Consider the following 144,179-nt stretch of genomic DNA (forward strand, 5'->3'; position numbering starts at 1 on the left):
CAGTGCCAGAGGGCAGGGCTGGGTGGGACCTTGGCAATGAGGAATTCTTCCCTGGCAGGGTGGGCAGGGCTGGCATGGAATTCCACCCCTGGATCCCTGGCAGTGCCCAAGGCCAGGTTGGACACTGGGGCTGGAGCAGCCTGGGACAGTGGGAGGTGTCCCTGCCATGACAGGGGGTTGGAACAAGATGAACTTTAGGGTCCCTTCCAACCCAAACCATTCCATGGTTCTATTCTGAGTAAAGCCCACCAGACATTTTTGAGAAATAGGTGACTGAGTGACAAATCAAACGCCTCAGCTTTTGTCCAAAGTAGAGAAATAGAAACCCAGCAGTGACTGGGAGCACCAGCTCAAGAGCTGTTCCAGTAGTGACACTGGAACATCAAAAATATTAGCAGTGACTAAAAATAAAAATAAAGCAGTGACTGGTTTCCCACCTCAAAGCCTGATGTGCTAAAACCTTCCTCTGTGATCTGCACTGAGTAGGAGAAGGAGAGAATATAGGATTTGGCACAGAGCAGGAGACACACACACAGAGTATGAATGAAACTTTCCTTTTTTTTTTTTTCTTGGTGTACAATTAAAGTAACAAGCGTGAACAAAGCCGTTTTCAGAGTGCTAAGCCAGCACTTTGTACAGTTCATGACAAAACAAGAGAGATGTATGGCCTGATGCTTTTATACAGTCTGCAGTGACTGATTATATACTCCCCATTTAGCATTGCAATACATTTAATTGTTGAGGTGAGTGGTTAAAGAAATGAAAAATGAATAAAGAAATGCCAGTTAGCTCATTTTGCACAGCTCTCGTCAGCGACTGGAGCTGGATATTACATTCCCAGTGCAAATCACCAGCATTGGCAGGGCTATTTTACAGCTGTTCCCTCTGCAGCCTGCATTGTAATGAAGTTGTGACATGAAATGTTTGTGGAAATTGTAATGAAATGTTAGCTGAAAATATATTAAAGTGGTGAGTGTAGAAAGAGAAATGAAGTACAACATTTACCCACTCCAACATCTCCTCTCTGGGCTGCTGCTTCAGCCCAGATGTGCTGACCTGCCTCCTCCTACCCAACTGCACACCACAGCTGCTCTGCAGCCCATCCTTTGAGCTAAACCTGACCTTATTTTATTTTTAAGCTTCCTTTTTCTTCCCCTGTGTCTCAGTTTGGAAAGCCAGGTGTCTGCTAAGGAAGGCAGGAGCCTCCCATGAAATGGAGAATGTAAACTCTCTTCACCCCTAAGAATTGCTATAAATTTTAAATTAAGGGGCTCTCAGGCAAAAAATATGGGAGCAGGAAATAACAGTTCTTTAATAGGGAAGAAAATAAAAAGATAAAATAAACAATGCAGTAAACTAAAACAACAATGCCACTGCATGGCTGATAAGAACTACAGCATCCCATTGGAATTGTGGCTGCAGCCCTCCTGCAGTGTCAGGGGTGGCTCTGCTGGAGCAGGGATCCTGGAGAAAGGTGCAGTCTCTTCCTCTGGAGATCCAGTGGGAGAAGAGGCAGCTGCTGTTCCTCTGGGAATGCAGTGCAGAAGCTGTGCTGGTGTTCCAGAATCTCCAGATTATATCCAGGCAGGAATGCTTGGCTTCTCCCTCTGGGCTCACATCTCCCAATGGGATGCTGCAGTTCTTATCAGCCGTGCAGGGACATTCCATGGCTGTTATCAGCAGGTGTCCCCTCCCGAGGGAGGAGTGATTGTGAGCACTCAGAGAGAGATAAGGCAAACTGCCCACTTGACAAAAGACAGCTGCCATGCAGATGGCAATAGAATCCATCTTGCCTTGCAGTCTGGAACACCCTGAACCTCTCAGCTCCCTCGGGCTCACAGTCATTGTTCCTTCCACTTTCATCTCTCTTTCTGCAAACTTCTCGACATCCAGTTGCTGTTTCCTTCCCCACATCCCTCAGATCCATCTCACTGTCCATGGTTAGACAGGAAAACGAGCTGTTTGGGTTTGCCTTGCCATTGGAGCCTCCCTGGCATCCCCTGTCCTGTGGAATTCCCCTTTTTCCATGGGTGAGGGAATTTGAGCTAAGCCAACCCCTTTGGTTGCTGCCCTCATGTTGTCAGCCCATGTTTTGATGCTCTGGTGTCACTGTCATATTTTCTGGAAAAATCCCTTTGCCAGGATTTCTCTCCTGGGAAGCTGAGAAGCCTCAGAGAAAAAGGAAAGCAATAATTATCTGATTTGCTTCTCCTGTGTTTTGCTGCTTTGGAATGTGGTTGGACATTGTTTATCCAAGAGATGATTGTTTCATTGGTTCCATGTGAATTGTTTTTACTCATTGGCCAATTATGGCCCAGCTGTGCCGAGGCTCTGGAGAGAGTCACGAGTTTTTCATTATTATCTTTTTAGCCTTCTGTCTGTATCCTTTCTCTATTCTTTAGTATAGCTTAGTATAGTATTCTTTAATATACTATAGATAATAAAATAATAAATTAGCCTTCTGAGAACATGGAGTCAGATTCATCATTTTCCTCCCTTCGTCGGCAGTTCCTGAAAATACCACACTCTGGTTATTTCCCTGCTTGCTGACAGCTCTGAGCTGACCTCATCTCACCACCATCAAATCGGGTCCAACAGCACCAAGTAACCCCTGCAAGGATGTCTTAAACTCCACTTCCATCCCCTTCCATAAATTGTTAATAAGGGTGTCAGTATCACAGCATTTTGCTGCTCCTCTGACAGCACTTTAGAACTCTTTTTCTTCTTCTTTACATCTCCATTTTTGCCTCTTTCTCCTATTTTTCCTTCCTCTTCCCATGCCCTGCTGATAAAAACTCTTTTAATTTCTCTGCATCCTTGGCTGCGTGTCCCCTCCCCTGTCACCTCCTGGAACAGCCAAGGTAATTTGCACACCTGTTTTGAGACCCAAAATCCCCTCCAAAGGCTGTGTGCCACTTGCTGTAGTCCTAATTTTCTGTCTTTTCCTAGGAAATCTGTGGTGGGAGGTTTACAGCTTGCTTGCAGCCATGCAAAGGAACCTGGGATTTTTCCATATTTGTAACCAGCAGCCATTCAGACACTCCAGCCCCTTGGGGAGCCAGGCTATGAGCTGTGCCTCTGTGCCAGGATATGAGCCCATCACAATGTCCAAAGACCTTGCACATATTTCCTGGATTTATCCTCAGCGTATGCTGGAAGAAATAAAAAAAAAAGAAAATTCCATCCCTCCCCCAAACTCTTTGAAGAAAGAGTGGAAAATGTTCAGCCTAGTCTTGGTAGAAAATACAGAATTTTCCAGCATTTATTAGCCTTGTGTATTTAAAGATAGGAGCACTTCAAAGCAACATCTGTTAGTCATGATCTGTATTTACCCTCTCCAGCACAATGGGATCCGACTCATGGCTGGGTCATCATTCCCATCCCAGAAAACTGAAATGTGGGGATGTACCAGACAAGTTTCTGGGAACTAGACAGCATGAGGACATTTTTCAACCATAAAACAATGGATATTTTGATTTTCTCCATTTTTATACCTTGTATTTTGAGTACACTAATGCACACATGCTCCTCCCCAACCGACAGGGGAAAAGGGACATTATTTCTAAAATTGACCATTTCAGTGTCAGTGTGGTTGCAGAAATACTGGAGAACTTCACAAGGCCTCCAGCTCTTCTCCATGGAGGTGAAGAAAAAATGGTTTTTGAAATCCTCTCTCATCCCTGGCAGTCCTGGGCTCGTGTGTCAGGTGGCCAAGGGATCTACAAGGCTGTTTTGTGACACAAACTGGAAATTTTGCAAAAATATATTTATGAATTGAGTAAAAGGTATGCCTAAAACTTAAAACCTGCCTTTCACATCCTCTAAGAACTCCTTGCAAGCCTACAAGTGTCATGGGAAGTATTTAATCCAAGTTCTTGTGCCTGTTTTAGAAGCCTGTATCCAATTTAGTATCTGGATATGGAATTTTGGGACATGGTTTTGGGGTGATGGTTTCTCCAACCTTGATGAATCTGCAATCCTGTGATTCTCTGCAGAGCAGATTTTAAGGTTTCTGTGGAGAAAAATGACAGCTTCAGCAGGAAGAAAACTGGAAATGAAGAGGCACTTTTTTGGGGCAGGATGAGCTGGTGGAACCAGTGCAGCAATTTCACTCCCAGAGTTTGGAAAAAGCTTCCCAGTGGTCTGCTGGTGGAGACACCTGAGGAAAGGAGGTTTTTCATCTCATGAGAAGGGAACTCCAAAGAAAGAACATGGAATTCCATCTTTCAGCTGCTCACCTTTCATCCAGGTGGGACTAAAGGTGCATCAGCTACTTTATGGGAAGAACAGACCCCAGTGGGATGGAGGTGCAGTGAAAAAACTCCCAGATGGGAATGGTTTAGACAGGAGGAGACATCAGGCCTGGAAATAGGAAGGCAAGACAGGGGGAAAAAAAGACAAAAAACCAAAAAAAAAAAAAAAAAAAAAGAAAAAGAAAAAGAAAAAGGGCACATTAAGAATTGTCAGAGAAGAAGAGGGATAGGTTTGTGAAGTGGAATATGTCAAAGCTTGGCAAACACCCAGTCAAAGGGAGCGTGATAACAAACCACAAATATTTGGAAAGCTGTAAACACTGAGGCAGGCAAAGAACTCTGGAGGGTGAGGAATTGCAAAATACAGAAATGGCAGGAAAAAAAAAAACCCACAAAACTACCCACCTCCTTTTGACAATGAGATGTGTTGGGCTCTGTGTAACGGGAATGAGTAGAAATACCCTGGAATTGAGACCATTTCAAAGGAGAAGGTTAAGGAAGCATCAGTAAATGTACAGTAGAAAATAGTTTTGTTATATTGAGTTTTGTTATAATAATATCATAATAATAGTTTTCTTATAATAGTTTTGTTATAATGTTGTAATGGATGGATTTGGTTTCTCAAGCAGAATTCCTCACTGCTTCTAGGACTGGGCACAGAAAATTATTCTGCCCCTTAGGTTTTTATAAAATATATATGGACCAATATTCTGGCATGCAAAGCCAACATTTTCTGAGCCTGGTTTTGAGAAGTCCTCAATCCAGTGATTTAAAAGGACATCTCATCAATTCCTGGCCCAAGAACTCTGGGTGTTTTGTTAGTTTTCTTGAAAATATGTGCCCTTTTAAAAAGATGCTGGGGAGGGAGCTGACAAGAAAGATGGAGAGGGACTTTTTACAAGAGCCTGGAGTGCCAGGACAAGAAGAATGGCTTCAAACTGACAGAAAGGAGGATTAAATGGGATATTAGGAAGAAATTCTTCCCTGTGAGGGTGGGGAGGCCCTGGCATAAGGTGCCCCTGGATCCCTGGAAGTGTCCAAGTCCAGGTTGGACACTGGGGCTTGGAACAACCTGGGATAGTTGAAGGTGTCCCTGTTGGAACCTTTATCTCCCTTCCAACCCAAACCACTCTGTGATACCATAAAATTAAATTTTGAAATAATTTTCTGCATTCCAGTTGGCCCAGATATCCTCATAAACCATCTCAAAATATTCTCATTAACCTTTCCTCAGGCAGGGCTCATGCAGGGTCATGCTTTGATGTCCTTGCAGCTGCCAGGGCCTCCAAGGAGAGATCACAGCACCCAGGGGACAGCAGCAGAGCCAGGCAGGATCTGCTGTGAAGATATCCAAGTGTTCCCACCACTGCCCACAGAGGGAATGAAGGATTTGTGTTGCATCAGGAGGTAAAATTCAGGAATTAACCAGACCTTTGGGATGGATGAGGTGCCCTTCTGACTGACCAGCAATTTAGATCATCAGAGACTATTTTCCTAATGTGACCAGAACTTGAGAAGAAGGTACAGAAAAAGATACTGAGATGACTAATCATATGACGTGGTTTCTTCTACCTTTCATGCACATGCAATGAAAAATTTATTTGAAAATTATATTTTAGCTGGGGCAAGAAATAGTCTGAAGCAGAAAATTTTGCAGAAGGAAAGTCTGAATCCCTGATGATCCGTGGGCAGTTCAAAAGGCTTGTGGAATTTGGGGTACCAAGTGCAGACTCTGGAATCTGGGTAAACTTTGCAGCTTGGCTGACAACTGACTTTGAAAGACACTTAATAGTTATTACTAAGTTATTAATATCAGTTTCTGCAAATCAGGGCTGTGCTGTCCAGGTGCTAAATGGCAAAGAGAAGGTCCAGCCAAGGTTTTGGGGTCTGTCTGAGCCTCACTCAACATCTCTCATGGTGTGTACATGGTGGACACTCATCCCTTGCCATGGCCACAGGGAGAGCCTGCAAATAACCCCAAGGCAGCAGTAGCAGGGTCTCTCCATCCTTCACTCCCCTCTTGCCAAATCTGTGTTTTCCAAGGCTCCTGGAAGGCAGGGAGCAGGTCCTGAAGGAAGGTGTAGCTCTGCAATGGGTCACCAGTGACCTTCCCACGATGGCCAGCTCGAGGATTTTGCTCTTGACATGAGGAGGCTCCATCTGCTCTGGCTCCATCCCTGTCCCAGGATCTGGATCCCTATGCCAGGATGCTGTTCCCATTGCACAGGACAGCAGCCAGGCACCACAATCTGGAAATCCTGCAGGCAGCCCCGGGAGCACTGGGGATGCTTTGGAGGCCTCCAGGCATGTCCATCTAAACAAAGAGCTTCTTTAAATCTGGATTTTTAGTGTTTAATTAAAAGCTGGTTCAAAAACACACTTACCATTTTGGGTTGGAAGTACACATGAAGCAGAAAGTGAGGATCTGTGGATTTATTTCCATTGAAAGGCAAATTATTACCTTTATAGTCACACGTAGGTGTGCCTGCCATAACTCCACAACTTTCTAAAATAACAACTGACCTTTTCCAACAGTTAATATTTTTCTTTTTTTTTTTTTTTTTAGAAATAGACACTTAGAGGAGTGCTTATTCTTATTTCCCTGCTCAGGTCTCACACATTGGTAACACAATCCTGTGCTTATAAACTGCCACCAAGACACTCCTAACAAAAAGCCCGGTGAGTTGGCTCCCATTGCTCCCCAAAAAATGGATATGCAGAACATCTATAAAACCTGAAACCACACCCATTTTGTCTGGGAAAAAGGACACAAAAGAACAGCAAAAAGGAGGGATACAGGGGGCTGAGCTGTCTGGGATTCCTGCAGCAAACACTGTGGAGAGACACTCATAAATGTCAGGGATGATTTTCCAGACCAGTTCCTCAGATGGTGTTGGGAAAGAATGGATTTATGCCAGTAGGCACCAGCTGCAGTTTTGGGGCCCAGGGTACAGAGTGGGAAGCCTCTAAAGCTAGAAGAGAAAAATTAAAAACCCTGCCCTTTGTAAACAGCCAGGATGGGCTGCAGTGACAAATGAACAAGGCTGCCGTACACTCCATTCTAAAGTGGGGAATAATGGAAATTACTCATTATTCACTTTATTTACTAATAATGATACAGAATGTATTAAGGGCAAGGGGGCAAAGCAATTCAACACACGATTCAGGAGGAAGATACATCTCAGCTGAGATTTTGCAGCATAACTTCATGACAACAAAAGATAATTTCTGAGCATAAATACTCTTCCTTAGAGGCCTCCCTTAGGCTTCATTTCCAGCCTTGGGCGTGGAGCTGTTGGTGAATTAATTGGGAATGGTTGCAATCTCTGGGCCAGGGAAGCTCAGCACAGGGATGGCAAGGTACTGTTGAAGAAGGGCTGGAAGTGTTTCAGCAGATCTGTCTGGAAAAGAAGATGCACAGCACCTGTGCACTTTAAACTCAGGCTGTTTGCTCCTACATTTTCACAGCCCAAAAATCCTGGCCTATTTTAACCTGGTGAGTAGCAGATCTGGCATGGGTGTCACACACAAAAAATGCAAACACAAATGCAAACCACAGTGTCAATCTGAAATTGCCATGCTAGGCCAAGCTTATTTTATTACATACATTCTGCAATCTAAGGACTAATATGTTCATAATGTAAACATTAAGCATACAGAGTTAAAGTTCAAGGCCACAATAGTTTGGTTTTTTTTTGGATTGTCCCTTTTTTTTGTTTGTTTGTTTGTTTTTTGTGTGTGTGTGTCTTTGGTTGGCCGAGATCAACTCGTAGTGTATAAATGCATAAGTTATATAATAATTATATAAAAAGGAAAAAAAAAAATAACATTGAACTTGTATACTTCATTCTGACAAACGCACAGCGTTCGCGACTCGGTAAGAAAAACTGGCGCCCGCCTAACAAAAATACTCAGGTGATTTCTGATTCTGGCAGTCAGGGGTTGTCTCTTGCTCTAACCAATAGAAAACAAACTCCCTTAGTAATGATGAGGTTCCAACTGGTAACTTTTAAATATCAGACACAATTCCAGTTTTGCTTTTGGTTTTTTTTTTCCCTAAAAAAAAAAAAAAAAAAAAAAAAAAAAAAGAGATGCATATTCTGATTTCTCACTCCTCCTTCTGCTTTTTCCCTTTTCCCACTTTTTATTACTACTGAATCAAGTCTGTTCCTCCTGAAATACTGGGAATGGTATAATACTGAGCAATATGTTTCACAAGTCCAAACAAGTGTTTCTTCATAGTCCCAACACTACAAAGTTTTCAGTCTTTTCAGTCTCTACTGGTCAAGAAGTTTCTTTCCTCCCCTTCTCAACACCTTCATCCTCCTCCTTCTCCTTCCTGCTTCCTCTGCCAGGTGCAGGCCTCTGATCTACAATCATACACTTGCCCTCCAGCACATTCTCATTTCCCACGTTTGGCTCAGGGTTCCTGTAAAACTGTCAAGGAATCTGAAAGTTTGGGTTTTCTTCACAGTTTGAGTAGCTGATTCACTCTGATGAATGGATCTCCTTTGACTTTAACCACAACACTGCTGCTCTATTCCAAATCAGCTTCCACACTAACCAGTCTCTTCTGCTGATATGTTTCTATTTTTTAAATACAGATAGGCTTTTTTTTTCCTTTTTTTTTTTCCCTTTTCCCTCTCTTTTGTAATGATCCATATACTGTATGTTAGGTCACTATAGACTTATCCTTATATTGCTGTAGTATAGTCCCAGTTTTGCACTAGCATGATATCAAACTTTACACACAAGCTTATCAACTTTTTAAGACCACCAGCTTCCGTAGGTTTTCCTTATCATTCCATGCTTCTACCTACAATAGTCTTTTGTTGTTTGGTCCACAGAGTCGATGCCCATATACATTACATTTTAGTATCTTAATACTTCTTGGATATTTCCTTTAAATCCCTACTACAAAAAAGTCTTTTTGACATCTATTTTTAACGTGGTTTTGGGCTTGCTTTTTTTTTTTCCCAGCCAAACCTTCACTTGTCTCTTTAGGCACTTTTAATTCGAGTACTCCAACAGAGTTCATTGCGACTCCTCAGGGACCGAACCCCAGTGAGAAGCTCCTTTGCTTTGCCTGGTGTTTATCTCCCCCTCTACCCCACTTTAGTAGTAGGTGCCAAGATGAGAAGGCATATGAGCAGCTGGCAGCCTGGTGTTGGGGTAGATCCCTCCAGTCGGCGAATTCCAGTAGGGATTGGGGGCAGCAAAAAAGCTGGAGGACGTCACGGGCAAGGCGGGGGGGTGGGGAGCCACAAAGTTCATCTTCTGCGGGTGCGCGTGGTACGAGCTCATGTAGGGCAGCTCCGAGGGGTACTTGTACATGGACGACTCCGGCGGGTGAGGCTGCAGGGCCTGGGCGATGCCGTGGAAGTCGAATTTGTAGGCGTAGCGCTTGCCGTGCACCTTGGTCATGATGTTCTTGTCGTAGTAGTAGCGCAGGGCGCGGCTGAGCTTGTCGTAGTTCATGTTGGGCTTGCTCTTGCGCTCGCCCCAGCGCCGCGCCACCTCGTCGGGGTCCGTCATCTTGAACTCGCCGTTGGTGCCCTCCCAGGTGATGCAGTTGGAGTTGGAGCTGTCCGACAGCAGCTCCAGCAGGAACTGCCACAGCTGGATCTGCCCGCTGCCTGCGGGGAGGAACAGAGCGGGAACGTCAGTAACGTCAAGGGATCGCTTGCGCGGACTTGCCCCGACTTGTGGAAACAAACACAACTTTGCAGCTTTTGTGAAAGTTGTAAAGCTGGTATGTTTATTGCAGTGCTGGACACGTGTAGGAATTGTTCTTCTGTGTACCTCTGGGAACTCTAGATCTCTTTTTATCTTTTTCATAAATATATATGCATGCAATTTCACAATAGGTGCATACACCTTTCATTCCACTGATTTTGCATGACACTTGTTACTAATTCTTTTTTATCAGAAAGGACTCTTGGGTCAGGTTTCTACTTTGCTTCATCCCCAAGGACCCCATTAGGAAATGTTGGGATGTTGGCTCCTAATTCTTTCTATTAGCCGGTCCCCACATAGGAATGTGACAGAACTACGGACAAAACCCTCCTTTGTCCCCTCAAAAAAGAAAGAAGCCCAGAAGTTTCTTTCCTTGATTAGGTGAAAAGACACCTCGTAGGCCTGGGAGACTTCACCTCAAACTTAAGGATAGCCAATTGGACAGGAGCCAAAAAGTCCTGAGCAATTTACTAGAAAAAGAAGAGAACAAAGAAACTAATCGCTTTTCTGAGGTGTTTTACCAGGAGCAAAAACCTCTTGCACCTGGCTTGGTTTTTCTCTGTTTGTTATTTTGCCTTTTATTAAACCTTTTTGTTTCCAACTCTGCAACAGAAGCCATCCTGCTGATTTTATGTCTCCAAAGGTAGCTGAGCTATCTTGGGTGAGTAATAGACCTCCAAGAGCTTATGAGACCTGGCTCAAGAAGGCAGCTATTGCTGTCCCCCTTCTCCCAGGACTGCCTCACAAAACCCTAAAGAGCAGGGATAATTGTAATGTGTCGTGTTTTCCCTCATGTGAGTGGCAGAATGCCATTCTATGGAGGTTTAATTGTTACCTAATGTCATTCAGCGCAGGCAATTGATGGGGAAATAATACAGGGCTCATTTAGGAAACTAATCTCCAAAGTTCAGCACAAACAGCTTTCACTTGCGTAACACTCGGCTTGTTCTCACAGCATTATGTTGCAACTAAATGTTCCCTGCTATGGAATGAGCCCACACAAAATGGAGAAGTTTAGAGCAAGCTGGGCCCGTGCCAAACCATATCATCCCTTTGCAGCATTTGGGGAAATGCACAACGGAAACTTATTAGCTTGCTGTTACACTGCATACAAGCAGAGGGCAAAACAACTGCAAGAACAGTGAAAAGGTCCATAAAATACATCCTTGTCATCATTCTGCTTCAAATGAGTTAAAATGATTATTTTACGCTAAGACATAAAATGTTGCTGTCGTATTTTTCTCACTCTCTGCCAATTCCACCGCAAAAAGAAAACAGTCTGCTGTGAACTTTGCAAAAGTGAGGTAGGGCAACAAAATTTGTCCATTTTAGACAAGTGAAAGTACATTTCAAAGGGCCTTGCCACTGACAGTCGTGTTAGAAGCTTAGCATTTCTTAACAAAGCAACACTGAAATGATGCAAAATGCAGCTGAAGCAGCTTGCGATGCAATCTGTTTCACAAGCACGGTGTCAGCAGAATTTGCCAACCAGCCTGGATGTGCTAACTCTGAACTATGTCTCTGACCAGGAATAGGTTGGGTTTCTCTCTTTTTTCCTTATCCAAACCAGCTATGTGGGTATAATAAACAAGGTTTTCTTTAGAAAGCTTATAGTAGCAATTACAATATTGAGCTAGAGCAGCATCTGAAACCCATTAGCAGTTTATACTTCAGTGCAACTGAAACCCATATTCATTTAAATTGTATTTATCCAAACTGGCCTTAATGAATTTCTTCTGTTCCATTAACATGCATTAAATAAACAAACAAACAAAAGAATCCATGGTATGAGCAAGGCATGCAAGTTTTAATACACAGAACATAACAAGAGGATTAGGCTTTGAAAATCAATAAACAGTTCAGCACTGGACAAAACACAAATTTTTGAATAAGCAATCCAACATATGTTCTAACATAAACACTTGCCTTCCAAATGTAATGTATAGTCCTATGAAAATAAATGGTTGCTGTCAATTTCCTTTTAATGAGAGAGTAATTCCACCAATTTATAAACACACAAAACATGTTAAAGCACAGGAATGATGGCGTGGAGGAATTCCATACCCAAATGTTAAAAAAGCATCCCAATCCAGATCGTGTTAATGTCATTCACAGTAATGAAATCAACCAAATGGACACTTGATAAAATTTGGCAAGCCATGATTTATGACCAAATTAAAGGGATGTAGGCCCCCACTTCCAGTCAAGACCAGTGTTGCCTGGAAACCTCCACCACCTCAGGCCATTTGGAAAATCCTACTCTTAACACTTATTTAATTACTTTCCTCTGCCACACAAAACTGTTTAGAGAGTCAGCTAATCTCGAACTGCGCTCCATGTCACTTGGGAGAAAGCGAAAGGAAACTGATCAGCATTTTGGCAATTTCAGGCCTTGAAAAGCCATGAGACTGTTGTAAAAAGAGCCACTGTCACTGGAAGCTGAGGAGATCTGTGTGGAACGAGGAACGTTGTGCCCTGGGAGTGTCCAGGCAAGGGACAGAAGTGGAACACACAGTGCCAGTGCATTGTGGTGGGCTGTGCTGTTGATCATGGTGCTGTACAGCCACAGCGTGTCCTGCAGACTTGGAGCAGTGAAATCTGCACAATTCCTGAGCAGAGCTACTAAATCACCCAGAGGATCCCTTGTCTTTAGCAAAAACATGATAATCCAAGGTTGCACTCAATGATCCTTGAAGTGTTTTCCAACCTGAGTGATTCTGTGAGTCTGTGGTTGTGTTCTAAGCTACACATCCCTATCCACAATGCACCCCGTTGCCTTCTAGAGGTGGGAGAACATTTTTGAAGTGTTTAACCCAGTTATTACCTGCAAATGGATTATACTTTTCTTTTTCCTATATATTTCAACCCAAAATTTTTGTATTCATCAAGGCCAGTATGATATTGTGTTGTGGATTAACAGAATCTGGGACACAGCTGATGAAGAGTGGTTAAGAGATTTGTACCCTTCTGGAGGGGTAACTGGAGACCAGATGGGGTCTCTTACACCCCTTAACCAAATCCTGATGTTCAGGAAACTGAAGTGAACTCCAGCTTCAAAGGTTGGACTCTTTGGAGGTCCTTTCCAACCTTATTGATTCTAAATTCCTCAGTCCCACCCTTGTGTAATTCAGAAATTCTGCAACACACTGGGGTATCATCAGCTCCCCCTGAAGAGTGGGAAAATCAGGGACATCCCCTTCCAGGTCTGGTCTTACAGCTGAAGTGAAAGAGAGGAAAGCCTCCTAAATCAGCAAAATCCCTTCTCACCTGGATTTGCAAGTCGGCTGCTGGTCGGTCCAAGAATCTGATATGGATCTACAAAATTGTGAAAGAAAGATTTAAAATCATGCAACAGCATTGTCAAATATTTCAGGTACCATTTGTGAACCTTGTAAGGGGCGGTGTGCACTGCCTGGTGGGACAGCAGGTCCAACACCTGAGCAATTTTCTCCCTCTGCATGGCAATATTTGCATGTTTTCCTTTCAAACTCGGTGTGCAAGGACAGACATTTGCTTTTTGCACTGTAATAATGTGCAGATGCATATATTCAGAATGTAAGCTCTGCTATGAAGCATTCTGGTGGTGGAATCCCCATCTCTGGAGGTGTCCAAGGAAGGCCTGGATATGGCACTCAGTGCTCTGGGCTGGGAACAAGGTGGGAATGGGGCACAGCTTGCACTCAATGACCTTGGAGGTCTTTTCCAACCTCAGTGATTCCGTGATTCTCTTTTATCACTGGATTCCAGTGAAGGATACCATGGACTAACCCTGCAACTGGTGTTTTCAGAAGAGCCTCTGTCAGCCTTACAATGCCTGTAGCATCTCAGTATTTCCCTCTAGGAATTCCCTCTGGAAATGAAAACTTATTTTGGCCTGAAGTCCAACAGGGAAAAAAAGGAGGGATGTGACAGCAGGACCAAAGCCAAAGTGAGGGGCTGCAAGCACTGAGTGACCCTGTGGCTTTTACAGCCAAGAAGACAATCAGCTTACATTCCTTACACACTTAAATAATCTGTGCAGCTCACACACAGCTATTAAAAGGTCCTCAGGACTTACATAAATCATTGGTATATTTCTAGGAAGATTCTCATGGTTGGAAGGCCAGATTAGATAAAACACTGTTTGGGCAAAATTCAGTGTAATGCTTCCCAGGCAGTCTGTGCATGAGTTAATGAGACCTAGTCATGCACAGTCTTGTTTAGCTCTAACAAAAACCAGAATAATGATTTAAAATCCATGTGATAAAACCTGGCTCAGAGTCTTCTGAGCTAAGAATATCCTCTAAATCTCTTTTATTTCCTCCTTCTAACCTTTTGCTGTTAACAAAAGCCATGACTGACTCAGGACCTTTGGAGTGCTCTCCAGATACCTGTCCAAAATACAGCTGAATTTGCAATAAGGGATTAGGTCCCACCCCATGGATTTGCTGCTCTGAAAACACAAAAGGCACCCATTTTGCTAAACCACTACTCCACAAACCCATAAGCTTCTGCTTTCTCCTCAGTTTTCCAGCCAGACTGAGAATCCCTCTAATATTCCTGTTGTGTTTCAGGAGCCAAAATTCAGATGGGTTTCTGTAGGCTGTAATCCACTCCCCCTTTTTTTTTTTTTTTGGCTCATGCACATTTTCCAGCTGCTGGCATCTCAACCACTGGGGTCTTTTGACATCTCCACCTTCCACCCTTGTACCCAAACTGTAGATGGATTTTTTTTAAGAGCATTTTTATTCTGGAAGGTTGTCACTCTCTTTAAACATTACACTCATCCCAAATCCAGCTGCAGAGCAAACCCCATTCACATCTGGGGTTTTGGTGGTCTCCAGCTGGAGTGGTCTGAACCAGATTGTGCAGTTTGGGCGCCCTTCTCATCACATTCCACAAACCCAGCCAGAATTTCAAACCAAGTGACACCCACCTAACTGAGGACGCTGGTCTTCTGTTTTGGGAACTGTTGAGGAGGATGGCTGAGTAGCTGAAAATGGAAAAAAAAAATCCCATATAGTTATTTTTCCAGTTAGGCAGTTGCTCACCAAACCTTTGAGAGGTCCCCAGGCCTGGAGCTCCTGCTGCCCTCTGTTCCAGGATGGACACAACAGGACTGAAAGCTCAGAAAAAGCTTTTTGAGGCTCTGTGGTGATGGACTTGATGAAGTTTGAGTTTAAGGAAGGATGTGGCTGCCCAGTGATACCTCCCAGCATTGCCTATACAATTGGCTTTCCAAAAAAGCACAGATAAAACCCCTCCAGAGCTCCAGTAATTCCCTTTGGAGTCTAATCCATGTTTCCCCAGCTGTGCAGATGCTTTTACCTTTTGACTGGGGGCTGGGGTGGCTGTGACTCGTCCATGCTGATCTCCTGGCTTGCTCATAAGGCAAATCTGTGAAAGAAAAAGACATTTATTCATGCAGATATGGCCTAAAGTGCTTATGTCCAAAAAGGGCACATTTGAGGGGAGTCAGGATTTGGAAAATTACTGTAACAGGCAAGGAATTCTTTGTGAAAACCTTTATAATCTTCATTGTCTCTAAAAACAACAATAAAAACAACAGTTGTGCTCTGCAGAGGTGCCTGTTGTTGTCAGAAGTCTGAGCTGCACTGAAACAGGTGCTGCAAGGAATCTTTACAGACCATTCAGAGTTCATCACTTCCAAAGGTTCAGGGTACTCCCTTTAGTCCCCTTTCTCAGCCCAGCACACCAAGGAATGTGTGTCACACTGACATCTTGAATAATCTGTGCTAGAATCTTGCAGGAAAAGTCCCCCAAGAGCTCATTTTATGCATAAACCCTCCCAAATTCAGCATTTAACAGTGTTTCCTTTCAAAAAGACAGGCTTTAGTTAATTTATTCCTCTCTGCTTCTTGGGACAAGCTCCTTAAATTTACACATCTAAATTTTCATTTCCCTTTTTCTTTCATTTGCTCCTTACTTCTATTTTATTTCAGTGCTTTAGCATATTAAAAAAAAAAAAGAAAAAACGAAACCATAAAAGCTTTCTTCATAAAGCAAATGTAGTAAATTCAAATGTTTGGTTTACCCTTAGAAATCTTTGGCAGTTTCCTGTGCTTTTCCACAGCTGACTTTAACACATTAGCTAAAATTACTGCCAAAATCAGAGACTTCTGTAACTTCCAGGGCCTCGGGAAGGTAGCAGTGCCCACCTGGTGGAACTAAGTTGGTGCAGATGTCTTGACTCTCAACACTACTTGTGCTTTATTTCAGAATTCATGTTTGGAAATGAAACCAGAAAGCAAAGAAACAGCCCCAGCCTGGCCCTGTGCAAGGCAGATGTATCTGCCCACTTCCAAGCATTGCATGGAAATTAAGTGTAATGTAAAATGCACAACCAAATTGCCTTTAATTTATTTAGTCTGACTAAGAATCCTACACTTCAAAATCTTTACTTTTGCTGAGATTTGCAACTGATTTTTGTACTGCATTTTCATAACGAATAACCTCGTATCCCTGATTTCTTGAGGACTATTCCACAGCTTCAGAGAAAATAATGTGAAGATGAATCAGTGTGACCTGCAGATGTCTTACCCAGGCTGAGACCAACACTGCTGTTTATTAGAGACTTTACCATCTAGCAAAAAAATATCCAGAATTGCTCTGGTTGTAATTCCAGTGGGTTCTGGGCTCTGTCTGTACAGAGGGGGCTCAGCTCTGGGGGTTTGCAGGTACCCTGTGCCTGGCCTGGGCCAGTTCCCTGCTCCATGGCAGCTTCTCTACCTCCTCTCTAGATTCCCTTGCCAGATTCTGGTGACATAAGGAACCTATTTTCTCCCACCAGTTTTTCCATTCCCTGCCCAGAAGACATTGCAAATTCTACCCTTTCTCTCTCTTTCTTTCTTTTCTTTCTTTCTTTCTTTCTTTCTTTCTTTCTTTCTTTCTTTCTTTCTTTCTTTCTTTCTTTCTTTCTTTCTTCTCTTTCTCTCTTTCTCTTTATCTCTTTCTATCGCTCTTTCTTTCTTTTTCTTTCTTTCTCTCTCTCTTTCTTTCTCCCTTTTTCTTTTCTTTCTTTTTCTTTCTTTCTTTTTCTTTCTTTCTTTCTTTCTTTCTTTCTTTCTTTCTTTTCTTTCTTTCTCTCTTTCTTTCTCTTTATCTCTTTCTATCGCTCTTTCTTTCTTTTTCTTTCTTTCTCTCTTTTTCTTTTCTTTCTTTCTTTCTTTCTTTCTTTCTTGCTTTCTTTCTTTCTTTCTTTCTTTCTTTCTCTTTCTCTTTTTCTCTTTCTATCACTCTTTCTTTTTCTTTCTCTCTCTCTTTCTTTCTATCGCTCTTTCTGTCTCTTTTTTCTGCTTTGTCTTTCTTTCTTTCTCTCTCTCGCTCTTTCTCTTGCTCTTTCTTTCTATCGCTCTCTTTTCTTTCTTTCTTTCTTTCTTTCTTTCTTTCTTTCTTTCTTTCTTTCTTTCTTTCTTTCTTTCTTTCTTTCTTTCTTTCTTTTTCCTTCCTTCCTTCCTTCCTTCCTTCCTTCCTTCCTTCCTTCCTTCCTTCCTTCCTTCCTTCCTTCCTTCCTTCCTTCCTTCCTTCCTTCCTTCCTTCCTTCCTTCCTTCCTTCCTTCCTTCCTTCTTTCTTCCTTTCTCCTCTCCTCTCCTCTCCTCTCCTCTCCTCTCCTCTCCTCTCCTCTCCTCTCCTCTCCTCTCCTCTCCTCTCCTCTCCTCTCCTCTCCTCTCCTCTCCTCTCCTCTCCCCTCCTCTCCTCTCTCCTATTTTTGGATCTCCAATCCATCAGACACCTGTGCCCTGAGAGCCCTGGCAGATGCTGTGTGTGTTTGTACTTGGTGGCACTTGAACCACACTTGGTACAAATTCAGCACTGTGAGAAAACTGTCTTGCCTTTGAACTCCTCACATCACAAGATCATCTTTGACTACGCCCTCTCCATGAAAAGAAAAATCACATTATCAGCTTTTCTTGAAATAGAGCAAAGCTCCAGCTTCATGCTTGGTTCAGCCTCGATAAACACGTTGTTATTGCAGATAAGCAGATCTGTTCTTGTCCATGAGACATCAGCACAACATGTCCTTATCTGGGACAGATCCCTGATGGGAATGCTCCTGTTTGGTGAGACAAACCCCAGCCAGGTGTCCCTGAGAGCCTCATTGTCACTGAAACCTCATGTTCTGTTGTAAAGGTGACTGCAGAAATCCTCCCTTGCACTGAAGCCCTGCTCATTTCCCATTTTCTATTGTAGTGCCTTAACAATGGCAGTGCTTAATTAATCTCTCCAGAATTGCACCCCAGGATTTGGCTGATTCCCACTGAACTTTATTTATTCCCCCTGCTCCTCATTTTTGACCTTTTTCATGTCATCAAGTGGCTGTCCCCAGGGTCTGCTTTTGCTCTCACATGAACAGTGCTTTGTTATGGGAAAGCTTCTTTGCAGTCTGGTTGAAATGTGACATTTAACTCAAAGGAAAACCACAGAATAAGCCAACAAAACAGTTTCCTGAAAGAAAACTGAATTTCTGAAAAAAAACCCCTTTTTCTCTGAATAAAAATTCTGACTTTGAAGATGTCCATCAGCTTTCAATTGTAAAAGATAAATTAAAACAGTATTTCCAAAATCAAAACAGTTCTTTGGAGAAAATGTTTAGTTCTGCACAGAACCCTAAAACTAAACTGCAATTCCACAAGTAATTGTGTGAATACAGAAAGATTCTGACAAAACATTTTGTTAAGTGTCATTTTAAATGTTAGATTAAAATGCTGAAATGAAGGAGCTCACCATGTCTCATAGGTGGTTTAGAACCTTTTCCTCTAGAGAAAATTAACATTTGTTTTTCTATCACATGTAGGATGAAACAAATATGGAAATCATAGACCTTGCCAGGAAACAAAAAATTTCCCAATTTTTATTCAAGTCCAGTGGAAAACAGACTCATTCCAGCCTTTGCCTGAAATCCTCTCCATTGGAACAGCTTTTCCTGCAGGACAGCAGGTCCCTCTGGTCTTATGTTACATTTTCATTTCTGCTGGGAAATACTGAGAGTTTGGGGCCTTTGGATTTATGTTTGGTGATTGTTTCCGTAATTCTGCTTTGTTTTCTCATCCCTATTTGTGCTGACATTTCCCAGTGTCCCTGAGAGCTCCTGGGTACCCTAATCTGCTTTAATGCTTCATGAAAATGTTTAATTTATTTAGAATATCACTTCTTCTTATACTGACACTAAGCAGGTGCTCTGTCACTCTCTTTATTTTGATAATTACATCAAGTTTCCTCAACCTCAGACTGTGATTTGAACAATTTCAAACCTCTGTATCTCTCAACATGCTCCAAAGATTTTTTTTTCCATACTCCCATGGCTTTCCCAGGCGTTTCTAAGCACCTCCAAACTCTGCAAAAAACCTTTTTGATAAGGGATGATTGACACAGCTTTCCATGCAAGGCCACACTGCTGGGGTCTTTAATGGCACAGCCACATTTCCCATGGGATTTTCCACTGTGGTTCCTCATTTGTTCACCACTTTCACTTTGGCTGCCACTGTGCCATAAATAAAGATGACTCTGTTAAGTTGCTCCTTCATGAGTGAAGGGGGCTAATTTGGAATCACTAAGATATGCAAATAAATTGTGCCTTGGGCTGCTTTATCAGCTTGTGTTTTCAGTTGTTAATTGATTGCCAAGTTGTTTCTCCCTAATGAACTTCCTGGGTACCTGGACAGGAATCCTGGATAGGAATCTCTGGGTTTAAGTAACAACAAAATCAAAGAATCATGGAATGGGTTGGGTTGGAAGGGACATTAAAGATCATTTTGTTCCATCTCCTGCCATGGCAGGGACACCTCCCACTGTCCCAGGCTGCTCCAGCCCCAGTGTCCAACCTGGCCTTGGGCACTGCCAGGGATCCAGGGGCAGCCCCAGCTGCTCTGGGAATTCCATCCCAGCCAGGGAACAATTCCTAATTCCCAATATCCCATCTAATCCTACTTTCTGTCAGTTTGAAGCCATTCCTGGGTCCTGTCCCTGCATCCCTTGGAAATTCTCTTTCTCCACGTTTCCCGGGGGTCCTTCAGGCCACAATTCCATCACCCCAAAGCTTCTCTTTCCCAGGCTGAACAATCCCAAAATAACTTAAGATGTCCATTACTGATGACAGGATAATTAGCCAGTTCTTAATTTGTTTCTTATGATACACTGATTTAATTTCTATTGTAAATAGTTGTGGGGTGCTTTGGTGAATGCCTTATGAAAGCCAAATGTATGCACTGATCAGCAGTTCCCTTTTTAGCCATTAATACAAACAAACAAATCTAGCAGAGTTTGATTTCCAAGGATCCAAACAAGTTGAATTTGTTGATGTAATGGACTGGTAGTTGTTTCTTTTTCTCTCTTTTCAAATTATCAATTACCAAATCTACAGACATGCATATATACATGTATACAAGGCTATATTAAATAATATCTGTATCTACCCTCCTGCACTCTACCCTAGAGCACAAATAAAATAATTCCTGCTCAAACTCCCTTTTTTAATGTGCCAATATCTCTTTTCACCAGAGCTCAGCCAATTCCAGTGCATGCCCCTTCTGAGCACTCGGATTTTTGCCTCTGGCTCAGTAATGGGTTTCCTTTAAATTCAGTATTTGCTGCAACTCTTCTTCATGTCCCTTAGTACTCTGCACTCATTCTTGGAAAAGCAAATGCCCAGTTTAGGCATTTTTCCAGCATTTTTTGTGGTGAAGGGTGATAAAAAGAAAATCTTAGCCTTCATAGCCATGTCCTCACATTCTTTGATTATTACCATCAGCCTTTCACAAATCAGCACATCCACAAAACTTTCACAGGTTTCAAAATTTTGAGTTTTAAGAACTTCCTTATGTTTTGATTTTACTGAACACTCTTTAAACTCACAATCCGATTGTTGTGGGTTCTGCTTGCCTCAAATATAAATAAAATGTGGACAGTAGGAGAAGCATACATTCTGCATTTTCAGGGTGTTTTTCCACAACAGACTTCAAATAAAAGGGAATTTTTTTCCTCATTTTGCAAACAGAGAGCTGAAGGGGATTGACAGGTGACTGTGCTGGGACAGTGCAACAGAACCAGAGAACAGAGCTCAGGTTTCTGATTCCCTGGTGCTTTAAGAAGTTGATACCATTGCTTCAAAGACAGAGTTTTGTGAAAGAAATGGACTTATTAAACTCTACTTAATTATTTCACTCTAATTATTTCACTCTACTCAATTACATAGACACATATATATGTGATATAAGTACATAATGTGTGTGTTCAAAATAGAGTCTCATATTTATGAAAAGCAAAAAGAATGAGATATTTCAAGAGATGAAATTAGTAAGATCACAGCACACAAGAAGTGGTCATTGTTCATACCTGGCCTGGTTGCAATTCTTTGTGTTGCTTCTGGATAAACTGATGTGTTTGGGAAAATAAAAGTGGCACCTCCTGAAGAGAAAGAAGAGGACATAACACCTAAAGATTCATTTCCACAGTCCCTAAATCCACCAATATTTTCCCCTCCTGTAGAGTGAATGAGTGAGGAATCTGAATAACTAATTTCTGCCTTTGGACTGTTAGATACAAAAGTTCATTCCAATAATCTTTCACATCTGTGTAAATCCATTCAAAGTACTGGATAAAAGTCTGTGCAAAATCTGTTTTAAGAAGGAGACAGTCAAGCTCAGGAAATCCCTTGTACCACAACCACCTCCACCTGGGAAGGTGGCTTTGTACCCCCTGAAATAAAACCTCTTTGCCTTCATTAGTGCATTCCCAGAAAAGTCCGTATTTTCAACGGAGACTTTTGGGTCAGACCCTCAGATAGCTCATTAATCTTCCCCAGATTGAAAAAAAAATGAGAAATGTTGAGCCTGATGTAGGAAATGGACTCTCCCTTTTCTCAGGCATTGAAATTGCTCTGACTACACCAATGGACTTCTCATGACCCTCTCCAGGAAGATAAAAAAGTCAATTACTGCTTGATTTCAAGAACTTTTTTTCTAACTCTTCTGTGGCCCACTGAAAATTGAACAACTGATTTCCCATATGCACACCATTATTCACACTCCCCAATGACAGATAATCTCGTTTTGGTGAAATGAATTTCAGAAAATCATTGTCAGTGCACACATAGAGAAAAAGATAACACACAGAACTGCTGAACAACACTTGGATATCCACAAGTGGAAGCTGCTTGGCAAATGAGAATCTCTAAAGCCAGAGATGGAAAAGACCATTAAGTCCATCTATTTTTAAAAAGGACTTCAATCTTATCCAAACCACATCAAAGTAAATGGAAAATTTTTGTTGTTGCCTTTGGTGGGGTTTGCAGTAGGCCTAGAGCCCACAGCAGGACTTTGTTTGCCACTGTGACCAGTGGCAAACCTCTCATGGGAGGGAAAGATCTAATCCAGTGAATTTTGCTATGAAACTCACTCAGAGTGAAAAAGGAAATAAAATATGAAAGAAACATTGCTATCCAAGTTTTGTTTTCTTTTTCTTTTGCATTATCCTTTGTATTATCTTTTTCCTTTCTCATAGAGAATTGTTCTTTCTGGTCACTGTAGGTAACTAACACCCTCAGGCATGATCATGCAATATTCCAAACATCTTTTGTAGGGATATAAACCACATTATTATTTGTACCATTCCATGCCATCCTCTGCTGCACAACTGTTACAGCAAGTCAAAATAGATTCTGAATTATTTTCATAAATACTTTAATTTGCATCCTGAAAGACAGATGAGGCATGTGTCATTCTCCTCCTGCCTACACTCAACACTTTTCTGGGCCAAATTAACAGAAGGGTGAGTATCAACAAAAATAATTTTAAATTCAGATCAGACTTAGTGGAATTCCCAGCTCAAGTCCCACAGCAGCTAGAAAATGAGATGAGATGAGATAACTGCCTAAAGAGCAATTTTATTGATTTATTCCCACAACATTTAGGTCATGGGAGGGGAGACATCCCCATTCCCCAGAGCCCAAAGCACTTCTGAGCTCCAAGAAGCTTCTAGGGATCCATGGAGTAGATCTTACAGTAGAATGGACAGAAGGACCATAAAAATCCTCAGATGAAAGGCCCCAAACCTGCAGTTTTATGCTGTGTCAGGGACCCCATCCTCTTGCAGGACACCAGAAATTTCTGCACCATTTTTGCGCCACCTGGCCCTGCGTGATCTCACCTTTTCTCAGTGTGTCTGTGCAGAAAACACACAGACAGCAGGGAGGGGACTCTCTTGCCTCCCTCCTGATTTACCACTTCCATTTTTTTAGCAAGCAGCCCATGGAAAGGAATCCTGTGCTTTTAGAAGATGATGACCTACAGCAGTGGGAGCAGTGCCAGCATTACCTGTGTTTCTAGCATGCATTAACCGTGGAGAGTTTTGTAAGGCCTTATCAACATCATCTGAAGTCAAATGTGGAAGAGGAGCTACAAAACAAAACAAAAAGCAACACCAAAATGTAAAAAAAATCGTGAATTATCTTTTTAAACCATATTTTCCCCTGACAGGATTGCCTGAATGTGAATCTATCAACAGCCCGCAGTTTGGAGGGAGGTGTGTGTGGGCTACAGGGTAAATTAGGGCATTCATTTGTCCAATATCATAATTTATTGCTATGAATGCACAAAATTTCTGGCTGGTTATTGACAGTGTGCGTGTGGAGGAGACTGCACCGCACTGGTGTTGCAATGCCTGGTGTTTTTTTTCTCTAAAAACCATGTTCATTTTAACTTCTTTAAACTGAGGCAAATTTTCCTCAAGCTTAGGTGAAAGCCCTCAATCCAGGTAATCCCTTTTTTCCCATTGAAATTCTAGCCATGCACTACAATCAATTTGCATTTGGACTTCAGGGACTGTTCCTTTTTTTCCATGAATTTACAGAATTTTTTTTTATTCAATACAGTTGAATCTTCCCAATCCTACCCAGAGTACAGCAAACTCCTGCCATTCCTTAGAATCATGCCTGGAATTCACTTTATGAATCAATGTTTGCACTCTTGTTTAATTAAAATGGAAAGAAATGAGTATGTGACCAGAAAAAACATCAGCACTGAACCCCATGTGATTTTTTCGTCCCGCTCAATATGCTTCAACTCAATTTTTTTTCTTCCTGCTCAGTATGCTTCAACTCAATTTTTCTCTGAGATGGATACCTAGAAAGAGTCCCTAATTCTTCTCTTTGATAAACATGAGTGAAATTAATGGGAATCTTTGGGCTGGCCTCCCTGTCATGCTCTTAAGAACAGCAACATTTGCAACAGACACTTGGAAAACCCAATTATCCAGAGCGATCAATCTGGGACCGACTGCAGGCACGACGCAGGGCTGGCTTACTCTCTCTGAGGTAGTGTAGGTGTGACAGGAGGATGTCTGCATTGTAGCTGGGGGTGAGCCTCTGGAAGTCATCCTTGGTCATTTTGCAGAGCTCCTTGCCGTCGATGTTCTGGAAGAGCAGGATGTCCACGTCCGGCAGCCCGTACTCCTTCACCGCCCACTCCAGCCACTGGCGCACGTGGTCAGTGCTCCACAGCGTGGGGTCTGCAGGGCCACACAGCAAAAAATCAGGCAGGGAAGGGCAATTCTGAGGCACTGGATCCATGCAAAATAATCCCCCCTTCACTGACTGCTGGAGGAGTTAATTTGGTGTGCTGGGTGCAAGGGAGAGCAACTGTGGAGGGCTGAGAGCTCTGAGTGCTACACAACAAAGCCTGCCAAGGGAACAAATCTGTGTCAAGGGAGATATAGGCTGGATATCAGGAAAAAGTTTTTTTACAGAAAGGGTGAGAAAGTTCTGGAATGGCTGCCCAGGGAGGTGGTGGAGTCCCCATGCCTGGGTGTGTTTAACAAAGCCTGGATGTGGCACTGGGTGCCAGGGTTTAGTTGGGGCTGGGCTGGTCTCAATGGTCTTGAAGGTCTCTTCCAACCCAGGGATTCTGGGAATTCTGGGAATTCTGGGAATTGCTCTGCACAACTCCCTGACAGGAGGGGCACTCAGGGGAGATTGGGCTTTGCTGCCATGTCCCAAGGGAAAGGAGGAGAGCAAATGGCCTCAAATTTAGGAAGGACCTTGAGAAACTCGAGCGCATCCAGAGGGGCCAAGGAGGCTGGAGAGGGGCTGGGAACACAAACCCTGTGAGGAAGCCCTGAGGGAGCTGGGGGTGCTCAGCCTGGAGCAAAGGAGACTCAGGGCTGCCCTCCTCACTCTGCACAGCTCCTGAAAGGGGCCTGTGCTCAGCTGGCCCTGGGCTCTTTCTCCAGCAGCACTGACACAATCAGAGCACACAGCCTCGAGCTGCACCAAGGGAAATCCAGGCTGGAGAGCAGGGAAAAGGTTTTTCCAGCAAGGGTGAGAAAGTTCTGGAATGGCTGCCCGGGGAGGTGGTGGAGTCCCCATGCCTGGGTGTGTTTAACAAAGCCTGGATGTGGCACTGGGTGCCAGGGTTCAGTTGAGGGGTTGGGGCTGGGTTGGACTCGGTGGTCTTGAAGGTCTCTTCCAACCCAGGGATTCTGGGAATTCTGTGAGTGAGTTCCTTCTCCCACTCAGCTCTTCTGCCTCATTGTTTTTAGGCCCTTTTAGCCATTGTTTTTAGCTATTTTTAACAGAGCTTCTGGCCCACTGACAGCACTGCAAGCTGGAGCTGAACAAGTTTCAAAACTCTCTGTTCAATCCTTATCTTTATTCAAGTGAAATTTCCACTCATGTCTGAAAGAATCTTTCTTGGGTACAGGATAAATAACCACTCACAGATTCAGGCAGTTATTTCACAAACTAGAGTGGCTCTCTAGTTAATAATATTAGAATATTAAAATATTCTGCATTTTTTTCCCCAGGCTGCTGTGTTATACATTGCTACACCTGCGTGGTTTTGCACTCAATACCTGAAGTATTGGAAAACCATCTGGGGAAAAGAACCCCAAACAGCTGAGATTTCTAGCAAAATGTTTTTAAATTAATCCTTGATTTTAATTTAAGGTTTTTTTAATTTTTCCCTCTAAACACCTCATTCTCTATTTCTCTCCCATTCTATCTTTCCTTGTTCTTGAGTGAGGAACCAACACAATGGTCCCTCAGCTCATACCACAAAGAATTTATACTTTTTGCAGGGAAAAGATTAAAGCCAAGGGGAAAGAATTCTTCAAGACTTTATTCCTTATCATCTTAATGACTCTGTGTTTTTGTGATATCTTCAAGGCTGAGAATGGAGCATGTGGAGGTCAACTGGGTCCCAAGGTTCATCCCATGAAAATCTGGGACATGAATGGCATAAATAGCTTTTCTATGGCTTAACTTCAGGGCCAATCCCTCTATTTTCACTGCTGTTCAGGCTGGTCTGAAAGAGGTGGAGACCTCCTGAATTCCACCAAAAACACTTAAAATAATGCCTCCATCTGGTATGAAATAAGCAAGAATCTAGAGGGATGCAAGTCTGGTGGCAAATCTTGGGTCTGAATGAGATTGCCCACACCTACAGCAAAGAACTCTGAGAACTTCACTTTGCTCTGAGGTAAACAACCAAACACCAGGAAATTTACCAAAATATTTTCATTATGTCTGTAATTTTTAAACAACCCTTAATGATGATAAATAGAAAGTTACAACAGCTGGAAATGTGAATTTTACTTCTAACTTCACCACATGACCTGCACACTGCCTATGCAATAATCAAAACCAACTGATTTTTGCCCATGAATTTCTTCAAGTGACTTCAAAATGGCAAGACTATGACTGTGACCAGCTTGCTCCTTGATAGTCATTCAAACCCACCTCAAACACACCTCCAGGAATACACCAAATAAAAAAAAAAATCCCTTGCTGAGCTAACCATGCTAAGAATTACTAAAGGTCTTTTTTTAAAAAGTGCCAAACATTAGGGAGAGAAATGTTTTGGAACATTCAAAAGCTCTGCATTTCAGTGTTGGCAGGACATTTATTATTCAGAGCATCACTCTCCTGTCTCCAGAACAGAATTGACAACACCATTGCAGAGGAGGACACTGCAACAGCTTTGTCCACACCTTTCTTGACAAATAACTGAAATAATCACAGCTTGCAAAATTGGCCACAGTCAGTACTCTTGCATGTCTAAGCAACTGAAAACTGTAATAATATTAAGCAACATGGCAGAGGCAGAAATATTTCACACAAGCACCTCTCTGCTGGAGAGGAACCAGCAGCAAAACATTCCCTCCTGGCTGCAGGTGTTGAGTTTACCCTGTGCCCGTCCTGTGGTTTAGGAACACCCACAGATGCCAGGATGCTGTGACTTGGAAACAGGCACGCTAATTATTCTGCAGAATATTCCAGGTTTGTTTGGAAAACAAGGCAGCCAGAAGTGACAAGAAGGCAGCAGCCTCCTTGTCCCATCAACTGTTGAATCCCACAGCCAAGCCTGCCAAGGCTGACCAAGAATTTCTCAATTGTGCTCTTACATTGCACTGGAGTTGTCAGTTTGCTTATTAAATATTTTATGCTGCCCAGACTCAGAGAATAACCCACATAAAGGCTCTTCATGCCCTGCTTGATCCCACAGAAGCTACTTTTTGGTATTTTCAAAGATAACCTGTGCTACAGGGATCCTTTCTCTCTCTATCCCACGCAAGAGCTTGTCCAAGGGATAAGAAATGGAGGTGCTTCTTCCTTTTGCTCACTTTAGGGTGAAATCCTCCAAGAAGGAGCTACAGGAGTCAGATAAGATCTGGAGTGCCTCTTATCAGCCCATTCTGCTGCTGAAAAGGGAAGAACAGATTGAGGAGGTGTCCTCACTGATCCTCCTCAGCTCATTCTCTCAATAACCCCTACAAACTACTGCTCTTTTCCTCCTCATCACTACTTCTCTCCAAACCCTCTCAAATAATCTTAGTGGGCTTGAGGGAAATGCAGTTTTTTTTAGCTTGCAGTTTTGATGCAGAGGGTCTGACCTGCCGGCACAATGACTCTTCGCTCGTTGGTCGTCATGTTTGGGGGTGGAACGTGCTTCTCCTCCATGTAGCTTCCATAGTTCATCCCAACACTGTCCGAGCTGCTGACCATCTTCCCTCCTTTTGCCACGCTGCAGTCATCTGGAGAATTCCTAGGCAGACAGGAAAGGTGTGCTTCCATTATTATTCCAGTCCTTATTAATATCATCAGAAGAAAATCACCTGGAATGAAATGGAAAACTGGAAAGCCCAGTACCTCCCACCCGGTGACTCTGCAGATTCCTTCAGTTGTCTAAAAACACCAACCAGGTTCAATGGACCATAGATTTATTTCTATTGCCAAAAGATCAGGCTCTCATATCTCTCCAGAAATTATAAATACTGATAATTTAATTCCAGACATGGAATGGAGGCTTGGTCATGACCTTGTTCAGCCTGGTGGCTGCAAGGAGCTGCATTTCCCTCTCCAAACATCTCACAGACAACTGAGAAACACAGAAATGCACTTATTGCATATTTTTTTGGGGGAAAACTATTCTTAGTTGCCATTGTCCAAGCAGTCCAAGGCTTGGAGAGCTGCCCACCTCCACTGCCACCGTTGTTCCACACTCAGTTGCACTTCATGTCATGCAATGTATTCACATTTCTACGTAAGGCTCACAAAAAAAAGGGAACATTTGCCAAAGCCATGATTTAAAATACCACACGCATGACTGGAAAAACCTTTCAGCTCCTGACTAGCTCAGTCTCCATGGTACTGTAGTCAAGACAGGGAAATCTGCAGAGGATCTGCAACCAGACACCTCTTTAATTTTGGCTTTGCTTTCTGAATGGAGTCTTTAGGTTTAACATCCCACAGGGGCTTCCCTAATGGCATTTTAATTGCATCACAGTTTTCTTTCTGGCAGACACAGACATATTTGTCCCTTAATTTAATGTCTACAACGTGTTTCATCAGAGGGAGAAAAATTGTTACAAAAATCAAAATAAAGAACTCGGCCACGGGGAATACCTTTAAATGTAAAGAGTTTGTTTGGCAAGGGAAGAAGGGTGTTAGCTGGGGATTGGTTTCTTCAGCAATACCTCATTACTAACAAGCTTTCCTTTAGTCCTGCCATTTAACTCCTGAAATTGTGCTGTGGTCTCACTAAACAAGAGGCAAGTCATAGATTCATGGAATCATGGAACTACAGAACGGGTTGAGTGGGAAGGGAATTTAAAAATCACTCAGCTCCACCTCTGCCATGGCAGGGACACCTCCCACTGTCCCAGGCTGCTCCAGCCTGGCCTTGGGCACTGCCAGGGATCCAGGGGCAGCCCCAGCTGCTCTGGGAATCCCATCCCAGCCCCTTCCCACCCTCTCAGGGAACAATTCCTCATTCCCAATATCCACCTAACTCTTTCCTCCTTCAGTTTAAGGCCTTTCCCCCCTGTACAGTGACTCCAGGCCCTTTCCAAAGTCCCTCTCCAGCTCTCTTGGAGCCCTTCAAAGCCCTATGACTCAGTTGTGTTGACTGCTCAGCACTATCATGCTTCAGGAACTAATCCAGGTATAATTCTCACATGAGTGTTTTAAAAAAAGAACCAACACTTGGAAAGCTGAAAAATTAGTGTACATCTTAAATACTAAAAGAAAATATTAAGCATAGCATTATTTTTTCTATGCAGTGTTTCTACTAATTTTACCCTTCTGTGTTAAGGAAAAAAATCTGCTGCTGCTGACTTTCAGTTAAAAAATAAAATATTTTTTATTTTTGAGATCATTCAATGGTTGGCAATATTTTTTTTTTTTGAGATCATTCAATGGTTGGCAACATCATCTTTAGGAGAAGGATGAGGGCCTCCAATGTTGCCTGGAAAATGTTGGCTTCACACACTTTTTCCAGGATGCCTCTAAAGACATCCCATATGAAATCTGCCCTGTGTAAAAGCCCTGCAACTGCTCTGTCAGCCCCAGGACTGAAAAACAACCACGAGGGAAAACACAGTCAGCACCTGCCACTGCATGGTGGTGAATTCAGCCCTTCCTCTCACAACCAGAGCACTTGGGCAATATTTTCTCAGGTTTAGTTTTGCTCTCCTACCACACACCACTAAATATAACCCTGGGATGCAGCCCATTTCTGTCCAAACAGAGCAAAACAAAGCTGCTTTTTGTTTCAGACATAAAATCTGAAGGAGAGCTTTTGTGATGATTCCTTGTGAGTGAAATGTTGCCCTTTTCTGCTTCCCTTCCACAAATACAAATGGCATAAAGGCATGAGTGAACCTGCACTTTAAATCATGGACATTTGGAAACATCCTCCACCACCTGCCCTTATACCTGTGCAGATGTGGACCCCAACTCCCAAAAGCAATTCTGTTACAAAGACTATTTGGCTTATTCATTGAATTTTTAGGAAACAGAAAGCTAGCAACATTCTTTAGTTTAACTGGCACAGTTATTTAATTTTGGGTTTCTTTGGTTTTTTTTCTGGGGGAAGAAACTTGGGCTAAAGGGACTCCAAAGTGAAATATCCCATCAGTAGCAGCCCACAGCACTCCTAGAAGCAATGGTGCATTAAAAACACTCTTGTAAACACTGAGCAGTAAATGATGTGGAAGATCCAGTAGCACAGAGCTTTTGGCAATCTGACAGGGCTTCTGAGATGGTTTTCTTGATCTGAATATAAACACACAGGGGTGGGGAAGAAGATCATAAATAAGTCATAATTTTTCATTAAAATCCAGAAGCAGATGGTCAAGAGTTTTGTCCCTTTAGCTCACTGGGTGGACAAGCAAATCCCCCATCCATCAAATCTCCTAAGGCCACGCTTAATTTCAGGCATGGAATCAACTCCATGGGATTTAACAGGACTACTCTGGTACTTCAAATTGAGAGAGTGCCCTAAACCACTGAGCCAGGGCTTAACTCAGCTGCCTGGAACAAACTTCTACAGCACAGAAAGCAAAACTGAAAATGCAAGCAGACGCTAGAAAATGGTGTTTCTAGTGCCCAGAACAACAAGAGAGTGACTGTCCACAAAGGGGTTTTTTAGGACTTTCTGTGAGTCTGCTTTATTTCTGTACCACCAGCGCAGCAGGGTGGAAAAGCAGCTTTTGGAAAGTGTACCCAGAATGAAGGGTGCAGCTCTGCAGTGATTCATCCCCAGCTCCAGGTCTGAAATGAAACCAGAGATGTTTTTCTTCACGGCTGCCTGTTATTTTTGCCCTTTGTAAATATACTGTGTTACACCTGGAATTTACAAAAAAGGAAAAAAATTAAAAATTAAAAAGAGGTGAGACTACACACAGTCATGGTACCCAAGAACACTTTGTCCAGTCTTGAGATGATAAATGTCTGCTGAGAAAGTATTTTCTCCTTAGACCTGAAAGCCTCGCCTTAAAGCAGGGTTTACTTTTTTTTACTTAAAATCAAGTTGATTTGATAGTTAAATTTATCACCCATTCCTATCAAAGCTGACTGGAGTTTTGCCAGTCATTGACTCTGATGAAAGCAGATGTAAATTCATAAATAGTGTATGAAGCACATTTTTTCCTTTTCACTATGCTACTATTTTCCCCCACATAAAACACCTGTGTTGTGCTTGCTGAAATGCAAGGTGTCAGAGAAATTCAGATTAGGAATCAGCAAAACCCTACATGTGTAGGGTGTATCATTCCTGTAATATAAACTCCTCTGTTTGACATATCTGAGTTTCAGAGTGAAATAAATGAGGAAAAATGTATTCTCCAAATATCTACATGTCTTCACAAGTTTAATAAGCACAGCCTGGATTACAGAGGCTGCTACAAGGTCAGCTCATAGTGAGGGCAGTGCAAAGCTTGCTCAGCCTCATCTTCATTCACTGCAGCCACTCAGGTTGTGGTGAATTTGGTCAGCGTTCCTCCCCAAGGAATTTGTCACTGAAAAAGTGGCCTATGAAGAAAAAAAACCCTGAAACTTCCCCAAAATTTATTACTTTGAAGCACAGTGGGGACAGCCAGATGGTGCCAGGTGAGAAGGAGCCTGTGCTGAGACTCTGAAAAGCATTTCCAGGGTGGTCTTGGAGGCCTCATCACTCAGTCAGAGAATCACAGAATCCCAGGATGGTTTGGGTTGGAAGGGAACTTGAAGATCATCCAGTGCCACCCCTGCTATGGCAGGGACACCTTCCACTGTCCCAGGCTGCTCCAGCCCCAGTGTCCAACCTGGCCTTGGGCACTGCCAGGGATCCAGGGGCAGCCCCAGCTGCTCTGGGAATTCCATCCCAGCCCCTGCCCACCCTGCCAGGGAACAATTCCTCATTGCCAAGATCCCATCTACTCCTACTCTCTGTTAGTTTGAAGCCATTCTCCCTTGTCCTGTCCCTCCAGGCCCTTGTGAATATTCTCTTTCCATCTTTCTTGTCAGCTCCTTCAGGCCCTGCAAGGCCACCCTGAGCTCAGCCCAAAGCTTCTCCTGTGCAGGTGAACAATCCCAGCTGTGCCAGCCTTTCCTCCCAGCAGAGCTGCTCCATCCCTCTGCTCATCCTGGAGCCTCCTCTGGATTCCCTTCCAAGACTTCTTGTGAGAGCAGAATTTCCCACAGAGAACTCCAGCACAACAGAGCCATGAAAATGCCAGAAAACTCACACTGGTCAAAATATCTGCTCCCACACAGTGACCTTGGGCTGGAGAGCTGTACACAAAAAAGTAAAAAAGTGGGTGAGTAAGTAACTGGAAAAGGGATGGCCAGGGTGGGAACAAGCTGCCAGGTCTGTGGAAGGCAGGGAAGTCCCTCAGAAACACACCACTGGCTAAAGCTGCCTAGACTGGTGCTGAAACCATGTTGAGAGGCTGCTAATCTTTGCTATAAGGTGTCAAAAGCAGTCCCAAGATGACAAAAAAAAAAGAAGGGAAGTGCAGTCCCCCCATGGCCACTCAGTCACGGCACTGCCCTGCTCCATGTTGGGCTTTGCATGGTGCAGCAGCCCCAGCAGGCCATGGCCATGGGATGGGGCATCCCCCTCAAACAGAGCACCCACACCTGGGGAAAACCCCCCTATTTGGGGTGCCCTGGGCTCAGTGGGTGCTTAGGGTTACGTGGGGCTGGCCCAGGGTCACTCAGAGATGTCACCTGGAGCCACTTCTGGCTCCTTTCTCCTGTGACAGAGCTGCTGGCTTCCTGTAAACACAACACAAGGTGCTTTTCACTGAGCTGTACACACAGCAACCACTCATCTCCAATCAAACAGTAACTTTGGCCAATCCAATCTTTTCATTTTCTTTTTTGTTTTCTTCCCCTTAGCTTTCCCCAGCCATCCTGCAACCCACAGCTGCTTCCAGCCTCAAGGCCATGGTGGCAAATTGCAGGCAGTCAGAGTCTGGCTCACTAGAGGCCAGTCAAGCTATAAATATTCCCAGCTTTGCTCTTTGTGCTCCCAGTGTGGGGAAACAGCTGGTTTAAGTTTGACTGCACGTTGTCATTTCTCCATTAGTGCAAACACTTCAATATTTCTTACGTGTCAGGTTGGAGTGAAGAAAGGGAAAGCAGGGAAGGGGGTCACGAAAAGCCAAAGCTAAGAAATGATGTTCTGTATATACATAATTTACAATTAGATTGCTGCCTGGGACAAGGCTGAGGTTTGACATGGTGATAGCTAGGCCAAAGCCACAACGACTTCCCAGTTGGCCTATAACTTTCAGGACCTATTTTCTCTTGTTTTTCTTTTATTATTTTTATAGAAATTCTATTATGATGGTAATGGATTACATTTCTCAAATTGTATTTCATTTCAAGAGCTTTTAAGGCTGTTGTATTTGTGGTTTTGTGAAATATGAAATACCAGGAGATGGGGCCCTTCCCAAACCACATGTGCCTTCTTTTGTGGGCAGGGATCATATAGAAAGTTAGGAAAATAGAGCATGCCAGGCACAAACAGAAGTGACATCTTGTATGGAAACCATAATCCCCCATGTCTGTGGAATGTCTGCTGATTTTCATGATTAGCACTAAGGGGCTGTAAGGGTGCCAAATTTTTTTTTAAGGACTTTTCCTTACCTTCTGTTTCTGTTAAAAGGCTATTCCTAAACTTTAAATACAGAACAACCCCACTGATGCTGCCCTGATCAAAATAAAACACCCACTAATGATAGGGCAGAGGAGAAAACTCACCATCAGCTGTAAGTGCTCTGGACCCAGTAAACAGGAAATAAAAAAGCAAGGATGGCAATAGTTTTAAATAATGACAGTGATCACAACTCTTGTGGGGTCCTATGTCATTATTTGAAGATTATTTTTGTATTTCACTGCCCATCTGAAAGCCTTTGGTTGCTGGGAATTCAGTGGTCAATCCCAAACGTAGCAGTGATAATTATGAATGAGCCCATTATCCTGGACTGGAAAGCTTCTTATTTAGCACCTGCCAACCCAAAAAGCTTCCAAAAAACCAAAATAGTTGTAGTATTAGTGAGCCGAGTTTGTTTTTCCCCTTGGCAAGATGTTTGCCTCAAGAACAGAGCCAAACCATGCCCACACACACACGCAAGTGCTCGTGTTAAGCTGGTGGATTTTCAGAGCAAAGAGGAGCTTCTTGAAGCAGTCACACATCCTGACTTTGCCATTTTTCCATCTTTGTAGGCAGCCAACCCCACCAACCACCCAGTCAGTGGGAAAAAGGATTATCAGTCTGAGATAATCAGTGTAATATTACCCAAAATTAATAATACTTTACACAGGCAGCTCCAATAAGGAGAATCATCCTCTCAGGACACATCTCCCAGCTCTGCCCTGGGCTGCAGTAGGGGCTGACTCTGCTGGTGATGCCTTTTCTTTGGTTTTAGTATTAAGAGTTAGATATGGTTAAAGGATAAAGGGTTTTTATTTTGGGATTTAACAAGGATTTTTATGGTATAATAATTTGTTAAGGTGGAATATGCTGAAATGTATATATATCATAGATTGTATATACAATTTTACAGATTTTTTAAATTAGCATATTTAACAAAGATGTTTTAATGAGAAGCTTAAATGAATAGCAGTGAATGACATTTTTCTATTTTAATTTTTTTTATATAGGCTAAATTTTACTTTACATGATATGTTTTAGAGGAGGCTTTGGTTTTTTAAGACATAGGTTTTTTAAGCATAAGGTTTTTTGGTTTTTAATTGTGAGGTTATTAGGATGCTTGTTTTTTTTGGCTTAGTAGAATATTAGGATTATGTTAAGATATTAGCTTTAAAGAATTGCAAGTATGCATGTTAAGGGTATCGAGAATATATAAGAAGTAGATAAAAAGGTAACAAAAATCATGATGGCATCACTGGAGACACAACCCCATGGCCTGTTGGGGGCTTTGGGCCAGGCTTATTGTTTAGTCTGAGCTGAGGTTCCCCAGGAATGCCAAGGTAAAGAATTTCTTTACCTTGTGGGTGGCAGAGCTCTGGAAGTGCTGCTCAGGGAGAACAAGGAGTCTCCCTCTCTGGGGACATTCCAAACCCACCTGGATGAGTTCCTGTGTCTCCTGCTCAAGGTGACCCTGCCTTGGCAACAAGAATGATCTCCAGAGGTGCCTTCCAAACCCCACAATTCAGTGATTCTGTGGAGCTGCTTAAATGCTCCAATTAAATCCACCAGTATCAGACCATCATGCAGAGATGCTTCCTACAGCTTAAAGCCTGCCAGCCTGGATCCTGGGAGCAGGCTGATCTGTTGGAATACAGAGCTCCACATGGATGGATGAATTCTCCCTGCCCATGCCTGGGCACAGCAGCTGTGACACATCCTGATGGTACAAGGCACCTCAAGGGCTCCCCATTCCAATTTGCTGGCTTGTATAGCACAAAGAATCTACTCCTTCGGAGACTTTACATCAAGAGAAAAAGAAAAAAAACACCAGCAAAGAAACTCAAGTTCACCCTGGACTCTGAAAAGTCCTCCAGTGTGTCAGACATTCTGAACCTGGAGAGTACAGAGGCTCTTTGATGAAAATTCAGGCAGTTACACGCAAAGAAAAATGGTACTTCCCAAAAGAGCCAGCACAAAAGATGTATTAAGTGATAATTTCATTCTCAAATGGTTTTCAAGCAACAACTGGTAGCACTTAAATCAACATTTTGCACATGATTAAATCCTAAGGACAACTAATTATTTCTGGCATTTCTTTAAAACTTCTCTATCAGCCAAGCTGATGTTGGAAAGCTTCTGCTGTGCTTTCACTGCAGTTAACTTTCAAAATACTTCTTCAATGAAATCATCACGCTGCTCATGGCAAGAGAAATTTATCTGTGGCCTGAATAAGACTCTGTGTTCCACTTCAGCCTGCCTGAAAAAGATGGATTACCTACAGTAAATGTCATTATTCCGAGCTACCTTTGTGTAGTGCCACCCATGGGCACGGCAAAGCCCCGTGAGTGAGTGTAGTCCAAGACCACTGGGAAATCCATGGATTTATAAATGTTGTTTAAGCAGTACCCAGAGCCTCATGAGAGCATTTCCACAGAGTGAATTTCTCCCTGAATGCACGACATGAATTGCACTCATTGTGGTAGAATTGCTCATGCCTAATTTGATGGAATACATAAAGAACAATAAACAGCAAAGCACCAGTGTGGCATATGCAACCTCCAGATTTATACTACAGGGTGAATCTTTTTGGCCTGACCCAGGAGCAATAAATAGCAGGAAACAGGAATGTTACATTCAGGTGAAAGATTGACTGTAGTGTAGCACGAAAGGTCTCATTAGATTTATGTACCTGGAAGGAACAGAATTAATGTACTTAGAGAAACTCAATTTGGTACCACCTGTATTATACATGCAACAACAGCCAGGTAAATGATAGCTTTAATTTAAACTTTTCTTGCTTTATTTAATTTAAGGTAAGCCCCCAAACTGTATTTTGTGGTGCTGGGCTGCAGGTTTTATCTTGAAAAATACTGTTATTGTTAAAGAAAAGTGTGTAGCTAATCCCTGTGCAGCACACTGAAAATAACCCTTTAATTTCATTCTAATGGCATTTCTCTGGTATTCACAGGAATGCCAGCTCTGAGACTGTTAACTTTTGGAATTTAATGTAGGGCAATTACAGCCAAAGTATGTCTGGGGAAAGTCCTGGCAGAGGGGGCACACTCCTTCTCTGTGTGGGTGCTTAACTGGGGATGTCTGAGGGGTTCAATATGCTCCCAAAATGTTATACCCCCCTCCAAAGCACAGAATATATGGCCAGGAAGCTCTGACACAGGGAGAGCTGGACAGCAAAAAATTGCAGTGTTAACTTCTCCCTGTCCACCACTTTGTGGGATCTCATTCCCTGCTTTGCATCCTGAATTATTCAGATCCAGGTGCCCACGTGAGAGGGCAGAGGATGCCCTGGAGATCCTCAGGGCAGCACTTGCACAGCTCTGAGATGTGGGGTTGTATTCTAGACTCCTCTGGGACAACTCAGATTTTAGAATGGGTCTAAACAGAACAGGTACAGTTTTAATAAAAAATGAAATGCAGCTCCAAGCACTCCAGGAACTGCTTGTGGTAATATTGAACATACAAAGCATTTTAAGAAGTGAGGAAATATTATAATTTATTATTATCATTTAAGGAAACAATTTTATGGGTTGCAAAAGAAGAGACTAGGGAAGGCTTCTGCAGAAAAGGAAATGCAAAGTAACTCACAGAAAGGCAAGGTAGCACAATCTGATTCACATTCTGTTTTCCCTAAAACTGGCAGGAAAACCACATTTCCATTCCCAGAGTGTAATAACACGACATATTACACTCATGTATGTGAGATGTAGAAATGCCACAACATATATTTATTTTTGTTGATTGGCAGTGTTAGTTCTCCATTAAAAGTGTAGTATTAAGATCTATTTTTTCAGGCCTGAGTTAGGGCCTATAAAATAAAACATCTCTAATGAAATAAACAGTGGTTTTTAATGACTATAATTTAAAAATATTATTTTTGTGTATAGTATGAGCATGCAATTTTTTTTTTTTTTTTGTTTTTCTGCTAATCTTTTTTTTTTGGTAGCTTTTAAGTGATTTTTTTTTTCTTTTTTTTCTTTTTTTCTTTTTTTCTCCTTTGGTAGCTTTTAAGAGATTTTTTCCTTTTTTTCCTTTTTTTTTTCCTTTTTTTTTTCCTTTTTTTTTCTTTTTCAGCAAATCATGCTTTAGGAAATGTATTGAAGTATGAATTTTCCTTGCTGTCTCCATTTAGGAACTCTGCACTTATGTAAAAAACCTCAAGATTAACAAACAAACACCTTCCACTGTCCCAGGCTGCTCAAGCCCCAGTGTCCAACCTGGCCTTGGGCACTGCCAGGGATCCAGGGGCAGCCCCAGCTGCTCTGGGAATTCCATCCCAGCCCCTGCCCACCCTGCCAGGGAACAATTCCTCATTGCCAAGATCCCATCCAGTTTGGATGCCATTCCCTGTGTCCTGTCCCTCCAGTTCCTGGTGAAGGGTCCCTCCCCACAAGCACAAGCATTTAATGAGGATAGCACAGACAGCTCTGAAGGAAATGCAGGCATCTCTATCCACAAAGGGGAATTTTGGAAGCTGAAATCTCAGCCGCCTCCTGTGCAGGGAGCCACAGCATCACCCTGAGTGCTTCAGTGCGTGCACATGCTAATAGAAAATAGCAAAAAGAAGGAGAAAATTTAGAATCATGGAATATCCTGAGTTGGAAGGGATCATCCAGTGCCACCCCTGGCCCTGCCCAGACCCCCCAGAATCCCACCCTGGGCATCCCTGGCAATGCTGTCCAAAGGAGCTGTGGCAGCCTCAGGGCAATGCCCATTCCCTGGGCAGCCTGGGCAGTGCCAGCACCCTCTGGGGGAAGAACCTTGCCCTAAAATCCAGCCTAAACCTCTCAGCAACAATTAACTCTGATTATCTACTCTAGTGCACTTCATGGAATTTACACTGAAGGAAACTGTGATCAGTTCTCTAACAGAAATGCCAGCACAAATACTTCAGAGGCAATTTCAGGAAGCAGGTAAAACTGATTTTGAATCAAACACCATTTGTGATTATACCTGTGCATTTGCTTAGCACAAAAAAAAAATTTAAAAAGACACTGGAATAGATTAAAGACACCAGAACTTCTGAATAAGCAGCCTTACAAGAAAACTTCCTCTAATTCTTGGTAACTTCAGCTCACCATTTATTTCTATGTATCTCAAATCTTCGACTGCTCACTGGAAATCCTGATTTGACTTCAGCACAATTCCCAGCCTCACCACAGAACAGGGGAGGTGTGATAAGCTGGCAGACCACTTTGCCCTGCTTGTGGTGCTCATCACATCAGCACAGCAAGTGTGAACAGCAACCACAGAGCCCAGGGCTGAGGTTTTCCTGAACAACTGACCCTGGGAGATGAGATTAAAACACAACACAGGTGTTTGGGACAGGGAGATGTGAAGCACAGGCTCCACTGGTACATCACCAACAATTGTCAGCAACTGACTCTTCTGGACCTTTGCCCTTCAGCAACACCAAAGGAAAACTGTTTTGACAGTCAGGCATCTTAAACAGGAAAGCACTTGTTTGGATAGCTTCCTTAAAAAAAAATAAAAATCTTCATTGTGTTTCTTCAGATGTCCCACAGGGTGCCCTAAGCTTGGGAAAGGCACCAGTCAATATCCAAAAATCCACTGTAATACCTTTGCAGACTAATTGACACAAGTCTTCTTTATAGTGACATCCCCCAAAAAATGTCCTGAGACAACAGTCAATACACAGACACTCTGTGGCTACTGCCTGTTGAGTTATTTATTTTTCTGTTCCTTTCTACTCCCCTGCCTGCCTCCATATTTATGTTGTTTTTTCAGCATGAGTTCTTAAATCCAGCTTCACTTTTTGGCATTATGTTTACAGTGACTACAAAAGGAAAGATCAATAGTTCACACCCTCTGCCATTACAAGATTTTAATTCCATTGTTTCCCTGTTTGGTTATCTTTGGAGCAAAAACAACTGCCCAAATTGCTGGATTTAACAACTTCCATGGAGTGTTAGATCACACACACCACACCCTTTGATGGATCAGTGGTGCTGCTCCAGGCTACAGCAAATCCCCATTTTATTAACTTCAATATGTGCTCTTTCACCTGGTGTGCAAAGCAAATTCACATCCAAAATCTATCAGCAGTCAGAGGAAAGGCATTGCACGAGCTCAGGAGAAGTCTGTGCCTGTAGCACCATTTCAGACCCTCTGTAATACCTGAACATGGCTGGCAGGTCAAGGTAGGGCAACCTGGAGCACCCAGGGATGGCAGCAGTGGCCAGGTGGGATAATGAGGCATCTAAAATGCTGCTAAAGATGCAGGTTTAGACAACTGAGCCACACCCAACACAAAAATCCCTGTTCTTGAGCCGCCCCCCGCCTCCTTACCTTGACCCATTAACCTGGTTGGGGTTGCACTCCATCTTGATGGTGACTCTGGCTGGGGGCTGTGACAACCAGTCCTGCTGGGGGACACGTGGGCTCATCTTGGAGGTCTGCCCATATTCACTGGAGGAGGAGGCTGTCATCTCTGTCTTGGTGAGGTGGGGTGATCCGTAGGCACACTCGAACAGGGACTGGTCTTCGCTCACCACCGATAACGCTTCCTGCAAACCAGAGACAGGTCAGGGCAGCCAGCACAGGGCTCCCCAGGGAAAAAAGGGCTTGTCCATCTCACAGGGAGGGGAACAGTTTCATGCATCAAGGAAAAATTAGGTTGGATGTTGGGAATAAGTTTCTTACAGAAAGGGTGAGAAAGTTCTGGAATGGGAGGTGGTGGAGTCCCCATGCCTGGGTGTGTTTAACAAAGCCTGGATGTGGCATTGGGTGCCAGGGTTTAGTTGAGCTGTTAGGACATGGGCTGGACTTGATGATCTTGAAGGTCTCTTCCAACCTAATGGTTCTCTTCTATTAGTTTTTAGGCACAGCACTGTTGTCACTGAAGGTGAGGACCCATGGGGACAGATGTTGTCAGCAAATGACAGGACAGAGGAACCTCTCCATGGGAGACCCTCCCAGTGCAGCTGGGCAGAAGCACAAACACTACCCAGCAGTGGGAACAGTGGCCTCAGGGCAGACAGCACAGGGCTCCCCAGGGAAAAAAGGGCTTGTCCATCTCACAGGGAGGGGAACAGTTTCATGCATCAAGGAAAAATTAGGTTGGATGTTGGGAATAAGTTTCTTACAGAAAGGGTGAGAAAGTTCTGGAATGGGAGGTGGTGGAGTCCCCATGCCTGGGTGTGTTTAACAAAGCCTGGATGTGGCACTGGGTGCCAGGGTTTAGTTGAGCTGTTGGGGCTGGGTTGGACTCAATGATCTTGAAGGTCTCTTCCAACCCAATGATTCTGTTCTATTAGTTTTTAGGCACAGCACTGTTGTCACTGAAGGTGAGGACCCATGGGGACAGATGTTGTCAGCAAATGACAGGACAGAGGAACCTCTCCATGGGAGACCCTCCCAGTGCAGCTGGGCAGAAGCACAAACACTACCCAGCAGTGGGAACAGTGGCCTCAGGGCAGACAGCACAGGGCTCCCCAGGGAAAAAAGGGCTTGTCCATCTCACAGGGAGGGGAACAGTTTCATGCATCAAGGAAAAATTAGGTTGGATGTTGGGAATAAGTTTCTTACAGAAAGGGTGAGAAAGTTCTGGAATGGGAGGTGGTGGAGTCCCCATGCCTGGGTGTGTTTAACAAAGCCTGGATGTGGCACTGGGTGCCAGGGTTTAGTTGAGCTGTTGGGGCTGGGTTGGACTCAATGATCTTGAAGGTCTCTTCCAACCCAATGATTCTGTTCTATTAGTTTTTAGGCACAGCACTGTTGTCACTGAAGGTGAGGACCCATGGGGACAGATGTTGTCAGCAAATGACAGGACAGTTGTAACAGTTGTGCAGCAGAGGATGGCACGGAATGGTACAAATAATAATGTGGTTTATATCCCTACAAAAGATGTTTGGAATATTGCATGATCATGCCTGAGGGTGTTAGTTACCTACAGTGACCAGAAAGAACAATTCTCTATGAGAAAGGAAAAAGATAATACAAAGGATAATGCAAAAGAAAAAGAAAACAAAACTTGGATAGCAATGTTTCTTTCATATTTTATTTCCTTTTTCACTCTGAGTGAGTTTCATAGCAAAATTCACTGGATTAGATCTTTCCCTGCCATGAGAGGTTTGCCACTGGTCATAGTGGCAAACAAAGTCCTGCTGTGGGCTCCAGGCCTGCTTGAAACCCCACTAAAGGCAACAACAAAAAATATTTCCACTTACTTTGATGTGGTTTGGATAAGATTTAAGGTCTTTTTAAAAATAGATGGACTTGATGGGGGAACTCTCCCTGGGGAGACTCTCCCAGTGCAGCTGGGCAGAAGCACAAACACTACCAAACACTGGGAACAGAGGAGAGGGCAGGGTGGGCAGCACAGCACAGGTCTGTGGGGTCTCAGTAGAGGTACAGAGGGTGAGATCTGCTGAATGCAGCAAAAATTGCTGCCCCTGAGAGGAGAAACTGAAAGCCAGGCCCTGCTGACCTGCTGGGATCCTCCTTTCCTTACTCAGGGACCCAGCCAAGTCCCTTCTGGACCAGGAGCCAAGAAATGTGGGCAACAACCTCTAATCCAGGGACACCATGCCCACCAGCCACTTCCCTCCCTCTCATGGCAACTCCTCCTGGTGGAAATCCCACTCTGGAGCTGTGGGAAGTGCTTCCCACCCTCCTCATGGCAGCATGGGGGTTCTTGAGGGCAGCAGGGCCCATCAGGTGCCATCACGTCTGTCTGGAGGCCAGACAGACACCAGAGGGAGGGACAGTGACCCTCTGTTCCCACTGCCAAGCATTCCTGCTGGCACCAATTCCTTCCCTGAGCTATCTGGAGCTGAGTCTTGTGAGTCAGGCAGTGCCTGTGGCTACCCCACATCCATCAGGAAATGTGGGAAGGGCTGAAACTCCTGAAGGGACAAATCCCATGTGAGATGAGGCTCCCCAGGCATGAGAACAGGTCTAGGCTGCCACACTCCTTCTGTCCTCCAGCAGTGCACAGGCTTGGGGGCACCCTCCAAAAGCAGAATTCTGAGGAAATCCACCTTCTCCAGGGGTCACTTTGGGGGGACAAGGTGCATAAGGGTGCAAATTCGAGAAAGGGAAGGGGCTGCCCAGTGAGGTGCTGGAGTCCCCATCCCTGAAGGTGTCCAAGGAGCACCTGGACGTGGCACTCAGTGACAAGGTGGGCACTGGGTACAGCTTGGGCTTGATGGGCTGGGAGGGCTTTTCCAGCCTCAGGGACTCTGTGAAAGGACAGTGGCCCACTGTGCGACTCCATCCTGGCCCTGTGGCATGGAATGGAGCAGGGATGCAGCCCAGCACCACCTTCCTGGATTGTGGGGACAATCCCCACTGTGTGACTCCATCCTGGCCTGGAATGGAGCAGGGGTGCAGCCCAGCACCTCCTCCCTGGATTGTGGGGACAATCCCCACTGTGTGACTCCATCCTGGCCTGGAATGGAGCAGGGGTGCAGCCCAGCATCTCCCTTTTGCCATTTTGGGGACAATCCCCACTGTGTGACTCCATCCTGGCCTGGAGTGGAGCAGGGGTGCAGCCCAGCACCTCCTCCCTGGATTGTGGGGACAATCCCCACTGTGTGACTCCATCCTGGCCCTGTGGCATGGAATGGAGCAGGGGTGCAGCCCAGCATCTCCTCCCTGGATTGTGGGGACAATCCCCACTGTGTGACTCCATCCTGGCCTGGAATGGAGCAGGGGTGCAGCCCAGCACCTCCTCCCTGCCACTGTGGGGACAATCCCCACTGTGTGACTCCATCCTGGCCTGGAATGGAGCAGGGGTGCAGTCCAACCCCTCCTCCCTGGATTTTGGGGACAATCCCCAGCCCTGGGCCAGCGAGGATGCTCTGTGTGAGCCCGGGGGCTGATGGAAGCTGAGGGGGAGGCTGGGCCAGCTGGCCATGGCTGTGAGTTTGGGGGCCAGGGATCAGGGAATGAGGGGAATTCTGAGCCAGACTCGGGGCAGGGAGCTCTGTGAGGCAGTGTGGGTGGGCTGTGCTCCTGCCAGATCTGCTGCTGACGGCCAGAAATGCGTGGTCCTCTCGGCAGAGGAGAAGGGAGAGAGAAAAGGGATGGGAGTTCCCCAGATCTGCGAGGGTGGGTGGCTGCCTGCAGGCTCCCACCCTCCCTGGCTGCTGGAATAGGACTCTGCTGAGCTCCAGCAGCCACATGCTGCCCTAAAAATCAGTGTTTGTTCATCTGAAGACTCATGGTGTGATCCTTGCAGATGTTCTATGCAGGGGGAAGAGTTGGACTTCATCCTTGTGGGTTTCTGTTCTGGGATTCTACATTCCTCCTTTTTATCCACCAGGTTTGTGAGCCCTTGGGGTGCACTCTGCTAATATTCATAGTTTGCTCTGCAGTTGCAAAGGTGAGGACATCACTTCCAGCCTCTTACTGCCTGTGAAAACTGAGATCACCCCTTAATCCCAGGGCTTGGGGAGTGGGATCTCAGGCCCTTCAAGCTCCCTGAGACTCATGATTGAATTAACACTAACACAGAGTTCAGGCAGTGATCTGCACCTTTTTACTGCTGATTTTCAGATGTCACCTGAGTGCAAAGATCAGCACTAGGCTGCCACCAGTGACTTCTCAGTTACCATCCCTCCTCCTTTCCCACCAAAATGCAACCAGCTACCTCTGCCTCTTTGGTTCTGTGAGACAAAAAGGATGCCAGGATACACCTCCCCTTTTTGTCATGCCAGAAATCTTTTCTCTTGGTGGTCTGAAGCTTTCCTGAAGAGCCTTTTCTAAGAAAACCTGCAGACCAATGAGGTGTGGGGGGAGATGGCCACTGGTCCCTTTCTCCCCAAGGATTCTTCCCTGCCTCCACTGAGAAACCTCAGGGAACTTGATGTGCTTGGATAATGAGGTAGCAGGGATGATGTAACAAGAACTAAAGAAAGAAGATGTTACACTGGAAGGAAAATAAAGAGTTCTTTCTCAGCAGCCCATGCGATTTTTTCATGAAATAACTCCCCAAAATTAAATATATATGTGTGCACAAACACAGCTGATCACAGTGCATCTCATGCCTGACACTACTGAATGCACAGTTCCCTCTTTTCTGCCCCAATCCATGAGACTAAGAACACAAAACAAAATGTTAATTTGGAAAGAGTTAGCTCCAGTAAATACACTGAAGTGTGAATTATACAGGAGAAAGCTGATACAAACTGCAAATAAAACATTATTTAACTCTATTTACTATTGTAAATAGTAGAATATTGTATTTACTACTGTAAAGAGTATAAAGAGTATACTACTGTTAGAGTATTGTATTTACTACTATAACTGTTTACTCATGGACCTTTTCAAAACAGGCATCAAGCACTATATAATGGATTTATTTCTCATCCTCCCCCACACAAGTGACACAAAGCAAATTTTTTCTGGTTCCTATTAAAAATTACTCCATAAGTTAATTTATGGATATTTAGGGTAAGTATAAATATAAAGAAAAACAAAAAAATAGTTTTCTATTTATTGGCATTACTAATGACAACAAACACTGCTTGTACTATGGGTGTCCATTATATTGCCTGAAGAGGGAAAATGCAAACATTTAAACTTCCCAATGAGCACAGTAAATAATGGAAATACAAACCAAATTACCTAGGGCTGTGTGAATATCTACAGCTATGGGCACAAAACAAGACAAACACAAACGAACCCAAGAGACAGACTTAAACTTCACATTTGAGAGGAAAATTCCTGGAGAAAGCAAGCTGAGCCTGAGTTTAGCTGTGGTTTAATAGCACTGATCTGTATCCATCCTGCTGGTCATCAGCTGGTGCTCACTGACAGGTCTGGGAAGGCTCTGCAGGAACCACTGAGCTCCTGTCAGCTTTGTGTGCTGTGGCTCAGGCCCTGTGTGGAGGCTCCTTAATGTGCACCCCACAACATCCTCTGCCATTCACCCTCCCTGGTTTTGGTGGCCTGTGTAGAAGGACAGCAGGACAGGGATCTCCCCTCCCTGGGTGACAAAAGCTGCCCTGGCCATCAAAGCCTGTGCAAGATGTTGAGGAGTCAGCACAACTAAAGAACGTCGCCCATGCTGGAATCAGCCTCAGGTCTTCTTCAGCCTCTTCTTCCTCTCAGTGACCTTTAATCAGTGAATCAAAGAATGGGTTGGGTAGGAAGGGAACTAAAAGATCACTTCATTCTACCTCCCTGGGACACCTTCCACTGTCCCAGGCTGATCCAAGCCTCAATGTCCAACCTGGCCTTGGACATTTCCAAGGATGGGGAAGCTTCTCTTGGCACCTTTGCCAGCCCTGCCCACCCTGCCAGAGAACAATTCCTCATTGCCAAGATCCCACCCAGCCCTGCCCTCTGGCACTGGGAGCCATTCCCTGGCTCTTGTCCCTCCATCCTTGTCCCCAGTCCCTCTGCAGCTCTCCTGGAGCCCCTTTAGGCCCTGGCAGGGGCTCTGAGCTCTCCCTGGAGCTTCTCCTCTCCAGGTGAGCACGTCCAGATCTTCCAGCCTGGCTGCAGAGGGGTTCCAGCCCTGGGATCAAATTAATCCACTTAAAAGGTGAGGATTTCCGTCCCAGGCTTTTCTGAATCCACTGATCCTGCAAGACCCAGGGATGCTGAACAACCTGAAACCAACTGGGCAGAACCACCCCTGAATCTCATCCTGGGGAAAAGCAGCCAGCAATAGGAAGCATCTCTCAGTTCTACAGGAATTTCTGATAATGGGCATGACTTGGTGTCCCCAAAGTGTGAGCTGTGAAAGGAAGGCTCCAAAAGTAAGCTGCTGTCCTGGAATAGCTGACAGAAAGCAGTGTGGGTTATTTCTTTCCTAAATACAGGGACTTTAAAATCTGCTTTGTGTTATAATTGCAAATGCAAGCTCCTGGACCAAATCTAATACAAAAATTGTCAGAACTCACCATCATGAAAAAAATAGCGGCGTGGTCTGGCCACATAGAAATGTAAACAAAGCTATTAATACTGACAATGTTTGGCAAGGTTTTATTACATATGGATGCCAGTTCTATTCCTAGTAAATGCTTTTCATTACTCATTTACATGTTAATCTCTTTTTCTCTTCCATATTAATGCTGTCTCTGGAGCAGTTTGGCAACATCAAGCCATAAGTGGGATTAAGAAATGTAAACATTAATAATTATTACAAAATAGATGCCTTACAGACTTCTTTCAGTATTGCAAAGGTTTGTACCTTTTTGACAATAATTTTAGCAGTGAATGGGTCATCTTCCTGAATTTCACATGATGCAACATATTCTCGTGATATCTCAGAAATGAAGCCTTTAATTTCCAGTAATTAATGTCTGGAGTAAAGGGATATGAAGAAAAGAACACATGGAGCTTAAAGGAGAAGGTGGGAAGGGTCTTTCACGCAAATCGGTGAAGCAGAGCTGTTGGTATTTGAGGTCAATATTGAAGATTAATATTCTTTATTTCATCTTCCTTTCTCCACATATTTCCTCTCATGACATCACAGGAAAAAAAAAACCAACCACAAAATCTAAACAAACCCATGCTCCTTCGTTACATTCTTTTTATATTTTAATTGCTTGTACTATGCCAAACCTGGCTTCTCCCTTGGACTTTCTGTACTAATGATAAAAGAACAAAATGATTTCTCTATTTGGTTTTGACTTACACTTCACTGATAAGTTTAAAAAAAGAAAAAGAATAACAGACTGACAAATCTGTAGAACAATAGGTACAGCAACGCCTTTAAAGTAGGCATAAAGTCATTAGGACAAAGGTGTTTACTTAATCAAATGCAAGATTACTTGGCCTAGAAACATGAAGTTACAGGAAATGTGATTGAAGTAGTTCCCATCATGAGAAGCACATGCAAGCTGCCCCCTCCTTTAAATGCAATGTCAGGAACTAAGGACAAAGACTTTTTTTTTTTCTCTAAAGTTTGGTCAAACTCAAGAAATGGCTACACAAGACAATAAGGTGTGTGGTTGTGCAGCAGAATTTGCTTGGGATGAGGGATATTGGGGAATAAACAGAGCAGCAGGATTTTAAAGTGCTTTGGAGGCCACTCTAACCCAGGGGTTAGAACAGGTTTTAAACTGTGACCTGTTTGGTTTGTTTGTTTTTTAATTCATGAGCAATGGTTTTAAACTGAAGGAGGGCAGGTGTGTATTATATCTTAAGGAGAAATCCTTGGCTGTGAGGGTGGTGAGGCCCTGGGACAGGCTGCCCAGATAAATTGTGGATTCTCCATCCCTGGAAGTGTCCAAGGTTGGATGGGGAAGGGCAAGAACTGCACCAAAGGAGGACAATGAATGAGGGCACACAAACACAGCAAAACTGCTCATTGTACATTGAGATGCTACAGAAATAAAATGCACTTTTTGCTTCTTCAGACAGCATTCCCAGACTTCTAAAAGGACCTGTTATCCTTGGCTTACAATAACACTGCAATAAAGAACTTTTAATTAACTTTGCCATATGCATTGCATTTATACAATCTATTTTTTGACACCAGTTTTATAGTATTTCTCCTCATCAATGTAAACATATTTTGCTTCTCTAATCTGATTTCATGATAATATATAAGTAATCACAAGCTTTGACCTCCTCACAGCCACAATCCATTCAGACACGGGCTGTTTCTTATCACTTCTCAGATGTCTACAGTTGGGCAGAAAAAACCTCTCTGTTCTAAAAAGAATTCTGACATACTGCAACTTATTTTCATTCTAAATTAGACCAAAAGCTGTTATACAAAAACTTTCACCAAACTGTTTATTATGAGGATTAATTGTAACACACCAGCGTGTGTTTTGCAGATGTTGGAACTTTCTAATAAACAGTCACATTTGGAGAGGACCTGCATTTTCTGAGGGAAGATTGCTCCCATCAAGGCCGTGCAATTAGCTCCTTAAGTGTTTCCATGCTTTGGTGCTCTTGGTATCCCTTGTATACCTAATAACATTGGTTGTTGAAGGTTTGTAAATTTGAATTACAAACTGTAATTTGAATTACAAACTGTTTGTAAATTTTATTACAAACTGTTACTGAAAGAAAGGACAGGTGAGAATGTGGAGGAGAGTACACAGGGCACAAGATTCGAGCAAGTCACTCTTCTTGCTTGCTGCTCTCCTATCCTATCCTCCCTCAGACTGCATCTTCTGATGCTCTAGGAAGCTGCTCATCTGGAGTGAAAACCTAATTTCAAACAGGCCAGGAATGTCATTTCCAGGCTGGAGCAGAGAGCACAGGGAGGCTGGACACCAGAACCTCCCCAAGGAGTGGGAACCCTTCCAGTGTGAGACTCTGCTCACGTCTGCAGCAGGCACCACTGCACAAGGAAACAAGCTGGGGTTGAACTGCTTCAAGAGCCAAAATTTGCAGCCCTGCTCCAAAGCCAAGCCTTTGAGCCTTGGATTCATTGCATCCAGCAGCAATCGGGTGAAACAAAAGGCAAATGATTGATGTTTTAGCCTTGCTGTAGCTTATTAATCATGATGCTTGTACAAGCCTCTCCTGACTGTTTGCAGGAGGAGGATATTCAATATGGTGTGGGGAACATACTGGAAAAGGTTACTGCTTAAAATGCAGTCACCTGAGTCAGGAATTGCAAGGCACATCTGGAATATGTTTTCCTTCTAAATCTCCGAGTCTTGGATTCATTAGATCAGACAAAAAACCCACATATTATATTCATGAGGAGAGTTCAGGAACAACAAAAAGCCTTGGCAAGTACAAGATAGGAAAGACAGATGTTGTCCTCACCTCCACCCATGAGAATCTGATTGCCAGCTCAGCCAACATCCTCCAGCTCCTCTCAGGGAGCACTTGGAGACTCCGTGTTAATCCAAACACAGACCCGGTGCTGCCACTTATCAGCTCTCCTCACCTCTTGCTGAGAAAAATACAAGGATGTTTGGAGGCCCACTTGAAAATAGGAATAATCAAGCATCCATCAAAGTGATGTTATGGAATTGCAGGCTGGATTAATTTCTGGGAAACGGCAGCAGATGTTTGAGGCCTGATCCTGCAGCCCTCTTTGCGTAACTCTGACTTCACCGCGAACGTGGGCAGAGGCCTCGTGGCTAAGCCCAAAGGCTCAATATTTTGTGTCTTAATGAACAAATTCTGAAATAATATAAATTCAAATGCAGGCCCTGGTGCCTTATCACAATTTCTAATAAACTGTCATTCCTGAAATGTCAGCAAACCATAAGGTAATATTTGCAGCATGAGCCATTCAACTCCACGTCTGCAAGGGCTTCAGAAAATAAAAAATTACCATTTTGTTATTGTAGATGGTGAAACTTTGATCAAAAATACTAAAAATCAGTGTTAGAAACATGTCTCCCTCCTGTGTGCTGCATTTCACACATTAAAATTATCAGACTGAGTAGAGCCCTTTCCAGAGCAGGCACGAGCACCTGAATTAAAGAGTTGCCATTTCACAATCAATTATTTCACCTGCAGTTTTTCTCTCTCAGCAAAGTGCAAATAAATAGTTAAACAGCAAGCCAAGATTTAATACATGGAAGTAGGAAACTCTTTTACAGATGCCACAGAGATGAAAACTTCCACCCTGCAACTGAGCAGGCTGCAAGCTGCTTGGAAGCAGCTCTGCCCATTCACAATGACCAGAGAAATGCAGCAGGCTCCTGAGTGAAAGTAGACATCAAAAATCTCCTCCTGCATGAGCAAAGTGCTGGAAAATTATTTAAAACTCTGAGGCAGCACCAGGTTTTATCAGCTGCACCATGAGCTGAACGAAGAGGGTGCAGGGTTGCAGCAGCACAATGATCAGAATAAATGTTTCTGAATGATTATGTCAACCTTAAATCACCAGGGCTGGAAACAATACAAATATATCCTGCAGATTGTATATTGCATACAATATATTGCATTTTGAAAGAAACTGGAGCTTTGTATGCTTATTTTAGCACTTCCATCCATGGAAAGAGCTCGAGCAGTGAAGTTTGAATGACTTTTTTTTCCAGTCAATACAATAGACTTTTCTTCATCTTGAGAGTATTGTCAATTATAAACTTTGAAAGATGAAAGTTTTTTGCTCCTTCATGCTTGGCTGTTAATTTCTAGGCCTGCAAAATGCCTAGAAAACTGGGAAAACTTTGATGTAGAACCCTTTAATTTCTATCTCAGCCCAGGGCTAGCTTGTTGCTGCTACTTTGCTTTTCAGATATCAATCTGAAGGAGCAGCCAATATTCTACTTTGTTAAAAAGTACAAACATCTTGAGTGTTTTTTCAGCAACCTTTCCAGCAAAAATTTGTTTTGCAAAGCTGATTGCAGGTTTGTAAAGTGGCCCAAAGCCCAACAGGAAGGGAACTGAGGCTGCACACACCTGCTAGGAGCTAACAGATCAAAATGACATTGGGAAAGAACCTTGGGAGAGAGTCTTGAGACCAACTAGTGCCCAAAACAAGGCACTGATCCCATTCTACACCATCAATCTTATCCATTTTTTATTCCTCTTAAAATCCTTTGCATCTTGGCCAGCCCCAGCAGTTCAGCTGGGCTTTCTTCAAGAATTACTCTGTGTTAATCAGAGTTATTCTCTGTCTAGAATTAAAAGTTTTTCCTTGTACAAAGTAACTACCCTCAATAAAGTTTGGAAACTTTACTGAGAAAAGTTTTCACATTATTTTTTTAGCCTTACTCAAAAGATCTGCCCAGTGTTATGGTAACATTTGAAACTCTTTTCTCTTCTATCTAAGGAAAACTACAAGGTTATACACTACATTTATAATTTGTTCTGCTACATTTAATATTTGTTCACTTTGGTGGGTCGACCCACCAGAGATATATTTTATATATAATTACACACTCCTATTTTATATATGTAATAAATAAATAAATAAATATATATATATCACACACACATATATGTATGTATATACATATGTAATATATATATGTATATATGTAAGATATATGTTACATATATATGTATATATATGTATATATACATATGTAAGATATATATTACATATGTATACACATATACATATCTGTATATGTTTGTTTATTTATTTATTTATTTATATACACTCTTAAGTATATGTACACATGGACATTTTTAGAGGATCCCACCCTCAATCTCTAAGGAAATTTTAAAGTAAAAATAACTCAGGCATTAAAATACATTTCCTTAAAGCATAGCATGTACCAAGGACAAGCTCATCAGCAAAGTGATTAAAAATGTATGGGAAGGAATGAAGAGATCTTTACAGTCACTGCACTGAGGAAACCAGAAAAAAAAATGCATCTAAACGAGTTTCCTTTCCAGTGAAGCCTCGTTTTTTAGGAATGCCTGAGAGCATGAGGGAAATAACACTTGGATGGAGGCCACGAGCTGAGCTCCTGGTGACCCATCACTTCCCTGCAGGGTCTGTGCGTGGTGTTTGTGCACGTGCACACACCAGGGTGAGCATGGCTGTGTCACCAGGGGGTCACTCATCTTCCTGCTGCAGAACCTGCCCTGACAGGGCAGTCTCAGCTTCAAACATCCCCTACCCCAAGGAAACCACGGGAAAACAAAGGGGTGTCTGCTGGGTGGGTGAGCAAGTCCAGCCAGCTGGTGAATCTCAGAGGGTTCACAGAATTCACAGAATGACTGGGTTGGAAGAGATCTTAAAGATCATCGAGTCCAACCCAGCCCCAACACCTCAACTAAACCCGTGTTTACCTTCAAACGTGTTTAAAACTTTCACTTTGCTATTTAGAGAGCACTGACCACATTCAAATCTTGTGAATCTCCTTGCTTGAAAGCTTCTACAAATGCTTCCCAAGCCATCTTTGTTTGTATGGATGTTTTTATTCACTTCCATGTGTATTTTGTCTTGATGTAATTCTTCCCTGGAAGGGGAAGGGGAGGCCTTGGTACAGGGTGCCCAGAGCAGCTGTGGCTGCCCCTGGATCCCTGGCAGTGCCCAAGGTTGGACACTGGGGCTGGGAGCAGCCTGGGACAGTGGAAGGTGTCCCTGCCATGGCAAAGGGTGGGAAAAAGATGATTTTTAATGTCCCTTCTAACCCAAACCATTCCATGATTCTATAATTCTGTGTATTTTACTGACTTTCTCCACATTAGACAACTGGAATTAAACCAAAATTTACATTACTTTTTAAAATTTTACTCTGTTAAGAGTGCTCTCCATTTTTGCACAGCATTGGAGCAGAAAATCTTTTGTTTATATTTTTCTCCCTTCCTTTCCCTCAGACACCTTTTACTCTGGAGCTCCCATGTATACACTGGATAATTACATATGTAGGATTGCATGCCTCTCATGGTATTCCCCATTTCAGGAGCATATGGAATATTGCTCAGATGGGTAATCCTTCTAAATTCAGAATGAACTTTCCAAATATGCCCACTGTGTATGTAAAATATGACTTCCTGTCACGATAACCTTTGCAGTGTATAGCCCAGCATACCTTCCTATAATTGTTTATAATGAATATCTTGATTCATACTTCTGCACACATTATTTTAGTCATCTGCCACAAAACATGACTAATGAAATTAAGACAGGGTTGAATGTCACAGCATTAAGTCATTTCTCTGGGTGCAAACACAGGAGAGGGTTTAGTGAAACAGCAATAAAGTTAAGTGCCTGCTTTTCTTTGAGGATATTTCATTTACTCTGCTGAACCAGTGTAAAGTAAGGATATTGTTGTTTTAGCTCAAACATTAGCTAAAATAAGTCCAAGAGACTGGTATTTTTTATATATTGCATTTAGAGAAGCAGCCAAACCAATGGATCAGAAGAAAATGTTGCTTCATACCTATGGCAGACAAAGTGAACATTCTTTGTTTGTCCCCAAATAAATCAAAACAGAACCATCCCAAAAATAAGCTCTCTCTCACACACACACAAAACAAATTGCTTTGTGACAGTATAAAAAAATGTAACCCCATTTACACCTGTGCTTTTGCTTTTAAACTAAGTTATTACTTTAAGCAATGCCTTTCTAAATAAAATCTTCAAAATCACAAAATATAAATGATTACTTCGGAAAATTGTCAACTGTTTCATTCTTTTTCCTTTTTTTTGGAGATCTGCCTCACAAATTTAACCTTTAGCTTCCAACTCAAACCATTTTATGATTGTAGGAGCTTGTGGCTCTCTTCTGAATCTCATATTCAGCAGAAACAGGTCGTGCCCCATTTTTAATTTTACACCTGAAGAAGAAAAGGAAAATGCACGTGGGCAATATCTTTGATGTGGTGGCAAGAAAAATCCTGCAGCTTTTCCCCGTGGCAGTATTTCTTCCCAACTAGTGATCACCAAAGTTATCAGTCAAAATCCAGACCCTGCAGCTCTTACACTGACTGGTTTTTGCAACAGCACCAACACAGCTCCAGAAAGACAAAAAAGATCAGCTGCTGCCATTGATGGAGAAGTGAACTGAGAAGGTCAATGCAAATGATGAGAATCTCCTGTCCAGAACTGTGAGGTCTGCATTTACCACAGCAATAGAAACCTTTAAGATGGTTTTTTAAGGTGGTTTTACCCCACACCTCACTAACAAGTGTTTTACACATATTGCTACAAGAAATGAAGCTGAGTGGATGCAAGGTTAAGATACGCTTAAAAAAATGTATTTTTATTTGCTTTTTTTTGGGAGCTGGATTGAAAAATGACCCGAAAAATGTCTTTACATACTGTAATCCAGGCCTTCCAACATGCAGGAGAGGCAGAGAGGTATGCAGGCTGTTTCTCTTTTATTGTTTCCCCAAACAAACCCATTTCCTACAAGCTGTTCCCATATCTTTCGTGCCACGTCCAGCTTCCCAGAAAAACAGCAGGAAAACAAAGTGTGAACTCCAAACAAGCCATTTCCCCAGAACAATGTGCCACACTAAGGAGAGAGAGAGAGATAAAGGGGAGGAGAGCTGGGGGAAGAGCTGGAGGGAGGCAGGGAAGCTGCTGCGATGCTGCCAAGGGACCTAGAGAAAAAAAGGAAGGAGGAACTTTTAGAAGTCACAGAGGGGAAGAGTTGTGAGTTGTGCAACTGTAAATATGCAACAGGCAGGTTGCCAACTATTTCAAAGGATTTGAGGTTTCAAAATCATCGAGGAGGCTTAACTGATTTGCACTCTGGGTCTGGAGCTTCCAGGAACACCTTTACATGTCTGAGAGGCAGAAACTACCCCATCTTTTTATAGACTCCTCAAGCCATACTTGGTCAGCATTTCAAGCTGAATCAGTAAGGAATGTAAACAGACACCATTTATACTTCTCTGCAATGTAATAAAATGAAAGCATGGACTAAATAAAGAGAAATGATAGATGTTGTTGGGTAAGAAGGGAAAACCAGATGAGCTTGTTCATTTAGTTCCTGGCTGACCTGAGCAGTCTCCAATGCTCCTATGTTCAAAAGACCAAGAAAACCTATGGGCTGAACTCCCACAGGAATAAAAACCATTCATTGAGACATGTGTGATAAAAGAACATGATAAATGTTACCATGACATTTTAAAATCCCGTCTCTGTATTTGAAGGAATAAAAGTAAGGAAGGAACAAATCATTCCAACCTTTCTGGCCATGAGGACTATTCAAGAAAAAAACTAGCGTAGAATCAACACAATTGGAATGATTTTCCCCAAACTGTGTCTTGGGCTGATCCCCCAGCCTGGGCAGCAGGAAAGGGGGAATTCTGTCCCTGTGTTCCACAGGTGATTCCCCACCTGCAGAGCTGCCCCAGCCCTGGGCCCAGCGCAGGAAGGAGCTGGAGCTGCTGCAGAGAGCCCAGAGGAAGTCATGGAGTTGATCCCAGGGCTGGATCCCCTCTGCTCTGGAGCCAGGCTGGGAGAGCTGGGAGTGTTCAGCTGGAGAAGAGAAGGCTCCAGGGAGAGCCCAGAGCCCCTTCCAGGGCCTGAAGGGGCTCCAGGAGAGCTGGAAGATGAAGATATGTAGTGATAGGACAAGGGGGAATGGCTTCAAACTGAAAGAGGGTAAAGTTAGGATAGATTGGGAAGGAATTGTTTCCTGGGAGGGTTCCCAGAGCAGCTGTGGCTGCCCCTGGATCCCTGGCAGTGCCCAAGGCCAGGCTGGACACTGGGCTTGGAGCAGCCTGGGACAGTGGAAGGTGTCCCTGCCCATCACAGAGAGTTGGAACTGGGTGATCATTAAGGTTCCTTCCATCCCAAACTATTCTATGAATCCGTGACATCAAGAATCTGACCAGCTTTGAAGTCTTTGGGTAGGGAGATACATCTTCTGTAATGAAAGAAAAAAATGTGGCTCCTTTCTTTTCTTCTGTTGATAAAAGATGCAAACCCACAGATGTTGGAGTCAGTGCAGTGAAAACCCAAACACAACCATTTGTCAGAGGGACCTGGCATGACCATGAAAGGTGCACTCTGCAGAGAGGGAGATGTGGGGCAACACTCATGTCACAATGTGCTCACTTCCTACTGTGCACTTTTACTTAAACTTGCTGTAATTCTGCAGCAAAAAGGACATTTCCAGTGCCTCAGAAGTATTTACTAACCATGAATTTTACGCAGCGCTAAATGCAAGAAATAAATGGATTCTGCTGTCTTGGGCACAGAAATAGGGCAAAGGATTAGGCAGACCTTGTCAGAAAATGCTTACAGCTAAAACAGAAGAGACACAAGCTGAGGGAAATAGATACAAAGCAGAAGTTAAAGTGTGAGCAGTGTGACTGTCACAGCTGTGCCAGAGGTTATTTTCTCAACTGAATGAGTAGAAAATAATAAATAATGAAAGGCTACTACACATGCAGGCAAGATGTGGAATGAAGGTAAAGAGAAAAGATTGGTAAAAGGGGGAGGAAAAGCAAAGTTTCAGGTTGGAAGGGATCTTAAAGAACTTCTAATTCCAACCCCTGATGTGGGTGAGACACCTTCCACTGTGGCAGGGTGCTCCAAGCCCTGTCCACCCTTGGACACTGAAAGGGATGTGGCAGCCACAGCTGCTCTGGGCACCCTGTGCTCTCTTGACATGACAGCAGGAAGGGGGGCTTTTCATGTTTTATTTTACATCTGAAGATTGGACTTTGACCAAGAAAAGACTTATTCTTTTATTAATACATCATTCAGCTCACCTGGAACACATGCAGGTAATGAGGTTTCTGTAATTGGGTGTGATTGATACACTGGCAAGGCAAGGAGTTAATGATGATGCACATGGAGGTGTCCAGCCTCAGGTACCAGAGAATCCCAGAATGGTTTGGGTTAAAAAAGGACTTTAAAGTTCATCTCATCCCACCCCTGCCATGGCAGGGACACCTCCCACTGTCCCAGGCTGCTCCAGCCCCAGTGTCCAGCCTGGCCTTGGGCACTGCCAGGGATCCAGGGGCTCCACAGCTGCTCTGGGAACAATTCCTAATTCCCAGAATCTCATCCATCCCTGCCCTCTGGCAGTTGGAAGCCATTCCCCCTTGTCCTGCCTTAGTATAGTCCCTCTCCATCTTTCTTGTTGGTATCTATGTCTGAACTGAGCATCTGTTCAAAGCATCCATTTCTCAAGACCACAATTTTTCAGCCAGCCAAACCCAGATTGTTGAGGATTTCACACACCAATTTTACCTAAACAATTAGAAAATTCATTTTGCTCCATCAGAGTAAACAGAAACACTTCACTGGTGTAATCAGGGGAACTCTGATTCTTCAGAACATTTTTAAGTATTTAAAAGCTTTCTTAAAGATACTTCCAGTGAGACCTAAATCTAAAACAGATCTTTAGAAACCAATTCTTTTGTAAGAATATGGAAAACAGATCTAAAGCTTCAGTAAAACTTTTTGTTTCCTCATGTGGAGTATTTCATCACTGACCACTCGTGTTTTAAAGCGGTTTATGACCCTCTGAAGCTTCAGGCTTCAGACAAAACTGTGGAGAAAACATTTTCTAGAAACATTTAAAATTCCTGCCACATCTTATATTCTACTTTTTTCTACAGACAGGTTTTATATACTGAGTACATTAAATATTATATTGGTGACTGTGCCAATATATAACAAAAAACCACTTCGGTAACACGTACAAAGAATATTTTTAATTTAGCTATTTGAAAAATTAATTCTTATTTATATCAAAGTCCAGAGCTCCTGATTCTGTATTTCTAGGAACATCTCTCAGGATATTTTTCTAAGTTTACAGAATTTTTGAAGTGTCAGTGAAATCATCATTCCTTGCAACAAAAACCACACTTCTCATTTTAAAACTTGGTAGCTAAAAAATCTGCATTCCAAATTTATCTTTTATATGAGCCATAAATAGAACTATTTGCAAATAAGAGCTAAGAGTATCTAATTAATAGATATTTTTCAGAGCACTAAAAGAACTTCAGCATTAACTGAGCTTGGTGGCAGCCCATGCAATTTTAGCAGCTGAGCAGAATAATATCCCATTTCAAGGCAGATGAAAAGCTCTTAAAGGCTATTAATGAAAATTCAGTGGGAAATAGAAAAGCTCTGAAAATCGCAATTAAAGTGTCTCAAATGAAGACATGAAAATAAACCAGCTGTTTCTTAAAATACAGAGTGATTTTTTTCACATCACAGTGAGGATCTGTGGATGCAACTTTCTCTCTCTCAGTCCTGAAAATTCTCTCTCCCATTCCTCTGCCAGAGCCAGCACCCATCACATGGAATTAAACAAGTCAAAATGTCCCGTCCAGCAACAACAGGAATAAACAAGAGGCTGCTCATGATACATTTGGGACTGTTTCCCTCCCTTATTTTCATTATTCAGAGGAAAATATTTTCCCACACGAACAAACTACTGTTAGAAACATTTCAACAAGACCTGGATTTGATGAGTTGGCTGAACTGTGTCTCTGCTGGAAAGGGATGTAAGATGGTTGTGTGAAGATCACAGAATTATGGAATGGTTTGGGTTGGAAGGGATCTTAAAGATCATCCCATTCCACCCCTGCCATGGCAGGGACACCTCCCACTGTCCCAGGCTGCTCCAGCCCCAGTGTCCAACCTGTCCTGAGATGCTTCCAGGGATGTGGAATCCACAACTTCCCTCTACTTTTGGTCTCTGCTCATTATCCCTCACTCCAAAGCCTGGATTATTATTTGGTGAGGAGAATTTGACACCCGATAACTTGAAGTGTTCAGGTTCTTGGGCTGATAAATGACATCAGCCAGGCTTGGACCTGGATAATTCATGGAATCATGGAATCCCAGAGAGGTTTGGGTTGGAAGGACCCCAAAGATCATCTCATTCCATCCCTGCCATGGCAGGGACATCTCCCACTGTCCCAGGCTGCTCCAGCCCCAGTGTCCAGCCTGGCCTTGGGCACTGCCAGGGATCCAGGGCTGGAATTCCATCCCAGCACCTGCCCACCCTGCCAGGGAACAATTCCTCATTGCCAAGATCCCATCCAGCCCTGCCCTCTGGCACTGGCAGCCATTCCCTGGGTGCTGTCCCAGCATCCCCTGTGAAAAGTCCCTCCCAAGAGAGGCAAACAGTGTAAAACCATCCCTGTCCTTCAGAAATGTGTGTTTAGAAGCTGAGGGGAACTGAGGACTGAATAAAGCAAAGTGATTGCAATCTGAGTGAAAAAGAACACAGAGGAAGAGATGAAGAAGTGCAAAATGAGATGGAAGAAAGCTGGTGAAGGAAAGACCATGGATGATGAAAACCAGGCTGAAGTCTGTGATGCCAGAGGGTTCTGCTGGTGGCTGGAGCATGGGGAAGGTGTGGAATACAAGAATCAGCCAGGGAATCTGGGAATGGGACTTGGGAATCTGGGAAAGCCAGGGCTAACTGAGGCAATATTTTGTATAGCACATCTCTGTTTGCAAATCCAGACTTTTTTTTTGGAGGTTTGGGCCTCTGTTCTCCTTTGCTTGGACGCCTTCTCATTCATTTAAACAAGGCTGGTGACTGTAAATGGTCTCTGGAACACTGGAGACTACAGATTTATGCTCACTGCCATGAAAATTCACAGTATAATGACTTTGCTTTTTTTTTTTTCTGACAGAGTCTCTCCAATACAAAGCTGACATCTTCAAAAAAAATTGAAAACTTTGTCCTCCTTAGGACACTTCATGACTCAAAGCACTTCCTCAACAGATTTTGTTTTCCCACCTTTCACTTTGGTTTGGTTTTTTTAGCAGCACTGACTGGCACTTATAATTATTGCTTCAGTTGTTCATGGAATAGAGGGAAAATTATTTTAAAATAAAATTTAAATAAAATTTCTCCTTCTGAGAGTCTAGTTTTAATGTCCTTATCAAGCTTAGAAATTTTATTTCAGCATCATCCCAATCCTATTTAGCTAGGATTTCAAAAGAGTTAAGTCTGAGGATTTATCAAGCTTCCTTTTTAACAATGGTGGCTGCCAACTTTCATGATCTTACTGAACCTTAGGTTCCTCTGAACCTAAATTCTGGAGTCAGCTAAGAACACTGTTGGTTTTCATTTTCAGTAAAATATTTGTGAATTAGAAGGCAGACAAGATGAGCAATACATATATGTTTACCCCTGAAATTTCATTATTTTTAAGGTCATGTCATTGTGAATTCTGAATATTTTTACAGAAAATTTAACATTTTTTCTCGTCACCTTAATTTCAATATCACATCCTACTGCTTTCTACCTCTACCTTGAGATTTTCATATAAAACTTTTTGCAACATTGGAACTCAGCTTCTTATTCAACCTTCTGAAATTCTATTCTTTTCACTAAGGAAAGAAACACAGAATTAGGAGGGGAAAAAAAGCAAAGCAATGCCTTGGGTCTTAGACACCCCATTTAATGCTGACCTTTCTCAAGCAACCTAGAGCATCTTTAATTGGTCCTCTACGGTGTAATAAAAGCCTTAAAGCTCCCTAAGTTGCAATATTTGGAGGGAAAATTTCTATGAATCTATAAATAGAAATGCATTTTCTTTACTTGGGATTATATAATCACAATTTTGTGATGCAAAATTTGAATATTTTCAATTTTTTTAAATATAAACTGAAGCTTTTGGCAGTTACTACACAGCAAACACATTTCTCCAAGAGGCTGAACTTCCAGCTTTATTTCTTGACATCTTCAGGAATAATATTTAACCTGATGACAAGAAAACATCTGAATCCCAGCTTACAAACCAGAAACATGACCAGAGAGTTTTGGATCAGGCTTTGGAAAAAAAAAGTACTTAACCCAATGTACTTTGGGTCTGTATCTTGGCTTTTAAGATAAAATTTTTAGAGCTAGAGCATTTTGTCAGTGAGCACTGAAGATTTCAAATGTTCACATAATTCAAGAAAGTGACCCTTAGCTGCTAAATATCACAAGATGCCCAATAAAAATGCTGAGAGCTGGTGAGAATTTCATCTTCCAAGAAGCACTGAGATGGATAGAGGCTGAATAAAAATTCTACAAAAGAGGGAAACAGTTCTATGAAGACCCAAGCTTGGAAGAGAGACATATTTGAAATGGAATTTGGTCCGGTCTGAGTCCTAAAAGGTTACATTAAGGATGTGATGTGGAGAAAAAGAAGTAAATTTGAAGACAGCAAATAAGGGGGGCCCTTGTGGCTCTGCACAAGTCCCTGCCAGGAGGGCACAGCCGGGGGGGTCGGGCTCTGCTCCCAGGGCACAGGGACAGGAGCAGAGGGAACGGCCTCAGGCTGGGCCAGGGCAGGCTCAGCTTGGCCAGCAGCAGCAATTTGCCCATGGCAAGGGAGCTCAGGCCTTGGCAGGGGCTGCCCAGGGAGCTTTGCAGTGCCCAGCCCTGCAGGTGTCCCCTGCAGGTGGCACTGAGTGCTCTGGGCTGGGGACAAGGTGCCCATGGGGCACAGCTGGCACTTGGTTGTTTTGGAGGTCCTGTCCAGCCTCAATGATTCTGTGATTCTATAAGATTTCACATTCATGCTGACTGAAAAGCATCTGGGCACCATTGCAGAGAGAAAATTCACACAGAATGAGTTTAAAGTCAGTAATTTACATGCACATTTCACAGATTGTGCTTTAGCTCAAAATATTTCCAACATCTATTGAAATGATTTTTTTTTTTTAAGGATGTTCCAGTTGTCAAATCTGCAACCCACCTGCCCACCAAACAACTTTGGAGTTTGTAGTTCATTTTGAATGCCTGGATCTAAAGCTTCCCATTCTAAGTGAGAAAGCCAAATCATCTCTAAATCATGGAATGTTTTGGGCTGGAAGAGACATTAAAGCCCATCCAGTGCCACTCCTGACACCTTCCACTGTCCCAGGTGCTCCAGCCCCAGTGTCCAACCTGTTCTTGGACACTTCCAGGGATCCAGGGGCAGCCACAGCTGCTCTGGGCACCCTGTGCCAGAGCCTTGCTGCCCTCACATTAAAGATTTCATTATTTTGCTAAAAAAAGACCTTTCCTTGGAAAATCCACTTTCAATTTCCTTTTTCTAGAAAGGTGGTATTGACAAGGAGGGGTTTTCTCGCATCAGGTAAGTGGCACAACAACAATTCCTATTTGTGTGTAAGCTTCCCTCCTCAAAACCATCTGAATTCTCACTGAGCACAGGCAGCAGGAACTCTCAACTCGATCAGCATCTTGAAAAACAAGATCCCTATTCAGGGCTCTAAGCAGAGATTTAACAACCTCTTAGGGACTCTCTTCTTTTAAAAATAATTCAACCTGGCCCATTAAAAAACTTTCGACTAAACTTGCCTCCTTTGGCATAAAGCAGCAGTGATTTGGTTGGCATTGTAAAGATTTACTATACACTTTTCCTATCTTATTAGAACCAGTAATGGAATTCACTCTCTTGAATTGCTTTGGCTCTGAATGCACAGAGCTGAAGAGGATGACATCCAGAGGTTACATTCCTGTCTACCTTTCATTTCAGCTTTGTAACTGGAGCAAGTAAATTTCCCTAAACCCTGTGGATTCTAAATCAAAGGAAAATGCATTTTTAATCTTGCTAGTATGAGAAACCCTAAGAATTCAGCAGTAATGTTATTAAACTACTTGATGATTAAAAGAAAATGAAAAAAAGAAAATTAGAGAATTGTCAGTAACTTGCAGATAGATTTTTTTTTAGAAGAAAACTTGAGTTTTGTATAATTTATTAGTTTTGTTGCATGTTTATAAAACAAACTGGAAATAAATCATCCAGTGAATGCCATGCAGCCCAGGACCCTCCACAGAGCTGCATTTCTTGGCTGGGACGACCCAGCCCGACTCAAAGTTCACAGAAGTCAATGAAGAGACTCAGCACCATCGACAGGATGGAGCTGATCCCAAGCCAGGACAGGAAACTCGAAGGAAACATCAGAGCCACCCTGTTTGTTGCCTTGAATATTTGTTTAGTGTTTCAGAATTTACTGACTAAAGCTGCGTGGCAGAGAGCTGGCAGCCAGAGCCTTCTGCCAAGTTGTGTTATTTTGGTTGTATCAGAACTCCTGAAATACACCCAAAAACTCCAGTGAGACTTTTGTGTTCGTGCCTCAGCCTCCTTGAACTCAATCCATGCAAAGGCTCGGGATGAGCCTGGACTGGCAGAGCTGCTGCAGCCTTGACTAGAAAGGCAAAACTGGGCTAAGAACATGATGTGCCTGCTTCTCCTCACACTTCACATCCATCTCATACCTCTGCAGCCCAGTGGATCCACCTCTGAATGGCTCCAGCTTGGAAAAAAGAGAAAAGTTCAACAGGTTTATTGGTTTAAGTGATGGGCCTAACTTAGGACCATCAATTAATAGCCTCTATTTCCCAATGTTACTTCTATGGAGAAAAATAAATGCCTCAGAAAGTATCTGAAAAATGTTGGTAAGACCTTGACATGCAGGAGTCCTGAGTCATCCAACAGACACCCTTTTCTCTCCACTGACCACAGCTCAAGCAAGGCTCCTAGGTTACATAGCTAAGTACAGATAGATTCTAATGAAAGTCATGCTCCCTTTCCTCCCCCTTTCATTTTAACCTGATTAAAAAAAAACCAAAAAACCTGTCTTGGTTTAGAGACCATGACAGAACTCCCAAAGTTTGAGGTTTTTTGAGTGGTCACCATTCTCCAGTGGTGTGGGAGTGGTCACCACTCACCATGAGAGGTTTATTGCCTCTCATTTAAGCATAAACTGAAGGCCTTGTCCATCAATCGGCCAGACAGAAGCATCTTGGGTTCCACATTTCACCAGGGCTGCTTTGCTGGCTAAAATTTTCTCCAAAAACACACCCTTGGACCTTAAAAAATCAAGTCCAAAGAGATGAGGAGGGACACAGAAAAGGAGCCTACGAGCTTGTGTCCACAAGGAGGGTTAACACAAACACTCCTGATTGTTTCTGTTGTTTATGAATCTCGACCTTCAGAGGAGCTCTGAAATGTGCTGTCTCCTAAAGATGTTCCCCGCCGATATGACACACGATCTGCATTGTTTGGCTGCTCACAGGCATTAATATCCCAGAGGTAACCCACCCTTCTCCTAACGGCTGCTGACAGGTCCAATGGCTGAGCAAAAATCAGTTGGAGGAAAGGGAAGTCTTGTCGGAAACGAGATTAATCTTGTAACGAGTGTTCAGCCCTGATAACCCATCTGTGCAGAGAACTGCTTTAACTGGAGAGCAATTAACCTTCACCTGACAAGCTCTGTCCAACTGTTATAAACAACATTAAAGGCACAGGACCCCCCTCGTTTTCCCCCCTTGACGTAGACTAAACAATCGGATTCTGAATTCCATGAAAACAGCAGAGGTAACGATGCCTCGATGACAAATGGCGGGGAAATATTTTAAAAGGTAATGCCTGCATGGAAATAATGTGAAAAATGTCTCTGGCCACCACTTTAGTGAGTTGATCTGATTAGTAAAAAGCAACAGTTTTGAGCACTTCCAAAGGAATACCTGACGCATGAGGAAAGCTGCTGTGAGCACGCCAAAGATTAACAATAATAAAAATTTATGTCAGCAGATAAGAGTTGACTAAACCACATCTGAGGAACATTGCTTTCAGGACGAAGTGTGCATCTCTCCAGCACTCCTGTGAGCCCAAAGCCAAGGGGCAGCTTCCTAAAGCTTCTTCACCCACGGCCTTGGGAAAGCCACTTGTCATAATCGACCTCCAGCTTGCAGAACCCCTCTGTAGTATCTGGGGTTTTGGGTCAGGTGCCCTCCGGTCCCACAGCCAAGAAATCTCCAAGGGATGCGTTCACCATGGTGTCTGGAAAGGCCTGTGAATCCAGCCTCAGATCCCCAGCCTCAGTAAACCCAACCAGATCCTCAGACCCCAGGTCCAGAGCACTACGCGAATTTAGCAACCTGAGGCGATAACTGAATGTGGGACTGCTCTTCCCAGATGAGAAGGTGGGATATAAATGAAGCCACAGCAGCAAAAGACTTCTCAGTTCTGCAGGGAAAGGCCAAAATACCCATCTCATTCACAGTGGCAGAAACCTGGAATGACACCAGCGGAATCACTGGCAAAACAACACAGAAATTTTGGGCTGAACTCCTGAATAAATTGAGTGAAAGCCTGGCCCCAGTCAAGTCATACTGTTGACTTCATTTTGGCCAATTTCACTCCAGGTTTCATAAATCCTCATTCATCCTGCTGTTCATGTGCCTGAAACAAATTACCCTGAAGTTACGATCAGCAGTGGAGGTTTTCTGTCTTTATTTCCTTTGCTCTTTTCTCTTTTCCTTAGCAGAGGTTCAAACGCACAGGTTAGTCATGTTTTTACTTCCCAGCACAGTGAGGCAAAATTTCTGTTTCAGTCATTTTGGATGAATATGTACGGCACCGTGGATTGCAAAAAAAAAAAAAAAAAATTCTCCAAGATCTCCAGAACATGCTCTGAACTATTTGTTGGAGAAGTCCACCTAAAGTGCTACTGAAATGTGTATTTTACTTGGAGATGTACAGAAATGAGCAAAGGATTCAAGCAACAAGGAGTTTGAAGGAGGATTATTTTTCATCTGACAGAATGACAGTGCATTTTGAAGCATCCTGATTCCCAATTATTATAAAATGCAGGGGCACTTTTCCTACCCCTGCAGAGAAAAATGCTGGTATTTCATAGTCCAGGATAACAGCATTGGTTTGAAATTTATTACAGCAACAGATGCATTGTGCTGGGGCTTGAGTATTTAAAAAGCATCAGGTAGAGCATTACCTTTATATGAAACAAGAAGGACTCAGATCTTTCCAGTGAATTAGATATTAACAGATAGGAAGTTCCTATTGAAAGCATTTCCTGTATTGGTAGTCCCTGATTTTGGCAGCTTATCTGGGTAGGAAATGAATGCAGGAAGTATCTGTCTACAGACCCTTTATCATCAAGGTAATTGCTGTGGCAGCATTTTGCTGTTTATCAAGGTAATAAACAGAGAGTCTAAAAAAAGATGTTTTTCAGCTCTGAAGAATGAAGTTTAAAAAAAAAACTCCTGCAGTTATGCAAAACCTTCCACGTAGAATTAACTTGCTGCAATGAGGGATTTGTCAAACAAAGCATTTCCAGGCTCCTGGGGGGGTTTTTCTCCACTTGTGGCACCGTGTCTTGGTCTGCCACTCTGTCACCCCTGTCCAATCAGGCAGGTACCTTTAAAGAGTCCTGCCACTTCCTGAAAACTGGGATCCGCCCCTTCCTGCAGGTATTTGCATAAAGCCAGTCCCTGTCATGTGTTGGCAGCACACACCTTTGACTAAGCAAGTCAGCTCCTCTCTCAGGGTGACGAGGTCACGCCAGCCTGGTGACACCACTTCCCACCCACAAACAGCCCTGCAAGGGGAACACATCACATCCTAGGCATGCCTTCCACTCACTACTCCCAAAAAACCATTTCCCTTGGCCACCCTGAGTCCCTCAGCCTAGCCCTTAAAAAAAAATTTCACTATTGGTCATCATTCTTTTTTAACTTTTAATGTTCGATGGCATTCTCGTGATGAATAATTGTCAATTCATGATTTTACTTTGAAACAAGTTTGACAATGATAATTACCAGAAGAGGTAATTGCTGGCTCATACACAGTAGTTATTAAAAACCACAGTGAATTTTATTTATTAACCACTAATGCCCCTTTCCTGAAAGAAATGTCCAGTCTTTCTCTGTGCATAGTAAAAATTGGTAACCCAGTGCCTAAAGATGCAATTCAAGGAGAAAGGTAATATTTGCAAGCCAAATCTCACTAGATTTCCTAAAATCTCTCTGTTCATAGTTATAAATTATTTACAGGATTATACAGTCCTTCTAAGGGAGCAGGAATAAACTGAGGGACACAGCATTCTCCAAGCTCAGACAGACTTGGTTACAAAATTCAAAACAACCCCTCCAACCACAAAGACACATCCATTCCTTAAGCAAAGGACTGATGCCTTTTTCACATAAATGCTTCAAAGTTTTCCTATCTTTGTTGATGTTTTCAATGCAAAAATTTCTTCTGTAATACACAAATTTAAATTAAAACAAATATATGTATATCAAAGACAGCAGGGTGGCTGTATAATTACTTATCCAAAGAAATTAATTTTTCAAAGATAGGTATGATAAAAATCCCATTGCAGTCAATGAATTAGTTACCCTGACAAGGTTTGGCACTGTGATATTTTCTACTGTATCACCCTTATTTTGCTAAAATTCATAATACAAGTGATGCAAAACAAAATTTTCTTTTTTTCTTTTTTTTTTCCAATTTTCTAACTAATTCTCTTGGCTTGATTCAGAAAGTTGCATTACAAAGGCTACTTCTTCCTGAGTAAACAGCATTATATATTTTTATTGAATTATAAAGCGTTGCTTGGAAAATAAATATCTTTTTTTTTGGCATTGATATTTTGCAAAACTGCTTCTGTGTTTATGTTCCAGCAAGTCATTCTCCAAGAGCACTTGTTTCTTTGAACATTATTTCTGAAAGGCCTTTTGTAACACGGGGAACTTGCTGAAAAACATTTTGTTAAGGGATAATGTAGTTCTTGTTCAGGAAAAACAAACAAACCAACAAGCTCAGACAGTCAAACATATGCATTTTCCAGCTGTTGTTCCTTGCCTGGGGACTTAATTCTAGAAAGCAAAATCCTTATATTTCACTTGGTTTTGGCATATGAAGACACAAACCAAATTGAGTTAAATGACTGCTGATTAAAAGCAAAAGAAAACAACACAAAAATCCCCCCAGAATAACTTCTGTTCACTTCTGCCTTGAAATTGCACATTTGTATTTGAGTCAGAAATAGTGCTTTACCTGGAAATAATTATAGCTCTGATTCTGCTGCCTTTATTGGGATAAAACCTTCATGAAATTGGTGGAAGTTTGGATTGAGGAGTGGAGGATCAGGGTAAGTGCTTTAAGGCTCTGTTGCTGTCTCTGGTTCACCAGAGCACTCAGGTGTGTGCTCAGCAAAATTTAAGTGTTTAAATGTTCAACATCACCAAAGCCAACAGAAGGATTTACAAGCTTTGATAAAGTTAACAAACTTAAATATGTTAAAAAGTTAAACAAGTTAAATATGCCATTGGATCAGCTGCTAACTGAGATGGGGGGGGGAAAAAAAGATAATAATCTTTATAATTGTTGTAATGCAAGGAACAAAAGTACAAATTACTGTGTCAGCTCTGCTGGACTCAGTGCAGATGCAATCCTCTAAACAAAGCCTTAAACATTTCCATATGCCACGAACAGATTTATTTCTTAACTGTCTCCAGCTTTCAGAAGCATTTCAGTGACTACTTGGAGTTTCTAAAGAAAGTGAGAAAAATCTGATGGTATAGAGACAAGCACAGAACAAGATTCCTCAAAAAAAAAAAATTAATCCTGCCTCCTATATTCTGCTTTAATCAGTGCATCCACACCCTCAAGCCTCAGAAACCACAAATATTCTCTCCTGTCCTTTATCAAACACACAGACTTCTTCTCCCTGAAATCACAGATTCCATACAAATTCATTCTATCACTTCAGCAAATAACAATGAAGAGTGGATGTGAGCATATTTAGGTGCAAGTTAAAGAAATATCCACAAGTATAATAAATAAATCATTATAAACTCAACTTACTGAAGAGTTTTTCTAATAATAAGTATAATGGCACTGGCAGGCAAAGAGAGAAACAGAGCACGGCTTGAACATGACAAGAAATTAGAATTCTAGTTGTACTTTTCTACTTTAATGGGAAAACACACCAAAATGACCTCCAGGATAACTATTTTTACTGCACCTCAAGGTAACTTAAACTAATTTTTGCTCCATTCTATTAAAAAAAGGCAAAACACAAACAAAAGACTGATGCCCAATTCAGACATGTTCTAAAATTGTATTTACAGTAATTAGTGTGACTAATAAATAGAAATAATTGCATTTATTTGATAATGTTCAGCTTCAGTGCTCTGCACTGCTGTGCCACCGCAGAGCTGTCAGACACCACCTGAGCCAGAGGGAAACCTGTCAGCACTGAACTCTTCACTCTAAGGAGACTTTTTCCACTTGAAAAACCACATTTCATCCTTCAAAATGCCAAAAAAATATAACAGAGAGCTCAGCTGAGTATGCACCAGGTATTGGGATATGAAGTATCAACCCAAAATCCTGGCTGGGCAGGAACCTCCTTGCACCACCTTCCTCTCCAGCTTCTTGCACTGACCTCTCCCCAGCCAAGGGAGAGATCCCTGGCCTGGGCAAGGATGGTCCAGTGGGGAAGTCAGGATTAATATTATTTATCCATGTCAGAGCTTGGGAAAAAGCTGCTGCCTCATCCTCCTCCTCCTCTTCAGGACAAACTTTCCACCTTTTCACCTTCCTGGGAAAAAGGAACAGGGGGCAGCAGGAGGAGGGCACGGGGTGAGGAGAGAGTGATCCCCTGGGAAAATCATGCTCAGGACATCAAACTCAGCACCCAAAAACTCACTCATAGCATCCAAAATCTCACAGCCCCCAAATATCCCAGCAGGGTTTGCCTGCCCAGACCCCAGTGAGCCCCAGTGAAACCAGCTGGGTTCCTGCTGAGCCCTGGGCAAGGATGGTTCAGTGGGGAAGTCAGGATTAATATTATTTATCCATGTCAGAGCTGGGGAAAAAGCTGCTGCCTCATCCTCCACCTTTTCACCTTCCTGGGAAAAAGGAACAGGGGGCAGCAGGAGGAAGGCACGGGGTGAGGAGAGAGTGATCCCCTGGGAAAATCATGCTCAGGATGTCAAACTCAGCACCAAAAACTCACTCACAGCCCCCAAAAACTCACAGTCCTCAAAAACTCACAGCCCCCAAAAACTCACAGCCCCAAAAACTCACAGCCGGGTTTGCCTGCCCAGAGCCCAGTGAGCCCCAGTGGAACCAGCTGGGTTCCTGCTGAGCCCCAGTGTCCCACGGGTCCATCTGCAGGGTGGTGAGAGGGAAAGGATGAATCAGACACCCTGACTGGAATGTCACCTTTGCAGGTTCTGAGAAGTCTCTGCCCCGTTGTGAACAAACACAGAACCATTCCCATCCTAATTCTGAAATTTAGTGACTCCACAGCTTGCCCAAAGAAGTCAGTGAATTCCCAGATGAGGCTCTCCACACTGGGAGAGCTGGGCTCCCCACTGCCAGCAGACAACACAAGCCATTATATTCAATATTTATATGATTAAATATATGTATGTGTGTAACAGTTTAGCAAAAGCTAAACAAACACCTGCCTGGCCTTCAAAGGGAATGTCTTTATTTCAGAAATCCTTCAGTTAAAAGGCTTCTTTATCCACTCCCCATAGAAGAGGAATTGAAAATCTTTGGACTGTCTCAGCCTCATGTCAGAGCACATTTCCTGCACCTCGAATACAAAGCACCTGTCATTTCTTTCCAGTCATTTCACATTTTGCACTTGCATAAATAAAATTTTAATTCTTGCTACAGCATGTAAGGTCTTCCCAGCAGCCTGGGCAGCAAAATCCTCAACATGTTGGATTGCCTGAGACCTCCTGCAAGATTCACACTCCAGACAAGGGCAGCGAATTGTACATTTTTCCATTTTGCTGAGTACATTGCATTACCAGGCTGTATAAAACAGTTCTCTAAGTGTAAGGTGGAGGTTAAACAACAACAATTAGGTATCATTTAACATCATTTATCTAGCCTATTAAAATTCAGTCAATACGAAACATAAAGGAAATAAATAATAGAAGTTACCTAAAATGCAAACGGCATCCGATCTCGTGGGTGCCATTATTTTTGAAAATAAATTTTGCATCAATATTCTGATTAATAGAAGCAAACCCATCATTAAAACCTCAGTACACAGCCCTCCTTTTAGCCAAAACTTGACTCCCTGAAACTCAAGATTATCATTAAGTGCCTGTCATGTCCTGCATGCTCTCAAATGCACGGCAAAACCAAAGGGAATTCAGTTTCAGGAGCTATTTAGCATTTAACAGATGCTGGCCAGCAGTGCAGAGGAGAGTCAGATCTATGTCTCTATTGATAGCCCCATGAAAACATCAGTGATTACAAAAACAAAAGGTTCATTCGACTTTTCAATCACACTGCCCTCGGGCACTGCTGTCAGCTTCCTAAAACCGTAACAAAAAGCATCAAATGATCTCTGAAATGTAAACACTGGAGCAAATTTACTGAAAAATCCAAGTGCGGCCCTACTTATCCCACAGCCAGGCTATTCCAAACCCCTCATTAAATCTCCGAGATAATTAGAAAAGTACAGAAACAGACAATGCCAAGAAGAAAGCAAATACCTCAGACCTGAATCCGACAATACCTTGATCCCAAACCTGATAAAACAACACAGCAGAGTCCTCACTGTCCGTGCTCTTTATGTAAAATTAGTTTCACTATCACAAATCGCTTAATTACATTCTGCAATTAATCACAGCAATTGCTCTATTGGTAACTGCTGTCCAGAGAAACAAAAACTAGATAGACAGACAGATTTAGTCAACTTTCTAAGTGACACAGACCAAAACAACTCAGAAAAGCCATTCTTAAAAAAAAACAAACCCAAAGCCAACAAACCATGCACCGAGATCAAATTATGCACCAAGAGGAGATTTTTATTGTCCAAAAAATTAAAACAATAAAAAACGAACACGCCCGTGAGATCTTCCCACCACCATTAAAATAACATTCAGAAAAGTCCTGAGTTTAAGGTTAAGAATTTCTAGAAAAGCACATAATTAACACCTGCATGAGAGAGAGAAACAAGAGCTGGCGCCTCTCCTTCCCATTTGTGTCCCCATCCGCAAGAGAAACATTTCAAAGTATCCAAAAGTTTAGCGCCCTTAGGAGCCCGGTTTTTCCTTCCAGTGCACACCCTCTCCCCTCATGGCAGTCCACAAACACATCCAAGTTGTCCGAGGGATACCTACAAGAAATTTCTGAAGCTCTCACAAAAGGGCTTCGTCTATGCAATCCACACCACTGAACAGTGAATTTAAAAAACCCAATTTTTTTTCCGAGTTTGAAGTTTTTAAGCCTTGCGGATGGTTGGAGTAGGAAAAAGGAAATTTACTAGGCAGTACAAAGGAAATCTTGTTGTCCTCTATTGTGGCAGTGGGGGTGTTGCCCAATTCTAACTTATCTAGGTTGATAAAGGAAACCAAAGAACACGGCAGTGAGAAAAAAATTCCAACCAAAAAAAGGTACCCCCTCCTTACCTTAATAGTGCTTGCCATAATGTGATCAAGATTATTGATCGCTAATAATTGCTAATAATAATTATTGCTTCGCTCTGACCAGAAAGAAGTTTTGATGAGGTTGTTTAGAGCGGATGAGATTGTGCTAACTCTGGGAAATGAAGTCAGCCAATGGCAGGAAGAGGTTTCTATTGGTCCTGGCCACCGCAGCTCGAAGAAACAGGATATTTGGGAGTGAAGAGATAAGAGTCCTAAAACAATGTTGTTTTTCTTGATGATATGTGACTGAATTTTTTTTTTTTTTAATTTTTTTGTTTTTTTGGTGGTTTTTTAAAACAAAAAAGTCAATTGCCCCTGGCCGCCTGGGCAGGTGTGATGTGATGTGCAGTAAGTGTGACAGGCCACTTCGAGGCAGGATGCAGATGTCAGATGAAATGGGCCAAATTCAGCAGTGGTTTGATGCAGGCTGGTCCCTGGGGAATTGCTGATCCAGGCCCAAAGCCAGGCTGGGTATAAATGGGTGTAACTCCAAATATGTTAATGAGGTCTGGCCCTGCTTACACCACGTCTATATTTGTCCATTAACCTCATTCCTGCATTCCTGAGCTATTGACACTTTCCAGCCTATCTGATTTAGCGTTTTTTTTTCATTAGTGAAGAAGCAGATAGGTTGGGGACAATAATTTCTTTTTGATGTCTCTTTCTTACTGAGGAGAGGAAGTCACAAAATGACATAAAACTTCAAAAGCAGATGTCTGAATGCCATAAACAGTCTTAAATCTTCCATGTTCTTCCCTTAATTCACAGCCCTATCCATGAATGGAAATGAGATGGTTTCACTGGCAGGTCCCTTCCTGGTTAGAGTGTGATGGCCATTTTTTATTCAGTGTTATATTTTTATTTGTCCTTTTGGAGCACTTGGCAGTCATGGGGCACCCCAGAATTCCCAGCTGTGCAAACAAAACACTGTCCCTGTCCCAGGCCTTTGTATAAGAGACCTGAACATTAAAAAAAAAATTGTAAGAAAGGCAGAGTGTTTCCACAGTACCAGCCAGGGTATTCCACTCAGGATCCAGTGATGGCACAACCCTTTCACACTTAGGAGCCTCATAGTTTTCTATATTTTCATAAAAGATAAAATTCCTGGTGTCAAGAGATTCTGAGCTTTCAGCCTGAAGAGAAAAGCTTAAAAATACAACCCGTAAAAATGGAAGGAAAAATTAGAACAAGTCAGAATTCATTCCTTTTTTTTAAAAAAAAAAAAACAATTTTAAAAGGTGGTCCTGCTCTGACAGGTTTATAATTTCTCACTGTTCCCTATGACAACACCCAACCATGCACAGGTTGCCTGGAAGATGATTCCAGCTGTAGTAAGGTCCTGCCCTCTGACCAGGGACTCTGGTACAATAAAAAGAACAAGAAATAGTGAATGGCTATTGCAGCATTATTCAGTGGAAGCAGATGACCTCACCCTCTCCCAATGCCGCCTTCTCCCAACCTTAGGAAAAAAAAAAAAAAGGAAATGGGAGGTTTGTTCTGTAGCTGGTAATGACTGCTGGCATTCAACACACAGTTTTTCCACACAAAGACAGCAGAAAGTCCCAGTTCACTTCTCCCCTCCTATCCCGACCCAAGAAAGGTGAAATGCATTTTTCCAGAGGTGCACACAGAGTCCCTCACTGGTTTGTCCTGCAGGTGCTGCTCCATCTCCCCCAAAGCAGGGCAGAGCAAAAGCTCATCCACCTCCCGTGCTTGTGGGAATGGCTCTGCCAGATCCAGGAAATTCTCATTTCCAGGTGTCCCATGGAGACCACAGAGCTGGGAATCCCTGGATGCAGCAGTGACAAACAATCACTAAGGTGGAAAAGAGCTCCAAGATGATAGAACCCAATCTCTGGGACTCAGGATCAACTCCCTGCACAAGATCAGCTCAGTTTTAGAGTTCACTTTAAGGAGCTCTCTATTCTTCCACTGCAGAGATTATTTTTCGTGTTTTCAGAGCAATCTGGAGTCAGCACTGCTATACAATATTTTATATTCTCCATCAGTTGGTTGCTGTAGAAATGCAGTGTTGGACTGCTGAATGTGCTCTTGCAGTCTACATCCACCAAATTACAGTGCTCCTGCAGAGTAGGTAACTTTCCTATTTTCATTATGAACAGTATGAAAAGAAAGCAATTTATAGTAATTGTATTTCATGGGGATGTTGATTTCCTCCCTTTTCATCTCCAAACAATGAGCAAGACAGCCAAAAGATTAGAACCTTTCTCTTGAAATTTCAAAGCATTGTATAATGTTTCAGTTGGGTGACTTCCACTCCAGTTAAGCCCCTGATATTTTGGTTTTTCCTCCAATATATCAAGAGGTTGCAAGTATCAGTTCCAGCTCCCCAGTGGAGAGGATCTAACAAATTGATTCACAAGCAGTTTTTAGTAATGATTCTTCTCCATCCCACCTCCATATACACAAACCTCCTCTTGGTTTACACAAGGATTTTGGAAGCATAATGAGCACTGCTGAGCTCTATTATTATTATATAAGTTTTACAGATCCCACAGCCCAGTAAGGATTTTGCCATTTGAAGCTGGCACACATTCTGTGCCAAAGAATCCAGGGAAGTTTATTTGACTTTCAAACTAATACCCACAGGCAGATTTCTGAGTGCTTACGCTGAGGCCGATCCAATTGCAAGCAGAGCTTTGGTACTGTGAGACAAGGAAAATATTGGGTTATCAAATCACCATCATCCAGTTGCAAAAGAAAAAGAGTACAAACACTCCTGTAATTTTTCTCTTTTCTGATTTTTTTAAGGTTAAATAGAAAGAAAAAATGCTTTTGTTATGTTAGGCAACTCTGCGTTGTTGTCTGAAACAATGGTTGTGAGTTTGAAAAACCTGGTCAACAAATAGAATAAAAACAGGAAAAAAAAATCCACACAAGTCACCTAATGCTCCCCCTCTAATTTCTCTCTGAAGCTTGTCACCCTAATTTGTCCTGCCTCCTTTCAGCTGGAATATTCTCCTACTTTCAGCCTGCATCTGGGAACTATGGAGCAGCAAAACTCCCCAGCATGTGTTAACACTGAACATGTGCTGAAGTGTCTTGATCAAAGCAGGCACTTGCACGTGCTTTAGAGTTACAGCTGTGCTTAAACTCTTTCCTGAACACCCTTAAAATCTGCTTGAAGTGCTTTCTACCTTTAGGACTCAAGAGTTCCCTCTTAAGAGAAAATCTCTCCAAACTGGAGATGAAGGATCCAATCTATGCTGATCTAAGCCTGCTTAAACCAACAGGGCCCTGGACAGACCTGAAGATTTGGTTTCATTATGCAAAAAAAAACCAATCAGATTGAGTCCTAAATTAAGAAGATGAAATTCCAAATAGAAAAGTTGTTTTGCTTGCTGCATCCTTTCTAGGATGTACTAGAAATATGCTCAGTATGTGTGTACTCACCTGAACACCTAAAATGCATTTTACATGGGTTCAGCTGAGAGTGACTTGTCACATGGGCATGGAGTGACAGGACACAGGGAATGGCTTCAAACTGAGAGCAGGATTACATGGGATCTTGGCAATGAGGAATTGTTCCCTGGCAGGGTGGGCAGGGGCTGGGATGGAATTCCCAGAGCAGCTGGGGCTGCCCCTGGATCCCTGGCAGTGCCCAAGGCCAGGCTGGACACTGGGGCTGGAGCAGCCTGGGACAGTGGGAGGTGTCCCTGCCATGGCAGGGGGTTGGAATCAGAAGATCTTTAAGATCCCTTCCAATCCAAACCATTCTATGAATTACAGAATTCCAGGATTCTATGATATATCAAGGAAACACATTGCAGTATTCCCTCTGTAAATAGATCTGTAATCCCTCTTGCTGTGTGGGAGGTAAAGAAAGAACTCTGCTCTGGGCTGACCAAGAGATTAGAGACACACTCTGCTATGGTAAAAAGGTGACTTTCATCCCTTGAACTGCACTAAAATCTCTGGGTAAATCGTTGGAAAACTGGAGATACATTCACCTTTCTGTTGTGCTTGGTATGGGTACATACACTGTCTGCAGATGTGGCTATTAAAAGAAAAGACAGCAGAGAGAAGAAATGGGTTTTGTTCCTCTCACCAACCTTCCAGGTAAAAAGGAGACTCTCCTTTAGGTAGAACCAGGCTACAAATCAAAAAAACTGGAGCACAATAAAAGAATTTGCACTGCAGTTTTTGGAAGCAGGTTTTAAGAAGTCCAAGCAAATTACTGCTACTTCATGGCACATGAAGACACATTTGTAAAGGTCTCAATCCTCTCAAAAGAAGTCAGCATTTTGCCAAAATGCAGCTGCAGTTTGGCCATATCCAGTCTGGTGTGTGAGGGTCAAGTACACTCTTACCAAGCACTTCAGCTGGATTGTGTCCTTTAATTCCCAGTTTTCCATGAGCTCTGATGAAAATATCAGTGATTCTCCTCACAGAGGGGTAAAATCTCCCCTCAGCACAAAGAAAGGTCTCACAATCAGGGTTTTAACAATGAAACAAACATGTGCCCAGGAGAGAAAGGAATTCCAGTAAGGGGCTGCAGGACCAGCAGCTATGGGGTGATGGGCTCTGCTCCCCAGACCCCCTGGAACCCCTGGCCCTGGGAATGTTGTGCCCCTGGGGCTGCTGCAGGGACCTTTTTCTTCCATGCCTGAGTGGCTTTGATGCAGCACCAGGTCTGAGAGCACAGGACAAACTCCATCCTGGGAAAAAGGGATCCAGCTCAGTGGTGGTGTTCACAGGGGTCCCAGGATGAGGGAAGAGATGAGAATCTTGACTCCATGTTTCAAAAGGCTGATTTATTATTTTCTGATATATATTATATTAAAAGAAAATTATATATATCAAAATATATATTATATTAAATTTAATATATTATATTAAATAATATATTATATTAAAATGATATCTATTATATTAATTTTATTATATATGTTATATTAAAAGAAAATTATATATATTATATTAAAAGAAAATTATACTAAAGAATAGAAGAAAGGATTTCATCAGAAGACTAGAAAGGAAAGGAGTGGAATGATAATAAAATCTTGTGACTGACCAGAGAGTCCGAGACAGCTGCACTGTGATTGGCCATTAATTAAAAACAACCACATGAGAGAAATCACAGATGCACCTGTTGCATTCCACAGCAGCAGATAATCATTGTTTACATTTTGTTTCTGAGGCTTCTCAGGAGAAAAATCCTAGCAGAAGTATTTTCCAGAAAATGAGTCTGTGACACAGCTGTGGGATGGGCTCACACTCACTGCCCCATGGCTGGAAACATGGAGGTCAGCTCCAGGAGCCAGGCACTTGCATTCCCCAAAACCCAAACACCACGTGGAGGTCAGCAGCCCATAAAGGCAAGTAATTAAAATAATTATCCCTGCCTGATCAGAGGGATGACACAACTTGCATCCCACAAAAAGCATCTTCTCCTCCAGCACTGCTTCCAAGCTTTTTGTGCCTTCAATTCCCTCCCTGCCAGCACAGAGGAGGAGCAGGGAATGTCCCCACGCCTTTCCCTGTTCCCTGCCCTGTGGGCAGCCCTGTGGTCACTAGATGGTGCTCCCTGCCCCTGGAAAGGAACTTCCTCCACTCCAGGCAACGAGCAGCTCTTTCCCAAGTCAGCACTGATGCCTTTCAGTAAAGGGAATACTTCAAAGAAGGATTTTTCCTGCTGCCCTGGCACCCCCCATCACTCTGCACCCTGCACTCACGGCTGGTTGTCCTGAGTGCATTCCAACTTTGGCTTCCCTTCCTTTTGCTGCTTTCAAACCATGTGGACCATCAACCCCTCCATGACTTCTCCCCCATCCCCACCTTCCTCCCTCTCACAATGAATTCACTCGCTGGCAGAACTGAAAACATGAGAGAGAACCTGATTTAGGGACACCTTTTTTATTCAGCATTACTTCATGAAATAACAGCAGTCAAGAATGGGCTGTTTCCCCATGGAAAAAGCTTTACAGAAAAGAAACCCTAGAAGTTTTCAGAGTGAAAATCAAAGTACTTAATTTACCAACTCCTTATCTGTGACCCAAGCCACCTAAAATTTTACCAGCCAAAATATTTTTGGTGGCTACAGCACTGTTTGCCCACTTTTACTGGAGACCAGCTTTAGTGGCTACATGAAACAAACACCACAGAGCTGGGAAATAATAAATAAATAAATAAATAAATAAATAAATAAATAAATAAATTTTTTATAATAAAGAAATAGTATTTTAATAATAAATAAATAATAAATAAATAATAAATTAAAATAATTAATAAATAATAAAAAATAAGCAGAAGCTCTGTTTAGATGACACTGGAATTGTTTTCAACAATCAATTCATGTCCTTCATAAACAGGGAAGTGCTGACACTCACTGCAGATTGGGAATTGAATTCCCCTCTGCTGAAGTGGGCTTCACTTCATCAGCCTTGAAGGGTTTTAAATGCAGGTGTCAGAACTACCCTAGTTCTCCAAGATTTCTGCAATCCCCAACACAACCACCTTCATAATTTTGTTCAATCTCACCTACAACTGCTACTTGAAAAAGATGAGATAAACTGCACCTTTAAAGTATTTCTCTTCTCTTCCCTATCTGCTACTCCCAGCTTTTGGAAAACTCTGCTTATATGAGATCAATCTCATCTAAACTTTCCTTCCATTCTTCCTTTATTTCCCACCTCTGAAATATCAAGTTGTACCACCAAATGCCAAAGGGGTGCTGTGTGGATTGATTAATTGATTGATAAATTAAAGTGCACTGAAATTTTCAGCTCAAAGTTGCCACTGATATGAAAACCTTTAGATTTGATAAAAACCTTTATGAAATATATTTGAAAACCTTAATGTTTGATGCTAATTTAAAGCTGGTTAAGTGATAATGATAATGCAGGGCAAACAAAAAAAAATCCTCAAAACAAGACAAAAAACCAAACCAAAATACTTTTTCAAAAAGCAACTTCTCTGCATGGAAAAAAGAAGCAACCTCTAGGGCAAAGGCCAACATTTTTCCTCACTTTCTTCCAAATGTTTTAGGTAATTTTAACTGAACTACACCATGGTTTGAAGTGGTTATTTGTCAGTGTCCTTCAAAGTCCTCCCATCCCTGGATTGATGGCCACTTCACACAGCAAATATGTCTGGAATATTGGATTTCTACCCTGTATTAGTGAGGCTGCTCCAAGATTTTCATCAAGAATGGAACCTATTAAAGTGTCTCTCACACTCTGCTGTTTGGGACTCTCTTGATATTGTACTTCTTTGTTAGTGGCTGTGAACAAGAAACAGATGTGGAATATCTGTGTTTGAAACTCAGTGACCCCGAAAGACCAGGGCTAATCCAGATCATTCTTAAAAACTGAAATCTGCCACTCTTGGAGCACCTTGAGGTCCATGCCCACACTCAGGGATCAGCCCATCCCCACTCCAGCAGACACAAACAGAAACCCTCAGCATGTGAAATGCTAAACATGAATTCAAGTGTAATTTAAATATTTGAAAAACAACAAAAAAAATTTATTTCCCATCAGTCTTTTTCCTCAGTCTCAATCAGCCTTTTTCCACTTAGACAGCTGTCCTCCAACAAAGGGAAATTCACTATTTTGCTATAGGATTCAATAAACTCATTAGAAATTAAGCATTTTGGAAGAGGTTACATCTTCTAGGAATATTCCCAGGACCAGGCTGTGTGATTTAGAAAGGATAAAATTCACACATTTCTGAAACTGTCTGATATTTCTGTCTTTTGCTAAGACCCACTAATACCATATGCCTGTGAGGTAAAAAAAAGTTAAAAATTTACTTTTAACTAACACTGCTTAGCTACATGGTTTTAAAATGGTTACAAAATTAAATTATAAAACTGATCATGTTGGATCTGTAAGGCCTGGTGTCAAATACCAACTATTCCAAACACAAGAAATTCCACTTTAAGTCCTACCTGATCTGATTTCTGTATTCTCAAACCTCAGTACATCTAGAGAAAGACATTTCCAACAGCATATAAGAAAATGAGATTATTATCTTTAAAGTACTACAGTGAAATCAAAGGACTTGGCAATGATAAACCAAAATATTTTCTCCTGCGGACTATTCATTTACTTTAATGGATAAAAACTATGGGCATTTAGAAAAAGAACACTGAATATAGTTAATTGCCAAGTTACATCTAACTCAGAGCTTTTACAGACCTGGGATTTGTCACGATCATCACAACCTTTTTACCCATATCTAAAGCACTTTGTAGGTCACACAGTGGTTTAAGACATAAATATAGAATAAGAATATAATATCAAGAAATAAATATATATAAATGAAAATAAAGACAATGTCCTGCTTCCACCAACATGAATGGCAAAATTTCTTTTCCTCCAATGGGAGTAAAGTTTCAACCCACTGGGAATTCAACCAAATGACACAATATGACAGTTTTCTGCAAACTGGAAATTCTGAGTTTCAGAGGGCTCTAAGTTAATCATGTTACAAGGCACAAAAAATGCTGCCCAATAACAAAAAAAAATGAGCAGAAGTTGAAACAGGGAGGGGAACCAATCATTGATAGGATTTAATGCACGATTTAAGGCTGGGGAAAGAATCCCTAAAGCCTTCTCCTACTGTGAGAGGCTTGCCAGACATGTGTGAAAAGCTTGCTACAGCATGTGTGCTGAATTACCTTGGTAGCCTGTGACTTTCCCAACAACCACTCACAATTAGCTGGGATCCAGTAGAAAAGGAATTAAATTCTGTGTGCAGCATTATTCCATGGAATGGGGCACTTACTCTGACAGGATCTGTGTTTGGGGCTGGTCCTAGAAAATGCCAGACTCTTCATGGCAGTCACCTGCATGCTGTGTCTGCATCTCTAGTTTCAACTGAAAGGTGGATTTTTAAATGATCCTGTTTGGATCTGACTTTGAATCACTTCTGAATTCCCAGAATTCCTCACACTGCAGGATGGTGGCTGGTCTGCAGAAGAGACTGCTTAAAACATTTGGATCTAAATTCCTACTGCATTTCCCCAAGAGAAGCAGTGGAAATCTGGAGAGGATGTCCTTGAGGGAAGTCTGTGCCTCCAGCAAGATTTGGGGATCTCGATGGAGGGGTGATCCTCTTTTTCCCCATGAAGTTGTAACCAGCATCCTACACAATTCCATTTTAACAATCAAGACATGAGGAAAACCTGGGAGAATTTGGATTGTTCACCTGCACAGGAGAAGCTTTGGGCTGAGCTCAGGGTGGCCTTGCAGGGCCTGCAGGAGCCCCAGGAAAGCTGGAGAGAGACAATTTCCAGGGCATGCAGGGACAGCACACAGGGAATGGTGGGGATAGATGGGATATTGGGGAGGAATTCTTGGCTGTGAGGTTGGTGAAGCACTGGAAGAGGTTCCCAGAGCAGCTGTGGCTGCTCCTGGATCCCTGGCAGTGCCCAAGGTTGGACACTGGGGCTTGGAGCAGCCTGGGACAGTGGAAGGTGTCCCTGCCATAGCTGCATGGTTTTATAGCAGTTACAAAATTAAATTTAAAATACTGATCACACTGGATGGGCTTTAAGGTCCCTCCCAACCCAGCCCATTCTGGTTTGTAAGCAGCAAATAGGTTATGGTAGGAGGGCTGAAAAAATGTTACTCATGCCATCATCATTTTATTTTTATGATCTGGCATTTAAAAAAAAGGGAAAAGAAAAAGAGAACAGGAAAGAAAAAGTAGAAAAATTTTCCTTAGACTTTAAAGTAGCCAAGATTTATGTTTTAGCTGAGTGGTAATATTTCATAGCTTTTCAGTTCCTAGGTTCAACAAAGGACACTGCTGGTACCTGTGATGTGTCACTTGGTGACTGTAACTGCTGGATTTCTTCTTAATGATCTCATTTTGGGCTTGAAAATAACACCACAGACATGAACTGCAGTCCTGCAAAGACTCACAGCTGGCTTATCTTTACACAAGGCTACGTTCTCTCTGAGTTCAGTGAAGACTACATAAAAAGTAAGGAACAAATTTATTGATGTGGTCTCACAGGTTTGGGGAGTTATTTTTTTAAATTTTCACTTTTTATGAGATGTTTCATTGTAGCTGTTATTAAGTCTGGTTAGGTTCCTTCACACCCCACATGCACAAATGATTGAAGCCACTGATTTGTATGCCCAGTGTGAGATTTATCATTGCCATCAGAGCTTCAGGTGATTTTAAACAGCAGGTGAAAAAATGCAGAAGAATTTCAGAAAACTTAAATTTTCCTGCCTGATGTGGAATATCAACCTTCTACCCTGAGCTGCTGATAGAGCCAGGGCAGCCTCAGGAGTTTCTCAGCAGATCAGCCTATTTTGCCAACTAAACACAGATATTTAGGGTGGCCAGCTGGTTTAACACCTGAACACTCAAACACAGAACTCTTTCCCCTCCAAGGTTCCAGACTTTCCAGGACCTCTCACCACTCTGCATCTCTTCCATCACAGCTCAGTGAAACCATATTTATTTAAGGGCAATGCAGTTATTTGCCAAAGAATGTGGTTTTGGGGACAGCTGAAGACATTTGTTAGCTCAGGACAAACTTGGTGGGTCTGAAAAAAAAATAACAGAGGCTTTGAAAACACCAAGCATTCCCTTAAGCTGGTATTTTTAAGTGGTTTTCACACTTGGTTTTCAGTGCACTTGTGAAAGCAAAGGAAGGAAAGAGGATGAGTTTTCAAGGAGGGAACCCCCAGTCCTTTGCCCACAGTAGCACAGGACATGCTCAGCTCAGCACTGGGATCATCTGCATCCCTGAACTCCCAACACAGCAGTGCCAGGAGAAGATTCACCACCCAGAACCTCCCTCCAGAGCTCAACCTCCCACTTGCTCCTCAATTCTCCTGGCAGAAGTGGGACAGAAGGAATTGCAAACACCAGAAGGACAATTTGACATTTTCTCAGACACTTTCCTGAGTCAGAACCCTCAATCCCAAACTTCCCCCAGGTCCTGCACATCAGCAGCCCCAGGTCTGGGGGTCAGGGAAGCTTTGTTTGCCATTGAATATCAACAGCACACGGGGATAAAGGGATGAAGGAGTGCATTTCTCTGCAAGCTGTGTTTGTGCATGGCTTGTTCAAGCCAAGCATGTGCAGAAGCAAAGCATCTGCCAACATCACAGGCAGGATCCAGGCAAGTCCACGGAGACACTGCCAGCCACACAGCTCTCTCCACGAGGAAAGAATTTGGAATGTCTTATTTGACACAGAACCATGTAATTGCAGAGTCAAAAATCAGAGTCAGCAGTTCTAATCAACTGCCAATAACTGGGGTATTTTTTCTGGCTTGAGCTTCTAGTAGGAATATAAAAAAATGCAAAAAAGTTACTGCAAGGCTGATGTTACTCAGCTGTCATTCCAGAAATTGTCCTTTAAAAAAGGAATTGCAGGGGATAACAAATTAGATGATACCAGTCAGTTCAAGTAAGGTTGGTAAACATTGCTTTTTCAAGCTTCCTATACCAAACTACAGAACTTTTGTGCACCATGAATATCCAAAATCATATGTGGTGATTTATGGTATTAATCTAAATACTGTCCAAAAGAACTCAAAACAACTGACTCTTCAATTGCAAAGATGATTTTAGTGTGTTCAGCTGCTACAGGTGAAGGTTCATTTGGAGGGATTCTCTCCCTCAGGTTGATTTTCTTATTGACTGGGGTGCCCTTTTCCTTACACTTTTAAAAAATTATTTATTATTTTTATTATAATTATTTATTTATTTATTTATTTATTTAATTTATTCAACCATTTTTAAATTGGAATACCACAGAACTTTGTGCACCATGAATATCCAAAATCATATGTGGTGATTTATGTTATTAATTTAAAGACTGTCCAAAAGAACTCAAAACAATTGAATCTTCAAGTACAAAGATGATTTTCGTGTGTTCAGTTCTTCACAAAATGTTCAGCTGCTACAGGTGAAGGTTCATTTGGAGGGATTTTTTCCCTCAGTTTAATTTTCTTATTGACTGGGGTGCCTTTTTCCTACACTTTTAAAAAATTATTTATTTATTTATTTTAAGTTATTCAACCATTTTTAAATTGGAATACCACAGAACTTTGTGCACCATGAATATCCAAAATCATATGTGGTGTTTTATGTTATTAATCTAAATACTGTCCAAAAGAACTCAAAACAATTTACAATTACAAAGATCATTTTCATGTGTTCAGCTCTTCACAAAATGTTCAGCTGCTACAGGTGAAGGTTCATTTGGAAGGATTCTCTCCCTCAGGTTAATTTTTTCATTGAGTGGAGAGTATTTTTTCCTACACTTAAAAAAATTATTTATTTATTTATTTATTTATTTATTTAAAGTTATTAAACTGTTTTTAAATTGGAACACCGCGAGATTAAATTTAAGCTCATGCATGAAAGTACCTTATGGAAATGATACACATAAATTCATGCTCTAATCACTGTGTTATTTCAGGCTTCAATTGCATGGAGATTCCCTGGGATGGAATCTCAGGGAAATGGAAGACATGGAAGGAGGCTCCTTGCCCAGATATTCAGAATATCCAAGGTAGAGAAAGCAGAGGATGCAGCAGGGTGACAAACATCGTCATGCAGTGGGTAAATCAGGCTGCATAAACCAGATCATGAGGGATGGGACTTCACTGGGGGATGGTTTTTGAGGAGAACTGCTGACCAAGGATATCAAAGCAGCAGACTGAAAGTGAAGGAAACTTGTGGTTTCTTTATGACTCGGAGATGAATTCTTTCATCAGATCAACCACTTCTGAGAGCATCCGGCGTGTCTGACACACTCAGGGACACCAGGGCTCAGGCTGAGGCACTGCATGCAGGGGCTGACTCAGGAGAACATCCTTATTCAGGAAGGACATTTAATTTTAGATTTCACTCTAAGCAGATGCTCAAACCCCATTACGCTTTGTGTCTTAGGTTGGAAATGGTGCTGTGTGTTCTGTTCCCATCTGTCAGAGCTGGGGCAGCTCTCTGCTGTCCATGGGCAGTTTTTTCTTTCTCTCTCCCACAGCCAATCCTCCCTGCAGGAGATCTCTGCTGTCCATGGCCACTGAGTGTCCCTGCAGGGCTGATCCAATCCCAGCATCCCATGGGGAGATGCTGCATTGCCCAGGGGAGGAGCCAAGCATTCCTACCTGGATCCAATCTGAGGTGCTGGGACAGCCCAGCAGCCTTTGCCCAGTGCATTGCCAGAGGAGCAGCTTCTGCTGCCCTGCATGGCCAGAGGGAGCCCAGGCCCATCTCCAGCAGCCCTGGAGCTGCAGAGGAAAACTCCCCCCTTGTGCAGGATCCCTGCTCCAGCAGAGCCACAGCTGGCACTGCAGGAGGGCTGAGCCCCCATGGGATGGGGCTGTGCCACCTCCCTGACACACAGGGGAACAGGGCATGGTCTGACTCTGGCAGTGTTTTTTTTTTTTTCTTTTTTTGTACTATTGCATTTGTATTTTAAATTTTCCTAGTAAAGAACTGTTATTCCTATTCCCATATCTTTGCCTGAGAGCCCCTTAATTTCAGAATTATAACAATTCAGAGGGAGGGGGTTTGCATTTTCCATTTCAAGGGAGGCTCCTGCCTTCCTTAGCAGACAACTATCTTTTCAAACCAAGACACTTGGTGAATTTTAAGCTTATCCTCAAAGTCAAGCACATGCTTTGGCTGCTTCCTGAATCCAAGATTATTTGGTAAATACACGTAGAAATATATGGAACTGCAGGAATTGGTAAAAGAAACAAAAATCTCAGATGGGGAGGTAATAAAATGTTAAATACTATACAGAAAGTTTCCAGAAAACAAGGAGCAGGACTAGTGGAGAAGGAGTCTCCCACCCAAAGACCTGGGGGACCAGCACCTCTCCAGATCCAGCCCTGGGAGAATTACAGCTGGGGGCACAGATAAAAGAAAAATCCATCTCTGTTTCATAAGAGCCAGGCTTATAAATTAAAACTTTTTTCTGGGAAATGCTCAACTTCAATGCAGGCTTGGATGTGGAATCAAAGAATCATCAAGGCTGGGAAAAAATCTCAGTGATAAAGTCCAACCTTTGATTGAACACCACCTTGTCAGCTGAGCCATAGCACTGAGTCCTCCAAAACTCTGAACTTCAAGTAAGCAAGTGCACGTATTCAGAAAAAAAATTTCAAACACTCCAGTATTAGAGTTGGAAATTCAGACAAACATTAAGGTAAGTAGATAAATTCATCAAAAATTTGATATGAAAACAGGAAATAGTCATTAGGGAATTAGTAATAGAGAATAGCCTTAAGATGAAGGAGGGCAGGGATGGATGGGATATTGGGAATTGGGAATTGTTCCCTGGCAGGGTGGGCAGGGGCTGGGATGGAATTCCCAGAGCAGCTGGGGCTGCCCCTGGATCCCTGGCAGTGCCCAAGGCCAGGTTGGACACTGGGGCTGGGAGCAGCCTGGGACAGTGGGAGGTGTCCCTGCCATGGCAGGGGTGGCACTGGATGATTTTTAGGGTCCTTCCAACCCCAACTATTCTGGGATTCTACGATTTATAGTATATCAAACATCCTCAAGCCAAAAAAAAACCCAAAAAACTCAAAAAACCCCAGAACAGAAGTGTGTTCCCTTAAAAGGGTCACTTCAGATTTCTTTTGCTCTCAAAGACATCTTGGGCTGCAGAGAACCAAAATCCACCCCTGACAGTGTGAGAAGAAACACTGAGAGGCCCCTTCAAGCTGTGTCACGGCTGTCTGTGGGTTGTCCCAACACAAGTGAAAATGAAGCCACCCAGGTGAGCACAACAGTGAAGTTTATCCCCCAGCAGCTCCACGCAGGAGCCATAATGGAGCCTGTGTGAAATTTGTGATGGTTTTGTTGTCTAATCTAAGAATAGCCAACCTAATATTCTGCAAGGTATTGTTCTCCTTGTGAGACTCAACTTTCATGAACATCAACCTCTAGGGAAGGATGTTCCATGTTGTTCTCAGCTTTGGTGGCTTCCCAGAGCTTTGCTTCATGGAATAATTACGAAGTGCGAAGATATTTGCCAGGATGAGTCGATGCTATTCTTTATCAAGTGAAATCAATCCAGAAAATAATTAAGAAATGATCACACTTTTCATCTCCAAGCAAGCAGGAAAATGTCTTTAGTTTGCCAAGACATCCAATTAACTGAGGGAAACCAGTTTTTCCAGGTTTTGGAGAAACACAACAGGATTCTCTGGCAAAGAATGGAAACTGGTGGTCAGGAAATTATTTGGGGAAATAATCACGGAAATGACTGAAATTTATTTTAAAGGATTTGCTGGTGGGAAAGAATATTTCTGTGCTGGCACAAGGATACAAACATTTGGGAAAAACTTAGGGCAAGGTTAATGGAGGAGAGCTCAGAGTAAATGTTTTGAAGAAAACACTGTTGGAGGAGGCAGCTTTTTGTATTACAATCTCCATTTCTCTCAACCTCCAGGAAAGGTCATTGATTTAATCAAAAGCTTTTTTTTCCCCCTTTTGGTCAGACTCCCAAATGCACATACCATCAAGATCTGGTGCACAGAAATAATTTGAAGCAAATCTTCTAAAAAAGGTTTTGAAGATGCCTGCCAGTAGAACATTGTGCCTCACAGCTATAATATCAGAAAAAGCCATTCAATTTAAATTAATATATTTGGCCAGACAGCTATATTAAAATTCTTGTTGTTTTTTCAGTTATAATGGTAGCCTGTGGTATGACTAGCCCCCCTCAAAAATCTGTGTAGTTATTGCCTTTCTCTTGCCTAGGGTGCATCACATGTTTCTGATTTGGACAATCTGCATCGCGCTACCTCATTAAAACAAACATTTATGCAAAACAAAGGCCGTGTATCACAGGGCAGGGCTCAGGAGCCAGCTTTGAAGGCTGCAGCCTTTCCAAGAGCATCTTCCAAGGCAGAGCTTCCTCTGGCCCAGCCCCACTTGTGCTGAACATTTGTGGATGATGTCAGCCGCGCGCGGTGCCCCCCGAGCCCCCGCCAGCAGGGAGGCTTCAAAAGAGATGCTGGGAGCAGCTGTGGAGCAGGGAAATGTTTGCTGGGAGAATGGTGAAGGTTTCTCCTGCTTCTCCTGTTTTTCCTGTCCCCTCTTGGAGCAGCAGCCCTGCCCTGAGGAGCTGGAGGTGCTGGACAGCTCCGCTGCTCCAGGGCCACCGCCCCAGGACAGCCCTGCCCTCCTCCCAAAGGCCTCCCAGCCCTGCAGGTGGGAAAAAAAACAGGGAAAAGGCAATGCCAGAGCATCTGTGCAGGGAAGCAGGAGTGTGTGTGCTGTAGGAATTGTGATTCCTGGGTCGTTTGCAGCAACTGATTTCAGCTGAGGTTATTTCTGCCCTTAAAAATGTCAGGTTCCCTCCCACTGCAGGAGGAAAGTCCCTCACTTCAAAATGAAGGACATTGACTCCCTCACTTCAAAAAAAAAGGACACTGAGATGTTGGAGTATGTCCAGAGAAGGGAATGGAGCTGGGGAAGGGGTGGAACATGAATCTGATGAGGAGAAGCTGAGGGAGCTGGGCAGGGGCTCAGCCTGGAGAAAAGGAGGCTCAGGGGGGACCTCACTGCTCTGCACAACTCCTGACAGGAGGGGCAGGGAAAAATGAGAAGAAATAGCCTCAAATTGCACAGGTTGGAGATTGGGAAAGAAAATTTCCCTGGCAGAGTGGTCAGGCCTTGGGCTGAGCTGCCCAGGGAGGTTTGGAGTCACTGGAATTGTCCCATAGGATCTGGATGTGGCCCTTGGGGACAGGGTTTGGGGTGATGCTGGTGGGGCTAGGGTGGCACTGGATGGTCCTGGAGGGATCTTCCCACCTCAATGGTTCTGGGATTCTCCAAAAAGATCTTCAAAATAAAAAGTTTAAATGCAGACATTACAGATGTCTGAAGGCAGGTGAAATGGAACCTAATATATGGAACTTATATATATTAATTTGTGTATATATTTTCTTTTAAAAAGAAAACAGAAAACCCTCAAAAAACAAACAAAAAACCTCAAGTGCCACAGTTAATGCTCTTCATCCAAATCTCCCAAACCTCCCATATGTCAAACTGCATCACTACTAATTTAACAAAGTTTACACACGGTGGATTTTGGAAGGCCATAAAGATGTTACAGAACCTTGGTGATTATTGTGGTTTTGTATAATGTATTCCTCACATTAATGCTTTATCATTATTTGTCAAAATATAGTAATCAATGCAGACAAGTATTTGCATACTGAAAAACAATATTTACTGTTTGGCATTTCTGACACTTCACAAGCTCATTTTTAATCACTTATCTTCAAGAGCAAATAAACACTGCTAGTAAATATTCAGGAGAATTTTCTACAAACTTCCTTAAAATGTGGCACAATTAGTGACTGTATTTGTAACTCCATACAGAAAAGGAATTACCAGCCTGTGTGCTACCTCAACCTTCCAAAATAAGTATGGCAAATCCATACATTCCACTGTTGTAAAAAAAAGTAAATATTTTTAGTTTTTGATATGGCACGTTATGAAGTGACTGATGTGAAATTATGGCAAGGCTGTGATGTTTTGGAGGCTGAGGATACAAGTGACTTTTCACTGAGTATTTATTTGTGGGAGTTCTGCACAGAATGATTCCAAAATGAGCCCTGCTGGATTTGTTTCTGGCCTGTAGCTTGGACAATTTCAATCATCCATTAACAAAATCTACTACAGGAAATACAGGGAGCTCACCAGTCCCACAGTCTGAATACTTTTAAATCAACTTAGTGAATTCAGGCTTAGTAAAAACCTTAGTGAACAGGTTTTTAAATCAACTTACTGAATTCAGGCTGGGGCTTGCTCAAGCTATGAATGGGGCTGATGCAATCTGTGAATGACTTCAAAATAGTATCTGTACATATTTGTACAAATATTCAGGAAGTAACTCCATGTCCATGGATAATTATGGGAGAAAAAAAAGACAATATTTAGAACTTAAACAAACTTAAAAAAACTTAAACGTTTGTTAAAATATACTCAAACACTTAGTCTTAAGAGCTCCACTCACCAGTTTATCTTGTCATCTCCCTCTGGATTACTCTATTATCTCTTTTTTTTTTTCAGTAGACTAATTATGATTAGAAGTGAGTATTTAATTTCCTTTTACAAAGCTAGCAACTTGACTTTTAAAAATACAAGCTATTATCTTCCATTGGAGCCTGCCAAAATAAAACAGCAAGGAGTGATACAGTTCATCACCAACAGAAATATATACAGAGAGCTCAAAAAAAAAGAGGGTGAGGGTTAAATCCTGTCTCTGTTAAAGCCAGGGGAGTTCTATCACTGTCCTCCTCAGAGCCTGCACTTCATCCCAGCTACTCATAACACTTTTCATATTTGATAGGGGACAATTTAAAGTGATAAATAGCAGCCAAACTGCACGTGTGTGTGAGGAGGGGAAGATTGCAAAACAGCCTCAGTGTCGAAACTAAACTACTTCTGTCAGTTTGGAGATATTTTGGCCTACCAGGCTAAAGCTGAGTTTAGGGGAAATATTTCTGCTTGTGCTGGTTATCTGAAAGTTCCAGGCTGGTCAGGCTGGCTCCTTCTGAAGCCACCTACTCAGATGTGAAGTTCAGGCTAGCTCAGATTTCAAAAGGGGCCACCAACCTTCACTCAGAAAATGAAGTTATTTCTATTCATGTGTCTATATATCAGTATAAAATCTAGTTTCAGGCAGAAAAAAGAGGTCTCACACAGCTCTAACACAAGGATGTTTTTTCCTCATTTCATGTTGGTAAACCTTTATTGCAAAGTTCTGAACCAGAAGCCACATCCACAATGTCTGCAGCTCTGTCCATCTGGAATGTGCTGCAAAATTTCACCTTTGAGACCTGGTACCCATGGAAGCTGAAACAACCATCATCATCATCATCATCATCATCATCATCAAGGTGGGAAGAGGCTTTCAGAACCATCCACTCCCAGCTTTCAAGGTAATTCTCCTACATTACTTCAATTTTATTCCCTTCAAAGGGCAGAACTCTTGAGAGCAGAGAAGTTTAATATCTTGCATTGCTTTCCTGACAGTGGGTTCATTAATGTCTACCTTTGAAACACCAATTTCATATCCTCAGTCTCTTTAAAGGATTTATAATTTTTTGCTTATTAGGAAAGCAAAAACAAAACTTTAAGATATTTCATAGAGAGTTTTGCTCTCAAATATAAATATACAGAATGGATAAGAAAATATGTTTATGCCTTGGAGTAAAGCAGCCAACAGACTATTTGAGGATGGATTTCTACTGATTTGCTACCTGAAAATCAAAGTCATTAAAATGCAGGCTGACAGCAATGAAAGTTATGTAATTACAGATTTTTCCCTTTCTTTAAAGCACCTCTCCCTTCAGAAAACATTTCCTCTGCTCTGTCAAGTGAAATATTTCAGGAAACTCCCTCACAGCTTATCTCTGGAAGAGGCAGGAATGAGATGTGTGGGTTCTGCCTACATGTGTGAAGCTGATCCTTGTCTCCCACATCCAAGGCAATTTTTAGCCAAAATGGTTTGCTGGCCCAGAGGGAGTAATGGTTTCAAGTTAAAGCCACATGCAGAGCAAGACAGAGAGAAGAGATGCTACCCCCTGGCAAGCCTCTCATATGTCTGGCTCTAAAAATACTTTTCTCATGTCTGCCATGCCAAAAACAGTAATATTAACAGTGCTGCTATTACAGCCAGCACTTCCAAAACTGCCATCTCGTTAAAGTCTCTCATCCAAAACAATTTAAATGCTCTATATCTAAACCACATGAAAGTCTGTAACAGTGGGGACGGGCATTATCTGAGCCTCACCCAGCCTGGTTTGCTCATCAGAAGTAGCAAAGCATCTGAAATCACAGGCCCACTGTCCAGTTTCCTGGAAAAATGCTGTCAGCCACACACTCTCTCTCACACAGCTCCACCCAGGCTCTCACAGCCCTCATTTTTATCATATTTTTTCAGAAAAGCCCAGCTGACGCTGTGGGAAGTCCTGCACTACCAGATCCCAGTGTTCCCATTAAACCTGTCTTGGAGAGCCTCTACTTAAGGCATGCACTTACAGGATCAGGAGAATTTGCACCCTTTAAAGGCAAAATTCCATCTTTTTGGAGCTGCTGGTTCATTTCTTCAGTTTGAGATTTCCCTCTGCTGTGAAGGGCAATGGATGCCAGGCCTGACCCTACAGCTCTGACTCGAACATCCCACAGATTTTAAGAGGGGCATGAAAAAAGAAATTCCTTTCAGAAACTTTCACAAAGGAAAATTATTAACTTGATTTGATGTCAGGAAGCTTTTATCTCTAGCATTGGGCATGCAACAGGGTGTCAGGAGGATGCACCAGGCTCCTCTTACTGGTGCCAAGCAATGGGACAAGAGGAACGGGCAGGGCCTGAGCCCAGCAATTCCCCTGCACAGGAGGCACAACTTCTGCCCTGGGCAGTGCCCAGCCCTGAGCAGAGCCCAGAGGGGCTCTGGGGGCTCCTCCTGGGGACATTCCAGAGCCATCTGGACCCAGCCCTGTGCCCTGTGCTCTGGGATGGCCCTGCTGGAGCAGGGAGGTGGCACCAGGGACCCTCTGTGGGCCTTCCCAACCTCCCCCATCCAGCGATTTTGTATTGTTTACCTCAGAAAATTATCTGGTGTTTCTTTGTTTTTAACTTCTGCATCTACATGGCATCTCTTTCCATGTTAAATTCATCCTCCTAAAGGATGCATGAAGTGGGAAAATACTTCTGCCTCCTTTACTGGCCAGGTGCCATCTCCTCACTGCACAGAAGGTGACTGAGGCAGAGGATGGAGATGCGTGTCTGGCTGAAGATTTACAAGTGAGGAGAGGAGAGACTGAGGGCACTTGGTCTGCCCAGCTGGAACAGAGGACACTGAGGGCAGAACTCAGGGATCTGCAGCTCCTCCCGAGGGACAGCTCCGAGCTCTGGGACAGGGACAGCACCCAGGGAGCAGCTGCAGCTGGGCTGGAGGGATTTAGGTTGGATTTAGGGAATGGTTCTTCCCCCAGAGGGTGCTGGGCACTGCCCAGGCTCCCCATGAAATGGGCACGGCCCTGAGGCTGCCAGAGCTCCAGGAGCCTTTGGACAGGGATGCCCAGGGTGGGGTTGTTGGGGGTCTGGGTAGGGCAGGGGTGGGATTGGGTGATCCCTGTGGGTCATTCCAACTCAAAATATTCCTTATTTCTGTGGAACAGAGACCACCTGGGTTGTTACCTCCCCCTGATAAGCCAAAACCAAACTTGTTTTGTCTTCCCCTCATCCTGGAGAGGGAAGGGTGAGGAGCCTGCCCAGGCTGCAGTTTGTTCATACCTGGTTTACTCACTGGCCTGGCCTCCCATGACCAATATCATCACAATTACCAAAAATTTGCAGAGTGGTCCCATTTTCCAGAAGTGCTGAAGACTTTTCCAGACACTGCAGGAACATGGCAACCATTTCCTCTGAGTGGTTGCCACATCTTCCCCCAGCACTGGCTCTGCTTCAGCCAGGAGTGAAGGGACTCCTATAAAAATTGTCTGAAAAGCACTCAGGGATTGCTTCAGGATAAAAGCTGCAGCTCCTCAGCAGATGGTGCAAATGGCCAGGAATAAAGCACCTCCCTGTCAGGAAAAGCTAAAACCTGCCAGGGGCACAGGGATCCTAGCTAGGAATGATACCATCAGCCTTGGTTGGAGGCTTGTGCACCTGGACCTATTTTAAAGGACATTTTTTGTCATGGAGAAAAAAAAAAAGATAAAATTATTTAATTTCTAGGGAGAGCCAAGCAGATACAAAGTGTTAAAGCAAAACATTTCACTGAGATCATAAAGAGACAGGATTAAATATATTTTTTAAATTATATGTAATTCTACAAGTACTGGTGAAAGGAAAATTAACATACAGAAGAGAATTATGAAACTTTAAAAAATCACAGTCCCATGAGAGACTTTGTCCCTCCTATCTCACACAGAAAACATTAAAAAAATAGTAGTAATTTGTAAATCCAAATTGCTAGTCCCTGTACCTCTGACACCTTTAACTGGGTGCTAAAAGTACCCAAGACAGCCGTTTGAAACATATTTGGTAGAACTTTTATTCCATCTGATCCATGGATATAAAGCTGGCATACAGATTTTAAGTTTAAGGGAATTCTTCAAGGCTGTGAATGCCCCTTTCCACTATAGAATCAAGAAGCAGCAATGCATGCAAATCCTTTAGAGAGATTACCTTAGCAGCCGAAAAATTCAACATCTAGATTAAAATTATTGCCTATGCTCTTTTGAAATCTATTTTGATATGGGATTAAATACCCTCAGGATATGCCAATATTTCCAAGAGCTCTCAGGACAGGTTTAGCTCTCAGACTTAGGGGAGATAGATCTTGATCCTAAAGACATGAAGTCTCTTTCCAGTAGTAGTAAAGGACAAATGAGCCAAATCTCAGCCCAAGAGCACAAACCCCATGGGCTGGAGAGAGAAAAACAAGCAGGGTGGGACTGCAGGGGCTAAAGCTGGAATGGGACAATGAACTGCAAGATGCAAATGGAGCAGAACTGATCCCAGGGACAGACCCCGTGCCCGGCCGTGCATTTTGGGGCCATTTTGGTTCACCTTGGGTGCAGCCCTGGCTGGGCTCTGGTGCTGCCCAAGGTGCATCCATGGAGGCCTTTGAATAAATCCCTGCTTTATTCTGTAACTCTGCCCAGCCTCTGCTCTGGGTCAGCCTTCACAAGGTATCAGTTGATCTCCAGAGATCCCTTCCAACCTCATGTAATTTGGGATTCTGTGACAGTCCTGGCATAGAATTCAGTGCAGGGCTTCATATGCAGGACATGAGGAAACAGAAATAATCAGATATGGGAAGACAGAAAACACCCAAAAAATACTACAAAGCACACAGCCCTGGGCAGGCAGTGCAGCTCCTGATTTGGATGAACTCACAGCACCCTGGGGTCTCACTGACATAAGTGAGAAACCAACTTGGCTCCCTCTGCTCCACCTGGTACTGATGGAAACTCTGAATGAAGCATGTGGCCACTGCTTTGTGCAGCTCCACAAGTGCTGATTTATCTGAAGGCTGAGGAAGCTGAAAACAGGAATTGGGACATCCACATCACCAGTTTAAATCCAGCTCAGCAGACAGGTTATTTAGTGGTGGGTTTAAGCCAGGCCCCAGAAAACAAGATGTTGTCCACACCTTGGGTGACAGCCATGTCTTGGCTGTCAAGGACAGGAAAGGAAAGGAAAATGCTTCCTTGAGGGACAGGGACCAAACCATTCTGTCACCCTGCAGTGACTGTCTGAGGCTGTGCCTGAAGGCAATGATGTGATGGAAATGATGCTCACACAGATCCCTCCTGTTCCACACTGCTCTCCCAGGCCAGAGGGATCATCAGCCCCTTCCCAGTGCCCACTCCACAAGCAATTGCAGCCACTGAACCTGAGTAAAAATTTCACTGCCTAACACAACAACTCACAGAGGCCACCGCTAACCCTGAGGCTCCCTCTAAGCATTTTTCCAAGGACACCACCTGATGGTAGGGCCAGAGACCTTTATTGTCACAGCCACTGAACAAGTGACATTTCCTTGTCCAGGAGGGACTTAAAAAATGGATTTCTAATACATCACTGACCACCTGCTCTTCTTGTTTTGTTTTTATATTTCATTTCTTTCTTTCTGGAATCTGCTCAGTCTAGAGAGGAGCCCGAGCTGAGAGGGGCCTCAGCCCTGGCTGTCCCCTGTGTCTGTCCCTGTGTCTGTCCCTGGGTCTGTCCCTGTGTGCAGAGGTCAGAGCAGGCCCAGGCTCTGCTCCAGGCCCAGCAATGGCCCCAGAGCCACGGGCAGGGCCTGAGCCCAGCAATTCCCCTGCACAGGAGGCACAACTTCTGCCCTGGGCAGTGCCCAGCCCTGAGCAGAGCCCAGAGGGGCTCTGGGGGCTCCTCCTGGGGACATTCCAGAGCCATCTGGACCCAGCCCTGTGCCCTGTGCTCTGGGATGGCCCTGCTGGAGCAGGGAGGTGGCACCAGGGACCCTCTGTGGTCCCTTTACCCATTCTGTGTGATTCTAATACAAATCAAACCCCCCAGGCATTTTTACTCCATCAGAGCAGCTCCAAAAGCTGATTATGGTATTAATTACCATCCCTGCCATTTGTCAGCCACTGCACCACATGGATCATTGCCTGGCCCAGACAGAATACAAGTGTACCACAAGCTTAGGACTTTGTGCAGAAAAACTTTTAAGAAGGTTATCAAAGAGAAATGGTTGTCATAGGATGCAGGTTCATATTTCACTATAAATTAGAACCTGATAAGCAGAGAGCCAGAGATCAGTTTTCAGCATGGGAGAAGATTAATGCAGTGTCTCAAAAGTGTTTTTCAGTGATTTTTAATTGCAGTGATAGTTATTCAATGGCACAGATTTTTTTTACAGTACTTTCTCAGATGGATTTGTCAGAGCACAGCGCTTTCTGAGTGGCTTGGTGAAACATTCTGTATTTCCTTCAGTTTGTCCTGAATAACCTAAAAAATACATGACCATGGATATAATCTCCAATCTGATTGGGGTCTCGCTTCCTGTTTTCCAGCTCATTACCAAATGGATTAAACAACATCTGATTTAGGATGTGATTTGGGATACCCTGCTACTGGTCTTGAGTGCCAGCCTGAAAAATTAATTTTGACTAATTTTTTTCATGGTTTTTCCTTGTTATTTTTTATTGTTCCTTTCCTATCCATTTTTAATGGCTGACTAAATGTCCCTTTTTCTTTTGACAAGAAAGCTTTTTGAGCTGATTTTTTAAAAAATAAACCCGCTCTTTCAAATCTGCTTTTTTTCTTATGTGTGACCTAAAAACTGTGCTACAACAAAGACTTCCAATTTTCCTTTAGAAAACACATCCCACTTCATATGGTTGATGGAGGAGGTGTATTTATAACTTTGCCATTGTTTATTATTACGACTGGTTAGGTGTTATTTTTGCCCTGCAGTAAGGCTTGGAGGTGCTTCCCAGCTCTGCTCTCATGTTTGTTTTTAGAAGTAAGTACAAAGACTGTCACTCTTAAGTTCCCCACTTCCCCTGAGTCCATACATTTGTGCTGTGAGCAGCTCAGGCACTTCATTCTTCAGGCCTCTCAAAAACTCCTGGATTAATACCATTAGGTCTGGGTAACTTGTTGCTATTTAATTTATCAGTGTGTTCCAGCACCTCGTCTGTTGATCCTGGCAAGAGAGTCAAAATGCTTTAAGGGCGCCTCTAGAGCAGATATCTAAAGAAAAGTCACACACACATCCCTAAAAAAACTCCTCCTTCCAGCAGCCAGAATTGGAGATTAGAGCCTGGTTCATGGATGTGAGCCACACCAAACCAAATGGGGGATCCAAATAACTCAAGTCTTTCTGCTGCTGAATGTACATTACCACGTCAAGGCTCTGTATAATTAGCACAATTCATAACAGATTTGTTTTTTCTCCCGAGTTGTAAACATTCTCATGCTTTATTCAGCTGAGGTTGCTCCTGCTCTGCTCCCAGCTGTGTGTGTGTGCAGGCACACGTATCCCAGAGGCTGAGCACGATGTGCTGCAGCTGAGAGACAAACCTGATCCACAGCGCAGAATCATGGAATCAGTCACGGTGGGAAACACCTCCAAAATCAAGCCCAACCTGTGACCATCCCCAGCTTGGCAAATAGAGCTCTGAGTGCCATGTCTAGGTGTTCCTTGGGTCTCCAAAGCTCCCTGGGCAGCCCCTGCCAAGGCCTGAGCTCCCTTGCCATGGGCAAATTGCTGCTGCTGTCCAAGCTGAGCCTGCCCTGGCCCAGCCTGAGGCCGTTCCCTCTGCTCCTGTCCCTGTGCCCTGGGAGCAGAGCCCGACCCCCCCGGCTGTGCCCTCCTGGCAGGGACTTGTGCAGAGCCACAAGGGCCCCTGAGCCTCCTTTGCTCCAGCCCCAGCCCCTGCCCAGCTCCCTCAGCCCCTCCTGGGGCTCCAGCCCCTGCCCAGCTCCGTTCCCTGCCCTGGACACGCTCCAGCCCCTCCAGGGCTCTCCTGCAAGGCCAGAACTGGGCCCAGCCCTGGAGGGGCTCTCAGAGCCAGCACAGAGGGACAATCCCTGCCCTCCTCCTGCTGCACACACAATTCCTCATCCAGCCCAGCTGCCAGGGGCCTCTTGCCCACCTGGGCACCCCTGGGCTCGTGTCCAGCCCCTGTCACCAGCACCCCTAGGTCCAAACCATGTTCCAGAAGGACTTTTGGGGACACAATCGCCATTACTAAGGGGGTATCATCCCAAAAGCACCTATTCAACCTTAACTCAACCTTAATTCAACCCCAAAGAGCAGGCTCAGCACTGCTGGCCACATCTGCCACTTCCTTACCCCAAAACTGTGGCAATAAGAACAAACTGAGGAGCTGGCCATGCCTGGACACCTCTGTTGACACGAAGCAGCCTGGAGACAGATGAACCAGGGAGGGAGCTGACCTGGCTGCTGCCCCTCAGCCCTCTCCCTCCATCCCAGCATTATTAGGGTTGCAATGGGATCCATGTGTGACCGCCCCACATGTGCACGGCGCTTCCTGCGCTCCCAGCCCTGCCGGGGCTGGGCTGAAATGACAGCATTTTATTTATAAATCTGCTGCCAGAGGCCTGCAAAGGCTGGGCTAATTCTGGACACCTGCAGGGTCCATTCAGGGAGCAGCCAGTCTGGAAAAGAAGCAGGAAAAGCACGGGGAAGAAGAAGAGCAGCACCAGCCCTGAAGACAGGAGTGCTGGGAGCAAGGAGAGCTGCTCCCTACATTTGCCTTGGAGAATGTTTTTTGATTCCAAACAAAAACCCCATTAAATTTGGGGTTTGTTTGAGCTGTATGAGCACATGCCATGGTGGGGGGGCTGCAGGTCACACTGCCCAGGCATGAAGCAGTGACCAACTCCCAGGTTCCACAAAAACTCTGGGATTTGGTTCCTTTCTACCTTGAGCACATTAAACCAAGCACAGCCAAAAACAAAGGTTGGGGAGGATCAAATTTGTGCTACAGAAAACCAACAGAAATGCTTTCTCCAAAGCCTGCCTGGTAGATTTAATACGACTGGGTTTTAGAGGCTATCTATCATTTTCATTTGGCATGAATATAAATCCAAAAATCCCTTGATCCCAAGAAGGCACTGAGGAGACTCAGTCAAGATTTCAGAAGGGATGTGCTCCTCAACTTGGAAAGTTGGCAGATGATTTAATTTTGTTAGCAAATTTGACAGTGCCGTAGGAATTTTCCTCAATCAAAGAGCCCTTTCATAGGCTTCCCTACCTAATACTCAATCCAGTGTCTAAGAATAACATCCAGCCCTCATTAATTAATGATATCAGTCCCAATAATGTCAGATTGCCTCAGAGGCCTTGCCGGGAGGGATGAATCACAGCCGGCCTGCTCCAAGGCTCTCCCTCTGACAAACTCCAGTGTGTGATGATGGAAAGCTCAGCCTGGAAAGCTCTCACCCACGGAGCCCCAGCAGCCCTCACCCTGTCTGAGGTGTGTGGGGCACACTTGGAGATGCCACCTGGCTGAATCAGGAAGGAAAAGATTATTTTCTCATGGTTAAATGGTGCTGCACCTCGCCATGCACTTTCAGTGGTGGATGCAAGAAAAGGCTGCAGAGGTCCTCTCATTTTTGGGATTTCCAGCAGAGTCAAGATCATATCCAACAGCAAAATACCACTAAGAAATCTCTCTTTGTGATTCTGGATTTTACCAAAACTACAAACTGAGATTTCTCACAAGCCCTACTCAGCTGATCCTATTCCAATTCAGGAAAAGGCACACCAGCTGTCTCTGTAAATGTACAAGTTTACTGAAGCCATGATTATGTATGAAAACATCCAGACTGCTTCCAGAGTGCTCTGTCCTAATATTGACATAAAATTGCCTCATTTCTATTTGCAATGTGATTGCAAATCCATGATTGGAGTTTTCATGTACCCACACTCCTGCAACAGCTGAAAGCAGTGACTCCAGATCAGTCATGAACGTGAAATTTGGCAATATTTGTGTATCATCATCTTTTTACATCAGTGTTGCATTCCTGGGCCTCATAAAAGATCTTCAGGCAAGAAGAATCACATTGTTTAATGCATTCCCATAAATAGCTATCCACAGATATTCTCCCTTTCCCTTCACAACGGCCAGGGCTGGCCAGGCACAAACCTCATCCCTGGTGTCCCATGGAACACCCAAGTCCAGCCACAAGGACCAGCCCAGCCTCAACCCAAACACGAGCTCAGCAGAAAGGCACATGTGGCCCTGGTTGTGGGATGCTGGTCACAGAGGTGAAGTGTCAGGCAGACAAAGCTGGGACTTGTCTTTTTTTTTGTGCGGTGTTTGTTTATGCGCCGCACACCTCGTGCCCGGTAACACGAAGCCACCAGTTTCGGGTTACAAATATACCATAAATGCCATAAGTGATTTATTTTTCTGCCGCGCCTGGGAAAGCAAATTTGGCATTTTTTTAAAAAATCTTAAGTTGACGCTGATGTATTCTGATTGCCACTGCAAATATAGATGTTTTTGTTATGCACAAGCACCGTTTTGATGTGATGGCCAAAGCTCTCAGAGGGTTGGATTCAGAGAGATTGAGCATTGAGAAAGATCCATCAGATTTTGGGACCCCCGCCACAAACAATTTTCAGTTCAGTAGGACTGGTCTGAGAACAACTTTAATGTTCTTTTTACTCTGAGGCATGTTGGTTCTAAAAGCCACTGACAAGTTTCACACACAAACATTTATGTTTGGAGGAGGCGCTGCCAAGCAAGCCTGTAAAAACCATTAAATCTAAAATTTGTTATTTCGCTAAAGCATTCTGAAAAATCGCACAGAGAGGTTGCATTTTGCGAAACCTGGAGAGGTTAATTTCACCCCTGAAATGTGATTTCTTTTTAAATCCTTTTTTCCTCCGTAGTCCTGCCATAGGATCCACCCCAACATCTGGAGAGCAGAATCCAGGCTGACAGACTAACGCACATGTGGAGCAGTGTTTGCTCCTTTGCTGCTTCTCAGGACAGACACATTGTCTCCCTCTCCTTCTGTCTGTCCCCTCCTTTTCTTTCCCTCATTTTTATTTTTTTTTTCACCCTTCCTTTAATAAGGCTCCACATGTCTTGCAGCTCTCTGCTGCGAATGTGACCAGGATGTGATATTGCCTTGCACCAACACACAACGTCTGGCTTAGGTGATACCAAGTTACTGCCCTGGCTTTGAATGCCTGCAAGGTTATTAACCAGCACATCTGGCTCTCTCCCTAGGAGGGTGAGTTCTGCAGTGCCCCAGGAATTTCTTTCATACACCACTTTTATTAGCTTTTCAAAAGAATAAGGATTACCACTGGAAGGGAAGACTTAGGTCGTTTGCAAACATATTGGTCGCCAACCTGCTTGCCATGTTTGAAAAGCAACAATAACCACAACTCATTATTTGATTTTCAGAAGTAATCCTCCTTCATTTTAGCACAGTATTACTGCTCTTGGTCTGCATTAATGAAAAAAAATGGCTGGTGATTTGTGATAAATAGAATTTAAAAAAAAAAAGACATTACAGAAAGGCACAAGGATAACTTAGTTTGGAAATACAGCCCCCAAAACATTAATTTCTAATCCTATTTTTCCTGCAGACCTCACTCCATGATCACAGAAAGGGAAGAGAAATGTGTTTCAGGCTTAATCAAAAGAGAGAAGCGCACGTGTAGCTCCAGAGAGCAAATTTATCTCCTTTGCCCACACATGGAAGTTGCACAGGACGTGAAGTCTGAATGCACAAGTGATATTACTGTAATTTCCCATCTGGACATCCCTATTTCAGTAATGCCAGAGAGGCCTTTTCTGGTTTCATTTATTTCACTTCCGAAGCAGTTTAAGACAAACGGGAAAACTACAAAAAAAAAAAAAAAATCCATGTGGGGTTGTTACAGAGGGAGCTCCCCAGGGCTTTCCTTCTAGCTGCCCAGCAGAGTTCAATGATCCTGGCCGAAGTTCTCCTGAAAAAAACTCTGGAAACACCTGCCCAGCTCCCTGCCTGCCTCCCAACCCACCTGGAACTCCACCTTCCCACCACCTGCCACTGCTGAGCACACTTCAAGTGCAATATTCACCATGCAGAATTAAGCAAGACTAGAAAAATAAAATAAAAAATTGCTGGACTTGCTAATTAATCTCCTTTTGAAGCCACATGAGGCCAGATTTTCAGAAGCTGTCGGCACTCAGCAGCATCCCATTGTTCCAAGTGGGAGTTGTTTGGCACTCCCAGCTTTTGAAGGGCTGCTCCTCCACGTAGGTGTTTAAATGGGAGCTCTGCTCTCCACTAACCTTTCACAATTGCTTTTGGCCAGGCTGATCCTCCAGAAATATCTCAAAGAGCGATGCAAGCACTCACAGAAAAGTCTATTTTAAAACTAAGCATAAATAGCCCATACTCCTCCAGCCAGGGAGAAGAAACAACATTCTGTGATTTCCCCGACCAAGGGAGACAGCCAGGCAAAAAGTTCACCAACTCCACTAAATTCATACAATGAAAACAAAACAAAGATTCCTAATTATGCAAATGAAAACAGTGAATGTTTTCAAGAATGTCACAACCTTACGTGGGGATTTCTGCCAAACGGAGCAAGAATTTAAATCCATCAGATAAAATCTTGATTTCTTTAGATTAATATCCAAACAAAAGGCATGCCTGGTTGAAACTCTAACCATAAAGTCTAGTATCAGATAAATTACAGCCAACAGAACATAAAGATCTTCTCACCTCCTCAGGTTTGAATCTTCTGAAAAGCCCACCTTGGCAGCCTTAGACTTGGCATTATTCACTCAGCTCCAGCCTTCAAAAGAGCCACGACTCGTTTGGTCCACTAAGGCTCATGGAAATCCTTACAGGGATTTTTTGTTGTGCCTGCCTATAAATTGCATTGTCTTCTAAAGGCTTCCTGTCCTGCAAACAGAGGCACCAGCACAGAGATTCAACTGAGATTGTTTTCCCCTTCTTCTGCTGCTTTTATTTAACACACACACACAAAAAAAAAAAAAAGGGGGGGGGGGGAGAGAGAGGGGAGAGAGAGAACTGGTAGAAGTTCCTTACAGGAGTTAGAAGAGGACATCTGCAGGCAATTTAACATGAGGGTTTGTTTCTGTGTCAGCTGGCAACCCCTGGATAACTCTGTCATGTAACTTATATGCTAAAACATGATGTAGGACAACCAGTGAGACTGGGTAAATATGGCAGCACATCAGTTTTATTTGATTAAGATTTATACTTTTTCGAAGGGAGCAGCCCTGCCACAAACTCTGAAAACAAATACAACCCTGGAACTGTGAGATTGTCCCACCCTGATCTCCAAACCCACCTTCTGCTGCAGCCCAGGAACACAAACCAGGGTTTTTTCAGGTGAAGATGGGAATTTTTCCATTCCCTCCCAGTTCAGGAGTGATCCAACAGAATGTGGAAGGGCTCAGGCAAACCCAAGGCTGAGCCCACAGTTTGTGCCTCAGTTTTCTGCTCCCTGCCCATTCCAAAAGGAACACAGACCAGTATCCAAAGGAAGCTCTGGACATAACCCAGCTCCCCAAATTTCCCCACCCCATGTGTTTAACTTCCTCCCAGCCAGAAGAATCTGGTCAAGTGAGGAAAGCTCATCCATCCTGGTTCCACTTCTGCTCTTGCATCAGAACTTACGTATTTTGACATTTATAGCCATGCATTTGAACTGAGGGCCTGATTAGATTCAATTGGTAAAATTACCTTCCTCCCCCTCCCTCCCCCCTCCTCTTTGTGTGTGTGTGCACACTTTGGTTTAGATTATTAGTCATTTAAAAATCAATCTTGCAGTTAAATGTTTAATGGCATAATTGCTCCCGTTGCCTAAATTTGTTTAGTTTCTGCTTTATTAGCATGTAATAACTGAAAGTATATTTTCCTCTGTCTCAGTTAATAACATCTCTGCCATGGCTGAGGTGCTGTGAGCTGGCTGCCTGCAGCTCTGGGACAGCTCTGGGGGAACTGGAGAGATTTTCTGAAGCGTTAACTTAGGAGTCAGTGGCTCCCCTTAATTCAGTCCTCAGCTGGGGTTTGAAACAATTTTTTGGGGTTTTTAAACAATTTTTTGTTCATTCTCAGTTCATTTTGAGAGCCTTTTAGGGAAGATCTGTTGTCCCAGACATGGACACGTGTGCCAGCTCTGTCACACAGGATAGGTGAGGATGGCAGGGACCACAGAGGGTCCCTGGTGCCACCTCCCTGCTCCAGCAGGGCCATCCCAGAGCACAGGGCACAGGGCTGGGTCCAGATGGCTCTGGAATGTCCCCAGGAGGAGCCCCCAGAGCCCCTCTGGGCTCTGCTCAGGGCTGGGCACTGCCCAGGGCAGAAGTTGTGCCTCCTGTGCAGGGGAATTGCTGGGCTCAGGCCCTGCCCGTGGCTCTGGGGCCATTGCTGGGCCTGGAGCAGAGCCTGGGCCTGCTCTGACCTCTGCACACAGGGACAGACACAGGGACAGACACAGGGACAGACAGGGATACCCGAGGACAGCCAGGGACACCCACAGGGACAGCCAGGGACACACAGGGACAGACCCAGGGACAGAAACAGGGACAGACACAGGGACAGGCACAGGGACACCAGGGCCACTCTCAGCTGAGGCTCCTCTCCAGGCTGAACTCTCCCTCTAACAAAGAGCTAAACACAAATCCCCCCTGTGCTTAATGCAACTACACCAAATCTTCATGGAAAGAGGGGAAGGACACAGGTGCTTCCCAAGGAAAATTAGCCCCTTCCTAATACAGTCTCCCCCTTTTTTTAAAAGGGATCCCAGATAGTGCTGAAAGTAATTGAATTACCTGGGGAGGAAGGGACCTTGAAGTCCATTCAGTTCCAACCATGGGCAGGAACACATTTCACTATCCCAGCTGCTCCAAGCTCCATCCAACCTGGCTTTGAATATGTCCAAGAACTGGGCAGCCACAGCTTCTCTGGGCAAGCTGTGCCAGGGTTTCTGCCCTATTATTCACAGTCTTGACATGGCAGCTTTCTGGGATCTTGGAAAATCTCTCTATGTGACCAAGACAGAAACCAGTGTCAGCCCACCCTGGAAGGCTCACAGCACACCTCAGATTTACCTCCCTCCTTCCCAGTGTAATTTGAATTTGCAATAGCAGGTTACAGTGTCCTACCAAACATTTACTGCTGCTCCAGGAGGTGATAATGATTGCCAGCAAGTTTATCTCTTTGATCCAAGGCAATCACAGATGATATGGAATATACAACACACATGCCAAACACTCTTTTAAGCCTCAGCAGCAGAAACAATTGATCCCTTCCATGTCACCAAAAAAAAAAAAAAAAAAAAAAACCAAAAAAAAACCAAAACACTGAAAGCAACAGAAGCATGGGCCTAGAGGTGTAGAAGAGTAGGATTAGATGGGATATCAGAAAAAAATAATTTCCTGTGAGGATGGGCAGGCCCTGGCACAGGACGCTCAGAGCAGCTGGGGCTGCCCCTGGATCCCTGGCAGTGCCTAAGGCCAGGTTGGACACTGGGGCTTGGAGCAGCCTGGGACAGTGGAAGGTGTCCCTGCCATGGCAGGGGTGGCACTGGATGAATTTTAAGGTCCTTTCCAACCCAAAACATTCTGGGATTTTATATCTCACAGTAAAAGTCAACCATATTATTTGAATTTAAATATTGCTGTAAATCTGGAGGGCAACATTTGGGGTTTACAGGTTGTTAGGCAGCAAAAAAGCTGAATTTCTGAGGAGGATGTGGTAGTGAAGAAAGCACTATAGGGCCTCTGGGAAACAGAACTCACTGGCAACACAGACATGGGATTTTAGGGGCACAGCAGCTACCCTTCCTGCTCTTCTAGGTGAGCAAAATATATACTTTTTTGATAAATAAACAAAATTGCACCAGGAAAACACATATTGTACAGAATCAGTTTCTCTTTCTAATTAAACATGTATGGAAATATCCAAATATTCCCTACTGACTTGAGCCAAGGAAGATTTTCCACAAGAATTTGAATTTTCTTGGGAAAGAACACTGGGAGTCTGAAAATATCCCACAGAACAACAGGGAAAGACTTATGGCAAATGATAAAATAGCAAGTTGGTGAAAGGTATCTAATCAAATGCCCATAACTGTTTATGAGGTAATGTCTGTATTAATAATCTAAAGAAGGGGATAAAACAACACATCAGCCAAAGATACTGCACCCCAAAGACAACGTTGGGACACCAACAGGATTGGGGAAATAATCCAAAAGGGTCTTGAGAAGATAAGAACAAAGGGAGGAAATAATGAAGTAAAAATTCAGATTTAAAGAGGATGGGGCGTAGAACAAGTTGAAACATGAGATTTTCTAAAATGGGAGAGAAGAGAGAGAGGAGCAGGGATAGTGAGAGAGAGAAGAAATGAATTTTGGAACAGATGAAGCACAACACCAAGTCCAAGAGAATCATTTATCCCTGTCTGGGCTGCTGGAGCAGCAGCTCCTGCAAAATGCCTTTCAGGCCTACAAGGCATTAGCAGAAGTGTAACAAAGTGGTCATTTATGACCCCATTTGTGACCAAACAAGCAGGACAGCTGAAAGCAGGGCTGGATGCAGAGCTGAGGGGCAAAGCTGCCTGATCCCCACCACCCAAAATAGACCTGAGCAGAACTGATGTGCTTGGCAACCTCCCCTCAGCTCCCCCTATAAATCTCCCTCTTTAGGAAGGTGAGAAAGAGCAAAGTCAGTGTGAAATTAAGGAGTTTGGATCCCTACTGAGTAGCTGAATATGAGCAAATGCCTCATAATAACAAGTCATGGGGAATCATCCCTCAGGAAAGGTGAAAAATCAGCCCTTGCTTGGGATATTTGTGGCCAGATGAAGGCAAAATACAAATGCAGTGTATATTAAACATACAGTATGTAATCTCTGTAAATAAGTAAATAATGTCTGACTTGCTCAGAGATAATCCCCACACATCTTCAGCATTTGCCCTGCAGATCTGTGTGAGGATAGTCCAGGGCAGGTGGTTTCTGTACCAGTTTTCAAGGAAGAAGGACACAGTCCTTTAGAGAGTCCCAAGGCTGCTCCAGAGCCAGACTTCCTTGCACCCCTTCCCTTCAGTGATCTCAATGAAGCCACACACAAAAATGACAGCCTTGGAGGCACAAAACAGCATTGGACACTTGGGCTCATTGGTTTTTCAGAAACTGCTATGGAATAATTCTTTTATTCCTTCTAAGAAACCAGGTTTTCATTCATTGCGGTATCAGAACAGCTTCCAGATTTGATAACTCAAATCTGACAGATTGAGAGGCAACAACCTCAGTTACATCCACAGAACAAATGAGGTTGTACAGTCACAGACCAGCCGAGCTTGGCTTGAAATGTTTGATGTCCTTGGAGAATTCTGGATTTGCTGACCCCACATGCCAGGGGTAGGACCTAAGGAAGAGGGGACAAGTATTCTGACAGTGGGCTTGAGAGACCTTTACAGGCTGAGATGTGGGAGCCCTCAGTGCCACTCCAGAGCAGAGCAATAGGAACAGGAGGATCTTCTTTCTCAGTGTCCCCAAAGTAGAACTGGTTTTGTCCCTGATCCAGTTTGTCTTGTCCATCTTTCCCAACTTCTTCTCGTAGCTTCTCCCCACCCTCAGCTTCCCACCCTGGCTCTGCTTTCCAAAACCATCCATTTTATGATCTCTACCCATCACCAGTGGAAATGTCCAGACTTTTAAGTGTCTGGCAGACTGCAGAAATGAGATTTAAACACGTCTGACTCCATGTAACAAAGGGTTTGTGTAAAGCACATCTATCAGCCAGAGCTCTGAAAATGCATTTGGTACTCTTTAGTTTGCTCTTTCCTGCTTATGAAGAAGATAATTTTTGTTTAAAAATGGCCCCACTTAAGGAATTATCCATGCCATTAGTCCCTATAACAATAGAGATTAAAGTCTCTAGACCATCCCTATCAAAATAACATACTCCTCTTTGAACATGTCATTAACACTGTTTTCCATCTGGTTGTTGGCAGCAAACTTGGATTTGCTCCGAATTGCTGAAAGTTCATCAATTATAGCACACAGAAGCCATTATCTCTCTTTTCCTTTAGCAAGGAGGTATTTGCTCAGGCAGACAGAAGAGGTAGAGGGTCAAGAGCAAAGAAAAAAAAAATAAAAAGCAGGAAGAATTTACTCACTGGAACTCTATGGCAATCATTTGGTTACCATCCAGAATTTAAAGCTGCTGAGAAGTGAATCACAATTTCTGCCTAGGAGGGGGTTCTAGAGTTCAAATCCAGTAGTGATTCTGGCATTACTACAGGTAACTGATGTGTGCTGACACAGGAGGGAAATGGAACAGCAAATCTGAATCCTGGCAGTGTGGGAGCTCTGAATGAGCACGGGAGGAGAGGGAGGAGTGCCACCCACATCCATGGTAAATTCTCTTTATAAACTCATCCATGGCAAACTTTACTTTCTGAGGACACAGAGTAAGCTGTGGTGATCATTCAAACAAGATTTAGGGCCTCTAATCCAGCACAATGAGAAAGAAGAACAGTGAAACTCAAACTGTGGCTTTACCCTGTCAGTACTACAACAGGGGAAGAGCTTTTGAAGTTTCACCAGAATAATGAATAAAGTCCAGAGTGAGAGGTAAGAAAAGGGGATGGAGCTACAACTGTTCAGCTTTGGGGGCTGCTGATACTAAAACCTTTTCACATCTCTCATGAAGCAGGCAGCAGTTACCCCTGAGCTGCCAGGCACCAGTTTGCAGCCCGGGAAATGTCCAGGAGCTTGCTCACTTCCATGCCCTGGGGCTAAAGGCACCTTCTCCCAGTGAGAGACCACTGCAGGACTTCTGCCCAAGGGCTCACCACCCATTCATACCTGCAGCAGGGCTGGCTCATTGCTCAGGAGCAGATATTCCACATTTTCTGGAAGGGATAGGAGCATGTTATCACCTGGTGGCAGGCTGTGACCCAGCAGAACTCCATGCTCCACATGGATCACCTCCTCATCCAGGCTGCAGTGGGTCTCGGTTTACCTCACCTGGGGCTTTGGGCCAAGCTCTTTGTATCCTTGGCTCTGATTTCCACGCTTTCACTCCCAGCTGAGCTGCCCAAATATCACTTCATAAGCAGTGAAAGAAGTGCTTTAGCCATGCAAAGAATCCACAAGGATCAGGCTTCTGGCTCAGGCAAGCCCCAAAAAGAGGTGAGGGTAAAAGCCTGGCTTTATCCTCCTTATCCTGAAGAAGAAGAAGAAGAAGAAGAAGAAGAAGAAGAAGAAGAAGAAGAAGAAGAAGAAGAAGAAGTAGTTGTTGTTGTTGTTGTTGTTGTTGTTGTTGTCCTTCCCTTCTTGTCCCCCTGCCTGTTCAGGCAGAGACTGTATTGTGCATCCAAAACTCCCAGCATAACAAAGTCTTGGATCCTATTCTACAATTCCAGGAAAAATAACAGATTATATCAGACCCAGAATATACTCCTTAACAAATAATACCACTTCAAAAATAATTTTTTTTTAAAAATCAGATTTATCCGTCACACAAGAGATTAGGTACATCCAGCAGCATCTCTACACTGCCACAAGTTGAAATCCAATATTCTTTGCCCAAAAAAGGAGTTCTGAGGTCAGGTTTTGTGAGACTTCCAGCAACAATATGGGATGGTGGGCCTGGAAATGTGGATTTACCACCACAACCCAGACAGAGAAGCGCTAAATTCAGGAGAGGTTTTCAGAAACTGCTATGGAATAATTCTCTTATTCCTTCGAAGAAACCAGGTTTTCATTCACTGTGGTATCAGGAACAGCTTCCAGATTTGATAACTCAAATCTGACAGATTGAGAGGCAACAACCTCAGTTACATCCACAGAACAAATGAGGTTATACAGACACAGACCAGCTGAGCTTGGCTTGAAATGTTTGATCCCCTTGGAGTATTTTTTATCAAGAATGTCTTCTTTAATTAAGCTGTCTAGGGTATAAATTGTTCCCATTCTTCACCTTCTGCAATGAAAAACCAGAGTGTGCCACCACAAGCTGCTGCCCACCTCTTCATCCCACATCTCAAAATCATCACCAAGGAACAGAAAAATCAGACCAGATAAATGTGAACTGACCAAATCTTCCAGCAGTCTTGATCCAATGAAAATCACACCCATTATCCCAGGATACACACCATCACTGATAAATACAGTCATTTTTTTTACCTACACCAGTGAGTCCCAAAGGAACAGCAGTAATTTGGTTTTTTTAGAATTGGTTCCACAAAATCCCCTCACAGTGACGGCACAAGCTAACTGAAGTGAAAGAAACATTTGACCTCTTTCAAAATCAGAATTTAACCCTTAAAAAATACAAGGTTTATTTAAAGGCCAGTATTTACAAAGCATAAATCCCTAAAAACAAAATATGTAAATCTCGGGCAGCATTTTGGAGTTTTTCTGTGACTATGGTTGTAAGAACTGGAATTTAACAGTAACAGAACAACAAAAATATCACATGAAAGTGTGTGTAAATGACAGTCTTGCCTATACAAAGCCACAATTTTATCAGTGTGAGGAGGTTTATTTATTTCACTACTCTTACAGGCACTCAATGTGTGAAAAATATCAGGGTCAGAATTCCCCTGATTTTGCTGAACTGGAAATGAAAATCCAAAACCATCCACCCTTTTTCTTGTCCACATCAAATGTTTCTTTCTTTTCTGCTTGGACCAAACACAAGGTCATGACTCAAGTGAAATTACACATTAGGGAGCCACAGGGTGACCAGATCAATGTCAGATGCTTCATTCAAGCTGAAAAATGTAAAGCTTAATCTTCAGTATCTCTGGAATGAAGCTGCCCAAACAGAAGGAGGACACACACTTTGAGGCTTTCCAAACATTCCCAAAATTGGACAGGATCTGCCTGGGTGCAGAATGGGTAATCCTGGGTAAGAATCCAGCTCTTATCCCATTCATGGATGGAGCACAAGAACACTGAGATTTGTTACATTTTCCTTCTGGTATCAGAAAAGGCTGATTTCAAACCAGAACACACAAAACTCACACGACGCACATGAAATCCCCATTTCTGAAAAAAAGAAATCTCTGAGTATTCATCTTGCCATATTCTTGTATATTTTGCATTATTTTTCTGCACATGTTCAGGCAGAAAGCTTAAATTTTGCCATCTGCCAAATCTTAAGAATCCAGACACTTTCCAGAAGGTGAATTTTCAAAGTTCCAGCTCTAAATGTGCATGGATGAGGCTGTGTCTGCTCGTAAAGAAACACCACCGTGTGACAGAATGCAGTTAATTAAACAAAACCTTATCAAGGATGATTGTAATGAACCCAGTTTGTCTCTTCTGTGTTACAACAGCAATGAGAGATCATAGAATCACAAAATCATGGAATGGTTTGGGTTGGGAGGGACCCTAAAAATTACCCAGTGCCACCCCTGCCATGGCAGGGACACCTCCCACTGTCCCAGGCTGCTCCAGCCCCAGTGTCCAGCCTGGCCTTGGGCACTGCCAGGGATCCAGGGAGAGAATTCCATCCCAGCCCCTGCCCACCCTGCCAGGGATGATTTTTTTTCCCAATATCTTCACCCAAATTTCCTCTGGCCCAGTTTGGAGCTCTTCCCCTTGTCCTGTCACTCCAGCTTGTGATGAATTGTCCCTCTCTGGATTCCTGTAGCCCCTTCAGACACTGGAGAGTGCAGTGAAGGCTCCACAAAACCTTTTCTTCTGCAAGCTGGAAAATCCCAACCCTCTCATCCTGTCTCCATAGGTGCTCCAGTCTCTGTTATCAACTTTGTGACCTTCTCTGGACTTGTCTCCATGTCCTTCTCATGCTGGGGGCACCAGAGCTGTGACCAGGGCAGACAGAAAAGCCCAGCACACCAAAAAGGCTTTCCCACATCCCCTACACCACTTTAATCCCTTTTTTACTTTAAAGAATGCAGCTATGTCCACTTTTAAAGCCGAAATGACCCGAGCATCCATGGCTGCTTTCCAAAGAATGTGTTTAGACCACAGCAGGCCCTAATGACATAAACAGAAATCAGAAGGATTTGAAGTGGAGTTGGCCAGCTTTCCTACCCCAAACACAGCATTAAAGTAATTGCCTTCCTCACACCCTTTTCCAATAAAACAGCAACTTTGGGGTGATGCTCTGCTGAGAACAGGCTCCTGCAATTCTCTTGAACACACCATCACAGAGATTTTTATGCAGCTCCCTTGCTGTAATAAGATACTTTCATAGCCAGCCTTGCCCTCTCCCACTAACTCCTGTGGTTACAAAAACCTTCTTTGGGCACCAGTTTTGGCAGAAAGCACGGAACTGAGTTATTCTTTATGTTATTTCTGCTGCTGTGGACATTTAAACAGCATGAAGAGGTATTAAATCCCCTTGAATGTTTTCAAGTCTTACTGGTTGTAACCCATGTTGAGGCAAAACTTCAATTTTTTGAAGGGAGGAGGATTTGTTTTTCTGCTCTTTCCATAAAAACAACTGAGGACCAGAAAGCTGTGGAAGTGCTGGGTCTGGGAAACCTGGAGAGGGGGAAAGAACAAGCTCTCCCACTACTGCAACTCATCCTAGTAACTAAACACGACCCAAAAACAACACAGGGGGATACAGAGAGAGAGAGAGAGAGAGACTCTTTCATTCACTGAGTTTTACAGAAAAAGGGAGTTGTCTAAAATAATATTTCATTTTTATTCTATGCTTCAGTTAAAAATAAGTTGTACAGTGGAGCTTTTTCTCAAGAGAGCTGCTGACTGGTACATGGCAGCCAGCTGAGGAGAAACTCCATGAAAGAATTTGCAGAAAATATAACTTGAAAAAAAAAAAACAGATAGAAAAGTAGTCAGAAAGAATGAAAGAGTCCTTAAAATTCATCCAGTGCCACCTCTGCCACGGCAGGGACACCTCCCACTGTCCCAGGCTGCTCCAGCCCCAGTGTCCAGCCTGGCCTTGGGCACTGCCAGGGATCCAGGGGCAGCCACAGCTGCTCTGGGCACCTGTACCAGGGCCTGCCCACCTTCCCAGGAAGGAATTTCTTCCCAAAATCCAACCTAAATTTCCTTTCTTTCAGTCTGAATTAATTGCTACTTGTCCTATCACTCCAGTTCCTGATGAAATTTGTGTGCAATACCCCAAAATTACTTGTTCTCTGCAACAGCTGCATCTGCCAGGTCCCACAGATTCCATACAGAAGGATAAGAAAACCACAGTAATAATATTAATAATAATAGTCATAATACAGTAAAAACAAACAGTTACTTCTGAAACACAGCAAACCACTGCTGGTTTTAAGGTGTTTTAAACATTGCAATGAAAATATGTAAGAGATGCTTGTTTGGATCTGAATTTTTGCATTTTCCTTCTGTTTGCCACTGGATGTCATGGAGCAGAATCAGGGCCATAGAAATCCAGTGTTTCTCAAGGAAGTATATGTTATCAAACACACCAAATATTAAAGGATGATCAAGGAGGGTTAATTTTAGGAAAAGTTATCTTTAAAATATCCACGTGCTTCAGAGCAGATCACACAGGTGTCAGCAACAAAGACTGCAGGGCTGACTCAGACAAGAGCACGTAAATATTGAGGAATAAAAAAGCCCATGTTGGGCAGTAGCACAACTTGTAAACATGCAAGAAAAGCTGTGGTATGTGTACATATTCTCTAATTTTATGGCTCTCCAAACATCTGAGGACTCACAATAAACAGGAAACTAACCTTGATGTGAGCTGCTGGATCGGGGACAGTCTGAATCATGTCCTTTACCAGGCCAGCGTGTTTACCAGGAGCTCAGATCCCAAGGCAGCTGCATAACCAGAGAAACAAAAGGCATATCATTATACTTTAAATGTTTATTTTCAATAGAAATCTCTTTTTATAGACTGATAAGCATCTTTCCTTCCCCAGACCTCCTCGAGGCTCAGCACAGCTGAACCTCTGAGACACTTCTGCCTCCTTAGGGTCTGTTGAGGATTTATTTCATGCAGGAGAAAACACTCAGCCCTGAAATTTTCATGGAAAAAATTATTTTTATTTGCAATGTACAGTTTTCCCAAAATAAGAACTTGGGACACGCTCTGCCCTGCCCAGCCCCATTATTCACCCAAGATATCAGAGATTTCCACAAGCCATTCTTCCCAATTTAGAAACATACAGCAGGACTGGGACAGATCTGCAGCTGATAGGAAAAAAGCACCATTTCACTGAAGCTGTGCCCCTTTACAAGAGCTGCAAATCTGGTCCAGACCCTCAATTAACAGCACTTCAGAGCAGGGATGTTCTGGAATCCTTTATCCATGTCCAGTAATGGAGTGCAGAGGGGCTGGGGCAGGTGGGGTGCATTTGTCTGCATGTGTAGGGGGTGGAAAACCATTAAAGCTCTTTAAAATAACAACAGCTTTTAATGTAAATAATGTGGAGTACTACTCAGTAACTTGAACACCAAATAACTGCTAATAAATTGGGATAAATAAAACAAAAAATTAGAAAATGTGGAAAAATGTGGGAACATGGACATGATTTCAAGTAATCTTGTCTTGTTCTCTGTTCTCCCTTAAAAGACTGGAAATGCCCATTTTTCACACAAGAGGTTTCCTTCTGCCCATGATCTTGAACTCATCTTTTAAAGCAGCAAGGCACTATCAGGGAAACAGTAATTTTCCTCAGCATCAGCTTTTTTTAAAATTTCATTATCTGCTCTCACATTTACACTAACTTGAAAATCAACTTGCATTTTTACCTATTGATTTAGGTAAATACTGCCTGGCTAACACTGAGCTGTAGCTTCCCCCAGAGAGAGTGAAGTGAGGGGACCATCTATGAACTATTCAAGCCTCATTTGCATAAATTGCACTAAAAAGAGCAATTAAAGTTATGACCATTTAGATCTTTGCACACCTCCCCCTTACTACTTAAAGCAGCCAACTTTCCCCCTTCAAATCCACAAAAATAAAGTAATTCATTTGAAGGCCTATTAAAGAAACCCCTAAACGAGCCGAATTCCCGTTTTGTCCACTTTTCCCAGCTATCTGTAGATGATCAAATGGCATAATGACATCATGGTTTTAAAGGAAGATTTTTCTTTCCACAGAACTTCAAAAGCAAGGGATGCTTTTTCAGTAAAAGCAAAATTTCACCAGCAACTTCGTTCAGATTGAAGTCAGACAGAAACACCAACAGCACTGATGTGCTTTTAATTCCCTCCCTCCCTCCCTTCCCCAGTAAATCCATGCTTGCCACATCCTCACTGGATTTATGGGATTCATATTTTAAGCTTTTGAAGCATCAACACAGGATCTGGAAACTGCAAAGTTTCACATAAAGTGGACAGAAAAGTATATTTGCATCCAGTGTTAGATCATGTTTTCAGTGTTTTCATATTCCCAGCACTGCACCTCACCCCCAGTTACAGAAGCCCACCCAGGAAAGGGGATTTGTGCCACACCCAGATTTATTTTGGTCCCTCTAAAGCCTTTTCTCAAATTCCAACAGCACCCAAGCTTAGAAAAGACATCTTGAGCTAATCCCCAAAAATGCCCTGTGTCCCTCAAGCCAGATCTTCCTCTCACAGCTCAGTCTTGAAGCTCTCAGGGTTAAAGAGAAGTTGTTTGAGCTATTCCAGGCCACTCATTTCACATCTTTTCCCCAAAAAGATGGATCCTTTATGAAAGAGAAGATGACAGAGAACATTTCCAAACCAGTTGGCAACTCTGCACCACAAGGAATGGGAATCAAAGACAAGCAAATGCTGTCCAATATGAGTTGGAAAAATGAGCATGCAACTGTTCTGGACATTTGACTTTTTCCTTGTACTGTTATGAACTTAAAAGTGAGAATTCTGCTTTAAACTCAACCTTTGGCAGTGTATTCTTCTTTGTCACCTGGATATTCCAGTCTTGCTACTCTAAAGTGGGACAAGTCCTTGTCTGCAAAATACACAATTTTTATCTTTTCACCTCTGGAAATCATGGCTAGGGAAAAGGAAAAAAAAAAAAAAAAGCTGTGACAGCTTTCCTTGCTCGTCCCAAACAGAAATACAATTTTCATTATTTCAGCTCCACCTTTACAGGTTCACAGGCTGGAATTGGAAGCTTCCAGACATTTGGTACTAACTTGCTGAAGCAGATGGTATCTATTGCCAGACCCTCCTCCACCCCCAGCCCAAATTTCATGCTGGTCAGGTCTGTGCTTGATGGTCTGTGGCAGGCTCTGCTTGTGCCTACAGGGTTTGCCCTGCATCCCCTAAATGAGCAGCACTCTAAGGACAGAGCCAAAACTGACACTAAGACCTGGTTTAGCAAGACAACTCTCTCCAGGAAACTGAAACAAGGTTATTATAACACAAACTGAAAGTTAAACACTTGCTTAACAGCCTTCCTGATTTAGGGTTATCCTGGAAGGATATCCTGGATATTCTGGTTATTCTGGATAACCCTCTGAGCAACCTGGGGTAGTGGAAGGTATCCCTGCACATGACAGGGTTGAGGTGATCCCTTCCAAACCAAATCATTCTGTGATTCTATAAAAGGATAAATTCGTAGCCACAGAGCAGGTTTTCTTCCTGCCATCCTGAGTCCACACTAGCATTTACTAATCCAGCTTTAGCAGTACAGGTTTTTGGGACTGGTGTCCATCCTCTGTCACATCCAAAGTGTCACAGAAGGATGGCACTAGTGAGAAGCAGCAGTACTTGAGGCAGGAGATGTCCCTGCACATAACAGGGGTGGAATGAGGTGATCCCTTCCAACCCAAACCATTCTGTGATTCTATAGAAGGATAAGTTTGTAGCCACAGAGCTACAAAAAGGGTTTTCTTATACTTCCTGGCATCCTGAGTCAAGACTAATTGACTAATTTACTAATCCAGCTTTAGCGGCACAGGTTTTTGGGACTGGTTTCCCTCCTCTGTCACATCCAAAGTGTCACACAGAAGGATGGCACTAGTGAGAAGCAGCAATACTTGAGGCAGGAGATGTGAATTCCCCTCTGATGCTCAGGAGAGATTAAAATATCAAGACAGAAACAAGTTCTTGTACAAGACCAGTCAGAGCTAGGTGTGCCAGTGCTACCCCATGCAGGAGGAGACAGATTAGCTCTGGGACCTGTTGTGTTTCTGTGCACACATTTGGGGAGTTATGTAAATACATCAAAGGGTGGGGAATCATGTACACATCTAGAGCTCACCAGATGTGATTGCTCTCAACCAGATTGTTCTTTTTTTTTCTGTAGATGTATCAAGAGGATCAAACTTTTAATGGACACGTATTGCCAACTTACTGAGGCTGAACATCCCCTTTATACAGGGGCTGAACACAAAGCTCTCTTGTGCATTTTCTCACCTCAGGTGCATTTTCAGTAACTTGGCATGCTGTGCTCACCTACAAACCCCAGCAGGTTCCTCCTGAAGTGTCCTGGACCCTGCAGCAAGGGGCTGCAGAGGAGCATGGCCAGGCAGTGAGCGAGGCTGACACAAAAGGGCTCCAGGCCAAGCTGTGGCAGTGACACACACGGGGAGCAGAGGGGGCTGCAGCCAACAGAACCAGGGCCTGTGCTGCTCTGTGCCAGGAATGAACAGGGCCCAAAGCACAATTAACAGGGTCACTGAGGCTGGAAAAGCCCTGCAAGGTCATCGAGGCCAAGCTGTGCCCCATGGGCACCTTGTCCCCAGCCCAGAGCACTCAGTGCCACCTGCAGGGGACACCTGCAGGGCTGGGCACTGCAAAGCTCCCTGGGCAGCCCCTGCCAAGGCCTGAGCTCCCTTGCCATGGGCAAATTGCTGCTGCTGGCCAAGCTGAGCCTGCCCTGGCCCAGCCTGAGGCCGTTCCCTCTGCTCCTGTCCCTGTTCCCTGGGAGTAGAGCCCGACCCTGCTCTGGCTGCACCCTCCTGGCAGGGACTTGTAGAGGCTCCCATGAGCCTCTTTTTACCCTATTTAGCCTTTTTTTTTCCAGGCTAAAAGGATTTGTCTGCACAGGTGACCTGGGTCACAAGCTGTGGTTTGGAGCTGTGTGTCCTGTTCCCATCTGTCAGAACTGGGGCAGTTCTCTGCTGTCCATGGGGCAGTTTTTTCTTTCTCTCTCCCACAGCCAATCCTCCCTGCAGGAGATCTCTGCTGTCCATGGCCACTGAGTGTCCCTGCAGGGCTGATCCAATCCCATCATCCCATGGGGAGATGCTGCATTGCCCAGGGGAGGAGCCAAGCATTCCTACCTGGATCCAATCTGAGGTGCTGGGACAGCACAGCAGCCTTTGCCCAGTGCATTGCCAGAGGAGCAGCTTCTGCTGCCCTGCATTGCCAGAGGGAGCCCAGGCCCATCTCCAGCAGCCCTGGAGCTGCAGAGGAAAACTCCCCCCTTGTGCAGGATCCCTGCTCCAGCAGAGCCACAGCTGGCACTGCAGGAGGGCTGAGCCCCCATGGGATGGGGCTGTGCCACCCCCCTGACACACAGGGGAACAGGGACTGCTCTGACTCTGGCAGTGTTGGTTTGTATCACTGCATTTTTTAATTTTACTTTTATTTTCTTCCCTAATAAGTAACTGTCATTCCTACTCCCATATCTTTGCCCAAGAGCCTCTTAATTTCAAAATTATAATAATTCAGAGGAAGGGGGGTTTATATTTTCATTTCAAGGGAGGCTCCTGCCTTCCTTAGCAGACACCTGGCTTTACAAATCAAGACAACAGGAAATAATATTCAGAACAGAACCACAGTTGTAGCCAATTCTGGCTGATGTTTAATCAACAGCAAAGGAGGTGCCGGAGTGGCTGGGCCTGACTCCTGGTGCTCTGAAAGCAAGGATGATGTGAAATGGTGATCCAAGCACAGGCTGCCTGGGAGAACTGCTCTGCCTACAGGCTCTCTCCAAGGAATCCTGTGTCCCTGCTGCCTGAGATGTGCATATCACACAGCAGAACAGCTCTGAATGGCACTGACAGAATAATTAAACATAACCCCCCCCTTTCCAGTGGCAGGCACCCAGCACTGGCACACACACAGAGGGGTGCACACTCTGCTGTGGTGAATAACCACACTGGTATCACACCAAATTTCTACCAGCATGACTCAGGATGTTTACCATTACTCACAGGAGGTGAATCCCTGAGCAGCTATGCAGAATATCCCAAGTCTGTGCCAGCAGGACTTTCAGACCCCCTCACTGTCATGCAACTGGACTGGGTCACATATTTTTAAAGAACTGATGTTTTTCAGCTGTTGGAAAACTTTTGAGATGGCCCTTGCTGGATTGTTTTGCCAGGAAATCTCTTTTTGTGTGCCTGGGTCCCACCAGCACTGGTCAAACAGTGTGTACCAGAGGGAAAGGCTGGGATATTCCAAAGGCAGAGCACTATAAACCTGCTCTCAGTGATGTGCAGAAACAGCTTAAGCTCCTGTTCCTGCAGGTTAGAGCTGCACTTTTTAGGTAGACAAATATGCTACATGTGATTTTCAGCCTTTCTGGACCCCTAAAATAATTCCAGTTATGATGGGAGCCCTCATGTTGTGAATTTAAGCCAAATTTAGGCTTGCTGCACTTTAGAAGCAGCCTACACATCCAAGATGCACTGAGAGAAAACCAGAGTGCACTTATTCCCCTGTGCTGCTGCTTTATTCATACCACAGGGCTTTACTGAAATTATTACATTGTTATTAATTTTTTTAAAATAAAGTCCTTTAACAGGAGTAAGAAGTAAGAGGTGAAATCCTCATCTACTGTAATAAACTGTTTGAACCAGCCCAGAAACTCACCCATCCTGCCTTTCTTGATGTGGGCAAAACTCAGGAGCAGAAGATCCTTACAAGCCTGCAATTTGGGAACTGCTAAGCAAACAAAATCACTTTCCCATGCCCAGCATGGTACTGTAAGTTTGTGCCTTCCCTTCTCTAATATTTCCAGGTTTAGAAGAAGGTGCTGCAGCTCCTGCTGGCACCTGGGGCTTGCCAAGAAGCCAAGGGGTGCTCCAGGAGGGGCTGAGGCAGCCCCCAGCCCCTGGGTGCCTGCAGGATTCCATGGATTTCTGGAGAAAATGGCTCCAAAGTGCAAACTCCATCTGTGTCCAGTGAAGAAAGGCCACAGAAATGTTTATAATTCATATTTGTAAAGCAGGTAAGTGTGAAACAGCACAACTCTCCCACTGGCAGGGAGTTATGATACAGCAGAGCTGCATGACATGAGCTCAAAGCTTTTATGTTTAACTTGTGGTTGGGTATAACTGCTTCAGTTTTGGGGTCGTTTTTTTATTTCTTGTTTCACTGTAACCTCTCAGTGTTTTAAGAGCCTCAAAAATAAAACCTTGAGGAAAGATCTGCACCCTCAAGAAATGCTATTGCCAAGGCTGCTCACGTGCAGTCAGCATTTGCTGTTAGGGTAAGATGTGATTGCAGGTGAATACCACAAATAAAACAGTAAAGGACAAGAAAACCAAAATACAAAAAGATGTGCTAAGCCAGGAAGTTTCTCCAACTTTCCATAACTTTTTGTACTCACCCTGACCTCGCAGGACAGAACTCCCTGGTTGTGTTGTGCACTGTGTGATGTGCTTAGTTCTTAAAGAGAAATTTAAACAGAAGTATAACTCATTGACAATTTTCTAATGACATCTCCTGATAGTTTAGATGAGGGTTTTTTTTTTTTTTTTTTTTTTTTTTTTTATTATATGGCATTATTTGTTATAAAAAATACAGTGGGAGAAATAAAAGCTGAGTGGGGCTGGTCTCAATTCTGGCAGCAAAAAAAAATTTCCAGATTTTTCACTTTCAAGAAAACACCTCCAGAAGTTAATCATGGGCTTATAGAATGGTTGGGGTTGGAAGGGACCCTAAAAATCATCCAGTGCCACCCCTGCCATGGCAGGGACACCTTCCACTGTCCCAGGCTGCTCCCAGCCCCAGTATCCAACCTTGGGCACTGCCAGGGATGCAGGGGCAGCCCCAGCTGCTCTGGGCACCCTGTGCCAGCCCCTGCCCACCCTGCCAGGGAGGAATTTTTTCCTGATATCACATCTAACCCTGCTCTCTGGCAGTGGGAAGCCATTCCCTGTGTCCTGTCCTCCAGTTCCCTTGTGAAAAGTCCCTCTGCAGCTCTCCTGGAGCTCCTTTAGGTGCTCTTAAGGTTGCCCTGGAGTTTTTCCTTCTCCAGGCTGAACAGCCCCAACTTTCTCAGTGCATCTTCACAGGAGACATTCTAAATCTCCTTTTCAGTTTTTTTCTTCTTTTTTTTTTTTTTTTCTTTTTTTTTTTTTTTTTTCTGGAAATAAGGAAAACCCCCCACCCAGCCCTCCTCCTGCAAAGCCTCCCAAGGATTTGGTTTCATGGCCATGCTGACAAGTTCTCTCCCTCCCACAAGGTTAATATTAATTTCTGTCACTCAGGTCACCATTGCTGGTCTAACTGGCAGCAAACCCCGTTTTCTGATGGGATTCCCTTCCAGCTGGAATGCAGAGATCCCTGGTGGCCCTGGAGACCTCAGGACAAGGCAGGAGGGAGCAGTCCCAGCTCAGGGCTGCAGGTAAGGCCTGCCCCTGTTGAAGCAGCCATGGGCTCAAGCTGACCATGACACCACAACTGGAATATCACCCTAAGCACGTCAGTAACAGAGGGAGCACTGTCAGCACCTGCTGGAAAAGCACAGAGGGTGTTTTTCCAGGGTTTAGCTGGCTCTGGACTCACAGCACTACTCCATGTCCCTGAATCTGTGGGGACAAAGGGATGCAGCAATCTTAGAACATGTCTCTGCCAGCTGTGCCCTCCTGGAGTTCACCAACACTGAACATGGATTTTCTCCTGGGTACATTTTCCTTGGAAGGGTGAGTTCTCCTACAGAAACTCCCTCTCCTCCCGTTTGAAGGATGGAGAAGGCACATTTCTGTGCTGCCACCCAAAAGTGTCTGTGCAGCTACTGCTTATCTCACATTCCAGCCCATGATCTCAGGGGAGGATACAGCCCTAAATTAGCTCATTTACAGTAGGAACTTTAAACTACAGCCAAAAATATCTGGTTTTATTAGTACTCCCTATATAGTACGCCTCTGACCAATAACTTGTTTTATTTATTTTTCTGGCGAATTACCATGTTCTTATTCAAAGCCATAATGAGGATTATATATCAATGTGGAATGCAGAGCAGCCATTCCTGAAACTCCCAACTGCATATAAAAGAGGTTGGAATTCCCCAAACACTATCTCTTTAGCCCAGGCCACTTACAAATGTGGTTAACATGAATGAAGTAATATCTTCAGAAAGGAAGGAGACTTTTGAGTCACGTCTGACACATTTAACTGCACCAAGCACTTTCCACAGCTCAAGGTTTTTTGACTGTGTGTCTTAATTCCAGGCAGGGGTGTTTGATAATGCTTACTCCCTGATGCTTATCCTGTTGCAGGATACTTGGACACACACATGGGATGCCAAGGGGGGAGAGCTAAGGCAGGAATTCAAGATTTTGTGCCCTTCCAAGTGCAAAATCACAGAGGTCACCAGCAAAGTTCTGAGATCCAGTCAAATTTCCCACCTTTCTGTCCCATGCTAGAGCTGCCCTGGCAGATTTCTGTGTTTAATTATTCAAACTCAGCTCAAGTCCCAGCTTAGCTGAAGGTGTGCACCAGTCAGACCATGGAGTAACCACCACTAACTGCAGGTTGTAATTGTGGACCTCGGTTCTCTACAGAAATACAACTTTGCAAAGAAAATTACTGCATTGTGGAAAAGCAGGATGAAATCAGGAGAGATACACAGTGACAAAGAGCAGTTTCTAATTTACATTCATTCCCCTGGTTAAAGCCCAAGCCTGTTTCAAACATTTTAACTGGTGCTGTTTCAAGCATTTTAACTTAAAATCACATCTGAGGAAAAATACACAAACTGTTTGCAAAATAATGAATGACTACCTTGAGATAAGGAAAACTCATACTTTCTTTTGAAAGACAAAAGCAAATAAAAATGTCTTAGAAAGTGAAAAAACAAGATCCAATTCAATAATAACAAATTACAGATAGACTCGTGGAATCACAGAATGGTTGGGGTTGGAAGGGATCTGAAAAATCATCCAGTTCCAACTCCCTGCCATGGCAGGGACACCTCCCACTGTCCCAGCCTGCTCCAATGTCCCCAGTGTCCAACCTGGCCTTGGGCACTGCCAGGGATCCAGGGGTGGAATTCCATGCCAGCCCCTGCCCAGCCTGCCAGGGAACAATTCCTCATTGCCAAGATCCCATCTAATGCTACTCTCTATTAGGTTGAAGCCATTCCCTCTTGTCCTGTCCCTCCAGGCCCTTGTGAATATTCTCTTTCCATCTTTCTTGTCAGCTCCTGCAGGCCCTGCAAGGCCACCCTGAGCTCAGCCCAAAGCTTCTCCTGTGCAGGTGAACAATCCCAGCTGTGCCAGCCTTTCCTCCCAGCAGAGCTGCTCCATCCCTCTGCCCATCCTGGAGCCTCCTCTGGGCTCTCTGCAGCAGCTCCAGCTCCTCCCTGGGCTGGGCCCAGGCCTGGGGCAGCTCTGCAGGTGGGGTCTCTGATCTCCATCCCATGGTGGGTGTTACCAGCTCCTTCAACCTTCCTTGGCTTGTGCTTCTTGGACTTTAGGGCCATTTTTTAAAGAAAGACTGGCCAACACAGGCATTGTGCACTCACTTCTGATTCCTGAATTTTCCAGACCAGGAAGGTTTCTCTGTGAACCCAAAACACAGCTGATGTACAGAGGATTGGACTGGATCCTCTAGGGGCTCTCTAGCTGTCAGATACCTCTGCCTCTAGTTTTAATTTTGTTCACAGGAGATCTGTTTCTAATAATCCCATGGAAAATGGGAGTACAGAATCAGGACAACTTTCTCAGCACATGCAGCAATACATATTTTCAACCACATTTAAGCATAAATTGATGGAGTATAAATTGATGGCACAGACTTTACAAACAAACAGTAGTAATTAGAAAAAGTCATAAATAACTTTGTGAACACCTCACAGCATTTTCAAGGATAACTACTTGACTAAATCTGCATAATCAGAAATTACATTCACCATGTAATTGCTGAGTACACTAGACTGTATATTATGTACTGCAGATCATCCAACAGTTCTGTCAAACCCAGAAAAGTCCTGAACTGTTACAATGAAAAACGACATCTAAAAACTGCAGAATCTTCAATTCATTTTAGGGAGATCTAAAGAATAATGACAGTTTAGAAATACTTGAGCAAGAAAAAAAAAACCCAGTTAACATTTTCTCTGCTTTCAATAAATTTCTTCAGTTGTCATATTCTAGAAATGTATATGTTGTTCAGGAACAGAATGTACTGGCACTGAATCTGTTGCATGCAAGCACACTCACTTTTAGGGATGCAACAAATGTTTCTGTAATCTGCCCTGGAAAGTTGTCCTCCTTTTTCTCCCCGCTGGTTTCTGGGGATGCTTCTCATTCTAATGAGGAAAATCATGAGGAAAATCACTGTTTTAATGAAAATATATATATTTTATATATATTTATATATATATATATATATATATATATATATATATTTTTTTTTTTTTTTTTTTTTTTTTTCCCCTCTGCAAAGTGCAGAGCCTGTCCTGGGGGAGTGACCCATGAGGCAGCTCCAGTGAACACCATGGAATCTATCCCAAAAAAAGTCCATTTCTGAAAGTGTTCAAGGCCAGGGGCTTGGAGCCTGCCCATGGCAGGGTGTTGGAACAGGGTGATCTTTAAGGTCCCTTCCAACCCACACCTTTCCAAGGTTCCATGATAAACTGATGTTGTTTCCCAGCCTTGACCTGCACACCTCAGCCATGACCTAAATGAAAAGAAATTAAGCAGGACTTAAGGTGCTCCAGGGAGTGTGAAAATTGACCCAAAAAAGGAAACTTGCCCAAAAAGAATCCTGGCACTGATGCTTTGTGCAGGCTGACCTAGAGCAGAGTTACAGAATAAAGCAGGGATTTATTCAAAGGCCTCCATGGATGCACCTTGGGCAGCACCAGAGCCCAGCCAGGGCTGCACCCAAGATGAACCAAAATGGCCCCAAAATGCACGGCCGGGCACGGGCTCTGTCCCTGGGATCAGTTCTGCTCCATTTGCATCTTGCAGTTCATTGTCCCATTCCAGCTTTAGCCCCTGCAGTCCCACCCTGCTTGTTTTTCTCTCTCCAGCCCACGGGGTTTGTGCTCTGGGGCTGAGATTTGGATCATTTGTCCTTGGTCCCCTGTCACCATAATTTTTTTTTGAAAAATCTCTTTGCCCAGGATTTCTCTCCTGGGAAGCTGAGAAGCCTCAAAGAAAAAGGAAAACAATATTATCTGATTTGCTTCTCCTGTGTTTTGCTGCTTTGGAATGTGGTTGGAGATTGTTTATCCAACAAGTGAATTGTTTTTACTTATTGGCCAATGACTTGGGACTCTGGAGAGAGTCATAAGTTTTTCATTATTACCTTTTAGCCTTCTGTCTGTATCCTTTCTGTATTCTTTAGTATAGTTTAGTATAGCATTCTTTAATATTATATAGTATCATAAAATAATAAATTCACCTTCTAAGAACATGGAGTCAGATTCAGCATTCCTCCCAACGACAGGGTACCCAGAAAATACCACAGTCCCCAGCAAGAGAAGGAATTGTTTTGTCTCTCTGCTCTGTGCACAGAGCTCACCATCCCATAATATGAAGCTCAGACCCACACACTAAAGCAGCACAGAATCTGAAAAACAGAAAAGCCAAAACCTGAGGCATCAGCACAGCTGAGGACTCTCAGTGGAACAACTCTCAACTGAAGTGTCCTCCAACACAGCTTTATTTTGTGGCACCTGATTCCCTTCTCCAGGGCGTCCCCTGCACTGGCAGAAGGATGGGGATGGTTTGTGGGGTATCAGGAGGGATGAAGAGTCCTCTGTGGAAGGATTAACAAGACAAGAAGCCTGGAAGGTCCTTCACAATCCCTCTGCAGGGTTCTTCTGTTGTTTTGAAGCTCCACCCTTCACAGGGAACATCAACACAAACAACGTGACTGGCAACAGCATTTTTTTTTCCCTTAAAGTATTCTTAAGATGAAGTGTAAACACTTGTGGTGATCCTTCTTCAGAATATTGGTAAATACAGCCAGCTTCCAGTGGAAATAATCATCTGACCACAGAACAAAACTAAACACCCTCTGAAGTTCTTCAGACTAATCCTCCTTTCTATTACTAAATGCTTTTTTACTCCTTTTGTACATCTTTGGCACAAAATACTTTTTTTTTTAAATTTATCTTTCTACTTGTGGCACTTTCAGTTCTGATGCTGTAAAGCAGAAGGAAAAAAAAACCAAAACAGCTGTATAAACACAAGGTATTTAAGAAATGAGTGACTTCCATTAAGTGTTGACCTGCAGTGCAAAAACTGTTGAAATACACAGATCAGAAAGACTGGCACCTCCACTGCAGCTTGAATCTCACTTTATCAATAGAAATGTTAATGCTTTACAGAAATGGAAATATGCCACATCCTTAGCAAGAAAGTACCTTGGAAGGATATAAATCATCCCAAATAATGCTTTGATTTGTGATCTTCACAGATTTGTTTATTTCAAATGCATTTGAAGAATGTCTATAAATAGCTTATACTGATTGAATGCATAATTTTACGTTCATTTTTTTCAGCATATGGGTTTTGAAGTACTTTGCTAGATGAAATCTGGACCTGTCATCCGTGAAACTGTAAAGTCCAGTGTTTGGAAAAATAATATTTTAAGGATCTAAATGTATTTGCTAATAGTGAGTGTAAAGCAGTAGTATTAAAATTATAATACATTACGGAACCTGAGAAGCAAGTTTTTAAGCAAAAATGCAAGTTTGACTTAGAAATTCAAAGAAACAAATTTCACATGGAAAAAACCCCTCATTATTTCTATATATATGAGAAGGGAAATGCCTTTGTTCCTCCTCAGAAACTAAAAAAAGAAGGAAGAGGAATGTATTTAGTTCACCCAACCTGAATTGACAGCAGGTAAAAAAAGCGAAGCAAAAAAAATACGGCAGCAAAACCAGCACGGAAGGTTTTGCACGTGGATAAGTGAAAAAGAAATATTAACTTTTATTAACTATAGTTTCTATGTGTTTTATTTCCAGCTGGAGGAGAAAAGTGATTCCAGGGTTAAGGCAGGCTTCAGTCCCTCTTTTCCAGCAGAACCTGGGAAGGTCCCAGCATGGAAAACAGATATAGATGCAACTGTCACATTCATATTTCCTGGAAAGATCTCTTTGGCCAGGATTTTTGCTCCTGGGAAGCTGAGAAGCCTCAGAGAAAAAGAAAAGCAATAATTATCTCATTTGCTTCTCCTGTGTTTTGCTCCTTTGGAATGTGCTTGGAGATTATTTACCAACACGTCGTTGTTTCATTGGTTTCATGTGAATTGTTTTGACTTATTGGCCAATCAGTCCAAGCTGTGTCAGGACTCTGGAGAGTCACGAGTTTTCATTATTATCTTTTTAGCCTTCTGTAAGAATCCTTTCTGTATTTTTTAGTATAGTTTAGTATAGATTCTTTAATATAATATAGTATCATAAAATAATAAATTAGCTTTCTGAGAACATGGAGTCAGATTCATCATTTCTTCCTTAGTCTGGGAATCTCACAAATACAATAGGCAGCCACTTTGGAAGCAGTTCCCCCCCAAAAAATGGGAATAGTTGTAATGTCTAAAAACATGGAATCATCACAGAATCCCACAATGGTTTAGGCTGGAAGGACCTTAAAGTTGATCCAAAAAGAAAAGTAATGCCAGGGTTAAGGCAGATTTCAGTCCCCCTTTTCCAGCAGAACCTGGGAAGGACCCAGCATCAAAAAGAGATATAGATGTAACCACTTTGGAAGCAGTCCCACCCCAAAAAATAGGAATAGTTGTAAAGTCTAAAGACATGGAATAATCACAGAATCCCAGAATGGTTTGTATTGTATTTGCAAGGAAAGCCCTGACTAAGTAAGGAATGGTGAATTTGACTACATGTTCTCAGAAGGCTAATTTATTACTTTATTATACTATATTATATTAAAGAATACTATACTATACTAAAGAATACAGAAAAGATGCTTACTGAATGCTAAAAAGATAATAATGAAAACTCCTGGCTCTCGCCAGAGTCCTGACACAGTTTGGCCCTGATTGGCCAATGAGTGAAAACAACTCCCAGCAGAATGCAATGGAACAATCACCTGTGGGTGAACAATCTCCAAACACATTCCACATGAGCACAACACAGGAGAAGCAAATGAGATAAGAATTGTTTTCCTTTTCTCTGAGGCTTCTCAGCTTTCCAGAAGAGAAAATCCTGGGCAAGCGGATTTTTTCAGAGAATGTGAATGCCACAGGTTTGGGCTGGAAGGACCTTAAAGTTCATCCCATTCCACCCCTGCCATGGCAGGGACACCTTCCACTGTCCCAGGCTGCTCCAAGCCCTGTCCAACCTGACCTTGGGCACTGCCAGGGAGGGAATATCCACAGCTTCTCCAAATTCTCTGTGCAAGAATGAACAGAACTTCAAGGAAAAAGCTGCAGTTTCCTTCTTGCTTAGCTTGCATTCAAAATCAGGGTTTAATGGAACAAATACTATCCAGACTTTCCATAGATGTAATAGGAAGCTCAGGAATGGGGTACAGGAGGGTTTTCTTAAGCAGTGGGGCCTTTTAATTTTAGTTATTCTGTAATTAGTTGTTTTTATTGACATAAGGCCTACAGATGGGCTGATCCATTGCTGCAGAAACAGGGCCAGAGTTTATGGTCTTGCTCCATTTATGACAATAAATGCCTTCCATGAGGGCTCTCAAAAACACCCAACAAGCACAAGGCTCCATCCCACTGCTGTCCAAGAACAAAACTAGCACAGATTTCAGCCACTAAGGCTCAAACTCCAACCACTGCACGGGCACACACATGTGTTTCACCCACTTCTGAAGGGGCTCATGCCTGGAAGGAAGCAGAAATTCTTCCAGCCAGGAGTTTGGATGCAGAAAATCTCTAATTCCCAGGACCAGCAGAAATAGAGGGTGTTTTAGAGGCAGGAATAATTCCAATTGTTCCTTTAGCAGGGGGAACGCAATTAATGCCTTGCCCTATTAAACTGGTGTATTTGGGATGGTATTTGAGGGCTGTGACACTGAGGGAATTTTGCCACAGGAATATAAGACACTGCACCCCAAGCTGGCCATCCACCCTTTTTTTTGGTCCAGCCATATATTGGATTCCTTGTCACAAGAGACCCAACCTGAAATTGTTTAGATTCTTCCAGTACTTTCATAATCAACTTGTTTCCTTTGTTCTCTCCCTCCAAAGCCACAGATCCCATCTCAAATTCTCCTGCTAAAAAAAATATGAGACATAAACACATAATAATGAGATTTTATGGTGGTTCTAAACCTGACTGCAGAGTCTGAGTTTAGAATAAATTTTTATGTATACTTCCATGAATTTTTTTTTTGTTGTTGTGTTTCAGCCTCTCTTCCCCAAAGATGCAATTGTAAGCAAGATCAATCAGTATGTTTTAATACTGCAGGTAACTCTCATTCTTTTTTCCTGTTGCCCTCACTTGGCTATTTCCCCAGCTCCCGCTACACCTAGGAAGGAGATTTCCCCAGTTCCCATTATTACCTAGGAACTGCTTACTTGGTTTTTTTCACTTTTGATTCTCAATTTCCAGGTCTCACTGGAATGATTCACCCAAACTGGAATGTTTCACCCAAAAATGATTCAGCATTTTTTTTATTCCAAAACCCTTCTTATTGGAATGAAAGCTCCTACAAACCCACACCTTCTGTGCTCATTCCAAAATGGTAGTGATAGAACAAGGTGGAATGGCTTCAAGCTGACAGAAAGGGAGGTTGGATGGGTAATTAGGAAGAAATTCCTCCCTGGGAGGGTTGGGAGACCCTGGAATGGAGTTCCAAGGCCAGGTTGGACATTGGGGCTTGGAGCAGCCTGGGACAGTGGAAGGTGTCCCTGCCATGGCAGGGGTGGCACTGGATGATTTTTAAGGTCTCTTCCAACCCAAACCATTCCATGATTCTACGATGATTCCATGAATTACACCACTGCTCTGGCCACCTGTTCCACTTGTGGCCACCCTTAGAGCAATCTGGTTTTTATTCTTATTCTTAGTCACAGTTTCCACTGTTGTAAGTTAAACTGCAACCCTCTGGACTTTGCTGCACTCCTCTGAGAGAAGTGTAGCTCTGTCTTCTCTGCACCTCCCCATTACATAGCCAGGGATGGTAATAATTGTAATTTTTTTTGTCTATTCTGCAATCTTTGGACTTTTTCATTCATGCTTTTGACCTCTTTCCTCACTGCTACACTGGCTACTACCTGACTATTGTAGAAATTGAGCACAGCTAAAAAAGAGATTGAATGTCCCTGTCTGTGGGTACATCTGCATGTGTGTGGGGTGTTACAAGTGAACATTATTTCAAGTGCATATGAACCATTAAAATAGATAATTTATAATATAATAGATAGCCTAATAGATAATTAGGTTCTGTTCCACTTCTGAGGCCCAAACAGGCACTCCTATTGACTACATGTTAAAATATCTTTTTGCCATCCACCAGTACATTAAAATAAACTGGCACATAGCCATGGTGGCCTCATCAATTCTTCACACCACTGACTTGACATGTCAAAGCTGTATGATCACAGCTTTAGCAGGATTCAAAGCCTGGTGCAGCTCTAAAACTTCATTTTGGGTTCCCTGAAGTTATTAACTATTAGAGAAACTCAGGTATGTCAGTATTAAAGATCTTTTATTAGGCATGTTAGCATGTAGATAAAGATTTATGTTTTCTGTTACATCAGTCTTGCTGTCCCTTAAACAAATATAACCCTAAAAGAAGGAATAAAGCAAGCTCCAAGTTCAAACAATTTAACTCAGTGATGCAAAAATTTCCTTTAAATGCAGATCAAATTTCTCCCACTTTTTTATGTTCCAGGTGTGTATAAAAGTCAGTCCCCAATCTCTAACAGCACTGACTACCTTTTCAGTAGAAACAAAAAAGTAAATTACTGTCCCCAGCACTCTAAGCTTTGACTTATCCTTGTGCTAATGAAATAGAGTTGGGATGATAAGAACAAATCAGCACTGTCACTTCCACTCACTGCCTGATGATTGCAGTTGCAATGTGGCATCATTTTGTTACAAAGGAAGTTGGAAGTTCACTTGTAAGAGTGTATAATTCATGTGCTTCCTCTCCAAGCAGCTCTCACCTGACAGAACTGCTTGAGCAGGCACCTGAGTCAGATATTACAGACCCTCCATTAATTCCATCTTGCTGCTCCCAACATCCTTTCCCTCCCTCTCCTCGCAGAAAGGCGGGAGGAGACGAGCTGGTATTTCCAGAATTGCACAAAACAAAGGATTTGACAATCTTCATCCCATTCTGAGGCCTGCAGGGCAGCTAGGGACCCACAAAAATCCCCCCCTCAAGGACACCATGAGGGTCACCATCCACAGAAACATAACATGCCCCAAATATCTTCCCTTTTGCACTGGCCACAGAGGGGGTTTGATGGAGATAAAACACCCTTCACAGCAGCTCTGGGAGCAAGCAGGGCAGGTAGTCAGGGGGTAAGGAACAATTAGGCCTCATTTATATTTGTGGAACAATTAGTCATTAATTAGGCCAGCTTCACATTTGGAAAAGGGGAATAGCTTTAATTAGAGTGGAATTACATCCCTCTGACAGACTTCAGAGGGAACTCTAATGGCAGGATGCAAACTATAAAGTCTGCCAGGCTTTTCCAGCATTTAATGGCTTATGGAGCATATTGGAAGTATACAGTCCTTCCAGTGTGTATAACAACCATCTGCCACAAAACCCCACGGCCCTGCCAGGATCACAGCTACTCAACGGGGGGAGAAAAAGAATTTTAAAACAGTAACCAAATCCCCAGCTTGGATCAGGCATCTTCATAGCTGCATTTGGGCAGCTTCTCTCCCTAATGTAGAAAACTCTCTCCCCGTGGAATTCTTGCCATGGAATATAAGGAAAAAATGAAGTGGCATTTAAAGAGATAAATATTTAATGTATAGCTGCAAAGTATACTCTCTCCTCTCCAGTCATGCTGTTAACTAGAGGAAAGGTCTGCACATGAACTTTCAGCCCTAAGTAAAGTTAATTTAATTGATGCCTTCTGTTCCCCACACCAGGGCTGAAAATGGGCACTGGCCTCAACATAAAAGTTTCTTGGGAGCTGCAATTGTTCTGCAGCTTAGTTTGCATTGCCTTAGCTTAAAACCCCTTCCATGGGGATAAACAGCAAATCTTCCATTGCAAGCTGTGGGATCACTCCTGTAGAGCCCAAGGAATTCTTGCTGGAGTTTGGCTTTGAGGCAGAACAATCCAACCAAAGATATTTACCTAAAAACTGCAAGCACACTCCCATCCTCTGAAATCAAAAGTGAGCAAGATGGAAGGAGATGATGTTAAAATCCTGGCAGAGATTAGAATGGATGCATCCTGTTTCACAGGTATTTCCACCATGGAGCTACAGACTTTTCCAACTTATGATTAAAGGCTTTATTAAAAAAACAAACAAAGAAAACAAACAAAAAAAAACCACACAAACAAACAAAAACAACCCCCAAAAATAAAAACAAACAAACAAACAAAAACCAAAAAAAAACCAACCCCAAAAACCTACTACTCTAAGTGTTTTAAAGCACAATTGTGGATACCCAATTTGGGCTTAGGAGCAAGAACTATTTACAAATAATTCCTTCCACTTGTAAATATTCCCCCTTCTCATCTCAGCTATGGAAAAATGGGACACTTGTGGTAACTGAGTGTCAAAATATTCAAACTCCAGGTCTAAAGCAAGACCTGGGATTCCATAACCTTGTTGCAAACCAGCACAGGTGATGCCCCACCAGCCAAAAAAGCTCTTCCTGCACACACTCATACAAATTAACAGGTAATCAGTGCATCCAGCATGCAAAGATGTTATTTTCCATAATCACTGAGGGAAAAAAGTCATTCTGGGAGTAATTTCATAGGCAGATTCCCTGCTCATCTAACATTCCCTCAGGACACATTCCCTGTAACACAGTCATCAGGTAAAAGGCAAAAAGAATGAAAAGATAAATATTAATATATAAATTATATATATAAATTATATGTAAGTATATATATGAAGGAATGCACAGGCAAGAACAGAGCTTGTTTCTGAAATGCTGCTTTCTATGGGAAAGAAGAAGAGAAAATGGCAAAAATAAAGCAGAATAAAACATTATGTTTTGTCAGAAAATCAAGGAGTATAACTAATATCCTGCTTTGTGCCAGTCTTCAGTTTACTGCAGCCTTGGGAATAAAGTAACAGCAGCAAACACAATCTGGGATGCCCAGGTTGCCCAAAGGTTATTATGACCAATATGACCTTTTAAATCCTCTCTGATCTTGGAATATTTTATGGCAGGCCCAGGCTAGTTGATAATTTTAACCCAAAATATTTTTTCATCTATTTTTTTTAATATTTTCATTGCATTTTGCACTTTTATGGTACAATTCTCCTCAGCTGTATCCCCATCACCTGCATGTCTTGACGTACCACCTTCATTTCTGGAAAATGAAGCACAGCATATAATTTTGTTGAGAACACTCTATTACAGTCATTCAATTATTGAGAAAATGTTCTCAATTCTCTCTATTTTATTATTGTTGAAGGAAATAAAATAGAGGCATTCTCTAATCAGCTTTAGTTTCCAAGAAAACAGTATCTACCAGTTATTCTGCTTCAGTAGTGGTGAGACAGTGAGGAAAGGCAAAGATAGTATGAGTATTATACTGATTTTTTCAGTATGAGACTGGTTGCATGAGGCTCTGAGCAACCTGGTCTAGTGAAGGTGCCCCTGGCCTTGGCAGGGGGGTGGAACTGGAGGATCTTTAAGGTCCTTCCAACCCAACCCTTTCCATAATTCCATGATTTACCAGCATGGCAGAGGCTCCACGAGGCAGTGTCTGGAGCTGGCTCCCTTGTACATTGAGGTCTTGCATTGCTGAGACCTGTCTGGACAATTTCTCCATGGTACAAACCCAGAACGTTGTCACAAAGTCCAGACAAATTTATGCTGGGAGAGCGAATTTCCTCCCTTGAAATTCCTCTCCTCACATTTCCCTCTGCCCAAGGCTTTATCTCTTCTGCTCATCTTGGGGAAGCCACAGGAATGGGAAAAAAAAATGGGAGACGTTGTCAGGAGCAGGACTGGACTGTTAATCAGGAAAATAAATGAACCCATAAAACTCATATAACCTCACAGAATATAAAGCAAAATTGGCCTGGTGGTGACAGCTTAATTCTAACCACTCTCTGCCAAAGTTCTGCTCTGGGTATGAATACACAGGTTTGTCCAAAAGAGCAGCAAATGCCCCTTCTTTGCTAATGCTGAGACACTTCTTTCAATGCACATAGTTCAAGATAAATCAGATGTTAAAGGAGATATTTATGATTTCCAGGACTCAATAAACTGCATTTACACTTACAGTACATTGGCTCTTTCGGGGCTGAAAAGACCATAAGACCTCATGTATAGTTGTATAAATAAATGAATATATGAAATTTAGTAACAGGAACTCTTCTGACTCATAGGAGTCTTTGGAAAAATCCCTGCTAATCTATTAATAATAAAGAACCTGTAATGCTAAAATTGCAAACCCCAGCACGTCCCCCTGTTCTTAGCATACCAGAGAGACTTTTTTCTGGTAACAGTAGCATATTCAAGACAGCACAGGCTTGACACAAGCCTTGTTCAAATTCTGAAGCCGGATACCTGGAATTAAGAGCATTCCCGTGCAAGATATTGGATATTCAGCAAAATTCTCAGCTCGGTGTAAAAAGCAAATATTTTTAAATGAGATAAGTACGAAAGTGCCCAGTGCAATCAATCAGTGGAGAGCTCTCAGCCTTACTGGGACGGGTATCAAATTGTGTTCATTTTTTCCACGTCTTTCATAAGAAGGGTCATTCTTGTGTCCTTCATAAGGACATGGAACTGTTGGAACAAATCCTAAAAAGGGCCATGAGGTTGGTAAGGGGCTGATAAGGAGCAGCTCCCCTATGGAGACAGGATGGGAAAGTTGGGGCTGCTCATCCTGGAGAAGAGAAGGTTGTGTGGAGACCTCAGAGCAACCTCCAGGGTCTGAAGGGGCCATGGGGAAGCTGGAGAGGGACAATTCATCAGGAACTGGAATGAAAGGACAAGGGGAAATGGCTTCAAACTGAAACAGGGGAAATTTGGGTCAGATATTGGGAGGAATTCCTCCCTGGCAGGGTGGGCAGGGGCTGGGATGGAATTCCCAGAGCAGCTGGGGCTGCCCCTGGATCCCTGGCAGTGCCCAAGGCCAGGTTGGACACTGGGGCTGGAGCAGCCTGGGACAGTGGAAGGTGTCCCTGCCATGTCCCTACCCCATGAAGGGGTAGGATGAGATGGTCTGTAAGGTTTCTTCCAACCCAAACCATTCCATGATCCTAGAGTTCTTGATGCGTCTAAATTGGAATTTTAGAGTACAACAAAGAAGCACTGAAGTCACTGGATTACATTTCAAGGCTTCTTTTATAGTCACTGTCTTTGGGGATCTGAAATTTTGATTATTCAGCACAATTCTGCTGACTCCTAAAGTCAACTACAACCAACCTAGCAGCATTTCTGCACCCCAAAAGGCCCTGCCTGTCACTCTTGCACTTAACTTGTACAGAAAACAGATTATTTCCTACTTTCTGCCTGGTCTCCATCCTGAGCACTGATGTGATCCTTCCTCATATTTCCAGGTTCCTAAACTGGACAAATAACACAACTGAAAACATGCATGTAATATTTCATCAACCATTAAAGCACAGTGCTGTGACTGGGAGGCCTAAATTCCTTTCTTCCATTCCTTGTTGGTTTTGCGTCTGTTTTATTTTTTATACAGTGCTTCAGGCACCACTCAAGAAATGATAATCTCCCCACACTGAGACACAGCACAGTAAACAAAGTGAGGTGGAGAAGATCCCTCTAGCAAGGAGAACACAAGGGTTCCATTTTTAGCCTCAATTCTTCAAGGAATGGGACTTGAGATACCACACTGTGCACAAAGGAGTGTTCCTCGACCTTTTCTTCCACCAGCTTAGGAATCATTGCCTGGTTTTGCCCAAATTTAACAGGGTTTAATATAGACTTGAAAAGATTGTATTCCATCAAGACTGAGGGGAGCAAAAAGCTGGGTGAGGCAAGGAAATAGAGTCGGTGCCCTGCTGAGGGGCAAGCTAAAATGAAGCACATCAGAGAATCCACACAGGGCAGCACTGCTGAAAGGGGCTGATTCCTTTTGCAGCTCACAAATCACTAGAAAACATCTGAACAAAACCCCTTCAGTGCCCACAGTCCTGCCCATCAGCAAGGACAGACACTTCCTAAGTGACAAGTCCCTGCCACCCTCTGAGCACCACCACTGTCGCAATAGGACATGAAATAAAACGATGGAGACGCTGGAATTGCAAGGTAAGAAGAAGGGAAGTTTATTTTTTGACTCTAACATTTATAGACTTGTAAAAGTGACAGTGGATTGGAGGATGAAAAGTGCTACCTCTCTAATGACACTGGACAAACCAACAGTCCATTAAATTTCTCATCCTCCAGAAAGGAATGTAAAAACGATAATTATTTACATAAAAGTGTGTGAGAAACTCCATTACAAGAATGTAAACATCAGAAGGCTTAGAAGAACTTAGAAGAACAGGGTGACACCACCACCACATGCTGGGGCTGTCACCAGCAGATTCAGCTGAAATTTACTTGGGCAAGGCAAGGACTTAAGCAGGACAAGAGGAAAAGGCCTCAAGTTGCACCGGCAAAGGTTTAGACTGGATAGTAGGAAATAAAATTCTTCACTGGAAAGGTTGTCAGGCATGGATGGTGGAACAACTATCCTTAGAAGTGTTCAGCAAGGTAGTGGAGGTGGCACTTGGCTTTGTGGTGCTGGACTTGATCTTGGAGATCTTATCCAACCTAAATTATCCTATGATTCTAAGGCTGATGGACCAATAAAGCTGGATCTCAAGTGAATTCCTGGTCCAGCCTCTCTGTTACTTTAGTGTGAGATTGTATTAATGGCTTTAAGCTGACAGAGAGCAGGGTTACTTTGGATATTAGGAAAAAATTGTGCCTGTGAGGGTGAGGAGGCACAGGATGCCCAGAGCAGCTGGGGCTGCCCCTGGATCCCTGGCAGTGCCCAAGGCCAGGTTGGACACTGGGGCTTGGAGCAGCCTGGGGTGGAATTGGAGGATTTTAAAGGTCCCTTCCAACCCAAACCATTCCATGATTCCATGAGAAGCAGCATTTGCTCCTTATGATGTCTCTTAGCAGCACTTTTCCCTTTTGCAAATACCTCTAAGATTATACACAGCCAGTATTGTCAATAATCTTCCTGCCACCATGCTCTGGAGGTGGAAAAGTCCCTTCCTGACTGTCACACACCTTCCTGGTCTGACACAGAATTGGTAAAACATCACCAGTTTATCCAAGCAGGAAATACAGCCAGTGCTTTGTGGAGGTACAAGATATCCACAGGTGCCTCCACAGTATCCAAATCTGTGATTTGGCCAGGAATTTTGCCAGGTTAACAACAACAAGTCTCACAAAGAAACAACAACAAAAAAAACTTTTTAGATTTCTTGTACTGTTTTAGGCTCCAGCTTTCCTCACAGATTCGTCAATCTATTTCAATCTCAAAGACAAAGGGATTTCAAACACAAATATCTCTCTGTCCAAAGACCAAGGCACCTACTCGTTATTCACAAGATAAATCCACTTTTTGTGACAAATTTATCTATCAGGTGCCCTCAGTAAATCTTAGGAAGAAAAATACCAAGAGAAGAGGTCATTTATACACAGAATAAAATAGGAATTTTTAGTAAGACTGTATTTAAAATGAATGCTCTTTCATAAGAATTTGATTAGCAGAAGTTGCCCTCAAGAAAATCAGCACCGCAACTAAATAATGTATTTGTATTTGAACAAGAATGAAAAAATACTCAGATAATCTGAGACATTTTCAGCTTACAGAAGTGTGTTAGTTCTATTAACACAGTGCTTTTAGACAGAATTATATAAAAAATTATTTTAAACTATTAATATTTTAGTGGTGAAATCAGAATAACATTGTTCCTTATCTACAGCATAGCAAGCTTTTCTCTCACAAACATTTTGACCAAAGAATAAATTGCAGATGTCAATTTTTCAACCCAAAAAAATCCCCAAAAAGCAGAAAAAACGACCCAACAAAAAAAACCTCCAACATTTGAGCTACTAAAAGGTAGAAAATAACCAGGGAGAATTATGACCAAATGCCAGATATTAAAAAGTTCTCCACATGTGGCACAGAAAGAAACAGCCAATTCACTGCAATTGTCTGCTTAACAAGTTGAGCCTCTCTCCAACTGGTAGCAATCAGGCAGGACACTAGAGCGGGCAGGAAATCTAAAATTAGGTTTTACTACCTATAATGGAGGATTTATGGGATAATTTAATTGGCAGTCTTGGGACTGAAACCCATGGTGGGGGAACAAAAACATCTTTCTGGATATACTCCCTGAACCCTTCCTGTAGTGGGCTGAACAATAAAAAGTACTGGGGAAATAACCTGGAGATGTAATATCCCCTTTTCTCGTGCAAAGTAAGTGGTGCATGACAACGTTTGTGGGTGTGTGGGGTTCAGCAGAGACAGAAGGCAGTCCTGCACTGATGCAAACTGATTTTTCTTCTTTTTAGGAGCAGAACTGGGTTGCTTCTTGCAAAGAGATGTGCCTGTAAGGACATGAGAGATGATGGAGAGCCCCAGATAAAGAGCAGGATGGAAATCAAGGCTGCAAGGGCATGAAAGCACAGCCCCAACACTTTTTGCCCGTGGCAGACTGAACCCAGCCCTGTCCTCACCACCCTTGGCCACCCCCAAGATCTGCTGAGCCCTTGTGGCCCTTCTGTGCTGACACAAACCTTTTAAAGCCAAACCTCAGGAACGTCAGCAGCACTTTCCTGCCTTTCTCTGTTCACCAGGAGAGCTCTGAAAGGGTTAACATCCGTTCTGTGCAGCTGCACCGGGGGTAACAGGATCCCCTGCTCCATCCCCAGGGGTGTCAGCTCTTGCTACTGATGCCTGTGCCGGGCTTGTTGTATTTGCCATTTATGGGATGGGTTTGGGGGGGCTCAGGGAGAGCAGCAGGGACACATCCCACTGTCTCTGAGGAAGGGGGATGCACTCCCAGGTGCTGCTGGCAGGTGATTCCCAGTCATTTCACTGTCAATTCCTCAAAAAATGTGGATGCCCAACTCCACATCTGACTGGGATGCAGGGAACAGACTGGCATGGGAATGAGGGAGCAGCAGCCCCAGCAACCCCTGACAGAGCCCATCTCCTGACTCTGCAGTGCCACCACCAAATCCACCCACAAACTCACCATCCCCTGCTGAGATTCATTCTTAGTTTGTTTTCCCCATGTCTCAAATCCAGCAGTTTAAGAAAGGCTGTCACTCATCTCTACTCCCAACTCCCAGAGCCAAGGCCTGCCCATTCCAAAGTTTTCCTTGTAATGGCATCTCCGCTGCAGACCTTTATGAGGCCATTATGGGATTTGACAAATGCCTGCAGCTTTAAAACACATGCACAGTCATCCTCTCATCCGTGGTGACAAGTTTGAGAGGATGACAGAGGAGTATGTTTAGTGTTATTACCTCTGGCATATCACTGGCAGTGCCAAAAGGAAATGTAAACAATCCAGTCAGTATAACAACCCTTGATTATTATTCTTACAACAGCCCTGACATCAAGTTATAAGCTATCATAAATTAAAAAATGCATTCCCATTTATTTCAGAAAGCTACACACAGGAAAAGGCTGAAAAAAAAAAGCAAAGCTGTCTCAAGAGCTTCTCTCTCAGCACATTTCAAACTTGATTGGTATGACATGAAAAAGTCCCAGAAACAATGGAAAATAAACTCATTTCAAAAATCACCTTTTGGAGAAGCTCTGCTGATAGCCACTAAATCTGAAGTGAAATCAGTCAGGCAGTTTGGAAACCAACCCACTGAGAAGACTACAACAACTCAAAAAAGAAGGTGTTTTAGTAAAAATCCAAGTGTGGCAGTTTCAAGATCGGGCTCAGGTTTTTTCCCCCCTCTTCCACCTTTTGAATATCAACCATCCTTCATTTCTTGCTTTTCATACAGTTCCTCTCATCTTTTTTTCTGGTGACGTAAATAAGAAAAGTGCCATTGCCATCAACAGGGAGAAGTTTTTGCAGATTTTAAGCCACTCATGCTCCTCCACTAAAAGGACCACCACACACCCTGACAAAGACCTATCATTGCTATCTCTAGGATGCTGTTGAAATGTCAAATTAGGATCTTTCCATGATCCTGAAAAGTGTCCTTTCTCATAGATCAATTTACTTTCTAGTTCAAATTATATTTGACCTTTACTTTATATTTGAAATGTTCCTTCTACAAACTTCCCTTTTTATGTTCCCCCGGCTTACATTTTCTTCCTTTGGGAATAACATAATTACATTGACATAAAGAAGAAAACCTTTGTGTCTTAAATATTGCCTCTCTGTTGCCTGAACTTAAAATATGTGAAAAGTTTATAGACCTTGACAGATTCAGGGTGTGGTACAACACACTCTCCCTCATGCAATGCAGCCTCCATCTGCAAGTGAGTTGCCTTTTCATGGAAATACTATTCAGAGAGCATTTCCATAAAAATTCACCCTGGCAGGGCTCTGTTTCTCTTGTCATTCGCCCAGCTGTGTTCCTGCCTTGATTGAGTTCTCATTTTGAATAAGGCACAGCAGTCATTTCCATGGGGGGAGCTGGGGGAACTTTCCATCCTTACATAAGAGCAAAGCCTGTGGTCGATGCAGCGGGGCTGCAGGAGGCAGCAGTAAAACCCAGGGCAGTTGGATTTACAACCAGAGATAGTCTGAGAACACACTGCAGCCTCCTCCTGGCCTCCTTTCTAGTTCTTTACTAAAGACAAGGAGTGCAGCACGCTGAGTCCCAGACCTTGCTCTGCCCAGACCAAACACCAGGTTTCCTTGCGGGTTGGAACAATATGATCTTTAAGGTTCCCTCCAACTCAACTCATTCATTCTGTGATGGTCAAAGTCCTGGCTGAGGTCATCACAAGGCCCCACACACTGAGCAGGAGACAGGGCCCAGGTCCCTGCCATGGCACAGGGTGGAACTGGATGATTTTTAAGGTCCCTTCCAACCCAAACCATTCCCAGAGGAGGAAGAGGTGCGGAAGAAGAAGGAACCATCCTTAAAGAAGAAATCACCTGTTCCAGTGGCCAAATTAAACAACATCCCACTGCCACTGCTCCTCAGCCACCAAGTCCCAGCAGTGCCCTGAGGCACCGAGTGCCTCCCACACCCAGCACCTTTCATTCCCTCCACCAGCAAGCCAAGCTGGGAAGCTGGAATTTCACCATTTGCCAAAAAATTCCCTAGTCCTGCAGCAGGAAACAGCAAGGCCACAGCAGGAAGGATCCCAGGATGGCCTCACGTACCTACTGGGCCCAGGGCCACTATGTGCAAAATGCAAATTCAGCTTTCTCCATGGAGATGGGGATAGCAGAGGAAGGCAGAGGCTGCTCCTGCACTGCTCCCAGCAGGTGGATGAGCCAATGTCCCACCGTGGCACCAAGGCAAGGACACCCAGTGCTGGGGCTCACACACCACCGCACTCTCCTGCGTTCAAAAGGCATTTTGAGCACGCTTCCCAAACACAAATACTGAATTATTGTTTTAAATTATGGGGTTTGTATTTTTCCTGAAGCGTTTGCCCTGCGCTGAGGCTGAAAATGGACAGTCTGCGGTTACGAAGCTGTTTTTATCCTCTCAGAACCAAAGTGGTAAACCACTAATGGCATGAGCATTTTTCTCATTATCAGTTACAATGTTAATGACTCTTATTTAAGCAAGCAGTATTTTAAAACCTTTCAGCCTTGCTTGTTCACTTATTAGACTCAGACTGTTTATTGTGTCTTCTCTTAAGAGAGTTCTTTTATGATGTTAAAGGGAGGAGGCCATTTCAAGACCAGGCAGCAATTTGCATCAGTAAACACTTTAAGGAACATGTTGCTCCAGTGTCTTAAAACTGACTCATTTTCAAAATCCCTTGCCTGAAGGATCAGTGCATTCTGGTGCACTAACTAGCATCTAGTTAGTGCATTCTACTGCATCTAACTAGCTAAATGTTCAAACAAAATCAGGTTCTAGCAGCCGAAGCAAAGGCAGGTTTCAACCGCAGTGTTGGGATCAAACTCTGCCTTGTAACATTGTGCAAAATACTCAGCCCACTCTTAGAAAACATTCACAGAAACAAAGTGAAATTTCAAAATTATTTGCCTTAACCCTCTATCTCCAGGAGTCTAGAGCCATCCACACAGACAGGTTATTTTCACACAAGGATCATAAGGGACTTTTGTTGGCTTCCCTGGTTTTTTCAAGCCCCATCCCAACATGGAGAAAAACAGAGGCATCATCACAGCTACCTAAGGGCACTCATGGAGAATTATCCAGGGCTGGAATGAGAATGGCAACTTTAGGAAGGGTAGAAAGCCAAGCACAAAAGGCTCTGGCATCCAAAAAATCAGAGCACATTCATAAAACAACAGCCCAACGTTTCGAAAAGTATCAAACAAAGTGGTTGCCAAAGGGTTGCTGTCATCTCCAGGAAAAGCAAGCATGCCACAGATATTTCCTGTGCATGCTGATCCTGGGGGAACAGTAAAAGTGGGTTATTACACAGCCCTACTCTCAGTGTTCTCACTTTCACAACACACACGAGCGTTTCCTCACTACATCCATTCTTGCTCGAAGCCATTGGTGGCCAGCATACCTAACTCAGCTTTTGTTGAAGTTCTTATGTTCTTCCCAGGTAATTGGCCCTACGGGACTTTAATCTAAATGGAGTGTGTCTTTGTAGGGACCTTGCAGAAGGTATTTTGAATGTTTAATGGTCTCCTGAATTACTGCTTTCCTCCCACTGAGAAGGAAATGGGCTCACCGCCGTCCGCTTCCCCGTAGCATTCATTACCTCTGGAAACACGGATGTGTAACAGCATCCCTCAGCCCATCCCATGCAGCAAAAGCACATGGGAGAACAGGCAAAGATTCATCCTCCTGAACACTAAAGGACTTGCTCCACGTGCATGTGGCCAAGTGTGGCAGTCGTATTTTTTGAAAAATCCCTTGGTCCAGAATTTTTCTCCTGGGAAGCTGAGGAGCCTCAGAGAAGAAGGAAAACAAATTCTTATCTCATTTGCTTCTCCTGTGTTGTGCTCACATGGAGGAATGTGTCTGGAGATTGTTTATCCAACAGGTGATTGTTTCATTGGTTTCATGTAAATTGTTTTGTTTATTGACCAATCAGTGCCAAGCCATGTCTGGACTCTGGAAAGAGTCACAAGTTTTCATTATTATCTTTTTAGCCTTCTGTAAGAATCCTTTCTGTATTCTTTAGTATAGTTCAGCTTAGTATTCTTTAATATAATATAGTATCTTAAAATAATAAATTAGCCTTCTAAGAACATGGAGTCAGATTCATCATTCCTTCCTTCGTCTGGGAACCCCACAAATATAAGAGCCAAGCAAAGGTTCCCCACAGGTGCAATTACTCACAGTTCACCTGTCTGGGCTCCCCCCAGGAGGGAGAGGGAATTGGATCCCAGCACAGCTCAGGGTGACACGGGCACGTACCTGGCAGCGGTGTGGGAATGGGGATCTGCCTCTCTGGGGTTATTTGTTGCCTTTCCTGTGCAGCCCT

At 43.2% G+C, this 144,179-nt stretch overlaps 1 protein-coding gene across 2 annotated transcripts; it reads right to left on the bottom strand.

The window, feature by feature from the left end:
• Positions 1-7,312: 7,312 nt before the first annotated feature.
• Positions 7,313-72,555, bottom strand: ERG (ETS transcription factor ERG). Of its 2 annotated transcripts, XM_071430140.1 has the most exons (10): positions 72,398-72,555; positions 40,227-40,444; positions 27,874-28,025; positions 24,289-24,492; positions 23,301-23,381; positions 21,322-21,393; positions 15,297-15,365; positions 14,905-14,961; positions 13,257-13,304; positions 7,313-9,889 (listed from the first exon to the last, which is right to left on the bottom strand). In XM_071430140.1, exons 1-10 carry the CDS (start codon positions 72,413-72,415, stop codon positions 9,369-9,371), a joined length of 1,440 nt encoding a protein of 479 aa, XP_071286241.1. In that variant the 5' UTR covers positions 72,416-72,555; the 3' UTR covers positions 7,313-9,368. The 2 variants fall into 2 exon arrangements, with proteins under 2 accessions (XP_071286241.1, XP_071286243.1); XM_071430142.1 differs by lacking the exon at positions 23,301-23,381.
• Between the last annotated feature and the right edge of the window lie 71,624 nt (positions 72,556-144,179).

Source organism: Agelaius tricolor, unplaced genomic scaffold (genome assembly GCF_023055355.1).
Source record: "Agelaius tricolor isolate 1412-34295 unplaced genomic scaffold, bAgeTri1.0.p SCAF_7, whole genome shotgun sequence".
Lineage (NCBI taxonomy): Eukaryota > Metazoa > Chordata > Aves > Passeriformes > Icteridae > Agelaius > Agelaius tricolor.

What these genes read in the sequence shown, in the direction of transcription:
- ERG (XM_071430140.1), bottom strand. An exon ending in CCTACACTACCTCAGAGAGA is followed by an intron (nt 23,382 to 24,288) that starts GTAAGCCAGCCC and finishes TTTGTTTTGTAG; the next exon opens with CTCCTCTTCCACATTTGACT. An exon ending in CAGCCGACTTGCAAATCCAG is followed by an intron (nt 9,890 to 13,256) that starts GTGAGAAGGGAT and finishes TCCTCCCCGCAG; the next exon opens with GCAGCGGGCAGATCCAGCTG.